Source organism: Nicotiana tabacum, chromosome 4, assembly GCF_000715075.1.
Source record: "Nicotiana tabacum cultivar K326 chromosome 4, ASM71507v2, whole genome shotgun sequence".
Classification (NCBI taxonomy): domain Eukaryota; kingdom Viridiplantae; phylum Streptophyta; class Magnoliopsida; order Solanales; family Solanaceae; genus Nicotiana; species Nicotiana tabacum.
Window position 1 is genome coordinate 54419749 of NC_134083.1, and position 114801 is coordinate 54534549.

Here is a 114801-nt window from a genome sequence, read left to right on the forward strand (position 1 = left end):
TTTGCCATATTTAACATCCGATGCCCAAAGAATTGAAGCAAAATTACCTCACTTGATATTACCCTTCAAAGCCAATGACGAGGCATTTGGTTGTGTTATTGAAACAATACAAAAAGGACCAAAATATTTCTGTAGTATGGGATCACTGTTTACCTTCAAAATCGGATAACAATTAAATTTATAAGTGGTTTTAAGGATATACGGATTAATTTGATACAAAACGAAAAATTAAGTTGGTATTGAATATATAAAGACAAAATAATTTCAAACTACACGAGTTGGATAGTTTCAGCCTTGATGAAATAGCCACTCTCGAACCGAGCTCACCAAGACTGGTATAGATGAAAAAGAACAAGAGCTGGAGACAAAGAAAATAATAATATAATTGCTTTTGATTGCGTGTTACAATGTCTTTCATGAATTATCACACCCTTTTTATATAGTAGGGGAGTCCTATTTTACGTACAACTCTATAAAAGGTAAAAATCTTCTGATTCACTGATTGCCGGTTCCTTATCGATACGTGCCGAGATCCCCGTCGTAATATTCGGCCGGTCACGGATATTTCGGCCTTCTGTTGGCTATACTGGATTGTCTAACAATATTTTTCGAAGTCGTTCGAGGCTAGGACCGATTCCGGGACCATGGCCTCTGTTACACCCTGTGCGTCCCAATGTGACGTAATGAATATGAGACTTGTTAATCATGATTTAAATGAGTTTAAAGTGTAATATGGCTATATGTGATGTTTGGATAGAAAATATAAAGTTTGGGAAAAATCAAATTAAAGTTGCGGAAAAACCGACTAGGATTTGCCTTGTAACAGAGCTTTTTGAGTAATAAATTTCGTGTTCTATATTGGGTATTTTTGGGACATATTATATACCAAATTGAATATCTACGAGTCTAGTTTCCAAAGTATTAAACCGTTCGTCAATATGACATCGGAGTAGAGAGATATCCGTATTTTCGCGAGACTGCGCAAGCAACTAGATCGGGACCCACTTGAGATGGCCACCGACTTTACGTCTTTTAAAAGATGTTTCAGCCTCATTTCAGGTCATTTCTCACCAAAATTTCATCCAAAAACTCTCCAAAACCCTCCCTAACATATCCCAAGATCCCAAGAACCAAACTCAAGGGAAATCAACTCAAATCATCATCAAAGGTGTTAAAGACTACAAGAAAATGCTTCTATGGTGTTGTGGTGTGATTGAGGGCTATTGTGAGCTAAGTTGAGATAGGGTTTTGAGTTGTAGCTGCTGTCCAAAGTATGTATAACATCTTCTTGATTGTGCCTAAGGTTAATCTTGTGTTGGTTGTGTTGTTTGAGTGAAAAACCATAAGATAGCACTTGAAAGAACATGAGATATGGTGTTCTTTTTGGTTGGACTGTTTTGTGGCTAAATATATGGTTTGTGGTGTCTGAAAATTGTGAGAAATAATTTGATAATGTTGTGGCTTCTGTTGTTAAGTTTTTCTAGGTGTTAATTAAGTTGATTAAAGAGGAAAAGAAGAAAAAAGTGATTGACAATAAAAATTAAGGTGCTAGACGTATGAGGATATTTTGGAAGGCATTTTGTGGATGTTTTGAACTAGAAATAATATAGTACATATAAGTATGATGGTCTGAAGGTTGTAAACTAATTTATGGAATAAGAGTTTGATTCAATTTATATCTTGTTATGAGTAAAAACGAGCTTGCAGCTCAATATGATTGTTAAGATAATCGGAGAAACTCATATTAGATTATATTGTTATTCTTGCTATTGTTGGTTATAGTTGTTGTTGTTGGGCTGTTGATGACCATTAGTGGTCTTTGGGATGTATTAAAAATAGCGGAGTTGCTGCTCGATTTTCCTTAAGCCATACGACTAGCCAAATACGATGGTACGACATTATATGTTAACGACAATATCATTTCACTTATTATTGATGCAAGAAGTTGTGTTGAGCTTAGTTGAGTAATAAGGAAGAGATCATACAAGTATGTTAAGGCTACCCCTTCTTTCCTTTTGGCATGATCCATATGATACAACGAAACGAGCAAGCACGCCATTTTCACAAATGATTCTATTCTTAGAAGTACTAGGGTTGCCTATGTTCTTGATTCCCTATATGTCCTACTATCATATCGTCTGTTCATGGGTCTCATGACATTTCGAGAGATCGTATTGACTTACTTCATTATGCATTGCATTCATTTATACATGTACATTAGCCGATGTCCAGATGGCGTTATATACGCGTATATTATATGTATATAGGGTACGGGAAAATATTATAACGTTATATACGCACCACCACCTAATTAGCTGGTATGCGTTCATGATTTCGCCCATAGAGGCCGAGATGATATGATGGGATGCCCTCAGAGGCTTGATGATGTTATGTACATATATAAATTTGCATGATATGACATTTATACGCATACACATGACATTATAAATATTTTCATGATTCACAGAGTTATTCAGACTTACAGGTTGAGTTCTTTACTCCATGTTTATTTCATGCCTTTTATATATTGATTTTTATGCCTTACATACTCGGTACATTATTCGTACTGACACCCCTATTACCCGGGGGCCTGCGTTTCATGCCCGCAGGTGCAGGTAGACAGGCTGACGGTCCCCCTCATTAGCATCCTAGCTCAGCGAGAGTTGGTGTGCTTCATTTGATCCGAAGCTGCTATTGGGTTTTGGTACGATACTTTTTTATACATATAAGGGTATGACGGGCCCCAGTACCATCCTTTATACAGTTTTACACTCTATTAGAGGTCTGTATATGTATATATGTCTTCTGAGTATGTCTCCTCACGTATGTTATTCACACGATTCAGCAGTTTAGGGACAGATGTTATGCATGACCTACACTTATTTCATGTTTATATCTTAGACGTATGCTTAGGGGTGTTCGGTAGGTAGAACTCGGGCACTCGTCAAAGTCTATCAGTTTGGGTCGTGACAAAAGTGGTATCAGAGCAGTTCCATCCTAGGGTTGTCTACAGACCGTGTCTAGTAGAGTCTTGTTTATGAGTGTGTTGTGCACCACATTTATAAACAGGAGGCTGCAGGACATATAAGTATGTTACCCTCCCTTCTTATCATAGATCGTGCGATATAAGAATTCATTTTCCTAACGTTATGTTATGTTTTTAGCGATGCCCAAGAAGGCTACAGCCGCCCAGAAGGGCAAGTCCGTGGATGATGAGACTATAAGTAGAGCGCCATGAGTTACCAGGGCTAGGGGAGAGTCACATAATGAGACTCCATCTCAAACTTCACATACCCTACCCTATTCGGAGGAGATCCGAGGGGCACCAGCTCCAGCGCCAGCCCCAATACCCCCAGTTCCTCAGCCAGATGCACAGAGTCTAGAGATGAGAGATGCTATTCAGCTATTGACTCGATTAGTGGCCGTACAGGATCGATACCAGGAGGTAGGTATCAGTCATGCAGATAGGGCCATCAGTGCGAGGGTTCGCGATTTCATTAATTTGGACCCTTCCGTATTCACTGGAGCAGATCCAAATGAGGACCCTTAGGTTTTTATTGATAGGATGCAGAGAAATTTGAGGGTAATGAAGGCTACTGTGACTGAGTTAGTTGAGCTAGCTTCCTATAGATTTCGGGATGTTGCAGTTAATTGGTACGAGTCTTGGGAGTTGTCTAGAGGTGAGGATGCCCCTCCAGCAGTATGACAAGAGTTTACAGAGGCTTTTCTTTATCATTATTTGCCACCAGAGCTTAGACGGGCCAGAGTTGATAGGTTCTTGACCCTTTGGCAGGGTAATATGAGTGTTCGGGAATACAACCTTCAGTTTGATTCTTTGGCTAGATATGCTCCCACTATTGTAGCTAAGATGGAGGATCGGGTTCACCGGTTCATGATGGGGTTGGAGCCGCACCTTCTTAATGATTGTATGTCGGTCTCACTTTAGCCAGGCATAGTTATTTCTCGTATTCAGGCATACGCTCAGGGTGTAGAGGAGCGTAAACAGAAGCAGAGGGGCGATCATGAGCATGATAGGGGCCAAAGTAAGAGAGCGAGATCTTCAGGTCCTTCTAGTGAGTTTCGAGGTGGTCAGTGACAACAATACTCGAGGTATCCAGCCCAGCCATCGGCTAGTGCACCCCCTCAGTTTGCCGGCAGGAGATTTGATCGTTCCACATATTCAGGCCCAGTCAGAGTTCCGGGGCCTCTAGTTCTCAGTATAGAGGTGAGTCAAGTCAGATGAGGCCACCCTTGCCACGATATGCTCAGTGTGGTAAACAGCATGTCGGGCAGTGCCTTGTAGGGTTGAGTGTTTGTTATATTTGTGGTTATCCAGGCCACGTTATGAGATATTGTCCGATGAGAGGTGGTGCAAGAATAGTTCAGTCAGCGAGATCTGTAGCCAGTTCGTCATCATCAGTACGCCCCCTGGGCAAGGTTCATAGGCACCGGCTGGTCGTGGTAGAGGCAGAAGTGGAGCATCTAGCTCGAGCGGTTCTCATAACCGTATTTATGCATTAGCGGGTCGATAGGATCAGGAGTCATCACCTGATGTTGTTACAGGTATATTATCAGTCTCCTCATATGATGTATATGCATTGATTGATCCATGCTCCACCTTATCGTACGTCACTCTGTTGGTTGCTAGTAAGTTTGGGATAAAACCTGAGTTGATTGAACCTTTTGAGGTGTCTACACCTATTGGGGATCCAGTGATAGCTAGACAGGTATATAAAGACTATATAGTAGTAGTTCATAGTCATTATACAGTAGCAGACCTGATTGAGTTAGATATGGTGGAATTTGATGTTATAATGGATACAGATTGGTTGGCTTCTTGTTATGCTAACGTTGATTGTAGATCAAAGATGGTTCAGTTCCAGTTTCCAGGGGAGCCAATTCTGGAGTGAAAAGGTAATACTGCATCACTAAGAGGTAGGTTTATTTCCTATCTCAAGGCAAGGAAGATGATCAGAAAGGGCTATATTTATCACTTAGTTCGGGTACAGGATGTGAAAGCAGAGTCATCGACCCTTAAGTCTATCCCAGTGGTTAATGAGTTTCCTGATGAGCTTTCAGGCCTTCCCCCAGAGCGGGAGATTGAGTTTGCTATTGACACATTACCAGATACCCAGCCGATATCTATTCCTTCATATAGAATGACACTTGCAGAGCTGAGAGAGTTGAAAGAACAACTGAGGGATTTGCTTGAAAAAGGCTTTATCAGACCCAGTACATCACCGTGGGGAGCATCTGTGTTATTTGTAAGAAAGAAAGATGGTTCCTTGCGGATGTGTATTGATTACGTGTAGTTGAATAAGGAGACGATCAATAATAAGTACCTGCTCCTGAGAATTGATGATTTATTTGATCAGTTGCAGGGTGCCAGGTGTTTCTCGAAGATAGACTTGAGGTTTGGGTACCATCAAGTAAGGGTTAAAGAGAAAGATATTCCGAAAACAACATTCAGGACCAGATACGAGCACTTTGAGTTTCGAGTTATGTCGTTTGGGTTGACCAATGCCCCAGCAATATTCATGGACTTGATGAACCGTGTGTTCAGACCCTTTCTAGATCAGTTCCTTATTGTATTTATAGATGATATTTTGTTTTACTCCCGTTCAGAGGCTGAGCATGCAGATCATTTACGTATTGTTCTCAGATTTCTACAAGAAAGGAAGTTGTATGCAAAATTCTCTAAATGTGAATTCTGTAGCCTTCCTTGGTCATATTATTTCATGTGAGAGTATCCAGGTTGATACACAGAAGATTGAGGCAGTGGAGGTTCGTAGCTTCCTAGGTTTTGCAGGTTATTACATATGTAAAGGGTTTTTCTTCTCTTTCAGTATCATTGACAAAGTTGACTCAGAAGGCAACTAATAGCCTGTTTGGCCAAGCTTCTCAAAAGGCCAGAAATGCTTTTTTTCCTAACTTGAGGTGTTTGGCCAAGCTTTTTTGGGGAAGAAAATGCTTTTGGGAAGAAGCAGAAGCAGTTTCTGAGAAGTAGAAAAAAGTAGTTTCTTCCCAAAAGCAGAAGCAGTTTTGACTTTTCTTCTTACCAAGAAGACCCTTAACAAAATACAGTATATACCAAAATAACCGTTAAACCTAATACTTATGATATTAATTTATACATATTTCTTATTATTTTTAGGATAACCTTCTAATATATAGTGACTTAAGGGGTGAATGCTTTTATATTTGTTGAATAATTTTTAATATATTTAACTTATATGAAAAGAATTAAGTACTTTTAAATTTTATTTTCATATTTTACTTAAATAAAATTAAAAGATTTAATTATTGCCTGTAATAACAAATTTTTGAGATGATTTATCTACTTATAATATTAACTGTTAAGTAAATATATTCATGTCCTTATTCGTAATTTGATACTTAAAAGCACTTTCTAAAAAGCTTGGCCAAATATAAATTATTGCTCAAAAGTGCTTTTCAGAGTGATTAGCCAAACACAAACTGCTTCTGTCCAAAAGTACTTTTTTCAAAAGCACTTTTGAAAAAAGCGCTTCTCAAAATAAGCGAATTTCTCCAGCTTGGCCAAACATGATATAAGTTTCAGTGGACTGATGCTTGTGAGCAGATTTTCCATGCATTGAAGGACATATTGACTTCAGCACCGGTTCTGACACTTCCCGAAGGGACCGATGGTTATGCTATTTATTGTGAAGCTTTGGGTGTTGGATTGGGTTGTGTATTGATGCAACATGGTAAGGTTGTCGCTTATGCTTCTAGACAACTAAGAAACCACAAGAAGAATTACCCGATCCACGATTTAGAGTTAGCCGCGGTGATTCATGCGCTAAAGATGTGGAGGCACTATTTGTATGACATTCATGTTGATATCTATACGGTCAATAAGAGCATTCAGTATATATTCAAGCAAAAGGAATTGAATTTACATCAGGGGCGATGGTTGGAGCTACTGAAAGACTATGATGTTGATATTTTATACCATCTAGGGAAGACGAATGTAGTAGCCAACGCCCTCATCCGTAGATCTATGGGTAACCTATCATATTTACAGCCATAGAAGAGTGAGATAGCTCGTGAGATTCATCAACTAGCTAATCTTGGACTTCGATTACTAGATTCAGGTGGTATCAGATTTACTATTCAGGACACGACAACATCCTCTCTAGTAACTGAAGTGAAGGAACGCCAGTATGAAGATCCTGTGCTAGCTCACTACAGAGACACAACCCCTCAAAAGGAGAAGACACCATTTGAGATTACAGGAGATGGAGTCCTCAGAAATCGAGGTCGATTATGTGTTCCTAATGTGGCAGGGTTGCGCCAGCAGGTTATGGGAGAAACTCACTATTCTCGTTATTCTATTCATCCAGGAGTGGCGAAGATGTATCATGATATCAGGGGAATATACTGATGGGACAGAATGAAGAAGGATATAGCAGAGTTTGTTGCTTAGTGCCCTAATTGTCAGCAGATTAAGATTGAGCATCAGAAGTCCGGTGGATTATTGCAGGCTATAGAGATTTCAACTTGGAAATGGGAAGTGATTAATATGGATTTCATCATAGGCTTACCTCGTACCCAGCGTAAGTTCGATTCTATATGGGTTATTGTTGATAGACTTACAAAATCAACCCATTTTCTGCCTGTCAGGACTACTTATTCAGCAGGGGATTATGCAAGGCTTTACATTAAGGAGATAGTACGACTTCATGGTGTCCATATATCTATTATCTTAGATAGAGGTGCTCAGTTTACAGATAATTTTTGGAGGTCCTTCCAAAAAGGATTAGGGACTCAGGTAAGTCTTAGTACATCATTTCATCCCCAGACATACGGTCAGGTTGAGCGTACTATTCAAATACTGGAGGATGCTACGGGCTTGTGTGATGGACTTCAGGGGTAGCTGGGATGATCATCTTCCACTTATTGAGTTCGCATATAATAATAGTTATCACTCCATCATTCAGATGGCTCCATACGAAGCTCTTTACGGACATAATTATAGGTCTCCTATCAGATGGTTCGAGATTGGGGAAACTAAGTTAGTAGGACTAGAGTTAGTACAACAGGAAGTTGAAAAGATTAAGCTTATAAGGGAAAGGCTATTAGCTGCTCAGAGTCGTCAGAAGTCCTATGCAGATAATCGACGACGAGACTTGTAGTTTCAGGTGGACGACTGGGTATTCCTAAAGGTATCACTGATGAAAGGCGTTATGAGATTCGGTTAGAAAGGTAAGCTTAGCCCTCGGTACATTGGACCTTATAAGATTATACGCAGAGTAGGCCAAGTAGCATATGAGTTAGACTTGCCTTCCAACTTGGAGTCTGTACATCTAGTATTTCATGTGTCTATGCTCCGTAAGTGTATTGGAGATCCCTCTAAAGTCATTCCAGTTGATGATGTTCAAGTTACAGAGCAACTATCATATAAGGAAGCTCCCATTGCTATACTAGATAGACAAGTTTAGAGATTGAGAACTAAGGATGTAGCTTCGGTTACAGTACTTTGGAGAAACAATAATGTGGAGGAGATGACTTGGGAAGCTGAAGAATAAATGAAGACAAGGTATCCTCACTTGCTTCCACTTCCGGAGGAGGATCGAACTGAGACATCATAGCCTTTAGGTACGTATATGATACTTGACTCTTATGTTAGTTATTGTTATTGGTCGTGTGAGGCCATTAGTGTTATTGATGATTGTGGCCCTGTGTGGCTTTGTATTGTTGGGTTTGCTATGTGACAAGTTGGTAGTAGTCTGTTACAGAGGAAACTCTGCCAAAATTTCTATAGATTTCTGGGAGTTTAACATTCGAGGACGAATGTTTCTAAGGGGGGAAGATTGTTACACCATGTGCGTCCCAAGGTGATGTAATGAATATGATACTTGTTAATCATTATTTAAATGAGTTTAAAGTCATAATATGTCTATATATGATGTTTGGATAAAAAAATATAAAGTTTGGAAAAAATCGGATTAAAGTTACGGAAAAACCGACTAAGGATTTGCCTTGTAACACAACTTTTTGAGCAATAAATTTGGTGTGCTATATGGGGTATTTTGGGACATATTATATACAAATTGAAGATCTACGAGTATAGTTTCCAACGCATTAAACCATTCATCAATACAACATCGGAGTAGAGAGATATCCGTATTTTTGCGAGACTGCGCAAGCAGCTCGGTTGGGACCCACTTGAGATAGCCACCTACCTTACGTCTTTCAAAAGATGTTTCAGCCTCATTTCGGGTCCTTTCTCACCCAAATTTTGTCCAAAAGCTCTCCAAAACCTCCCTAACATATCCCAAGATCCCATGAACCAAACTCAAAGGAAATCAACTCAAATCATCATCAAAGGTGTTAAAGACTACAAGAGAATGCTTCTATGATATTGTGGTGTGATTGAGGGCTATTATGAGCTAAGTTGAGATATGGTTTCGAGTTGTAGCTGCTGTCCAAGGTATGTATAACATCTTCTTGATTGTGCCTAAGGTAAATCTTGTGCTGGTTGTGTTGTTTGAGTGAAAAACCATAAGATAGCACTTGAAAGAACATGGGATATGGTTGTCTTTTTAGTTGGACTGTTTTGTGGCTAAATATATGGTTTGTGATGGTTGGAAATTGTGAGAAATAATTTAATAATGTTGTGTCTGATGTTGTTAAGTTTTTCTAGGTGTTAATTAAGTTAATTGAAGATGAAAAGATGAAAAACAAGTGATTGACGATAAAAATTAAGGTGCTAGACGTATGGGGTTGTTTAGGAAGGCATTTTGTGGATGTTTTGAACTAGAAATTATATAGTACATATAAGTATGATGTTCTGAAGGTTGTAAACTAATTTATGGAATAAGATTTGGATTCAATTTATATCTTGTTATGAGTAAAAATGAGCTTGCCGCTCAATATGATTGTTAAGATAATCGGAAAAACTCATATTGGATTATATTATTGTTGTTGATATTGTTGGTTATAGCTGTTGTTATTGGGCTGTTGATGACCCTTAATGGTCTTTGGGATGTATTGAAAATAGGGGAGTTGCTGCTCGATTTTCCTTAAGCCATACGGCTAGCCAAATACGATGGTACGACATTATATGTTAACGGTAATATCATTTCACTTGTTGTTGATGCAAGAAGTTATGTTGAGCTTGGTTGAGTAATAAGGAAGAGATCATACATGTATGTTAAGGATATCCCTTCTTTCCTTTTGGCATGATGCATATGATACAACGAAATGAGCAAGCACGTCACTTTCACAAATGATTCTATTCTTAGAAGTATTAAGGTTGCCTATGCTCTTGATTCCCCATATGTCCTATTATCATATCGTTTGTTCATGGGTCTCATGACATTCCGAGAGATCGTATTGACTTACTTCATTATGCATTGCATTTATTTATATATGTACATTGACCCATGACCAGATGGCGTTATATACACGTATATTATATGTATATGGGGTATGGGGAAAGGTTATGGTGTTATATACGCACCACCACCTGATTAGCTGGTATACGTTCATGATTTCGCCCACAGAGGCCGAGATGGTATGATGGGATACCCTCAGAGGCTTGATGATGTTATGTACGCATATACCTATACATGATATGATATTTATACGCATGCGCATGACATTATAAATATTTTCATGATTCACAGATCTATTCAGACTTACAGGTTGAGTTCTTTACTCCATGTTTCTTTCATGCCTTTTATATATTGATTTTTATTTACATACTCGGTACATTATTTGTACTGATGCCCCTATTGCCCGGGGGCCTGCGTTTCATGCCGCAGGTGCAGGTAGACTGGCTGACGGTCCCCCTCCTTAGAAACCTAGCTCAGCGAGAGTTGGTGTGCTCCATTTGATCTGGAGCTACTATTGGGTTTTGGTACGATACTTTTGTATATATATAAGGGTATGATGGGGCCTAGTCACGTCCTTTATATAGTTTTACACTCTATTAGAGGTTTGTAGACAGTCATCTATAGTTAGATAATATGTGGCCTTGTCGGCTCGCCCTGCTGTATTACGCATGTATATGTATATATGTCTTTTGAGTATGTCTCCTCACGTATGTTATTCACATGATTCAGTAGTTTAGGGGACGATGTTATGCATGACCTACACTTATTTCGTATTTATATCTTAGATGTATGCTTAGGGGTGTTCGGTAGGTAGAACTCGGGCATTCATCAAAGTCCATCGGTTTGGGTAGTGATTGCCTCGATATTCTCGAAGGCAGGCATCATGCCCCTGGGTTCTGGCTCGGTGGGTCTTTGGCTCGATTGCGGTCCCATGTTGCCATTTTTCTCGAAGGCAGGCGTCTGAGGCTAGGATGCACCATGAACTCGATTTCACCTGTATACAGATAGTCCCCTCATTTTTTGGAGAGTAAACGACGAGAAATGACATGAGCTTCTGATTCTTACTTTGATACATCGTGACAGAAACGACAAAACAACCGAAACATCTCGTCAGTCAAGTCATAGTGACATTAAATGCATGTCAGCCACCGGTCGGCCGTCCTTGGATGCGAAACGCCGCTGAACTACTATAAATACCCCCTAATTTTTTCATTTTAACTTTACATCCAAACCTCCTACCCTCATACCTTTAAGACTCCAATATTCTTTAGCAATTTTACCCCGGTTATTCGAGGTCCCTTGCAAGAATTTTACCCATCATCATCTTAAGCCAACAAGTCTAATCCTTTAACTTCCTTTCTTTCTTCGCCTTTTCTCAGATTTTCCTCCATTTTCTAAAGAAATGGCAAAGACTTCCAAAACCGTTCCCCAGAAAGAAGCTCCTTCTACTTCGTGGCCGGCTACTGAGGCCGAGGAGACCGTTCCGTGCACGGCCGTCTATGAACCAGTACCTGAACCTCCTTTGAAAATAGTAATCCCTGGGTATGCTCGGTCAATGTCGATTTCAAGGTCAAAAAGCCTTCCTCCGTACAAGGACGGTGTGAGGAGGTCTCGAGATACATCTGCTCGATTACCAAAGAGGTCCTTCCCACGGTCCGAAAAGATTGCAACTTGGCTGATAAAGACATAGTGGTACCCGACCCTGATGAAGCCATTACCACCTATGTCGAGGGATACTTAAGTGTTTATACTTATCCCTTTATACTAGGCTCAGTGGACTCGGTCATTATAGATTTCTGTAAGAGATACGAGGTATGCCTTGGTCAGATTCACCCTTCACTGTGGAGGATTGTGATCCTCCTTCATTTTTTTGTGAACAAAATCGAAGAGTGCTCGTTCACCATCGACCATCGTCTTCGCTTATACAGTCCCCGAATCTTCTGGGGGGACTGATAAAGCTTGTGCGTCGGTCTAGTAAAGCCCCGTTTTCGAGTATTTATGAGAATCGGGATCAGGGCTAGCAAGGCCGTTTTGTCCGAGTGAGGACTTCAGACTTGATCCCAGCTGAGTGCAGGCCATTCCCCGAGAAGTGGAATACATCACGTAAGTATAACTTACTTTCGAATGTCGATTTTATACTTCTTTTTTTTCCTTAACGGTGTTTTGTGGTAGTGCAGTCATCGCTCGGGTCCCAAATGATGTCCCTCGACTCAAGGAGTGGGTCGAGGGTATCGTATCACAGATGCCCTACCCCGAGCGCTCGTGGCGTAATGTCGCGACCCAAAATCCATTAAAGGTCGTGATGGCGCCAGACACCACTGTTAGGCAAGCCAAAAATAAATAATTAATTTGGTTCTCATTTTAATATTTTTGAAGTCGTATTTTCCTATAATTAAATAGTAAAAGATGGAATCTAAGTGTAAATAATAATATTTTTAACAATTTCAATACAGAACAACCCATAATCACCCAAAAACCCGGTGTCACAAGTGCATGAGCATCAACTAGGAATGTTAAATAAAATACAATATCTGTCCGGAATACAAATTTGGATAGGAGAAATATAAATACTCTGAAGGAGACTCTGTCGGCTGCGGGTCGTAATATGGAATGCAGCTCACGCAAGTCCCCGCATGCATACACGCATCTGCTCTCACAAGGCCACTAGTCACATATGTACCTGCACAAAAATGTGCAGCAAGTATAGTATGAGTATATAATCAACGTGTACCCAGTAAGTATATAGCCTAAACCCGGAAGAGTAGTGACGAGGGGTCGACATTGATACTCACTAGTGGTCCAATAACATCAGGTACAGTAAAGAGGTAAGTAAATATGAGGCAGAATATATAAATGAGATAAATAAGTATAAATCACATGGTACAGATCCCCCTCTTTACGAGGAACTCAAGCTCTCCATTAGAAATTCCCTCCTTAACTAGAGCATATCTTTAGATATAATGGATCTCATTAGATGGATTGTCATAACTCAAATCGGGAAAAATCGCAGAATCACTGGCTTCTTGCCCAATATTACGCACGATTCCTTGAGGATATGATATAGGAAATGCCGAGGCGTATGACCCGATCCAACATAAATATTTAAACTATACACTGCCGAGGGTTGAACGACACGAACCATAGATGCATCTATTAAACTGCCGAGGCGAACGGCCCGCTCCCATGAGAGTGTGGTACATAAATCCTACCGAGGCGAACAGACCAATCCCATAAGAGTGTGGTACATAAATCCTGCTGAGGCGAACGACCCGATCCCATAAGAATAAGAAGTTTTGACGGGTCCTTGACTCCACTCATGAATAAACGTGTGAGTTGTAATTTCTTTAAAAAAAACCTTTCAATGAAACATATATACCATGGAAACATGCCGTAAGAGGAGTAAAATTATTCGGTGACTAATCATGAACTCGTGAAGTCTCTACAACAGCAAGTCTAGTCTCAAGTAGTAATGTAAAACAGATGAATTTAATAGGCGAGAGACTACTCAGATAGTACAGTTATAGCATGATGTGAACCTAAGCCTACCCGAACTATAACAATAATGTATCTACGTACGGGATCTCGTCACTTCTCTCGTACGTAGCCCTCACAACAAGTATCACACATCAATATACAACACCTAGGGGTAATTTCCTTCTCACAGAGTTAGACAAGAGACTTATCTCGCTCCGAAATTCCATAACCGGCTCCAAAGCCTCTCTAACACCTCAAATTGATGCCCGTCGCTCCAAAACTAGTCAAATAAGATTCAACCCAATCAAAATATACTCTAATACTCATAATTAATCAATTTATAACAATTTTCAACTCTGCTCGAAAATTGATAAAGCAACCCTCGGGCCCACGTGCCCGGATTCCGAAAATTTTCGAAGACAAACACTACCCATAGCACTACAAACTCAAATATATAATTTATTTTCAATTCCATGCCCAATCTCGTGGTCAAAATCCAAAAATACCAATTTCTAGGTTTTTCTTCCAAATCTCAAATTTCTATTAATTTTCATGTCTATCCATATATAAACCTTGTATTTAACTCGCAACTAGAAGAAATCACTTACCTCTTGATGATGATGTAACCCCCTCTCAAAATACTCTCAAAAATCGCCTAAGTCAAAGTGGGAAATGAGCTAAGTCTCGGAATAAAAGCCCTTGGCTCCAGTAGCAGATATCGCATTTGCGACAGGGGGGTTTGCAAATGCGACCTTCACAAATGCGAAAAAAGCATCGCAAATGCGACCTCTGACAGAGCTAGCCTTCATCGCAAATGCGATACAGAGTTCGCAAATGCGAACTCTTCAGGCTTCGCAAAAGCAACCATATTATCGCAAAAGCGATCCATTCCCTCAGCAGCCCAAGTTCGCAAATTACCAGAACCAACAAAACACTCCGAAGCCACACTGAAACTCACCCGAGCCCCCAGGACTCCAAACCAAACACCTACACAAGTCTAAAAACATAACACGAACTTGTTCGAGGCCTCAAATCACATCAAACAATGTCGAATTCATGAATCGCACCCATTCCAAGCTTAATGAACTTTAGAACTTTAAACTTCTACATTTGATGCCGAAACCTATCAAATCACGTCCGATTGATCTCAAATTTTGCACACAAGTCACATTCGACATTACAGACCTATTCCAACTTCCGGAATCAGAATCCGACCCCGATATCAAAAAGTCCACTTCCGGTCAAACATCTCAAAAACCTTCAAATTTTTAATTTTTGCCAAATGATAACAAAATGACCTACGGGACTTCCAAATCTACTTCTGGATGCACTCCCAATACTAGAATCATGATACAGAGCTATTACTAGACTCGAAATCCCAAACGGACATCGATAACATTAAAATTCACTTCAACCCAAATTTATGAAACTCTTCCAAAATACCAACCTTCCATAATAAGCACCGAAATGCTCCCGGGTTACCCAAATTCCGATCCGGACATACGTCAAAGTTCAAAACATCATACAAACCTATTAGAACTTTCAAATCCCGATTTCGAGGTCGTTTACTCAAAAGTCAAACCTTGGTCAATTCTTTCAACTTAAAGCTTTCGAAATGAGAATTTTCTTTCCAAATCAACTCCAAACTTTCCGAAATTCAATTCCGACCACGCGTACAAGTCATAATACCTGAAGTGAAGCTGCTCATGGACTCGAACCGCCGAACAACACGCTAGAGCTCAAAATGACCTGTCGGGTCGTTACACGTAAACTCTCGAAGGGCCGTTGGGAGGCCCGTTTTCATGGTGAGACTTCTTTCCCGAGTAGGTAGCATTAGGATTCTCCTTTTAACATTAAGTCCTTACTCCATTTACTTCTTTTCACAGGCTTATCCAATGATGTCGAGTTGTGGCCTCCAATCAGTGGCGAGGACTTTCCTGCTGAGTCCCCTGCTCTGAGACAGGCTGAAGAGAAGAAGAGGAAGAGGGCTCCGAGTTCCCCAAGCTACGGAGAAAAAGAAAACAAGGAGAAGGCTGGTGCGCAAGGCAAGAGAAAATACCAGCGCCCGAGCACCAGCTTCGGATTCGCTCTACTGACTGAGGGACGAATCCGAAGAAAAAGAACCTTTTGTTCAAGTGGCCCGCGAGCCGTCGCAACTCGAAAAGCAGGGGGCCTCCAAACCAGATATCCGTGAGGCAGATATGCCTCAAGCCAGGGAGGTCGATGAGGAGATAGGGGCCGAGGCTTCCTGGGATGCGGGTAGTGCCCCAAAGGAGGCACTCGGTGTGATAGACATCACCGAGTCACCCTCGTTTACTGAGTCCATGTACAACGAGGCCCAAACGATGAAAGAGCGCCCCAACAAGGGGGCCCATAGAGTGGACAACCCCCACTGGTGATTTTTTTATGGCATGGATTCCACCGCCATGGAAGACGTCACTGGATTGCGTGACATAGAGGTACCGAGGAAGAGTCTGTCCTCGGAGGAACGTGAGCCTAACGCGAGCCCAAAACTGATCAACCGGTTCCCTGCCCCGAGTGTGGATCCTGATCGAAAGCGGTCCATTGTCATCACCATTACGGATAATGCCCGGGTTCTTCCTGCCCCCGTAAGGGTCGCCAGTTATCTCTGGTGCCTGGTGACCGAAGAATATCAAGCCAAAATAAATGAGGTGGACGCGCCCTGCCTGTTCAACGAAGCACAACATGAGTTGAACCGGGTAACTCTAGGTAACTCTTGATGATTTCAATTTCTCCACTTATACTTGAACTAATTCATTGATAATCCTAATATTTTTCTTCGTATTTGTAAGACTCGATGCTTCACCACGAAAATTTCCTCTGGTATCGGGACCAACTTGAAGACGAAGTCAGAGAGCTTACTAAAAAGAGATATACGTACAAATTTCTCAGCCAGCAGCGTGAAGGAGAGGCCAAGAGCCTTCGAGCTGAGTTGGAAATAGCTCGGAAAGAACACGCCGACCTGATTGAACATGTAAAAATCTTTGAAGTTAGTGACGATGAGATTGACATGGTGTCTGATGGTCGGAACCCGCAGGTCCAACAGAAGATTGATCGGATCGACCACCTCCGAGCCGAGATGGATGTAGGATGGACTGCCTGGCCTCGAAAAAGGAGACTGCCAGGGCGCAGTTGACCTCGGTGGAGTCCCAGCTTCGAGCAATGAGGGATAAGGCTAAGGAACGGTCCCAAAAGATTGAGGAGCTCCAATCTCTGCTAAGCTCGACTATTTCCGATCTAGAGACCCTTGCCAAGGAGCTTAAGGCAGCCAAGTAAGTGGTTGAAGTAACCAAAGCCGATGCTGACGAGATGGTGGCCCAGTATAAAGCCGATGTCGAGGCAGCCCAGGACCCCCTGAGAGATATTGTCGAGTACGTGAAGTGGCAGTCCCGAAGGGAGGCCCTCGAGGAAGTTCATGCTCGGGGTTTTGATTTGTCGATCGAGGTCGAAAATGCTAAAGGGCTCGAGGCCGAGGCCAAGAAGTTGACGAATCCCGAGGACGAAGAAGACTCTGAGGGTTCAGGTGGATCCGGGGGAGGAGAAGACTCTGATGACCCTGATGATGAGGCGAGCTCCGGTGGAGACCAAGCTGCTTAAATGCCTTGTAGTTTCTTCCTTGTAAAGATCTTTTCATGTATATATATAAGGCTCTTTTCCCTTCGACAATTTTAAAGCTCATTTCCTTTCGCTTTTTTTCTTATGATTGTAAAGATATTGAATGCCTTAGCACGTAATAATTAGGTCTTGTTCGGAGGTTCGAATATGCCTTGCTCTCGAAATTATTTTGTTTAAGGCTCGTGGGGGCTCGGTATGACTGGAAGCTTTCCCTAAAGTACTTAGAATTGTTTAGATTTATAATTTGCCGAGGGTAGCCTTTTGAACCGGTTTAGAAATTTTGAAGGCCTTATTTTTTTATATTATTTTTGGTTACGGGTATCGGACGTCTCCGAGCCATTTTAAGACGGCCGTATCTTTCTATTTTGGGTGTTGCCAAGTGGGCTTGTTACCCCGAGTCATCCGGGCTTAACTGAGATAACCGTCCCTGAATGAGGGTGACCGTAGCCTTCGAAGTTCGAGAACTGCCAGATAAGCTTTGTGCCCCCGGGTTGTCCGAACATGCCTTGGGCAGTAGTCCCCGAGTGAGGTGACCCTTGGGCTCGATGTCTTTAGGGGGTCAAGTGCAAGAAAGAAAAATTTTCAAGGGGCAAAATGTTTATCCGCAAGGTAAAAACTTCTTTTCAATTTTATGCATAATATATAAAGTTACACATATTTTCAAGCTTTGTGTCCAGGCTCGGACGATATATGTGGGCAGAGTTAATTTGACCGTTTGGCCCTTACAATAAATCCTATCGATCGAGCCTAGACTATTCGAGCACAAAGTTTCTTTCCTTGCCAAAATCATTATCCGATGGTGATGCCCCCCCAGTGTTCGAGGTCGATCATAGAGAAGCCTCAGATACTGTTGACAACCGGTCTTCGATTCTAAGTTAGCACGATCCGTTGTTGCCTCGTTAAAAACCTTGCCGTAAAACCCATTTGGGACAAAACCGGTTCAAGGAAAAAATAGTGTAACGCGTACTTTCTGACCTAAAAATCGTATCGTTCTTTGACGGTTACCTGCAAGCGTTAGTCCAAAATGTAAATAAATAAAAGAAGTAAATGTGGTCATACCTTAGCAGTAATATCGTTTTAAGTGAGTTATGTTCTAGTTGTTCGGTAGTCGTTCACCGTTCATTGCTCCGAGTTTGTACGACCCCTTTCCGCTGATTTCGATAATTTGATACGGACCTTTCTAATTCGACCCCAGCTTCCCTTTGTTCGGGTTCCGGGTGTTTAATGTGACCTTCCTCAACACTAAGTCCCTGACATTGAAGTGTCGAAGGTTGGATCTTCAACTGTAATACCTCTCGATCCATTTTTTTTGGGCAGCCATCCGGACGAGGGCGACTTCATGCCTTTCATCTAATAGTTCCAGGCTCGTATTCATGGTCTCGTTATTTGATTCTTCGGTTGCATATTGGAACCTGAGACTCGGTTCTCCGACTTCGATCGGTATTAGAACTTCAGGTAAGATTTCTTTCCATTTTCCTTTGTCGTCGGTTAATTTCTTTCTGAGGTTTTGGAGTATAGTTTTGTTCGTGGACTTCGCTTGCCCGTTCCCACTAGGGTGATAGGGTGTTGACAGGATTCTTTTGATCTTATGATCTTCGAGAAACTTGCTTACTTTGATGCCGATAAACTATTTTCCATTGTCGCACACGATCTCAGCCGGCATTCCATACCGACATATTATGTGGTCCCAGATAAAATCAATGACTTCCTTCTCCCTGAATTTCTCAAATGCCTAGGCTTCCACCCATTTAGAAAAATAGTCAGTTATAAACAATATAAATTGAGCCTTACCGGGTGCCCATGGAAGGGGGCCGACGATGTCCATCCCCCATTTCATGAACGGCCAGGGCGATAAGACCAAATGTAGCAGCTCCCTGGGCTGATAAATCATCGGAGCGTGCCTTTGACATCCGTCGCATTTTCGTACGAACTCCTTCGCGTCCTTTTCCATGTCGATCCAATAGTAGCCGGCTCTGATTATTTTCTGAGCTAACGATTCGGCGCCTTAATGATTTCCGCAGGTGCCTTCGTGGATTTCCCTTAGAATATACTCGGTGTATCTGGGTCCTAGACATATTGCGAGTGGGACATCGACCGTTCTCCGGAATAATATGCCGTCTTCAGATAGGCTGAATCGGGCTGCCTTCGTACGTAGAGTCCTCAATTCCTTAGGGTCCGAAGGCAGTTTTTTGGTTTTTAGATATTCTATATATTTGTTTCTCTAGTCCCAAGTTAAGCTTATTGAGTTTATCTCGGCGTGACCTTCTTCTACTACTGATCTAATGAGTTATACGACCGCCCCCTAGTTGAACCCATCATCATCGACCGACGATCCCAAGTTAGCAAAGGCATCGGCCTTCCTGTTTTGATCCCGAGGCACATGTTGTAGAGTCCACTCCTTGAACTGATGTAACATTACTTGCAGTTTATCCAAGTATCTTTGCAATCGTTCCTCTCTAACTTCGAACGTTCCATTAACTTGGTTCACCACAAGGAGGGAGTCACACTTAGCTTCGATCACGTCTGCCCCCAAGCTTTTGGCTAGTTCGAGACCTGCAATCATAGCCTCACACTCGGCCTCATTGTTAGTTAATGTTACAGTCCTAATAGATTGTCTAACTACATTACCTGCGGGTGGTTTCAATACAATTCCAAGTCTGGACCCCTTTGCGTTCGAGGCGCCATCCGTAAAGAGGGTCCAGATTTCCGAAGAAGTCCCCGAGCTTAACAACAACTCTTTCTCGACCTCGGGTATTAGGGCCGGCGTAAAGTCGGGTACAAAGTTTGCCAAAATTCGAGATTTAATGGCGGTCTGAGGTCGAGATTCGATATCGTACCCGCTGATCTCCACGACCCATTTGGCCAACCGTCCCGAGAGTTCAGGTTTATGCAATACATTACTTAATGGGTAAGTGGTTACGACACATATTGGGTGACATTGAAAGTACGGTTTCAGCTTCTTGGAGGCGCTTAGCAAAGTGAGCACCAATATTTCTAGGTGAGGGTATCTAGTTTCGGCCTCACCTAAAGTGCTGCTAACATAGTAAATTGGAAATTGCGTACCTTTCTCTTTCCGGACTAGGACTCCACTTACCGCTATCTCCGATATTGCCAAGTACATGTATAGATGTCTGTCTGTCTTCGGCGTGTCAAGCAGCGCTGGGCTCGATAGATATTGCTTGAGCTCCTCAAAGGCCCGTTGACACTCCGGGGTCCATAAGAAGTTATTCTTTTTCTTCAATAGTGAGAAGAAACGGTGGCTCTTGTTGGATGACCTTGAAATAAATCGTCCCAAGGCAACTATGTGTCTGGTTAACCTTTGTACGCCCTTCACGTTGTCCACAACAGTGATATCTTCGATGGCCTTGATCTTATCGGGGTTGATCTCGATTCCCCGATTGGATACCATGAATCCGAGGAATTTACCGGATCCGACTCCGAATGCACATTTATCCAAGTTCAGCTTCATATTGTATTTCTTCAATATGCTGAAGGTTTCCTGTAAATATTTCAAATGGTCCTCTGTTCGCAGGGACTTAACCAACATATCGTCAATGTAAACCTCCATTGCTTTTCCTATTTGTTCTTCGAACATCCAATTTACTAGGCGTTAGTAAGTGGCGCCGATGGTTTTTAGTCCAAATGGAATCACGTTATAGCAGTAGGTGTCGTACTTGGTGATGTAGGAAGTTTTTTCGTGATCACCCGGGTCCATCAAAATTTTGTTGTACCCAGAATAAGCATCGAGAAAGCTGAGGATCTCGTGGACGGCCGTTGCATCGATCATGCGATCGATGTTAGGCAAAGGGAAAGAATCCTTGGGACACGCTTTATTCAAGTCTTTATAGTCCACAGACATTCTTAATTTGTTCCCCTTTTTGGGGACTACTACTACGTTTGCTAACCAGTCCCGGTATTTAACCTCCCGGATGGACCCTATTTTAAGGAGTTTAGATACTTCGTCCTTGATGAAAACATGTTTGACCTCGGACTGGGGTCTCCTCTTCTGCTTGACCGGGTGGAACTTCGGGTCCAGACTTAGCTTGTGAGTGGTTATTTTTGGCGGGATCCCTGTCATATCAAGGTGGGACCAAGCAAAACAACCTTCGTTAGCTATAAGAAATTGAATGAGTCTTTTCTTGAGCTAGGGATTCAACCTCGTGCCTAGGTATACTTTTCGGTCGGGAAAGGGTTCGATCAGTACGACTTGCTCCAGTTCCTCGAACGTTGATTTTGTAGCGTCGGAATCGTCGGGAGATATGAAAGACCTGGGAACCCTGTAGTCGTCGTCCTCATCCATCTCCTGCTTCTCCTATTGGGACAGAGTCAGTGTCAGTAGTTGCTATTTGGTTTCTCCATTGGTGACCGGACCCAGTTCCTTCGGTGTCGAAAGTGTGGATATAAGGACCACCTCGTCGACCGCGAACAACTCTTTTGGGGCCGGTTATTCTCCGTAAATTGTTTTTATTCCTCCCAGCGTCAGGAACTTCAACACCTGGTGCAGAGTCGAGGGTACCGCCCTCATGTTGTGAATCCATGGTCTTCCGAACAAAGCATTATACCTCACCCCTTCGATCACATAGAACTTTGTTTCTTGAACGGTCCCGACGGTGTTCACCGGTAATGTTATCTCCACTTTAGTGGCATATGCCATGTTGAATCCGTTTAGAACTCGGACTACAGGCACGATCTGATCTTGTAGACCGAGTTGTTCCACAACCCTTGATCTAATGATGTTGGCCGAGCTACCTGGATCAATTAACACACGCTTAACTCGAGATTTATTTATGAGTAAAGATATTACCAGTGCATCATTGTGGGGCTGCACGATGCCCTCAGTGTCATTGTTGTTGAAGGACAAGGTTCCCTCTGGCATATAATCCCGAGTCCGTTTTCCCTTGTGATAAATACTTTGGTGCACTTCAGCATCGGCCTCTGGGGAACGTCGACCCTACCGATGATCATGTTAATGACATGTTAAGGTTCCTCCTGCTCGATCCGTTTACTAGAATCTCTGTTTCTGAAGTGGTTTTTGGCTCGATTGCTCATGAACTCTCGGAGGTGTCCGTTGTTGAATAGCCGGGCTACCTCATCTCTCAATTATCGGCAATCTTCTGTTCTGTGGCCGTGAGTGCCATGATATTTTCACATCAAGTTAGTATTCCTTTGGGATGGATCGGACTGTAGAGGTCGAGGCCATTTGGTGTCTTTGATGTGCCCAATGGCGGATATGATGGTTGTGGCGTCGACGTTAAAGTTTTACTCCAATAGCTTTGCCGCCTCCTTATGCCCGATGGGCCTGTCGAAATGGTTTTTGCTCATGAGTCCCCGATTGCTTTGACCCCGATCACTCATTTTTCACTTTTCATGGGGTTTCGCCCAGATCCGCTACCACTTCGGTCGTCGTTGTATGGCTGATATCGATCCCTGTTTGACCTTGGTTCATGATCAACGTCTCTCCTGATTTTGTCGACGGCTCTGATGGGGTAAATGGACCCGGAAGGGCCCCGAGTTGATCTTCTTCGACCCTGATTTTTGATTGATACCAATTATACACATCGACCCAAGTGACAGCCGGGTACTCCACCATATTTTGTTTCAACTTCTGTGAAGCCAAAAGGTTTTTGAACAAACTTCTTAGAATCTAGACCCTTCAATATCGAAGGTGCTCCTGGGATTTGGTCGACCCTGGAGTTGTAGGTTTCCATCTTTTTGTCATTGGCTTCAATTTTCTTCTCCTCCGATTCTATCTGTTTTGTTAATTCCTCGAGCATCTTTATGATCCCGGGGTTGGTCCCCGATTCATTTTCATTCTGCCTCTCTGTGGTCGGTTTATTTCTGCGAGTGACTTCCCGGGATGGCTCGGGCTCAACCCTGCTCGGCGCTCGGCTTTGGTTCTGCAACTAGGCTATCGCTGCTTGTTGAGCCTGTAACATTTCGAAGATTACCGCAAATTGATCCCATCATTTTCACTGCTGTGCATATTCTGGGCAATCGATTGGAGTTCTCTGTGCAGGCTGTTCTCAGGATTGGTAGGCAAATTTGTGTTGATGGCCACATGTGAACGGGCGTCGATAGGGTCCACGACTAGAACTCCGCCGAGGTCAACTAGGGGCACCTCGTTACTGGGTGCTACATTGTTGTTCTCGTCATTGTGGCTGAACTCGGCGTCCATGTTTAGAGGGGCAGACTCGGGGTTTGACATTTCGATTTTTAAGCTGAAATTAAAGACACTTCAAAGAACAAGTGTAAAATAGTGTGTGTTATATGGATTTGCATCAAATTGCCGCTATTATCCTTAGCCCCACGGTGGGCGCCAAACTGTTTACCCTCAAAATCGGATAACAATCAAATTTGTAACTCTTTTTAAGGATACGCGGATTAACTTGATACAAAGCGATAAATTAAGTTGCTATTGAATAACCAAAGACAAAATAAATTCAAACCACACTTGTTGGATAGTTTCAGCCTTGATGAAATAGCCACTCTTGAACCGAGCTCACCAAGACCAGTATAAATGAAAAAGAACAAGAGCTGGAGACAAATAAAATAATAATATAATTACTTTTGATTGCGTGTTACAATGTCTTTTATGAATTATCAGACCCCCTTTATATAGTAGGGGAGTTCTATTTTAGGTACAACTCTGTAAAAAGGTAAAAATCTTCTGATTCACTGATTGTCGGTTCCTTATCGATACGTGCCGAGATCTCCGCCGTAATATTCGGTCGATCACGGATATTTCGGCCTTCTGTTGGCTATGTTGGATTGTCTGACAATGTTTTTCGAAGTCGTTTGAGGCTAGGAGCGATTCTGGGATCATGGCCTCGATATTCTCAAAGACAGGTGTCATACCCCCGGGTTCTGGCCCGGTGGGACTTTGACTAGATTTCGGTCCCTTGTTGCCATGGCACGAGCCTGGCTTATTTTGTCGGAGGCTATAATGCATCATGGGCTCGATTTCACCCGTATACAACCATAATAATGATCTATGTGGACCACTAAATATCATGGGGTCAACATTATAATAGTCTAATATTTGGGGACTAAAGGAAGAACTGATCCAAAGTAGATAGTGATCCGATGTGGATAGTTATCATCAAGAAATATTTACGCTCGATCTCGGCAATGGCCGAGACTAGGGGTGTCAATGGTTCGGTTCGGCCGGTTATTTTATAAAATTTGTACCATACCAATTTTTCGGTTATTCTATTATGTATAACCAAAATTAGACTTTTCGAAACCGTCCCAATCATGTCGGGTTTTCTTCGGTATCGGTACGGTTCAGTTAATTTTTAATATTTTTTTAAATATCATGTAAAATTCACTAGTAGAAGTAGAATGCAATAACATACGTTCTTTTATAGGATTTAGCAAAACTCTCTAAACATTTTTACTGTTTAAAGAGTGATGAATTAGAAAAAATGAAATATGGCTAGAGTATAGATCCATCAACTATTGTACAACAATATAAAAGAAACCAAGCAAAGGCAAAGAAAATATAAATCACACGAGTGAAAAGTTATTAACCAAGTTGATACTCAAGAATAAAGTCTATAGAAGATTAGATATTCATAAAGATAAATCTAAATTATATTAAAGAAAATATATTCAATACATTGTAGTTTGCTACTCATAATCGCTAGAATACTTTGTGTCTTGCTAATGAAGATACTTGAAATAACTTAGTTTAAGTAGAAGTAGCATGATAGGTTTTAGGAATTAGTATTTTGAGTTTAATTACTTGTTGGCTTGTAACAATTTTCATAACTCTAAGGCCCAAAGAAAAATTCAATGCATTATTATTTTTAAACTTACTATATAAATATATTTTTCACATGTATAATTTATTCGGTTCGGTTCGGTATTTTTTTAATTTATTTTTATAAAAAAAAACTATCCTAATTATCAGTGCGATTATAGATTTATATAAAAACTTACGGTTTCTTTAAAAGAAACCCAAAAATCGGTTCGGTTCGGTTCGTTAAGTCGGTTTCCGAATATCCATTGACACCCCTACTCAATACCCAAGCTATCTCTGGGATAAAACTTCACTACATGTTTTTCCCAATCATATCGTACTGTTATTTAGGTGGAAAAAAAAATCTATCCCCAATTAGTCATCGAAGGTACTAGAACAACAATTACGCTTCAGTACCAAACAAGTTAGAATTGATTATGAATTCTCATCCCTTTCATTTAGCCCAACTCATCTCATCATTATTAAAGATATTGTTGTTGCATTATAGAAGTAATGATAAAATCACATTTATAAAAGAATTTAGTAAGTTCATATCATCAACATTAAAAATATTGTTGTTACATTATAAGAGTAATGATAAAATCACATTTATAAAAAAATTTAGTAAGTTTTTTTGGAAAATTCTTAGGAAAACTCGCAGCCGCTATCCTTTTAGTGTGCACTGGATAATCTGTTCATTGTGAAATATGTCGCAAATTAAACAAGAGATATAAATCGTACTACGCAAATTTGGTACGACAAGCTCTAACCGAGAAAGTCGTTGGTGAGTAGAATCAATCCCGGATCTCCCGTGTGATAAATTAGTCACCCACCCAACTTAGGCAACGCTCGAAGGCAAAAAAAAATCTACAATTATCAGTACACGAGGACCTTCCTTTCCAATATTCACGAATTAAGAGATCAATTTGGCAATCTACCGAATACATTTTGAAATACGTCTGTTCGGTTACACTTTTACAGATATCCCAGTTCAAACAGTTTTTGACCAAAAAAAAAAAAAAAAAACGTCCAGGAAGAAAAAGGGGGAATCCTATCCGATGCCAAAGGGTTAAGCCGTCAATTGTTGTCAGCTTGTCCCTCCGTCTCTTTCCCTTTTCTCTCTGTGGCTTTCAAATTTCAACCATTATTTTTCACGAGGGGGAAAGATAATTTATAGCAATTTGTTCCTCCCATTTTTATATGAAACTTTTGCAATATCTCCTATTTGATGTCCCGTTTTCTGGATTAAAATACGACACATCATTCCAAAATTACTAATAAAGAGAAAGGTTGCTTTATTCTTAAGTAGGAGAGGCAAAGAACTTTTGGCAAACCATATGGAGGATGATAAAAAGACCACCTACAAGGTGCTCTTCCTTGGAATCTATTTTACTTCCTTTTCCTGTCTCTTCATTTGCATTTTAGTTCACATTTCTCCCCTTCATTTTTCCTATTTGTTGAGCAAAATGGTTCTAGATTTATAGTCGTCGCATTCTAGGTCTGTTTATAAGAATAAGAATACAAATTGCATCATAATTGCTAATAAAGTTGTCATCTTTTAGAACTGATCCATTTCCTTCAGACTGCTGCAGAAAAAAGAAGCAACAAAATGCTTTGACCTCTACTTAAGCCCCATGGTTTCAATTTTAACTTTGTTCCTTGTGGAATATCTTGGGTTTGCTATACTCTTTTAATTGAAAAAGAAAAAAAATCGTGTTAATTCTTGTTTTTTTTTTTGGGGGGGGGGTTGATAATTCTTGGTAAAAGGTTAACTCTTTACCTTCCCTCAACTAGAAAAAGGAAATTCTTTGGTACTATTCATGTAAAAAGGTTTCCCTCTGTAGAATCATTGCCCAGTTTAATTAGTGGGTAACATTTTTGTAGAATTGGGATTTTTGTGTTCATCCTTTTGGCATATAGGAGCTAGTCTGTCTTTTCGGTTGTAAGGAAATTCTTTTCATTACAATACTTTCTTTTAGCTGTAAAGTATTATAGATTGTAATTTGGTTTCCTAATCTTCATGATCTCATGACAAAATTTCTTTTGATTGCTTAAGGATTATTACAAGGTTCTTGAAGTAGAATATGATGCATCCGATGAGACGATCAGATTAAACTATAGAAAACTTGCACTGGTTAGTCATCCATATTTCATCGAGCAGCACCTGCTACAGCTCCTCTATGTTTGAGTTCTCTCTCTGTCTCTTCATCTCTTTCTTTGCGCACGCATGCATTTATTTGAAGCAGTGTGTTCCTGACTGCAGTCATATCATTCACATTGATTGACATGCGCAGAAGTGGCATCCTGACAAACACAAGTGTAATGATGCAGTAACCGCTAAATTTCAAGAGATTAATGAAGCTTATACGGGTAGTTATTTTGGTTTTGGGCATAATATTTTCGTATATATTTCATGCTACTTGATGCAGATAATTGCTATTTATCCTGCATGATTTAGCTTGAACGTAATCTAATCTCTCTACATTTTTACCACTTATACCAAGTGACGTTTTATTATGCTTAAATATCAAGAGAACAACAGTTTATATGCTGGTTGAAAGTAGCTCCATATTAAATGTATTGCCAGCATCAAATTCTCCCAACAATTTTTTCACGGTCTGTTGCTTAGTGTCGATCCTGAAATCCTATCTTCTTACCTATTTTACCATCAGAAGCTTATTAGTTTTGGAGGCTTACTTCCTTTCTTTATGCTCGTTGCACACAGTTTTTTGAAATTCTTTACCAAGAAAGAATTCTGGAGCCCTACATCAAATGTATAGTTGACGGGTAAAGATTTGTTCACTGCTTACATCATGCAGTCACTAATTGCTACCAATTTACATTCATTGCAGTGCTAAGTGATCCTGATAAGAGACTTGATTATGATTTAAACGGAAACTATGAGATAAATGATTATACCTTGCCAGTAAGGACTTTCATGCTTCCATCTTGTTAATTTCCCTTGTTGAGTTCTGATGCTTTGGCATTGCATTCTGACTACTTGGTGTTCTGATACAGGAATATCTATCCAGATTCAAAGGGATGATACTTACCTCTAATGGGCTTGGTATGAGTTCAGTCTGGTGAGTGTTTGGTTCAGATTACTAATTGGAATTATTCAATTGGCTTTAAAAATCTGACCCTGAAGGAAAAGAAACTTAGTGTGGTTTTTAAAGGACATTATTCTGTCATTTTGTGACTAATTTTTTCTTCCCTTATAAAGAAGCAATATGAATTTCTTTAGGGGGGCTGGATTAGATGAATTTTCTTCAGTGTTGAATTTAGAAGTTTTCTTCAATTAATGTATGGTATGATGCTATCAATTTTCATATGGCGTTAAGGTGTTGTAGCATGTCCAAAAATTCTCTCCTAGGTTTTGTGAAGATTCGGAAGGTGTAGAAAGAGTCAGACGCATGATTAGACACACGTTTTCCTCGTCTTTCTATGTGTATGTGAAACAGAATTACCAGCACGGAAGAGAAGTCATCCATATAGAAGACCACATTCTCTCTGACTTATTAGATTTGTCTGTTTGTCTTGTCTTTAACAGCATCATAGTGTTTCTAAATAGGAATTTGGAAAGAGTTAGCGAGGACTATTTAACAAAAACTTGAGCATTTGACTGACTTCTGATGCTCTTTTGTTTGGTTCAAAGTTGCTAGCTTATTTGGATTTCTGAAAAGATTGTATATTTTACTGTACACTTAGAAATACTAGATAATTGATCAGTGTTCTGCTTAAGACAACTTCTAATAAAACCTAAATTCATTGTTGATTCATGATGTAGCATCATCTCCAGCGGCAACTTTGCTGTTGATCTGCTAATGCTTTTAAACAGAGAACAAATTCTATATCTTTTAGTACTTTCACGTCAACATTCTAATAGCAAAATCCTTTAGTACTTTAATGTCGTCTAATAGCGAATCAATCATGCAGGTCAGAGCAATTAACAGAATTTAACAAGTTGATGGACAAATGAAAGAAGGTGATCATTTTTTTCTCTTCACATCCATTGTCTTTCCTATAGTACCTCGCTTACCCCCACGGATGTTAATGGTTGTAACATTGTGTTATTGACGAGATTTTATGTACTAAAGTTGAATATTCATAATCTCGCACAAAGGTTTTCCAGGGCAACCATGCTTGTATGTAACTGACAGGATATCTGTACTCAGAAACTTTTACAGTTATCATGATTTGGTATTTACTGGATGCCCTTTAGACTTCTTGTAAAATGTAGATTCTGTAACAAGTGTATTGGAAGATCCGAAGATAGGATTGCGACCTTCTTCCCTTCCTCAAGGTTGTATCAATTCACATGGTTATATATTGATGCTGACTGAACTTACAGATTGACAAAATTTGATGTCAGAAGCTAAGTTCTTACTATATATTTGTCGCAGTATTCTTCCTTTGTCACAAATAAAAATATGCATTATTTAATTGGATTTTACTCCGTTTTCTCCCTTTTGACCTGCAGACAATTACTAGTACTAGTAATAAGACAACAAATTACAAAATTGTTTGATGTTTTGCTTACAAATGGATAACTACTGTATGTACTTTCTGTCCTTGCTCTTAGTTTTATGGACATAAGTTTGGTTGAAATTTAAAAAAAATGAGGTTTTGAAGTTGAGTTGAAAAATAATTTTTGGAAGTTGAAATTGTGTTTGGGCATGTGCTTTACTTGAAAAAGGTTGGAAGTTTTAGTAGAAGAAGAATTTTCTCTCAAAAATTGGTTTGTCAAAACTGATCAAATTTCAAGAACAAACAATGCTTTTAATTTATTTTTTTTTTGAAAAAAAAAGGAGTCAAATTTTATGTCCAATCGGATCCTTAATGTTCTTTCGAGTCATCACTTTAATTGCTGACCAGACTTTGAGTGTTGTATAGTAAACTATAACCTCTACGTCACGTTGATTTAATGTAAAACTTCAGTTGCAGTGCAACAATAGCTACTTTAAAGATTGTTGTTTAAAATATATTCACAATTTATAATTAATTTAAAGATTAGTCGATTTGAAAGTCTGATTTACTAATCTAAAATTCAGGACATAAGATTCGATCTTCTGGACACACTTTTCAAACTTTAGGACACGATGTCCTAAAGTTTGAATTTTGAGGTTTAAACTCTAGAACTTAAGGACTAAGCGTCCTGAATTTTTGAGCTGTTAATTTGTAATTCAGGACTAAGTGTCATGAATTTCTGAACTATTAATTTAAAATTCAGGACATAAAATTCAAACTTTTAGACACAATTTTTCGAACTTTAGAACACAATGTCCTGAATTTTAAATTTTGAGGTTTAAACTCTAGGACGCCGTGTCCTCAAAACTTAAACAAAATTGATTAATCTTTAAATACATTGTAAACTGTGGATATATTTTAAACAGCATACTTAAAAGTGGCTACTTGGTGTCATTTCCACTAAAACTTCTTAAATTTAGTTACAATCCCCCTGGTATATTAAGTTGGACTACCATTATTTTAACGGCAAAGGGTCAAATATACCCCTTTACTTTTGAAAATGGTCTAAGAATACCCATCATTATACTATTGGGTTATCTATACTCCTGCAGTCATACTTTGGGTTCAAATATACCCCTCATTTAAACGGAGGGACACGTGTCATCGTCCTGTTGGTCAATTCTAAATATCTCCTAATTAATTAAAAAGACTTATTACCCATACCCAAAAAATAATTTTTTTTGTAAAAAATGGAAAAACTAAATTCTTTTTTTACTAAAAACTGAAAAAAAACGAAAATATTTTTTTTACCAGTTTTTACAAAAAAACTGATTTAAAAAAACTGAAAAATATTTTCTAAAACAATATTATTTGTAAAAACTGAAAAGCAATTTTCTAAAGCAATTAATAACTGGAAAAAACTGAAATATTTTTAACTAAAAACTGAAAGAAAACAAACCAGGAAGGAAGAAATTTTTTTCTTCAGTTTTTACAAAAATATTGCTTTAGAAAATTGCTTTTCAGTTTTTACAAAAATATTGCTTTAGAAAATATTTTTCAGCTTTTTTTAAAGCAATTTTTTTGTAAAAACTGGAAAAAAAATATTTTCATTTTTTTCCAGTTTTTAGTAAAAAAAGAAATCAGTTTTTTTTTCCAGTTTTTACAAAAAAAATTGCTTTAGAAAATTGATTTTCAGTTTTTTTTATTTTTCAGTTTTTACAAAAATATTGTTTTAGAAAATATTTTTCAGTTTTTTTAAAGCAGTTTTTTTTGTAAAAACTGAAAAAAAAATATTTTTGTTTTTTTCAGTTTTTTGTAAATTTGTTTTTTTAGTTTTTTTCAGTTTTTACAAAAAAAAAATTATTTTTCGGGTTTGGGAATGAGTATTTTTAATTAATTAGGAGATATTTAGAATTGACCAACAAGACGATGACATGTGTCCCTCTGTTTAAATGAGGGGTATATTTGAACCCAAAGTATGATTGCAGGGGTATAGATAACCCAATAGTATAACAAGGGGTATTCTTAGACCATTTTAGAAAGTAGAGGGATATATTTGACCATTTGCCGTTATTTTAATATAAACTCAACGGTAGGTAAAATTTTTGTAGTTGCAAAATTTGACCTAAGATTTTCCTTTAGTTTCTTTAATTTTCCTTTAGTTTCTTTAATCACTATCCCTCTTACCTCTTCAAGGCATCGACCTATTAAGGGCAGCTTGGTTATTAATAAATTAAAATAGTTTCTACCTAGTTAAGCATTAGTAATACAGGTTGTTTAAAATGAAGCCACATAAATAGTGAAAATTCATATACGCGATTTTAGTATTTGAGAGTGCGACTTTACTTGGCAGTGACGTAAAATGCGCGGATTCCATCATTGTATTGTCTCTTCCATGCTTGTTTTGTTTGAACCAAATAAACTATTCCCATTATTACTACTACTAATAAAATAAAATACACACAGTCACCCAAAGTTTCATCATCAGATCAGTTAATTAAGGGTCAAGTCTAAACTAAAATGTATCTTAAGAAATATATTTATTGATCTTTTGCTACAATCTGATTCTTCTTGAATCTTTTCCACTGTATGTGAGGCCACTTTTCTTTTAATATTAATGTAATTAATTATCAGTATAAGAAGGTTTATTTGTACGAGTTGGTGCCTGTTGAATTTTGCCCCTCTTGTGCACGCAAATATGTCATACTCATAATTACTTACATAAATAGTTAAAGAATAGTGATGTTGATGTACTAACAAAAAAGAATCAGAGAGTCAGTAAACCACAGAAGGAAAAAAAATACCACCACCACCGTGAGTGGACCGGAGTGAGTGTATAACCATATGTTGAAAAACACTATGAAACATGTACTAATACATGTATTATTTCCCCTAATATATCCTGCCAGGTGACACAGTTTTATTATGACCTATCCTACAATATCTCCTGAAAATTCATATAACCATTTCCAATTTATTGAATTTGAGATGCAGATGATTAACCATTATAAAAAATCATAAAATAGTGCTGGTAAATTGTCGCTCCATATGCAACAAACGGATTCATGGTTCAATTAACTCAAATCATTTGCACAGCACAGAGACAGAAGAGGATTCTGTCACATCTTTAGCATCAACATCTATTGATCTAACAATTATTAGCAGCAGCAATAACAGCACATAAAACAAGATTAACCCTTATCAGTTCCTAATTAAAACAAAAACCTAATACTAATACATGTTTTAATGATTAACAACATTAATAGGAACTGAAGCAGCAGGAAGATGTTTGTTGCAATAACACGAAGAAGGATTTTCCTGTTGATCTGAAGAAATAAAACGCCCAATCTGCTCCAAAAATGTCAAATGTTGAGGCCTATCTTTACGTTTCACGTACCCTTTTGCCTCTTTCTCAGAATAACAACTGTAACCCTTTTCCCCATTCCTCTTCCACAACGCCTCCGCGTAATTTCTGTGTGCATAATACGCTTCCGCCATCGTTACCTCGGGCTGGGCCTGGGCCTGTGGTTGGACTTTGATGGGTAGCCTCTCGTAATGGGCCCGAGTAATTCCTTCCAATTCGTCCATTCGAATCAACCCACGCGCCGAAACAGCGTACAGCTCACCCCACACGCGCTCGCCGGAGCACGGGAAATTGAGGAGGAAAGGTACCCTGTAGGGCCCACAAACAAGGGGAAGTCGATCGGCGGTTTGGTAAACGCCGAGAAAAGAAGCGTCGCCGGCGGCTATCATGTCCTGTAACAGCACGTGATTTGAAAATCCCCTTTTTAGTGTTCCGTAGGTGAAGATGATGGTCTTTTTCTCTGCCTTTTCAGCCCCCATTGTTTCTATAAAATCACGAAAATACAAAAAAAAAAAAAAAACTGAAGACAAAAGAGGAGAGAAAGAGAAACAGAGGAATATGAAGAGGAAACTGAGGAGAAGAGATTGTTTGGTTTGAGAGAATAAAAAGAGCAGAAAAAAGGGCCCCACCAAAAGTAAAAAAGGTTTTTTTTTTAAAAATATAAATGTGAGGAATAAAACAAACAAAATTGGGAATCCCTGAATTTCTCACCATCAATAGTGACCACACATGTTATGAATGTGAAGATAGAAAATTTGGATGGTTGTGAAAGAGTGATGGACTGGTGGTGATAAATACTATAGCATTGAATATTTTGAGGAAATACATTGGGAGGTGGAGGAGAGTCCTAAGAATATCAAATTCTAGACCATCCATGTTATTTTAAATTATTGGACTTGAATTTTTGTTCACTAATTATAATTAAATAACATGTTGTGTTACAATAAAAATATTAGGTGATTTCTTAAGACATTAGTTGACAGAGTAATCTAATGTTGGTGTTGAGAGAAAGTATCGAATAGCGAGGTAACTTATGGAATTAGACGAAATGTGCGAGGTGGCTCTACCATCACAATTATAAAAAGATGAAGTTAAATGATGTGTTGCAATTTTATCTTTTTGAAAAGATGATTACTTCATTGGCTATTTCGTGACTAACAGATGTGAAATCAATGTAATTGTATTTTATTTTAAAGTTTTATACGGCATACAATACAAAGAAAAAAAATTAAATACAATTCATAAATCACTACATTTTAAAGTCTAATTATCAGACATAATTATAGTTTGCCTAATTATCATTCTTAATTACTATTTAATTGTTAACAGTGTGTATCACTTGTATTCAGACGCGCAACTATATTCGTTCGCATAACGAATACAACATATATCAACTGTATTCGTTCGTACACAAATACAACTAAGGAAAAATATAAGGTGTATACAAAGTATATAACTGTTATCGACTGTATTGGTATTGACTGTATTCGTCTCGATAGTATTCATTCGCGACACGAATACAACCAAGACAAAATACAAAAATACGGAGAAATATGATATTCTCATTGAGAGTGGAACTTAAATCTCTGCTTACTAAGTTGGTGGTCTAACCAATTTACTACGAAAGCTTATTGCTCTCTTACTTCCGTTCAAACAATTGATCTCTTGTTTTAATAGTATTGGTAAATTTGATATAAAATTCAAATATAACTAGGAATATTAATTTTCTAAAAGTATAACTACAAATAATAAATAATTTATATATATATTTGATGTGGCCTAATTTTCCCTAGAAAATGATTCCATCCTAGAAGTTTATCATGGGATACAACGTGATAGCTAGGACTAAACGAATAAGATTAGGACCAAGTCTTTTTCCTCTTTTCTATTTTAACCCACCTTTTCCTAGATATGCTTTTGAACCGTGGGATATTTACTAGGAATAAACAAAATGAAAAGGACTAATCCTTTTTTCTTCTTCTTAAGCTTAATTTCCCTGAGGCGTTTTTCAACCTTGGAATACGGAGATTTTTTATGGCCATAAATCATAATAATGTAAAATTGGCATTTTTCTCAAAATTTTAATTATTATTAAAGTGTCTGAACAAACGATTCGATTGATGAAATCTTATTCACTAATTAATCTGGAAAGAAATGTCCTTTTGTATCTTTATTAATGTAATTGGAAACAGACACCCAAATAGCACCAACACCAATATGTCTAGTCTAGGAAAATAAAAGGTTGGAAATTGGAATATTTGCCTTTCGTCGTTATAAGGGGCAGCTGTCACTTTGCTAATTACCGTATTCCAACAGTGGGCTATTGGGGTACGGCAAAATCATAGTGCCAACCACATGCTGGTTAGTATGATTTTTTGGACACGTTTGCACGGCTTTTGTACTTTCTGTACTTAAGTTTTGTCCCTTTTTACTATCTTTCTGCCTTTATACACCTCATTCTTCTTATCTTTCTGCCATTAGTCTCTGCTTTTTCTTTAGCCCACCATTATTGGTTCAAACATTAAAACAGTGTGAAAAGAAACTGAGCTTATCAAATTGGAGTACTGAAAATCATTGTTTTCTCTCTCTCATTTTTTTTTTTGGTTGTTTTTTTTGCTTTTACGCTTTCGTTAGTGCTACCCCCAATAACTTCTTAGTGGCAAAGATATCTAGCTTTTGAGCGAGTTAATACCGTAAAACTTCATTAAATTATTATTTTTTATCAATTTTTTACTTAAATTATTTGGTGTCCTCAAAATTTTTTGAACTATATTGTCCTTCATATTTAAACTCCTTCGTCGCTTACTTGGCATAACGTGTGTATACACTCACTTAGCAGCGTGTGGCAACTGAAAAAAGTCATCAAAATGGCTCACCTGACATAATGTAATAGCTAATTAGCTTAACCCTCTTTGAACTGTGTTTTTGTTTTAAATATTCTCCTTATTTCCTTTATATCCATAGTTCTTCCTTATTTTTCACCTTTCTATCTTATTTTTTCACCTTCCCCTTTATTTGTTTCACATTTTTTCTTCAGTTCTCCATATGAATTTCCTATATAAAAAAAATTCTCACTCTCTTGTTTCCTCTGAAATAATTTTTTTTCTTTCTTTTTTAGTTTTCTTTCATGACTTTGGCATATATTGTTGAAACGACTCCCATTTAAATCTTCTTATCAAACCAACACCTTGTTGTAGAGAATAAAATTGAATCTATTAAACCTTGTTTGTGTAATTTAGAATTAGAGAATGTAGTTGTTGGCCGATTAGTTTCTTATTTATAAAATTTTATTTTATGTATTCTTGTTTATGTAATATAAAATAATTTTTCGTAAATGCAATACTATATGCCTTTATCTTTTATTGTGCTGCAAAGTGAATATAAATAAGGAATTATTCAATTGGAGTTTAGTATAAAACACAATCATAGTTAAACCTAAAATTAATCCATTACATTAGATACTATTTTGGCTAAATTAAACTCCCAGAATTAATCAGTCATCTGAGAGTAATAAATCATGAGTAAACTACATACAATTTTTAGTACAAACTATAAATTAATATAGTTAGACAGACGCACCTCTAAGAATTCAACATATGATTTTAATATATATGGGAGTATAATTCATGAGGGTTTTGAGGGCACTAGATAATTTAAGTAGGTAACTGTCACGACCCAAAATCCCACCACAGGCGTCGTGATGACACTTAGTCTCTAAGACTAAGTAAGCCGATTATAATTACAATTCAAGCCAAATTTTTTTAATACATAAACCAACAGTGGAAATAATTATAACACCTTCCCAATACTGGTAATACTGAGTCACGAACTCTAACTGAATGCATGCAATGAATCTCAAACATCGAATACACAATACTGTTTGAATAAGAGTTGACAGTACAATAAAATGGAAAGACTCTAAGGGACTGCGACGACCAAGCAGCTCTACCTTGAATCCTTGCGATCAACACACTAACTCTGCCCGAGTCCGATATCTCCCATACCTGACTCTGCACAAAAATATGCAGAACTGTAGTATGAGTATACCACAGTCAGTACCCAGTAAGTATCAAGATTAACCTCGGTGGAGTAATGACGAGGTATAGTCAAGACACTCACTAGTCTAATAACCTGTGTAATATAGCATACAAAAATAATAGGAAACAAATAAGAATGATAGAAATAATAATCAACAGTGATATAAACAGCAGGGCGGCAAGAACACCATAAATATTTCTCAACAAATAATGAATACAAGTACAACTAATTAATCAAGTCTTTCAAATATAATTCTTTCAAATATACTTCTTTCAAATACAATTTTGGAATATAATTCCTTCAAATAAAAGTCACCTTGTGACATCTCATTTCATATTCATAAAAATATGGGTCTCAGTCCACTTTCATATTTACACGGTACCTCGTGCCCATGTTTCTATCACAATTGCACGGACAACTCACGTGCCAAAAATATCAATATATAAAAGAATCCACACAATCAATTTACTTTAGAAATAGTTTGAGTGAAGAAAATGACATTTGCACTTAAATTAAAATATCAGATAAACTACCGATTTGTATGTAATACTTATTAATTTAAAACATAATAGAAATTTTCTTTTATTTAAAATAATTCAGTCATCAAAAACCAGTAAAAAATCAAAAATATAAATCTTCAGAGTCTCGTACTAAAAAGCCCAAGCCAACACAATACAACAAGGAGCACAAAACACAGAATAATAAAGTCAACTAGTACATAACCGAAGAAGACAAGAATTTACATATCACGGAAAAACAAAATAACCAAAGGCAAGTGCATCCAGAGAAAAATATCAACAAAAGGGCACTCCCAAGGTACCACCTCGTAGTCCCCAAAGTAAATATGCAAGATAGGGGGATATCCTGAGGTACCTTCTCGTAATCCCAAAAGTAAATATACAAGACCAGGGAATCTCACGGAATACCGTTCTGTAGTACCAAAGTAAATATGCAGGGCAGGGAGGATCTCCCGGAATACCGTTTCGTAGTCCCAAAGTAAATATGCAGGGTAGGGAATCTCCCGAAATACTGTTATGTAGTCCCAAAGTAAATATGCAGGGGGATCTCCCAGAATACCGTTCCGTAGTCCCAAAGTAAATATGGAGGGGATCTCCTGGAATACCGTTCCGTAGTCCCAAAGTAAATATGATTTCAACAACTGCACATCAAGTGGTCACGTATCACAAATGAATCATCAAGTGCTCAAATATTACAACATATCACAAATTTCATTAATTATTTACAGATAAAAAAAATTCATAGTAAAATTATCTCCAGGAATTAACAAGTCAACAAAAAATACGGGATTCACATAAAAATCAAAATGGCAATCACACCAAATTATCATATAAAAATAAATTCGACAAACAAGGAATAAGGCATTTAAAATCAAGGATTTACTAAGTTTCAATAATTTTCCAATGTAATACATACGGGCATCTACGTATTTCAACCAATGTAATTTGCACATATAAACTAAGTACGTACTCGTCACCTCGCGTACATGGTTTTTCAATTACACAATTTCTATATAAGACTCAATGCCTAAGGGGTAATTTCTCCACTCAAGGTTAGGTAAGATACTTACCTTTTTAAAGTTAGGCCTGATATTCCAAAATCGTCTTCTTACTTGAATTGACTCCGGGTATCTCAAATCCCAATCCATATGGTAAAAATCGCCTAAACAATCGCTTCAATCCGAGCTCCATAGCTCCAAATATGTTAAAAATGATTGAAACCTCAAAATATAGCTACTGCTCACGTATTTACTCATCACGATCGCGAAAAATGCTTCGCGATCGCAAAGCACAAAATTTTTCAGCCCCAAAATTGCTCTTCGCAATCGCGGAAAACCAATCGCGATCGCGAAGAACAAACTCCCCAACTCTTCCATACATCCTCTAGTATAATGGTCATAACTTTTTGTACACAACTCCAAATGATGAATAGTTTAACTTTCTGAAAACTAGACTCCAAGGTCATTTGTTTACTAATTTCCCAATTCCTTATATATTTCTAGATATAAGCTTCCAATGTCAGCCCTATGCAACGGAGATTTCCAAACTCTTTCCGGACAACCTGTAATGTATCCGCCATAACTTTTTGTACACATCTCCAAATGACAAATAGTTTATCTTTCTGCAAAACTAGACACAAAGGGATACTACTTTCATTTTTGGATCATCTCCAACTTTCTTATAGATTACGAGATATGAGCTTCCAAAGTCGGGTTAGTGCAACAGGAGTTTCCTCTACGCGATCGCGAAAAGTTTTTCGCGATCGCGATTCACAGTGTTGAAACAACAAAATTGCTTCGCGATCAGGACCGTTTGTCCGCGATCGCGATGCATACCTTTGTGGCAAAAAATCAGCAACTAAAAATGGCCTAGAAATGGTCCGAAAGCACCCCGAAACTCATCCGAGCCACTCGGTACCCCGTCCGAGCATACCAACAAGTCTCAAAATATATTACGGACTTAGTCGAAACCTCAAATCACATCAAATAACGCTAGAACCACGAATCATACCCCAATTCAAGGTTAATGAAATTAAGAAATTTTAACTTTTACATTCGACACCGAAACCTATCAAATCAAGTCTGATTGACCTCAAATTTTGCACACAAGTTATAAATGACATAACGGACCTATGAAAATTTTTAGAAGTGGATTCCGACCCCGATATCAAAAAGTCAACTCCCCGGTCAAACTTCCAACTTAAACTTCCTATTTTTGCCATTTCAAGCCTAATTCCACTACAGACTTTCAAATAATTTTTCGGACACGCTCTTAAGTCCAAAATTACCATATGGAACTATTGAATTCATCAGAATTCGAATTCGAGGTCGTTTACACATAAGTCAAATCTCCGGTCAACTCTTTTCATTTAAGCTTCAAAAATAAAAATTATTCTTTTAATTAAATTTCGTATCTTCTGAAAATCAAACTCGACCACACTCGCAGGTCATAATACATATTACGAAACTGCTCGAGACCTTAAGTCACTCAACGGGGCGTTAATTCTTAAAACGACAAGTCAGGTCGTTACAGTAACTAACAAAAAAGTTACTATAATTTATCGGGAAGAATGCAACGAGGGCGTTTTAGTATGAAGGACGATATTGTTCAGGAAATTTTTAGAGAAATCAAATAGTTTAAGTAGGAAACTGACAAAAATATGATAGTTTAGGGATATTTTAGGGTATTAAATTGGTTGGTTACACAAAGAATCAATTGGAATTAACTAATAGTTGCATAAAGTGTAGTAGGATGTGGGGAAGTCACTATCCTAATTTTTGTCGACCAAATAGCTTAATGGTTGTTACTATTTTAAATTCTCTTTCAGCTTCTCATCATCTAATTGTTGAAGGTAACATAACAATTTTATAAATAGTGTAACAATTTTCATACATTAGCTTGTTGTGGACGTGCAACCTAATTGTATATCTTTTTTGCAAGGAGAATTTTGACGTGGCAGACTATTGTTGTTTACTAGTCCGCAAAGACTATTTTCTTTAATTTCTTTTTAATCTAAAGACGATTTTTTCCTTTAAATTCAAGATAAGGAAAATGGAAATGGAAGGGAGGGATAAGAAGAATTGGAAGGTTGGTAAAGATGAGTAAAAAAATGGCATTGAATTAGGATACGCAAACTTAAAATTCTCAGCGCGTGTTGTATTCAAGGGTTGCTTCAGGACTTTAAAAGGCCACAATACATACGCCAAGAAGCTCAAGTTGCCAACAAAAATAGTAGAAGCGAAGTCCCACATACATACGTCAAGAATCCCAAGTTGCCATGACAACTAGTAGAAGCATCAATCATACACACAAGTAAAAAAACAGCAGTCAAGATCCGTTTGTGTGTATCTCAATTAATTTTACGAAGGTATCTACTACTTCTTACCAGCACATGTACCGAGTAACTCTATCAAAGGCTTAATAGAAAATCACCTATATTTTTTGTCTCCTTTAAAATTTGAACATGAGAACTCATGGTTCTCAATCAACTCCATTGACCACTAGGACACACCCTCATATGCATATACCGCGAATAATTAAGGCATTATTTGATACACACACACACACACACACATACATACATATATATATATATATATATATATATATATATATATATATATATATATATATATATTAAAGTTATGTATTAACAAATGGTCTAAGAATACCTCTCGTTATACTATTGAGTTATCTATACCTCTGCAGTCATACTTTGGGTTCAAATATACCCCTCATTTAAAACGGAGGGACACGTGTCATCGGCCTGTTGGCCAATTCTAAATATCTCTTAATTAATTAAAAAGCAATTTTCTAAAATAATTTTTTTTTTTGTAAAAACTGAAATATTTTTTACTAAAAAATAAAAAAAAACGAAAATATTTTTTTTCCAGTTTTTACAAAAAAACTGCTTTAAAAAAACTGAAAAATATTTTCTAAAACAATATTTTTGCAAAAACTGAAAAAAAAAAAAACTAAAAAGCAATTTTCTAAAGCAATGTTTTTGTAAAAACTGGAAAAACTGAATTTGTTTTTACTAAAAACTGAAAAAATCGAAAATATTTTTTTCCAGTTTTTAGACAAATATTGCTTAAAAAAAACTGAAAACTAATTTCTAAAGCAATGTTTTTTTGTAAAAACTAAAAAAAAAACTGAAAAGCAATTTTCTAAAGCAATGTTTTTATAAAAACTGAAAAAATAAATATTTTCTTATTTTTTTCTTTCAGTTTTTAGTTAAAAAAAATTCAGTTTTTCCAGTTTTTAATTGCTTTAGAAAATTATTTTGCTTTTTTTTTTTTCAGTTTTTACAAAAATATTGTTTTAGAAAATATTTTTCAATTTTTTTTAAAGCAGTTTTTTTGTAAAAACTCAGTTTTTAGTAAAAACAAATTCAGTTTTTTCCAGTTTTTATTACAACAAAAAGTTGTTTTAGAAATTATTTTTTAATTAATTAGGAGATATTTAGAATTGGCCAACAGGCCGATGACACGTGTCCCTCCGTTTAAATGAGGGGTATATTTAAACCCAAAGTATGACTGCAGGGGTATAGATAACTCAATAGTATAACAAGGGATATTTTTAGGCCATTTTCGAAATTACATGATATATTTGGACCTTTGCAGTGGCAAATCATCCATCACACATGTACTACAAAATTGTTAAGTACCAATTGCGTGGCCAACTTATAGCGTCGTTGCCTCGGCTTAGAGGGATCGTTAAAGGATTGAAAAATACAAGTACAAATTGGAGATTGCATATCTAAGTTGATTTTTCAATACTTAATGTAAACTCCTCTATTCCTATCTAGTTGTAATAGATTGTTTCATTAAATTACTCAAAATGCACGAAAAATGATCCAAACACTACTATTATCTTCATCTGAAAAGGAAACAACAGGTGTGCAGATTATTTTAGATTTTGCCTCATCACTTCTAAACTTGCATTATACATATTATTATTATTTCATTAGGCAATGCAAATCACATAATTAAATTCAAGAGGATGAACTACAACAGAGACTTTGCTCCTCCTTTTCTTCCAAACAGGGATAGTAGAATACATAGATATTAAGACAATACATGCTGACAAGCAGCTGTATTTGTTTGTAGCTCTAAAACAACATTAGGCGTGCCCTCGTTACAGTTCAAAGAAATACAAAAGAACTCAAATTCCTTCGTATGCCTAATAGTCGAGAGCACGCCTATGCCTGCCTACAGAGTATCTTCATAAACAGATAAGTTAGCAAACACGACTTCCTCACTCGATGTCATCAATCCAGTCACCATATATCTTACTAATTTTATCTGGCCCTTTCCATTTCTGAATAACCCTATGGCCAGAGGGCCTTTGCACTTGAACGCCTGGTACTGAAATTGTTGAGGGTACCATACTTTCTGTTGTTTTTAAAGAACCCCCTCCCTGCCTCAAGTCTGGAGGAGTAGATAGAGGATCTTTGCCTTCCATCTCCATAAGTCCTCCACCAAACTTGTGCAACTCTGCCCAGAGAAGACGGCTAATATTAGCATCAGATTAAATATCCAAATAGAATATAGTGTAAAGTCCAGAACCCAAAGCTATTGATGACGTCTTTTTAAATGAATATCAAGTCCAGAAACCAAATAAATTTGAGAAGAGTAGTTCAAATTGGCAGGACATTTATGAGTATTAACCTCTGGTGATGTAGGTTGTATAGATGCAGAATTCTCTGAACTATAAACAATTACTAGTTTATACAGGTCTCACTACTGGAAAATCATTGCCATTATTTTTTCAAAGAAAGAAAATCATAACCAGTTCCAAGTACAACTACAACAAGTTGAGTCAACACTCAACTGCTTCCTTGGTCTTCGAAACTCAAACGGTTCTTTCAGCACCGCAAGTCTAGTGGCAGAGTATGTAATTTATAAATGACATACCAAAACCCTCTTCCAATTACACACTATACTAGCTTCAGTGTGAAACATTGACACCATATGTATGTATCTTATTACAGTACATTTTTCATTTAAATTGGCATCTGATATAGAAACTGTGAAACTACATTCTCTAATTTAGTTTTGCAATCCATGCAGACCACCACAACCAATTCCAATGGAAAAGAACAGGTAAAAGCTATTACAGTATGAGAACTATCCAAAAGTGACTAGTAGTATATATTTAAGAATGAGGGGCCATGTTAACTATTAAAGCGCATTCTGTTCTCCTGGACATGGAATGCCGAAACTACATTCTCTGCTTTCCTTTTGCACCGACCTCTCTCAAATTTGTACTTTCCCTTTTCATATCTAAAATTTAATATCCAGATAACAAAAGATGAAAAAACAATATCTAAAATTCCAAAAGCTATTCCAACTCTTCTTCAGACAGCACTCTGTTCAAACTAAAGTCACAAGTTCCTATTCAGTCTTTACTGAATAAATCTGCACGTAAATTATTGCCGTAGGACATGAGATACTCTATAGAGAGAACGCTAAATGGTAACCTAAGGTATAAAAAATTACTTCCATTAACAGAAAACTCCTGCCTGTTACAGCAGAATTTATACCATTTATTTATTCCGTGGTAAAACACACTGTTAACCAACTTAGGGTTATAAAAGCACTGATGGAAATGTAGACATTCCCAAATTCGAATACTTGCTTAGATCAACTTATATTGTTCATTTTTTTCTGAGAGATCAAGCGTAAATAACAATGCATAAAAACTAAATCTTCATTTCTTAAAATAGTTAATTTATTTCTTGTAAATTAATGAATAAGTGCTCCAATTTCTTTCACAACAAAAGGATGAAGCTAGTTGCGAATGCAACTTGCAAGCCAAGCTTTGCGAAAGTGGAGCCATGACACCATGAGGAGTATCACTCGCTAACATAATCACTCTCATAAATAAGATGCAACTTTGGACAATCAAAAGATCAGACACCTTTAAGCGTTGACACAATTGATTTCATAAACTTCAAAAAATAGTCAACACTATTTCATAATTTGTTATAAGAGATTTTATTTAACGTGTTTTAGCTAAAACTCCTTTATTCTGTTATAATGTTTCCATTCGTCATCCATCACCATTCTTTCTAATGATGATATCACTTTGTGAGCATGAGTCTCCATAACAATATGTGAAACAAATTTGTTTCAGCAACTTGCAATAAACACATCTGAATGCTTTTAAGAAAAAAAAAGTATGCATCATGTCATGATTCACCACAAAATTTTTCAAATTGTTCACTTAACTAATCATATCTACTATCCATTGTAGTTTACAAAGTGAGCTAATATTTCGGACGGTTGACAAATTCTTTTTAATACTGATGGATGATGAATGGAAGCACTATAAGGGAGATAAGGAGTTGATTGGTGAAGTGAGTAATCTGAAATATTTTGTGGTGAATCATCATGGCGCATGCTTTAAGCATTCATATTTGTGTTTATTGCAAGCTGTTGAAAAAAAATTGCTTCACATATTGTTATGATAACTCGTGCTCACAAAGCGAAATCATTAAAAAAGGTAATGGATGATGAATGAAATGCTAAGGGAGATAAAAGAGTTGTAGCTAAAACACGTGAAATAAAATCTCTTATAATGAATGGTGGGATAGTATTGACTACTTTTTGAAGTTTATGAAACCAATTGTATCCATGCTTTAAAATGTCGAACTTTGATTGTCCAAAGTTGCATCTTGTTTATGACATGTGGGATACAATGATTGAAAAAGTGAAGATAATTATCTTTGAGCACGAGGGGAAGGATCTAATTACCGGTCAATCGGATTTTTTTGACACAATTCAAGAAATACTTATGGTTAGGCGGAACAAGAATAATATCACTTTACATTGTATGGCATATTCATTGGTTCCAAAGTACTATCATGAATCATGGATTCAAGATGAAAGCAACGGTATCCAGAGATATGCTCCCAATGAAGATAGAGAATTTCATTGAATAGGACTAAAAATTCAAATGAATTGAATCAAGTATTGTGGAGCATTTTGTAGTGGGAGGGATTATTTTAGTGACCTTAATGTGATTGCAGCTATGATGTATGAGGAGCCCCTTTCTTGGTGCGCAATCATATTGCCTCTGCTCCACTTTTGCAAAGCTTGGCTTATGAGTTACATTCGCAGCCAGCTTCGTCCTCTTGTTGTGAAAGGAATTGGAGCACTTATTCATTGATTCACAAGAAATAAATTAACTATTTCAAGAAACGTAAATTTACTTCTTATGCATTATAATTTACGCTTGATCTCTCGCAAAAAAGAACAATGTAGAAGTGGTCCAAGCAACTATTGGTATTTGGATATGTCAATATTTCCTTGATTTGATATTTTCTTTAGTAATTTATTAAGCATGATAAGTGGGTTTCCTTTTTCCATAACCTTCTAATATTTCTATTCATCTTCATTTTGATGTTAACTTAATTGAACTATTAACAGATGAACCCTAATCAGAATTTAGCAGCAGTAGTCTTTGGAGAAGAATACGAAGATTTGCAGGTAGTTGAAGAGATAGAGGAAGAAAGCTATGAGTAGAAGCTAGTAGGCTACCAAGTGTCTAATTTGAATATGCTTATCAGTTTTTTATTAGGTACGTTCAAATGTTCATTGTTCTTGGTGGATATTGAGATTCTAGTTTGGTTTGGTGGTTATGTAATTGAGTGATTTTTGAATAACCAAGTGTTGGGACAAGTGTGCCTCTGTTTATGACAACATAAATCTTATATTTTAAGATTTCAAATTCACTTCCTTTAAGTTGTCCCGTGTTTACATTTACATTACAAGTTACAAACTCCCTCTGTTCCATTTCCTATGACATTATTTCCTAAATATTTCGTTTAAAAAAGAAAGACATCCTTCTATATTTGGAAACAACTTAACTATAAACTTCTAATTTTACCCTAAGGGATTGTTTGGCTCAAACCAGGTTATCCCGGGATCATAACCAATAGATAATCCCACCTTCTATATGGGATGGATAATCCCATTATTTTGGTATAAATTTTATCCTGGTTTTAGCTAACACTTACAATCAAACACTGGAAAAATCATCCCAAATTTTATAGTGGGACAACCCCCCTAATCCATGTAACCAAACGGCACCTCAATGAGAAATTTCTATAGGCACACAAATGTTATAGCATGTTTAAGGGCACAAGTTTCAATGGTCTTGTAGCCACACAAATATTGTGACATGTTTAAGACCAAAAATTGCAAGTCTTTCTTTCTTAAACTCACTGACGAATAAAACTAAGTCACATAAATTGGAACAGAGGGAGTACTTTATTTATTTTAATTACCAAAGACAAACATGGAGTAAGATCAAGAGCCACCTGATTCTTGGATCAAAAGTAAATTTTCTTTCGCTTTATGTCTAATTTTTTTAATTATATCTTAATATCTAGTTTACTATTCCTTTCATTTCAATTTAGACGAGGTAGTTTGACTTGGCACGGAGTTTAAGAAAAAAAAAAAATTTTGAAACTTGTGGTCTTAGAAGCTTAAGGGGTAAAAGCTTTGTGGGGCCATGACATTTGTGTGGTTAAAAAAGCTTCTCATAAGGGTAAAATGGGTAAAATGAAGAGTTTAAGGTTGAATTATTTCCAATTGTAAAAATGTGTCATTCTTTTTGGAACGAACTAATAAGGAAAGTGTGTCATCTAAATTGAAACAGAGGGAGTACTTTATTATTTAAATTGTGGGAGAATGAAGAAATCCTGCAATCTTGGAGTGTGTCTACCTGCCCACAACTTGAGAACTAATAAAAGACTGAATTACTACACTCTACAAGTTGCATGCAAGTTTTCCACGGAATATTGTCATAGCTCTATTTTTAAAAGTTTGAATTAGTTTTAGATCAACTCCATCACTCATCTCTGCACCTGGATCCATAACCCCGTATGTTAAAATTTAGACCATGACGAATTCAACCTCTAAATCCGCACTCATATGAGATATCCGCACTCGCAAGGGATATAGTTACTTGTATCCGAGCAACATAGGTCTACGTAAAACATGGCTAAACCATGCCAACTGACTTTTTCTCCCCCCTTTTTTTTTCCTTTTTAATAAATCAAGAATGACTTTCCCTCGATTTATCATCTGTATGTGCTACTTGTACATTTTTTATGTTATTATTTATAATATTGTCTAAACTTGTATAACCGCAAATCCATCTTAACATTATGACACACATCTTGTGTGATGAGCATTTTACACCAAACCACAATTTAACCAAGCAGATTAATATCCAGAGAAAATTGAAATCGACAAGCATCAACTTGCAGCACTCTCCGTATACAGTAAAATCACAACTCCTATACCAACAAAAATAAACAAAAAATGCATTCATACCTGCTGCTCCATGAGCAAAATGACACTTGCTGCCAAAAGGGCAATAACCAGTGGTCTCCCACTTATTACAAATTCTTGTCTTCCAGTTTGAAGGCTTCAGGTTTGCTCCAGCAGCATTATCACCGAATCCACCAACAGTGGGAGTCACACTTATTGCAACACTCTCTCTAGCTCGAGACTGTTCATCGTGAAGGAAACTGCAAGTATCTCCATAAGGACATCCTTCTTCAGTGTAGAACTTCTTGCAATGCCTCCCTTTAAAGGACCTTTGTGTCTCAATACGCAACTCGGGAGAACTCACAGTTGGTATCTGGTGCTCTTCTCTTGATTCCAACATAACTCCTCCTCCGCGCTCACTTTCATGTTCAGCTACTATCTCTTGCCAATTAGGTGGCGGCTTGCGCAGCTCCTCTATGCCATGAGCAAAGTTACAGTTATTAATATAAGGGCACACCCCAGCGCGGAACTTGCAACACAATTTAGTTTTGAAGAACATCTTTCCGATTGCTTTGGAGCGATTAGTAACGTGTGAATCTGCGCCCTGCGAGCTCCGTGACTTCTTTTGGGGAGGCTCACTCCCAGATCGATTGGAACTGGAAGGGGTTTCGGAGGAGGGGCCATTGCTCCAAGCTCTATAATCATCCTCAGTAGCCCAAACAGCCTGGTCAGAAAAACCAGGACCCCAATTGTCAAAGCCACTACCATTGGAAGTGCTATCGGGCATCATATTCCCTCCAGCAAAACTAGCTTCTCCCATGAAATCCATGAAGAAACAGACCCAATATGCTCAAAACCACCAAAAAACATATAAAATGGAGGGATTAGACATACAAAAAGAGCAACAAATTTAGACTCTTCCAGATACACCTCTCGGAATAAATTACCCAAAAGAGGTAAAAACAGGACTAAGAGTACAGAGAGGGGAAGAACCACTTAAAAATAGGAACTTTTTTTATTAAAAACAACAGGGAGAACGTTAAAAATTGGATCTTTTTACTTAATGAGCTCTAGACCCATCAAAATATGTGCTCAAAGGAAAAGAACACCTTCAGTAAATTCGAAGCTCGATGCCCTAATTCAAATCACTCAAAGAAAAAGGGCAAAAAACATAGATAAAAGCAACAGAAACTTAACCAGCTAGCGCTCAAAGAGAATGTCAATTCAAAAACCTTAAAGAAAGAGAACCCAGAAAACCCCCAAAATAAGAAAGCAAATACAGGAAAATGAGGAAATAAAGATAGTGAAAGAAAGCGGTATACAAAAAAAAGAATTACTAGTAAAGAAAAGAAATAGTTGAAGCAACTTCAGATCAGGAAACAAATCTCACACTAAATTTGTTACAGCAACCGCAAGAAGCAAATGAGAGGAGTGGTTATTGACCGACAGTTAATTGGTAGTAACTCCGAGCGATGTTATTTATCACTGAAAAAAAATAGATTTCTCCACCCTGTCCATAAACATTTCAGGTACGGTGTTTGGCGCGGTGGTCCGAACGTAGATTTTTTAGAAGCATTAATTGCAAAAGCTCCTCCTCACATTTGTTTTCCTTATTACATATGGTTGACAAAATTATAATGTTCTCCCTCACTTTTTTCTCTTCTTATTTATGAACAGTTATTATTGCAAACAAAAAAAATGTTATTTTTAAAAAAAATTTATATAATCTTCTCTTATAGTTGATGAAATATTAGATTTCTTGATTTATTTAATTATTTACGATGATTAATTAAGAACAATAGTTTGTCGCGTCTTTATGAATTACAAAAGTCTCCTTGTTGTTGACGGAAATATTAAAGTTCCCCTCAAATTTTGGTCGATTAATTTAAGTAGGAAGATAAGTTATAAATAACATTTGTTTATATTACATAGCCTACTCTATGGTTGCGATAGCATTTGTCACGTCTAGTTTGATTTAATGTATCCTTTACGCAAAAGTATTAGTAGCATTATCTATCAACTTATAGCCAACAACATTGTTGGTTTTCCTCATAAGTTCACTTTTACCAATGGGCAACTTTTCAGTTTACTCTATGCTTATAATCTAGATTCACCCAACAAATGTGGAAAGCTGAAATACTGCCCCAAACTCATTTACTTGCTTGGCCATTGGAAAACCTGAGAGCTTATTATGTCTACTGAGATAATTAAGGTGTACAAGAACACAATTGACTCACCTGGCTAGTACAGATTAGATCAGATGAATATCGAGGAGAAAATGCTGTGTAGTAAGGATTAACTAATGCTATTAATGTAAGGATGGCATTACACATTTTATTGTGCGACTCAAATTTCAGTGCTCTGTGACTAGAAAATGAGATTAGCATACTCATGGTATATCATTAGATAGTACCATGATATGACCCCAACCATTGCGGAGATCAATCCGCATACGCAGGAAACAGATGTAAAACTGAAGCAAATTCAAAGTCCTTAAATCTTTTACTGAATCCATTAAACCAATGACGCGAATAATTACAATGAATATCATCAATGTACAAAGCTCAAGAGCTAAGAAAGTGAGAATAAAACTAACGCGATAACCACTAAACTAATGTCAGAGTTCACCTTTCGAGTATTACAAGCTGGAGATCTGATCGGAACCTATATCTGACCAAAAGGTTGAGTCCCTGCAGTGGGATGAAAATGACTCCGCCAACCCAATAACATCTTCGTACCCTAAGCCTAGTACCTTGTTGCCCTACCACTACAGATGCAACCTTAGCTGCTACGGAACCCATGCTTTTCAAATCAGACACGCCCCTCAATATTTCGTACAAAATACCCGATGCATAAGCATCCCCTGCACCACAAGTATCTATGGGCACGCATGGTGACGGAGGCATAAAGATAGCTTTCCCCTTCACACGAATGGAAGAACCTTTAGGCCTATCTGTGACAGAAACTAAAGGGACGAAATGGCCCAGGTACCTTGTAGCAGAAAGGGGCTTTCATTTGATGAAAAATGACAGAGCTTCGTCGCTGTTAGCAAATACTATATCTGCATAATTTTCCATGATTTCCCTGGCCGAAAAATGTGGCAAATAATAAGGATAAACAACACAGGAACAGTTGAAGAAACAAAAATTCAGGATCACTATGTACATGTCTAAACAACAAATTTTGGTTTCTGACTTGAGTTTTTATGATAATTTCAGCAGACTGTTAACCATTAGCAGACTTAGCCTGATCAATATAGTCCTGTTGATATTTAGCTTAAAGTATGTACATTTATATGCATATCGCCTCGCATTTTACTCATGTTTTGTAGATTTCGGATGTGAAATGTAATGATTTGTGCTAATTCGTGGTGTTTTATGAGTAGGAATCATTTGGAGGCAATATGGGACGAATGTGCGAGATTGGAGGCAAAAAGGAGCGAAATGGGAAAAACGACACAGGGTAGCGCCCAGGCTAGCACGGGGAGCTACCTGTGGCGCAGAAGCCAGAAGTGAAAAAATCCCAGTGCCACGGCTAGCGCCCACGCTACCCTGGGCGCTGGTGACGGGATAGTTCTTTTAGTTCCCCCAAGACAAGGTTATTTCGGTCCAATACCCCTCCCCCCTCCCCCAACTCGTATAAAAGCAAGACTAAGCCTATTTTGTGAGGGGGGGACGCCACTTTGAGGAAAAAATACACACGAGGAATATCCGGGAGCGATGATATCTAAGTTTTCTTCATCTTTTCTTAGTATTCTCAGTTATTCAACACTTGTGAATTTGTTTTGATCTTATCCTGAGTGGCTAAAACACATAGTTCTGAGGTTGTGATTTAGCTATGAATATTGTTGTTTGACGTTGACTTAACCTTGATTACAATTTGCTAATATATGGTTGTTTCTTCGATTCTGCGATTAATTGCTTTATTGTCTGGCCAACAGTTAGGTTTTACTTACTGTCTATGCTATGCTTGGGAAAGCAACGTCTAGATTAGAGAAGATTGAAGATGGCATGATCTTAACTCTGAGTTTGGGGGGGGGGGGGGGGGGATTTGTGTGGTTAGGATAGGAATATACCTAGTAACCATGCTTAAATAAATATCGTAATCTTAATGCGTTTTTAATAGATTGATTCCATAGGAATATATGCGTTAATCTATTTTGAATAGCCGGGTAGTAATTCGGGAGAATACTACGAGAACAATCATTCGATTAATTAGCAACCATGAGTAAATTGTATGAAAGGGAAAGTTAATTAGAACACAATAGGATTGGTGAATCGATCACAACCCTGGAATATTCGTCTCTACTGAATACACAACAACTATTTTGTTGCTTGTTTAATTAGTTACTTGTTAGAATTATTGCTTAGTATAATCACTTTTGAACTCTGATTGACTCGACTGAATAATAATCTTGGTGAAACTCGTGGGTAATTAACACAAGTCTCTGTAGGTTCGACACCCAATTTATCACTTTATTACTTGTACGACCACGTATATTTGCGTGTGCGTTTGGGAGCAACAAGTTTTTTGGCGTCGTTGCTGGGGACTTGAATATTGACTACTTTCTAGCTTTTACTTTAGTTGTTTATTTCGTCAAGTCTAACGTTTCTTATTGGTTGCTCTGCTCTCAGGAACTTTGATCGAATGCGAAGGGTCAAAAGCCAGGATAGACATCAAGGCTTTGACCCCGAACCTGAGAGAACATTTCCCAGGAGATTGAGGAAAGCAAGGGACGCAGATAATCTTCAGGCACTTGTTCAATTACCTGTGAACATAGCAGAGGAGTAACATACGATTGTTCAGGAGGTGGCGATGCCCAGCATTGCTAATGTCACTTCCAGTATTGTGAAGCCCAGAATCACTGGGCACTTTGAGCTAAAACAAAGCATGATCCAGTTACTACATGTGAATGGGCAGTTTATGGGTCTTCCACACGAGTATCTACAACAGCACATCCTGAACTTCTTGGAGATTAGTGATACTTATATCACTAACGGAGTCACTCCAGACTATGTGAGGCTCATATTGTTCGCGTTTTCTCTATTGGGCGAAGGAAAGCAGTGGTTGAAGGCGGAACCAACTAATTCTATTACATCATGGAATGATCTGGCGAGGAAATTTTTGGCACAATTCTTTCCTTCATGCAAAACTGCAAAGATCAGAAGTGAGATAGTCACCTTCAAACAGAAATCGGATGAGTCTCTATATTCAGCTTGGGAGAGATTCAAGGGGCTGCTCAGAGATTGTCCTCATCACAACCAGACAAATGAAGTGTTAGCTCACACCTTCATAGAAGGCTCCATCCAGAGACAAAAATTGTAGTGGACGCTGCAACGGGAGGTCAAGTGTTGGATAAAAGCTTTGATGAAATTTATGCCTTATTGAACAAATTCTCCAAAAACAATCCTGATTGGCAAGGAAAGATGGGCAGACACAGTGCAAATATCTGCGGGGGTTCTCGAGTTAGACGTTGTTTCTGCATTATCGGCGCAGGTTGCCACATTGGCCAACCAAGTCAATAACATGACCTTGGTTATTAACAAGCAACAGGCTCAGCCTCAGCCAGTGCAACAAGTTCAGATATTTTGTGAAGTATGTAGAAAGGGTCACACGAGTGACTTATGCCCAGCTAATCCAAAGTCTGTCTGTTTTGTGAGTAATGCAAATAGGGGCCAGACAAACCAGTATGGGAACATTTACAATCCTAACTGGAGGAACCACCCAAACTTCTGCAATATAGACCACCACAGGCTGAACAACCTACAAACTCGACAAGTCACATTAAGGAGATGCTAAAGAAATTGATGGCTGATCAGCAGGCCCAGACAGCAGCCCACTCTGCAGCTATTCGAAATTTGGAGAGACAAATGGGGCAACTTGCCAGTGCCCAAAGTACTCGACCAGTTGGAGCTCTTCCAAGCGACAGTGAGGTTAATCCTAAGGCATCTATTAATGTTGTGTCATTAAGGAATGGGAGACAGTTAGAAGAAGTCCCATCGAAAAAGAGAAAGCAAGTGACCTTTAATGAGAAATCGGCCACCATAGAAGCAGAATCGGAAAAAAGCAAGGGAGTCAGAGAAGCCAGTTGAAGAGGCGGTGGCAAAGCAACACCCACCATTAGTTGCGAGGCTACCACCTCCGTTCCCTCAGAGATTGCAAAAAGTGAAGGATAATGCTGCTTATAAAAAGTTTCTTGATATTTTGAAGCAGATGTAAATCAATATTCTGCTGGCAGACATCCTGCAAGAAGTGCCCAAATATGCCAAAGCTATGATACCACTTGATGGCGTCCTCCCGAACTAGATCCAAATAGGGCCTTGGACTCGATGGTGCTCTCCTCGATCCGTCGGCAACCTGCTTCCCTTTAGCTTGTCGAGATGACCCTTCCCCTTGCTAGCGCTTTTTAGGAGCGGGAGCAGTGGTTGAGGACTTCCTCACTCCTTTGCCCTTGTTCGCACCGTCATGAGCCATATCAACCTACAACACAATAATCATGAATGTGAGAATGAATCAAGAAATCCGCTTAAGGTTATCGTGAGAGTCAAAGATGACCCCACTTAAAACCGAAGGCTCTATGTAATATACTCACAATATTTGTTTAAAGCACGCAAGTGTTGCACAACAAGGCGATGGGTACTCAATACTTCCCCATGCCACACAATCATAATTCATTAACTATGCCACACAAATCAAGTAGTCAAACATGCGAAGTGACTTAGCCTTGGTGCAAGCAAGTAACACATGGCCCTCAATCTCTACAACTAATACACTACACTAGCTAATTCTAACAAAGTGATACAACATACACAATACAAAATAAATGGTGTAGGTGGCATGTGAACATTAAAGCCAAGCTTCGGATTATGTAAAACCACCCCCAAACACCCCACACTTGGCCCGACATCATATATAACTACACTCAGCTACTCAGACTTCACCGGTGCACAATTTACTCTTTCAAACATTTTATCAAACACATGATGGGCATTAAGTGCATGCAACTCAATTCAACAATGGTGGAACGTGATGGCCCTCCCAAATTTCAAACGAAGTAGAGGAAACAGTAGTTTACTACTCCGTATACAACACAACAACCAATTTCATTGCACAATAGGCCACCCACTATAGAAAACAAGTTCTAAAGAATCCACTAATGGGGAAATTGGGTTTGGGTCGTTTGGGAGGGGGGAATGGGGAACATAACCTACAAAATAAAACAAAAAGGCAGAAGGATGGAACATACCTAGATGATTGAAGAGAAATGCAAGGAAGAAAACAAGAAAGTTGAGAGAAAGAGAGAGATGCGTCTGGAGAGAGAGCAGTGAAGACGGGGAGGGAGAGACGGGTTAGGAGTTAGAGTTATTTTTAATTAGAGGGGGAATGGGAATGGGTATTAGGAGATGGGTTAAGGGGTTAGTAGAAATGGGTAAGTGGGTCGGGTTTTATGGGTATGAGTAATAAAAATAATAACACAACAAAAAACCAAAAAAAAGAAAAAAAAAAATTACCTGCTACCCCCAGCCCAGCGCGTCGCGCTAGGCCTGGCGCTGGGAAAAAGTTTGTGTTTTCTGCACCACAAGTAACGTTGGGTGTTATTTTCCCGTTTTTCTATTTAGTTATTTTTTTGAATTCTCCGATCCCCCGGAGCACTTACTATATCCATTTTACATATCCCACACCATTCTACCTATGATTTCTATGCCTACAAAGAAAACAAAAACTCTAATCTACTCTAACTAAAAAAATAATTGAAAAGCTAAACTATGAAAGCAATAAATATTGGGTTCCCTCCCAAAAAGCGCCCGATTTAATGTCGCGACACGACGCATGGCCTCGCTTACTCATCAGCGAGTATTACTTTGAACTTCTGATGATCAATGACAGCCCCCCAATAGTGCTCGACTCTTTGCCCATTCACTAAAAAAATTTCTTTCGCTGTTTAAAGCGCGCAACTCAAATGCACCATAAGGAGTGATGCTCACCACCTCAAATGGACATGGCCACCTCGATTTTGTCTTCCCAGGAAATAGCTTAAGCCTAGAATTGACAATAGTACCTTTTGGCCCGGTTCAAAGTGACGTGACTTAATACGCTTGTCATGCCATCTTTTTGTTTTCTCCTTGTAAAGCTTAGCATTTTCATTAGAGTGCATCCTGAACTCATCTAACTCATTTAACTGCAAGAGCCTCTTCACGCCCGCGACTTCAAAGTCCATATTCAACTTTTTAATTGCCCAATACGCCTTGTGTTCAAGTTCAACCGGCAGGTGACATGCCTTCCATAAACAAGTTTATACGGGGATGCCCCAATTGGTGTTTTGTATGCAATTCTATATGCCCACAAGGCATCATCTAACTTTGCAGTCCAATCCTTCCTGTTCACACTCACTGTCTTCTCTAATATCTGCTTTATTTCTCTGTTGGACACTTCAACTTGTCCACTTGTTTGCGGATGGTATGTCGTGGCAACTCTGTGGTGGCCCCATATTTGACTAGAAGGTTATTCAACAACCAGGGGCGGCTCTAAAGGCTAGGTCACTTAGGCCATTGCCTTAGGCCCCCAAAATTTGAAGGCCCCAATTTACCTTAAACTTTTATTATTATATATTATATAATTTATATAAATAATTATTATAAAGAAAAGTGTTACGGTATATATTTTTGCTATTTGATTGAAGTTATTTTATACCAATAAGTTCATAAACTATGATAATTTTCTCATTCATTAATTAGTATATTTGTTTCACTATTCAATTTTAATTTTAATTTTTTTATATAGGAATTAAGTTATATATATCGACAACCGAATGAATTTCTTTTACAATCTTCTCTGAAACTGCATGAACACAAAAGCATTCATGCACCGATTTTCTTTTAGTGTAATTCCACATATTATATTAGGTTATTTACAATTTATTTTAGATATTTACCAATAAGTACTAATTAATAGAATGAACTACAATTATCGTTTAAATTGATCAGAAGGAGTAAATATTTTTGATAGCGTCAATGCTCAAAACTTAAGCTATTACGTTATGTATGTTTATTTCTTTTTCTTGATTGTGATGATAGTTTGTGATGATAGCCAAATCAAAATTTTCTCTTTGAATTCCAGACCTCAACAACCGATAATCCACTTTATTCTTTGTGCTTTTCTTCCAATTTTTTTTTTGAAGTTCGCTATTTTTTTATCTTAAATGATTAATTTGTTGTTTCGAAAGCAAATTATATTGTTTGTTAGTGTTTTATAAAATAAATTTGAGGGCCTCTCAATATGGTTTCGTCTTAGGCCACAAGATCCATTGAGCCGCCCCTGTCAATAACCGATTGCAGAAATGTGTCCCTTCATCACTAATCAAGGCACGTGGAATCCCAAACCTCGAGAATATGTTTTTCTTCAAAAAATTAGCTACCGCCTTGGCATGTTGGTTGGCAATGCGGCCGCATCTACCCATTTTGACACAACCAACCGCTAGCAAGATATATTTGTTTCCTCTAGACAATGGGAACGGTCCCATGAAGTCTATCCCCCAATAGCATAGTCACTTGCGTCGCACATAAGTTCAAATGGTAAGGACCAATCCGTTGCCACAATAATGGGGGCAGCCACCAACTTCTCTTTGAGCTCCTCGAATGCCTTCAAGCAGGCTTCATCAAAATTGAAGGTCACATCCTTTTCAAGCAACCTACACAATGGAGTAGCAATTTTTGAAAAATCTTTAATAAAGCGTCTATAGAAACTCGTGTGTCCCAAAAAACTCCAGACACCCTTCACAGAGATGGGTGGAGGTAATTTTGCAACCGCCTCCACCTTCGCCTTATGAACTTCAATGCCACTCTTTGACACTCTATGTCCAACATGATGCCTTCTTGTACCATAAAATGACACTTTTCCCAATTTAGCACTAAATTTGTTTCTTCACAACGGGCCAACACCTTGCCCAAATTCTTCAAACAGTCATCATAAGAAGACCCAAAGACTGAAACCCTTGGTTTTTCTTTGGGGCGTCGGTTCTTTTCCAAGGGTGTAGCTTGAGCCGGGTACTTTGTTTTTTTTAGGAGTAGGATAGGAAGAACAGAGTTGCTCTAAGGTACCTATTGACAGGTTTGGTGCCGGCACATTAGGCAATGACATGCGATCTGTCTTCCCATACATTTGATTTGAAGTGTGATGCCTGAGTAAAATAAATAGCCTACTTGTGACGTCTTTTCTCAGTTGTTTGACTTGTATGTCACCTAGTGCAATATTGCTTAAAATTTCTCAACTATATGTGCTTGCTTGACTTGAGAGTTGAACAGAACCGCCTTGATTGAGTCATGTGCAATGTGTGTGTGAGGAATTATGTTATTATGTGCTATCCTGTGTAGTCTAGAACTTGCCCCGTGTGTTAATCGAAGCAAAATCATTAAATTGTGCTAGTCTAGGAGATGATGTAGGTAGTTCTTTGCTTGATCATAGATGTGCTTGTCGCTTACAAATAAAAATTTTCCGTTGCTAGCCCTTTGAGCCTATAGACCTTTTTGTTTGCGCCCACATTACAAGTCGTATCCCTATTTTGTTCTTAATTTGAGCTTGTTAAACCTTTACATCCGAAGGCACTTAGTCGCTAAAAAAAGTAAGGTGAGAGATTGGGAAGTAGCTTTCGAGTGGAACCATGGAAGGGCCCTTAAGGTGCACTAAATTTGTGAAAAAAGACCACTAGCCGATGAACCTTAATGTATGGAGTGTGTGTAGAAGAAGAAAAAAAGAGAGAGAAAAATTTCAAGAAAAGAAAAAAAAATAATACAAATCTATACTATACTAAAAGCACGAAGGCCTTTTGCGAAATTGCGTTCGCCTTTTTTACCCTTAAAAAATAGAATTCACCCTGGTAAATTAGTCTTTTTGATTATTTTTCTAATATTTAAGAATAGTCATTTAATTAATTTCCTAATATTTAGGAATAGTCATTTAATTAATTCATACTTTTTAGGAATAGTCATTTTATTATTCTTTCTATTTATAATATTTATTTTTCAATTCCTTTCAACTCTAAAATTTCAAGCGCTTTCAATTTACACTAATAAAGGTTCCTTCACTTTCAACTCACTTTATACGTAGGAGTATATGTAGGAAAGTTTCGTTCAGTTTTAGGATTAGGAGGTTTTCAGTACTACTTTATTACTATATGTAGGAGCTAAATTGGTTTTTAGTTAATTTTGTATCTATATATATATAACTATACTATTGTAAAATTTTCCTATTACTTATGTTAATTCCATCAGGATATAAAGGATTTTTTCATAATTGTAATCAAATTATAAATGATGGACATTTTGGGTTAGAGCAAATCTCATGTGCTTTCTTAGGATCTCATAGAAAGAATCCTCGACATTAACGGAAAAGAAGTCCTAGACATTAGGTATAACATTTCTTCAACAAAAAAAAACAATTTAAAACATACTAAAACAAAAATGAGCTAATAGTAAGAAATTGAATAAAAAAATTATTTTCTTCAACATTGAGAACAAATAATAAAGTGTTTGAATGAACTAATTAGCATAAGAATCCAATTTAAATGTTTTCGAATTTTAAAATATATTATATTAGTAAAATTATTTTTCACGAAACTCTTAGTATATATATAAATTTGTTTTCCAGATTTTCAAAAGGAAGAAACAAGATATGTATTTTTATACTTAACATGAAAGATATTATAGTTACATTACATAGTTCAAATAAGATAAGAATTTATATTAGGTAAAATTTTAATTGATTTTAAAGTTCTAAATATTAGGATTCCTACAATGTTCGGGTTTAGGAAATATATTTAATAAGGAAAAATTTATTTAATTTTCAAGTCCTAAATATTAAAAAATAATTAAATAATAATTTTATAGTAAAATCTATTTTTAAAAAGTAAAAAAATTGATCAATATTTCACGCATGAGCTTAGTACTTTTATAATAGTATAGATAGATTATAGATTTATAATCGGTTATAGAGTTAAGACCAATTATTTTATATAATTTAATTATATTAGTAAAATAAAAAATAAAAATTGAGGAAAGTTTTGTGAAAAATTATATTTGATTATCCGGGCATATAATAACATGTCCATTACTCTTTAGTCAAATGCTCCTTCCAGAAAGTTTATGTACCAAAATATAAATAAACATTGTAATAAATATTATAATTAGAATAAATTATTTCAATATTTGCAATTATTATACTCTTTATCTCAACATCAAATTTTAGAAATAATTTTGAAATGATACTAAATAATTGCACGTCAGAAAAAAACACACCTCCTAATCTTACTAATTCGTGCTAGTGGGAATATAGAAGTGCATAATTGAAAAAAGGGGCTATTTTGTATATGGTTTGTGGCGAGTGAATTGGTTGAGAAGAATATGTGCTCGATTTTTGAATGTAGTGTATTAAAGTGCTTAGGAGGGTTAGTCACTATTCCTAAATGTATCCTACCCATCCCTTAGCCTACATTATAACCCATAAAGTCCTAATTGATCCTAGACTTGGCTAGCTTAGATTGGTAGAGATGTACACTACGGGCAAGCTTATGGTACGACCACGGGATGCACATGAATTCTTTGTAAGAGCGAGCGACTTTTGTTTAAATTGTGTGATGTCCTTAAATTATGTTCAAAGTCATACTTGAATGTGGGGACTATTCTATATTCACTCTTGTGTTTGTTGGTGAGGGCACATGATCTCATGACAGATTGGTAATGTGTTAACTTCTCTTGTTGGGTGAGTGCGTGAATTGATGGTGCTTAGTGGTAACGAGTCGGCTCTTGAAGTAGGGTGGTTATGGATAGGTTGTTTGAATTGATTGAATTGAAATGTTTATACTTGGGCATGTTTAAAACGGGGAGAATGTGAAATTTGCATGTTCATGCTTGATTGCCGGTATCGATCACAGTCAAGGGTAGAGTGTATGATTAAAAATTAAATTGCTCCTCTCTAGTTGAGATGTGTAAGTTGTTGGGGTGTAGTTAATAGTCCCATTACTCGAGGACGAGCAAAAGTCTAAGTGTGAGATGTTGATATCTAGATTAGAGAAGAATTGAAGAGGGCATGATCATAACTCTGAGTGGGGGGCGGATTTGTGGTTAGCATAGGAATATACCTAGTCACCATGCTTAATTAAATATCGTAATCTTAATGCGTTCTTAATAGATTGATTCCATAGCAATATAGGCGTTAATCTAGTTTGAATAGTCGAGTAGTAATTCGAGAGAATACTACGAGAGAAATCAGTCGATTAATTAGCAACCATGAGTGAACTGTATGAAAGGGAAAGTTAATTAGAACACAATAGGATTGGTGAATCGATCACAACCCTAGAATATTCGTCTCTACTGAATACACAACAACTATTTTGTTGCTTGATTAATTAGTTACTTGTTAGAATTATTGCTTAATATAATCACACTTTTAAACTCTGATTGACTCGACTGAATAATAATTTTGGTGAAACTAGTGGGTAGTTAACACAAATCTCTGTGGGTTCGACACTCGATTTATCACTTTATTACTTGTACGACCACATATGCTTGCGCGTGCATTTGGGAGCAACACCTGTGCCAAGACATAGCATGAATCCGCATGGACTTCAGTTTCCACATTGAGGATCAAAGACTGAGCTAAACCTAGTTTTCCATATTTTCTTTTCTTCTGCTTTTGTGTGTGTGTGTTTGGGGGGGGGGGGGGGTGTTCAGCTTTATTATGCAGATGCAAGATAGAAAACAAGGTTTTACCAGTAATCATCATAATGTCTCTCAATGCAGGACACATCTGATGGTGTGATGCCAACTACTGCTCCACTCTTGCAGGCTTCTTCGAGACTTTCGAAATTGTCTGACTGTATCAGGAAGCTCAAACAAGTATCCTTCCACAACCAATATATTTGTTTTAGTAATTGCATCAGCTAAGCATGGGTCAAAGTTTATAAGTTGAAGTTAAGAACAATCCCACTGGAAAATAAATTGAAAAATATACCTGATGTTAGTGGTCTAAAAAGAGCATAAAGGCAGCAATCTGAAGTCCAGAAATAACTCCACTGCTGTATCAGGGCAACAAAATTGAAGGATCACAAAGCAGAATCATGCATCAGCTGAAGACAAAGACTCTACAACATTTATTGGGACTAGCTGCTGCTAAAAAGAGATGAAATGATGTAATGGAAGAGTTATTTACAAGAGAGTACTTGTGACAGTCGATGCTGCAAATAGATAGCCCTATGAAACCAAGCGACAGTATCCACTAGCCTAGTGCCTTCCAGAGAGTCCGCATATCCTTTCTGAACAACAGAGATCTTTAATGCAGCTCCATCCCACCAAACCTCATTCTTTATGCACGCGAAACCGCATGGTAGAAAGAGTGCTGATAGTAACTCCTCAACAAGAATATGCTTGTGAGTTGTCTAAATACTTGCTAGCTTCATCTCCTTCAGTAACACCTGCAATATGCTATGCATGCTCTCATTCTGAGGATGTGAGGAGGACCCAGCCAGAAATTCATGCACTACTCCGGCAATGTTAATCCAACTACATCCTGGCATCTTTGCTACTCCTTTTTCCTTCATAGACAACCTCAGTCGTGAAATAGCACTCCAGCGTTGATCACTGGCATATGTATTGGACAACATCACATAGCCAGCAGAATTGTTAGGGTCCATCTCAACAAGAATGGATGAAATAATTTGGGCTAGTTCCAATCTGTTATGCAGCATGCAGCCACCAAGTAAAGCTCCCCATACAAAATTGTTGGGTTTAAAAGGCATTGAGGTAGCAACTTGAAGTGCTTCCTCAACATAACCTACTCGAGCGAGGAGATCAATATAACTAGCATAATGTTCCAATCTAGGAGCAATACAAAAACATTGGCTCATTTCCTTAAATATCTGACGGCCTTCTGCTGTCAAACCTGAGTGACTGCAAGCACATAACAAACCAAGGAATGTTCTAGCATTCGGACGCAAATTAAGCTCTAGCATTTGCGAGAAAAGTTTTAACGCCTCCATGCCTTTACCATTTATTGCAAGACCCATGATCATAGCATTGAATGAAACAACATCTTTAACAACCAATTGGTCAAAAACATCTCCTGCTTTCTCTAAACTCCCGCATTTAGAGTACATATCTATCAAAGCAGTTGCAAGATTTGCATTTGAAAGTAAAAACCCTTTTTGCCTACTACCTTTCATGTACTCATGAACCCACAAACCAAGGTACAAATTACCAACTTGAGCACAAGCTGAGAGCACATTAACCATCGTCACATGATTGGGGCAACAACAATTAAGCTCCATCATCAACTGGAAAAGACTTAAACCCTCCAGCGCACAGCCGTTCTGAACATATGCGCCTATCATAGCATTCCAAGGAAGCACACTTCTCTTCCCATCACCAGAAATCTGTTCAAATATTTCCCTACTCTTATCAACCTTTCCCCACTTTCCATACAAGTAACAAAGAACAATACTAACCGAGTCACATCCAGAACTTCCTAAATCATACAAAAAGTTCCCAACCCATTTCTCAATATTTGACATATCAAGTTTTGAACATGCAGATAACACACTAACCATAGTATCATTTTCAGGGATCAAACTCTTATTTACCATAGATAAGAATTGACACAAAGCTTCCTCAGACAAACCCAACTTGGCATACCCAGAAATCAAACAAGTCCAAGAAACAACATCCTTATCAGGCATTTCATCAAACAGCTTACGCGCAGAATGCAACTCTCTCAAACTCCTAGCATAAACACTTAACAACCCTTTACAGAGAGATGGTTCATCACCAAGACGCAACTTTAGAACAAGGGAATGAACCTGTTGAACATAATATGAATTCCCAGAACGAGAACAAGCTTTGAGAAGGAATGAAAAGGTCAACTGATTAGGCAAAAGGGACTGATATCTTAACTTGTTAAAAACCAAGAATGCGTCAGTGAAATTTCCCTCTTCACTAAGAACCCTGATAATGGCGTTGAAGGGGAAAAGATTGGGTTTTTTCAACTGGCCGCGAAGTACCCGGAGGGAAATATTTGATGGGTATTGACCAATAAGGCGGGTGGCAATGAGGTTATCTTGGTGAGCACCAATACGGAAAACCCGAGCATGGATTTGTAGAAGGTGATTATGTGGAATGCAGCCTTGTAAGAGGTTGGAGAGAGATGAAAAATCGGAGAATGAGCGTGTGAAGTTGAAGCAAGAATGAGCTATGGACTTGGATTTGATGAATTGCATGGTTTGTGCCATGGCGTATGCTTAACTATGCGCTAATTCAAATCACTCAAAAGAAAAAGGGCAAAAAAGGATAAAAGAAAAAAAGGAAAAGGTTCACCTTATACTATTTGAATATGATCAATTTTACCCTTTGTTACACTATAGGTCCAACAATACCCTCGAAGTTATAAAAGTAGATCAAAATTGCCCTTCAGCCGTTAACTCCTCCACCGTAGCCACCACCAGTCTCACGTGGCCTAAGATTTATATGAGGTGGATGTCACCTTACACCTGACCACCCAACACCATTTTATCCCCTCCTCCCCGCCACACACTCTGCTTTCCCAACATTATAAACTCACCTTAATTCATCTACAGGGAACTATGTTTTCTTCTCTCTTCAAAATTAAAACCTGAATCCAATTATATTTCGAATTATCTAAAGACTACAATCAACAAATCTGGGATGTGAGAGGACAGACGTTGGATTATACCCAAATGGCTAACGTTGTTGCAGAGATAGTAAGAGAAAATTTTGTACTTCAATTTCCAAGAATTCTTGCGTCTTATTTCTAATGTTTATTACAAATGGAAGAAGCTCGTACAATGATTATGCTTCTAGCATTAGCGAAAATTGAAAATCTTTCGTATGTTGAATTCTGTTGGAGAAGCTAAAAACGAAGAAATCAAAATTCTATTTGGTGAACTTGTGAACGAACTTGGATGATGTATACGGTCGAAATAGATTTCGGCCTTCCTACGTTCGATCGAGTTCGAACGGTAAGCAACCGGAGTGGGATTTTGGGATGAGTTTCGAAAGTAGTACAAACGAGCCTCGAGTTCGACGGCTAATCGAGGAGTCGGCTCGATACTTTTATCGAGCCCGTGACCAAATCGATCCGCAAGGTATTGCTTCGAGGTCAGAAATGCGCTACGCCCACCTCGGAGGTCGAATTCAAGCCAAAACCGAGGGCTCGACCCAATAACGAGTTCGAGCCAGTGTCGAGCTCACAGACAAGATCCGTTACAACCGCACTAAGAGAGAGAATCTTAGCGGGAATCGAGGAAGAGACAATTCATCATGGGTCCTCCACTATATGCTTTGTTTTATTATAAATAAAGTATGATCCCTCTATTATAAAAGGGGAATCCTTGTAAGCATACGGACACCGAGAATACACTATAACAAAATATCACTTCTCATATTGAAAGATATCTCCCCATGCTTGTTTCATTTTACCTTATTCATTCTTTTGCTCACTATTCCCATTCTCATAGCCAAGAATACACATATTTCTATTTCTCTATACGATTTATATCAAATTGTATCACATATCCTTAGAACCATACACAAATTTAACGTTATCTAATTTTTCGGGTAAACAGTTTGGCACCCACCGTGGAGCTAAGGATAACAGTTATTGTTTGATATGAATCTGCAGTACACACCAATTTACAACTTCGAATCAGCAATGGCTTTACCTATCGACCATGAAGCCGACCTTCAAGATGAAACCAACAACTTGGTACCCGGGGCCGGAAGGCTGCTTGACGATGGCACTGAGGCCCAAATCGAAGTACCCGAAATTCGAGCCGAAGTACCGTTAGATGTCAATTGGCAAGTGGCTCTTGAGGCGAACCAACGTTCCGAACCGGAAAAAAACATTCAGGGCGGTACTCGATCCGTAGCTCGAGACACCCATAAACGTGGGGGAAATCGGAGTCAGCTTGCGCATGATCTTCGAGATGTTACAAGCCCAACAAGTAGCGATAGCTCAGTTGCAGAGCCAAACTCATATACAAAGCATGCCAGATCCCAATTTGCTTCGAGAAATCACCCCAGAATGGAGCCCGCCATAGTGAAATCAAACGAGCAAGAATCGGGGACCACTCCCGAAATTTCTAAATTGCTCGAGGAACTCACAAAACGAGTCGAAGCCAATGACAAGAGAATGGAAACATACAATGCCAGGGTCGATCAGATCCCGAGAGCTCCACCAATGATAAAAGGGCGGATTAGAAAACATTCATACAAAAAGCCTTTTCCCTCGAGTGCGGCCCCAAAACCAATCCCCAAAAAATTCCGTATGCCCGAAATTCCCAAATATAACGGTACGACCGATCATAACGAACACGTCACCTCTTACACATGTGCCATCAAGGATAACAATTTGGAGGACGATGAGATCGAATCCGTGTTGTTGAAAAAGTTCGGGGAGACCCTCTCGAAGGGAGCGATGATTTGGTATCACAATCTGCCGCCAAATTCCATCGATTCTTTTGCCATGTTAGCAGATTCGTTCATAAAAGCACATGCTGGTGCCTTAAAGGTTGCAACAAGGAAATCAGACCTCTTCAAAGTAAAGCAAAGGGGTAATGAAATGCTGAGGGAATTCGTATCCCGATTTTAAATAGAACGCATAGAATTGCCACCGGTCACAGACGATTTGGCCGTCCAAGCTTTCACCCAAGGGTTGAACGAGCAAAGTTCGATAGCATCGCGTCGGCTGAAGCAAAATTTGATCGAGTATCCAGCAATAACTTGGGCAGATATACACAACCGATACTAGTCGAAGATGACCAGTTGGGAGCTCCGTCTGGATCCATGCATCAGAACAGGACAGCTACTAAAATCCAAAGGGAGATTAACAGAGAACAAAGGTCGAACAGAGATCGATATCAACCGTACGCCGCAGATCGGATGAACAACGGTTCGACACGCAACACCGCTCGGAACAATCGAAGGATTGATCGAGGACAAATTTCTCGGGGAATTATGAGCAAGAGCGGCTTTGATAAATATGTCGATCCTATAGAAGCACCTGTGTTATAGGAATATAACTTCAGCGTTGATACATCCGCCATCGTGTTTGCTATCGGACGCATCAAAGACATTAGATGGCTTCGGCCCATGTAGATCGATCATGTCCAAAGGAATCCCAATCAAATATGCGAATATCACGGCACCCATGGCCACAGAATAGAAGATTGCAGGCAACTAAGAGAGGAAGTAGCCCGGTTATTTAACAAAGGCCACCTTCGGGAATTTTTGAGTGATAGGGCGAGGAACCATTTTAAAAAGAGGGATTTCGACAAGCAAAACGAGCAGGAAGAGCTGCATCACGTCATTCACATGATCATCTGCGGTGCCGATACCCCTCAGGGACCAGTGCTTAAACGCACTAAAACATCGATTGTGAGAGAAAAGCGTTCTCGAACTCAAGATTACACACCCATAGTAACTTTGTCCTTCAACGATGAAGATGCAGAAGGGGTCGCACTTCATAACGATGCAATGGTAATATCCGTACTCATGAATAAAATTAAAGTTAAGCGTATGTTGATTGATCCAGATAGCTCGGCCAACATCATCAGATTGAAGGTCGTAGAGTAGCTCGGCCTGCGGGACCAGATCGTACCCGAAGCCCTAGTTCTAAACGGATTCAATATGGCATGTGAAACCACCAAAGGCGAGATAATTCTACCAATAAACGTGGCCGGAACCATCCAGGAAACGAAGTTTCACGTGATCGAAGGCGACATGAGGTACAACGCCCTTTTCAGAAGGCCATGGATCCACAACATGAGAGTTGTACCTTCAACCCTACACCAGGTCCTCAAATTCCCAACATCGAGAGGAGTCAAAACAGTGTACGGAGAACAACCAGCAGCAAAAGAAATGTTCGTCGTCGAGGAAACCAAACCAATATCCTCACCTTCGTCAGTAAAGGGATCGGCCTCAGAAGGAGAACGAGACACCAAATAGCAATCACAGACATCGGCTTCGACCCAACCAAAAACCATATGATCGAATAACATGATGATCAGAGGGTCCCTCGATCCTTCGTGATTCCCGATGACTCTGATGCCACCAAATCAACAATTGAGGAATTGGAGCAAGTCACACTAATCGAGCACTGGCCCGAACGAAAGGTATACCTGGGAACGGGGTTGAGCCCCGAACTCAGGAAAAAACTTGTTCAATTTCTTATCGATAACATTGATTGTTTTGCCTGGTCCCATTTAGATATAACAGGGATTCCACAGGACATAACGACGCATTGGCTAAGCTTGGACCCTAAGTTCAGACCGGTAAAGCAAAAGAGAAGACCCCAATCCGAGGTAAATACGCATTCGTAAAAGACGAGGTAACCAAACTTCTAAAGATAGGGTCCATTCGGGAGGTAAAATATACCGAATGGTTAGCCAATATAATTGTAGTGCCTAAAAAAGGAAACAAACTTAGAATGGGCGTGGACTATAAGAATTTAAATAAAGCATTCCCCAAAGATTCTTTTCCACTACCCAACATCGATCGCATGATCGATGCCAAGACCGGTCACGAGATCCTCACTTTTCTCGATGCCTATTCATGGTATAATCAAATCTGTATGAACCCAGAGGACCAGGAAAAGACTTCATTTGTCACCAAATATGGAACATATTGTTATAATGTGATGTCATTCGGGCTAAAAAATGTGGGGGCTACTTACCAACGTCTAGTAAATAAAATGTTCGAAGAACAAATAGGTAAATCAATGGAAGATTATATTGATGACATGCTAGTTAAGTCCCTGCGCGCAGAGGACCATCCGACCCATTTGCAGGAAACGTTCGAGATTTTGAGGAAATACAACATGAAGCTCAACCCCGAAAAATGTGCTTTCGGGGTCGGTACGGGCAAGTTCCTCGGCTTCATGGTGTCAAATCGGAGAATCGAGATTAACCCCGATAAAATCAAGGCCATCGAAGAAATCACAATCGTGAACAGCGTAAAATCTGTACAAAGGCTAACAGGACGAATTGCGGCCCTAGGCCGATTCATTTCGAGATCATCAGATCGTAGTTACAAATTTTTCTCCCTACTCAAAAAGAAAAATGATTTCGCTTGGACCCCGGAATGCCAACAGGCATTGAAGGAACTGAAACAATATCTGTCAAGCCTACCACTACTTCACACTCCGAAAGCAAACGAAAAACTTTGCTTATACTTGGCAGTATCAGAAATCGCAGTAAGCGGTGTCCTAGTTCGGGAAGAGCAAGGTATGCAATTTCCCATTTATTATATAAGTCGAACCTTAGGAGAAGCAGAAGCTAGATATCCACACCTAGAAAAATTGGCATTTGCACTGATAAGCGCCTCTAGAAAGTTACGACCGTACTTTCAATGTCACCCTATATGTGTATTAACAACTTACCCACTTCGTAATATTTTGCACAAGCCTTAACTATCGGTCCGGTTGGCCAAATGGGCCGTCGAACTCAGTGGGTATGATATCGAATATCAACCCACGTACGGCTATCAAGTCTCAAATTTTAGCAGACTTCATGGCCGATTTCACGCCAACCCTTGTACCCGAAGTCGAAAAAGAATTCTAACTGAAATCGGGTACGTCCTCGAGGGTATGGACCCTTTTTACGGACGGGCCCTCAAACGTAAAAGGGACCGGGTTCAGCATAGTTTTATAGTCACCCACAGGTAACACTATTAGGCAATCTATTAAAACTACCAGGTAGACTAACAACGAGGCCGAGTATGAGGCTATGATTGCAGGTCTCGAGCTAGCTAAAAACTTGGGAGCAGAAGTCATCGAAGCCAAATGTGACTCTCTGTTGGTGGTAAGTCAAGTAAACAAAACCTTTGAAGTTAGAGAGGATAGAATGCAAAGGTATTTGGACAAACTACATGTCACTTTGCACCATTTCAAACAATGGACTTTACAGCACGTTCCACGAGAGCAAAACAATGAGGCTGATGCACTTGCGAATTTGGGATCATCGGTCAAGGAAAGTGACTTGAGCTCGGGGACTGTCATTCAACTCTCGAGATCCGTGATCGAAGAAGGTCACACCGAGATAAATTCTACAGCTTAACATGGATTGGAGAAATAAGTATGTTGAATACTTAAAGGACGGAAAGCTCCCATCAGAACCTAAATATTCAAGAGCCCTACGGACTAAAGCTGCTCGATTCACGGTGGCTTCAGATGGAACGTTATACCGAAGGACATTCGATGGAACATTGGCAGTATGCTTGGGTCCAGGAGATACCGATTACATCTTACGCGATGTGCACGAGGGTACTTGTGGGAATCACTCCGGTGCCGATTCATTAGTCCGAAAAATAATCAGGGCAGGGTATTATTGGATCGATATGGGCAAAGATGCGAAGGTATTTGTTCGAAAATGTGACAAATGTCAAAGGTTTGCACCAATGATCCATCAACCCGGAGAGCAACTTCACTCGGTCCTATCCCCATGGCCATTAATGAAATGGGAAATGGATATCGTCGACCCTCTGACATCGACCCCAGGTAAAGCCAAATTCATCTTATTTATGACTGACTATTTCTCTAAATGGGTTGAAGCACAGACGTTCAAGAAAGTAAGAGAGAAAGAAGTTATAGACTTTATATGGGATCATATCATATGCCGATTCGGGATACCCGCCGAAATAGTATGTGACAATGGGAAACAATTTGTGGGCAGCAAAGTGACGAAATTCTTCGAAGACCACAAAATAAGAAGGATATTATCAACACCGTATCATCCCATTGGGAACGGACAGGCCGAATCAACTAACAAAACCATCATTCAGAACCTAAAGAAGAGGCTGAACGACGCTAAAGGAAAGTGGAGAGAAATCCTACCCGAAGTCCTTTGGGCATATCGAACGACGTCAAAATCCAGTACGGGGGCGACCCCATTCTCCTTAGTATATGGGTCCGAAGCATTGATACCAGTCAAAGTCGGTGAACCCAGTACCAGATTTCGATACACGATAGAAGAATCAAATAACGAGGCTATGAACACTAGCCTCGAATTATCAGACGAAAGACGAGAAGTTGCTCTCGTCCAATTGGCCGCCCAAAAGCAGCGAATCGAAAGATATTATAACCGAAGAACCAAGCTCCGCCATTTCAAGCCCGGGGACTTAGTACTAAGGAGAGTCACCATCAATAACTGAAATCCGAACGAAGGGAAACTAGGGCCAAATTGGGAAGGACCATATGAGGTTCTCGAGAATGTCAGAAAGGGATCATACAGGCTCGGCATTATAAAAAGCAAACAACTATCAAGCAATTGGAATGTGTCATATCTAAAACGATACTACTGCTAAGGTACCACCCTTTCATATTCATTTACATTTCAAAACTGACCCCTACAGAAGTCCGAGCAGGAGCTAAGATGGATCCTTTACCATAGATCTGAAAGCACGCGTTGCACTATTTTTCCCTTAGACCGGTTTTATCCCAAATGGGTTTTTCGGCAAGGTTTTTAACAAGGCAACCAAAAATCGTGTTGCACTTACATCAGTATCTGAGGCCTCTTTACAATCGACCTCGAATACTGGGGGGCATTAGCCTTCAAATATATCAAGTTCTGAAGCAAGAAAGTTATTTTGCAAACAACGGGGTTCCAATAGGAAAAGTTGTAAGAGCCAAATGGTCAAAACGAACAATGCTCATGTAGTTGGCCCGAACCCAGGCGCGAAACACGAACACATGTATAGTGACTTGCAAAGAAAGTTCTCCTCTTTACCTACATCTTATATCCAAGAAAGAATCCTTTATTTGGAGATTTATTACACAAACAGAGTTAAGATAAATTCGACTACTAAGCCCACAGGCTACTTTATTTCGAGTTCGAGCAAGCACTCACTCGACCATTACGCCTTTGAGCTACATTACTTCGAGTTCAAATCATTCACTCGACTATTAAGCCTACGGACTACCTTCATTTCGAGTTCGAGCAAGCATTCACTCGACCATTACGCCTACGTGCCACTTTATCCGGAGTCGAATCATTCACTTGACTACTAAGCCCACATGCTACCTTTATTTCGAGTTCGAGCAAGCACTCACTCGACCATTACGCCTACGGGCCACTTTATCCAGAGTCGAATCATTCACTCGACTACTAAGCCTACGGGCTACTTTTATTTGAGTCCAAGCAAGCACTCGCTCGACCATTACGCCTACGGGCCATTTTATCCCGAGTCGAATCATTCACTCGACTACTAAGCCCATGGGCTACTTTATTTCGAGTCTGAGCAGGCACTCACTCGACCATTACGCCTACGGGCTACATTACTTCGAGTTCGAATCATTCACTAGACTATTAAGTCTACAGGCTACGTTATTTCGAGTTCGAATCATTCGCTCGACTACTAAGCCCACGGGCTACTTTATTTCGAGTCCGAGCAAGCACTCACTCAACCATTACACCTACGGGCTACTTTCATTTTGAGTTCGAGCAAGCGTTCACTCGACCTTTATGCCTACGGGCTACATTATTTCGAGTTCGAATCATTGACTCGACTTATAAGCCTATGGGGCTACATCACTTCAAATTTGAATAAGCACTCGCTCGATTATAGAGGCTACGAAATCCAGAATTTGATTAAATTGATTAAATATTTGTAAAAACATTTATAAGGCATGTATAAAGTCTTCACAAAACAGAAGCAAGTCGGCAAAGTTGTCTATATACACAATCGTCTACTTGATTGATTACAAACGTAAAAACTAAGGACTAAGCTTCCTGGTCATCCTCAGGAGTGGTTTCTTCTTCTCCATCGGGCTCCCCCCGTTCTCGGATCCGCTCTTTCTACCATCATCATCATCGCCATTAGAAGCCAAGGCTTCAGCTTCAGCTTCGAGCTCTTTAGCCTTTTTTATCTCTTCAGCAAGGTCGAAAACCTCGAGCGTGTATCTCCTCGAGGGTCTCCCTTCGAGACCAATACTTAGCAAGTTCGGCAACCCAATGTGCTCGAGTATCGGTAGTATCCGCCGCCTCTCGTGCCTCCATCTGAGCAACCTCGGCATCAGCTCGATACACGGCAATGGACTTGTCCGCCATGACTTTCGACGACTCAACCTCCGCCTTGGCTTCAGCAAGCCGTGTTTCAAGCTCCTCGATCCTCTTAGCCTGAGCCGAACCCTTTTGCTTGACGCTTCGAAGCTGAACATCGGCCGATAATAATTTGGCCAAGATGGTTTCTTTTTCCGCAGCCACGCGGTCGATAGTCTTCTTCCACCGATTACATTCAGCCTTGGTTTGATCGACTTCTTCCCGAAGTAACCCGATCTTTTTAACCTTTTGCTGCAATTGAGATAACGAAGGGTTAACTTCCACAGTTGAGTCAAACCCATACTCTAACAGAACGAGGCTCACCTGCTTATCTAGTTCGGCCTCTTCTTCACGAGCCTTAGCCAAATCTGCTTGAAGGTCCTTTATAGCCTCGTCCTTTTGGCTGCAAAGAAGCCGCATGGCATCTCTCTCCCCCGAGACCTTATGAAGCTCGACCTCACACTGGCTGAGGTCGACTCAAAACCTACTAATGGCATGTACAGTAGGGAAAGAACACAAGTCAAGTTTGGAAAAGAACGAAGAAACCAAGTACAATAAAATCATTACCCAAGAAATGACATATTGGGCCTCTTCTAGGAGAAAGGAAGCATCACCAATGGCGGAGGCATCATCGACTCCAGTAAAGCAATCCCGAAAAGGGTCCCCTACACTAGAGCCTCCGCCCATATCGGGGGTCTTCAATTCTCGAGCCTCCTTTAACGCCTCCTCAGAAAAAGTTGGAAGAGAAGTCAAATGACCCACTGTCATGGTCCCAGAGAATCGCTCGGGATGCTCTGATCGAGACTCGGGGTACCGAAACCAACCCCGACCGGTACCGTCTCCATCGGCTCAGAAGCTCTGGCGACCTCGATAGCTTTCTCAGATCGGATCACCAACGCTGAGGCACCATCTTTTTCTTCTTCTTCTCTCAGTCGTTGGACCGAGTCCATCGAAAGAGCGATTGCCTTCCTCCTCACCCTTCGAGTTTTGGGCTTGGTGTCCTCTGACCGAGAGACAGCTTTTCGCTTCTTATCTTTCCCCGGTTCCGGGACCGGGGACTTCGTTCCTTTTTCACCACTCGAAGGCCTCAAAACGACATCCTTGGTTACACCTGCATGAAAGAAAATCGGTGACTAATGGAGCATAAAGAATATTTCGAAGAACACGAGAAGTAACCCTTACCATGATTCTTGGCCTCCCATCTACCTTTTACCAAATCACGCCAAACGCGTTCGGCATAAGAGGAAGTCGAGGCTAACTTCCGAACCCAATCCTCAAGGTCGGGTACCGCTTGTGGCATCCAAGGGGCAACTGTATATCGGAGAAAGACATCATATAAAATCAAAAAAATATACGAAAAGCAACGTCTTATGAAAACCACTTACGGTCAAAATTCCATTCCTCGGGGAACGACATCTTCTCTTCCGGAATGAGGTCACAGGTCCTTACCCGGATATAACGGGCCATCCAACCCCGATCGTTGTCTTCGTCGATGCTCTGCATCAAAGCCTTCAATGCCCGACAATGAAGCCTGATTAGTCCTAGAAAGATTTGAGGCCGATACAGTCGTATGAGGTGATTCAGGGAAAATTTCAGCCCCCGGCCTTGTTGGAGAAGAAGCAAAGTAAGGTTACTATAGGCCATAGAGAGGGATGAATTTGACCAAGGGTGACCTGATATCTTTTGCAAAAATCGATGATCACCGGGTCGACGGGACCCAACGTGAAGGGGTAAGTGTAAACACTTAAAAACCCCTCCACATGGGTGATGACGCTCTCTTCGGGGGAGGAAATTTGCAACACAACCTCGGAACCCCAGTTGCAGTCTTTCCTCACAGCCTCGAGATGACCCTCCGTTATCGAGCACATGTACATCGACACATGTTCACATCGACCCGGAAACAGATGAAGGATTCTCAACCTTAAAATCGATCTTCAGAGTACACGGGGCGGGAACATACTCATAGGTAGGCGGCTCCACCGGCGCCTTATCGCCGGACGGCCGTGAAGAAGAAGCTTTCTCCTTCTGAGGTACAATTTTTGAAGTTTTGGCCATTGATATGAGAGAAAGAAAGGCAAAGGAAGATGAAAAGTTGATGTAGATGGTTCTGCAAGCGGCGAAATAGAGAGAAAGGGTAAGAAAATTTGGAAGAGTGAAAGATGTAAGAGTGGTAAATGTTAGATGGAAGGGTTATTTATAGGCTTGCATCGTGACGGTTCAATATTAGAGGTGACCGACCACCGTCTGACGTGCATTAAATACCTTGAAAAGACTAAATCGATGGGACAACTATCACATACGTCATGATCGAGCCTTGTGAAAACGTCAGCTTATAACCCGATCGAACCGTCGAATATCATATCGATTCTCACCACATCCTTCCTGAGAAACGAGGGGACTATCTGTATACGGTCGAAATAGATTTCGGCCTTCCTACGTTCGATCGAGTTCGAACGGTAAGCAACCAGAGTGTGATTTTGGGATGAGTTCCGAAGGCAGTACAAACGAGCCTCGAGTCCGAAGGCTGATAGAGGAGTTGGCTCGATATTTTTATCGAGCCCGTGACCAAATCGATCCGCAAGGCATTGCTTCAAGGTCAGAAATGCGCTACGCCCACCCCGGAGGTCGAACTCAAGCCAAAACCGAGGGCTCGACCCAATAACGAGCTCGAGCCAGTGTCGAGCTCACAGACAAGAGCCGTTACAACCGCACTAAGAGAGAGAATCTTGGCGGAAATCGAGGAAGAGACAATTCATCATGGGTCCTCCACTATATGCTTTATTTTATTATAAATAAAGTAGGATCCTTCTATTATAAAAGGGGGAATCCTTGTAAGCATACGGACACCGAGAATACACTGTAACAAAAGATCACTCTCATATTAAAAGATATCTCTTCATGCTTGTTTCATTTTACCTTATTCATTCTTTTGCTCACTATTCCCATTCTCATAGCCAAGAATACACATATTTCTATTTTTCTATATGATTTGTATCAAATTATATCACATATCCTTAGAACAATACACAAATTTAATGTTATCGGATTTTTCGGGTAAACAGATAGGAAAACAAACTTGTGAATGAAGACTAAAAGTAAGCTCGTCGGCCAGAGAGTTTCTCATTATGCTTTCTTGTGAATTAATAACACCAGATAGCAAAATAATAGTATAAAAATTGCACCGTAGTTATAAAAACAACTTCCTATTTTCCTACTTTGATGAGAATAATTTTCAAGAGAAATATAAATTTGTGGATGTTGAAGTTAAAATTGGAGACTAGCCAGTGAAGTTGGCGTTTGTAAGTGTTTTTTGTATGGGGAACTATAATATTTGTTTTTTTTTTGTTTTTATAAAAATGAAAGATGGAAGATGAATTAATCGGTTATGGTGGTGAGGTGGTGAAAAATAAGGATGGAGAAGAGAAGTATTTGGGGGAGGGGGTGAAATGGGGTTGGGCTGGCAGGCCACATGGGATGATGTTAGCCACGGTGGAGGGGATTAACGGTCAAAGGACAATTTTGAACCTTTTTTGTAATGTTAGGGGCATTGTTAGACCGATAGTATAACGAATGGTAAAATTAATTCTTTTTGAATAGTAAAGAGATATATTTGACCCTTCACCGAAAGAAAAATAACAGAAACTTAACCAGCTAGTGCTCAAATAGAAAATCCCCAAAATAAGAAAGTACATACAAGAAAATTAAAAAAGAAATACGGGAAAATGCGGAAATAAAGATAGTGAAAGTAGTTACTCCTCCCTCCGTTTTATTTTACTTGTCACGAGAGTAAAAGTAATTGGTCCAATATATATTATTTTAGAAAATTAAGATAGAATCAATTATCTTTTTTACCTTTACCCTTATTCTAACAAATGTGAACAGAGATTAATGCGGTGGAATGAAAAGTAGTATTAAATGGAGATCAAAGAATAAATAAGTATAATTTAGTCAAATTTTCCTTATATATTTAATACTTTCTTAAAGGGGCGTATAAAAAAGAAAACATGACAAGTAATATTGACCGGAGGGAGTATGACTGAATTATTGAAGTTTCCCTCAGTTGTTATTGATCTATTTATGTAGGATGATTAATTGCAAATAACTTTTGTTCTAGTTACATAGCCTACTCTATGGCTCGCAACATTGTGAAAGTCTCCCTTACTTTTTTCTTGATTTGTTTACGTATAATGATTAATTGCAAAAAGCATTTTGGTAATATGTATTTTAAGTTTTTAACTGCCTAAACTCTCTCCTACGATTGTGAAGTTATTGAAGCCCCCCTCACTCTTTTTCTAGATTGATTTAAGTACAATAATTAATATGTTTAGATTACGTACAATGATATTGTGAAACCACCTATGTTTTAGTTTACATACGCCTCCCCAATGGCTGGCGAAATTATATAATCTTTCCCACATTTATTTCTTGCAACAGACTTAATCTAGTCAGATAAACTAAAGGATTTGCTCTTAAAGATGACCAAAAATTTTCTCCATTCTTTTTTGCTAGACAGAAACATTATTTTTGAGGGTCAAAACATATATTGATGCACAGCATTTGTAAATAAAGAAGTTTTTAGTTTTTGAAAAGCACAAGGGAGGCTTGTTTAGGGGATGATTTTACCGCATTGTAAGATTTTATTTAAGTAATTTTAGGATCAGGATCATATTTGACTCTTGCTCACCTTGTTAGAAGGTTGGTGGAACTATACAGAGAGAGGAAGAAGGATCTGTACATGGTGTTTATTGACCTAGAGAAAGTATATGACAAGGTTCCTAGAGAAATTCTCTGGAGATGCCTGGAGGCAAAGGGTATGTCGGTTCCCTACATTATGGCAATTAAGGACATGTATGATGGGGCTAAAACTCGGGTTAGGACAGTAGGAGGCGACTCTGAGCATTTTCCTGTTGTAATGGGGCTACACCAAGGTTCTGCGCTCAGTCCGTTCTTATTCGCCCTAGTGATGGACGCGTTAACACACAATATTCAAGGGGATGTGCCATGGTGCATGCTATTCGCCGATAACGTAGTTCTGATTGATGAGTCGCGAGTCGGTGTTAACGAGAGGCTGGAGGTTTGGAGACGGGCTCTTGAGTCTAAGGGTTTCAAGCTGAGCAGGACGAAGACGGAATACCTGGAGTGTAAGTTCAGCGCTGAGCCAGGGGAAGTGGGCGTGGATGTGAGGCTTGATTCGCAGGTCATCCCGAGTAGAGGCAGCTTCAAGTACCTTGGTTCGGTTATCCAGGGGGAGGGAATCGACGAGGATGTCACACACCGTATTGGGGTAGGATGGATGAAGTGGAGGTTAGCATCTGGAGTCCTGTGTGACAAGAGAGTGCCACCGATACTCAAAGGTAAGTTTTATAAAGCGGTGGTTAGACCGACCATGATGTATGGGGCTGAGTGTTGGCCCGTTAAGAACTCACATATCCAGAAGCTGAAAGTAGCAGAAATGAGGATGTTGCGGTGGATGTGCGGGCACACTAAGATAGATAAGATTAGGAATGATGATATTCGGGAGAAGGTGCATGTGGCTCCCATTGATGACAAGATGCGGGAAGCGAGGCTTAGATGGTTCAGACATGTTCAGAGGAGAAGCCTAGATGCTCTGGTACGGAGGTATGAGAAGCTGGTTACGGAGGGCACGAGAAGAGGAAGAGGGCGGCCTAACAAGTATTGGGGAGAGGTGATCAGACAGGATATGGCGAGGCTCCAGATTTCCGAGGACATGACACTTGATAGGAAGATGTGGAGGTCGAGTATTAGGGTTGTAGGTTAGGAGGTAGTTGAGTCGTGCCTTACTTCGTAACATGGTGGGACTAACCATGTAGGTTTTTTTTTTCTAAGATAACTAGTGGGAATGTTTTGGCTTACTATTTCTCTTTTCAGTGCAGGTCCTATTTACTAGCTATCGCTTTTGCTTTACATCTTTCTTCTAGATTTCATGAGGTTCCTATTTTTCTAATGACTGTTGTGGTGATACTAATATTTACTAATATTGTCTCCCTTTACTTTGCATCTTTCTTCTGGATTTCATTGTGTTCCTATTTATCCTATGATTGTTGTTGTGATACTAATATTGTCTCCCTTTTTGTCCCTTTTGTCTTTTTGTTTTTTTGAGCCGAGGGTCTTTCGGAAACAACCTCTCTACTCCTTCGGGGTAGGGGTAAGGTCTGCGTACACACTACCCTCCCCAAACCCCATTAGTGAAATTTTACTGGATTGTTGTTGTTGTTGTTGCTCATAGGGATCCTTTATCCTTGTTTTTTTTGGTAACATTGGAAACCCGCAATCGCTATAATGTCTATCAGAGCCTGCCCTTCGGATGAGCACTCTGGGGTAAGTACTTTATGCGCATTGGATAAACCTCCCTTGTGTAATAGCCTGCAAACCACACAGGAGATGTAAACATCCTTGTTATTAGTGAAAAGCATCTTCAGAATAAGCCGTAAATACCAACTACTAATATGCAATCTTGTATCTTTCTTCTGCTGACGTATTAAGTCCAGAAACGTGAGATTTAATTTGTAACCAGTTGCAAATGTGTTTTCCTATTGCACGTCTTTTCTTTTGGCTCTAAATGTGACATACTATTTTTAAAATAGCTAGAGAATTAACTTGGCTCAGTATAATATCCACCTGCTTCCTTTATGCAAAAGTCGTAGTAACATTATTTATCGTTTTATCGACTCATAGCTGACACTGTTGGCTTTCCAAATGAGTTTTTTTTTTAATAACCGTAATGTTTGGACCAGCTTGCGCTCACCTCGACCAATCTCCCAGAATACCTATCACCTCCCACCAGCAATAGGTACCAACTTAGTTCACTTTTATCAATGGGTACGTTCCCAGTTTACTCTCTGCTTATAATCTAGATATCACCTCACAAATATGGAAAGCTTAAGTACTGCCTGGAACTTATTTACTTGCTTGGACATTGCAAAAACTAAGCTTATTATGTCCAGTAAGATATGTAAGATGTACAACACCACATCTGACTTACCTGACTATTACAGATTAGGCGCCGGGACAGAGAGTTCATCTAACATTCCAGACTGTGCCTAAAATCTGATGAATATCAGGGATAAATGTAGTAAGGATTAACTAATACATATATATCAGACTGATAGTATATCACTAGATAGTACCATGATATATGATCCCAACCATTGTGGAGGTCGATCTGCATACATGTTCCAGAAAAAAAATGCAAAACTGAAGCAAATTCAAAGTCCTTAAATCTTTTACTGAATCCATTAAACCAATGACGCAAATAATTACAATGAATATCATCAATGTACAAAGCTCAAGAGCTAAGAATGTGAGAATAAAACTAATGCGATAACCACTAAACTAATGTCAGAGTTCACCTTTTGAGTATTACAAGCTGGAGATCTGATCGGAACCTATATCTGACCAAAAGGTTGAGTCCCTGCAGTGGGATGAAAATGACTCCGCCAACCCAATAGCATCTTGTACCCTAAGCCTAGTACCTTGTTGCCCTACCACTACAGATGCAACCTTAGCTGCTACGGAACCCATGGTTTTCAAATCAGACACACCCCTCAATATTCCGTACAAAATACCTGATGCATAAGCATCCCCTGCACCACAAGTATCTACGGGCACACAAGGTGATGGAGGAATATAGATAGCTTCCCCTTTCACACCAATGTAAGAACCTTTAGGCCCATCTGTGACGGAAACTAAAGGGACGAAATGGCTCAGGTACCTTGTAGCAGAAAGGGGACTTTCTTTTGATGAAAAATGACAGAAAGCTCTTGCTTCTTCGCTGTTAGCAAATACTATATCTGCATAATTTGCCATTATTTCCCTGGCGAAAAATGTGGCAAACAATATGGATAAACAACCCTGGAATAGTAGAAGAAACAAAATTCATTTTCACTATGTACATATCTAAACAACAAATATTGGTCTTCCGACTCAAGGTTTTATGACAATTTAAGTGAACTGATAGCCACTAGTAAACTTCAAATTAGCATGATCAATATAGTCATGTGCAAGATCTACCATGAATCTGCATGAACTTCTCTTTCCACATCGCTGATCCAAAGACTGACCAAAACCCCGTTTTCCAAGCTTTTTTTTCTCTTTCCTTATACTTTTGCTTTTATTAGAGTGGGGCTTTTGTTGGTGGGGGACGGGGGAGGGGTATTCTAAGTTTTATTACAAAAGCAAGATAGAGATAAGGTTTTACCAGTAATCATCGTAATGTCTCTCGATACAGGACACATCTGATGCTGTGATGGCAATTAATGATCCCCACTTGCGGGCTTCTTCGCAGACTTTCGAAATTGTTCTGACTGTATCAGGAAGCTCAAACAAGTATCCTTCCACAACCAATATATTTGTTTTAGTAATTGCATCAGCCAAGCATGGGTCAAAGTTTATCCTTGATGAAGTACCCTGATTAACAGGAACAGAAAAAAGTGAAAAACTCATGCTGCAGAAGGGAGACTCACTAAAACAAGATGTTAAAAGCAAAACACATGATGCAATTGAACCAGTGGGCAACACTTCCTTCTGGAAGGGGGGAGGTTGTGTTTTTAATTGTTTAAAATAAATTTGTCAGGTACGTGAAATATAAAGAGATGGTCTATCTTGTTTGTGTAAGGTCCATGATTCTATCTTGTTCATATGAGGCCCATAAGACTGTAGCATGGCAGAGCAAAAGGTAGCAAAAACAGATGGTCTTTGTTGACTTGCAGTAAGAGAAAGGCATCCAAGTCTTTGCTGAGCGACAATAACCTACAATTTATCCCACCAAGGAGAAAGACCACAATTGGAGGGAAGAGAAGTTTCTATTTATCTGCTCTACTCCATTAAAAGAAAGAGTGGTTATTCGTCGAGAAATTATTGTCCCGATAATGTTACAAAGGGAGGTTTTTGTCTTTTTGACCCTTATACCCTATGAGAAGACATTATTGAGTTGTTTAAGCAACTTCAGTAGTTGTTTAAACAATTGATTAAGTTGCTTAAACAATTGACTGAGTTGCTTAAACAACTGAACTCCAGTATTTGTTTCAGCAACTGTTTCAGCTTTAACCCACTAAGGGGTATAAATGTCATGAATAGGAGTTCTTGACATTTTCTCGACAAAGTTTATCGACAAAACTCATTTTCCTAAAATACATTCCTTTCTCCGGCACCTCTAATTTGTTTTTTTTTTTCATAGGAAGTACTAAACTAGCTCAGAGTCCTATAAAAGTTTGCTAAATATTGGTTAAAGTGATTTACTTGCATATCATAGTATTAGCCAAAATAGCAAAGTCTAGGGTTCTTCCTGAGGTAAAATATTATAAGATACAGGTCAAAACAAAAAAACACAAAAGGAAAAAGATTCTACGCTTGGATCATGAACTGTTTCGCTCAAACCATGACCATCAGCTCTCAGCACTAATTGAGCATACTGCATCTAAATACCGATATGTTAGAGATAAGGTGACAGGTTTGGAACTATGGCACGTATAATATAGGATTTACAATATGTCTGGGATGGGATCACTCTAATCCACTCAGCACCAAGCCAACTATCATTCCTATGCAGAAAATGACATGAGCGAGTTACTACAGCACATTTACCAACCTGGTACGCTAACATGGTTCGCTGAGCATCCGGAGTTGTGAGGACTATCACAGTTCCCGTTGTCCCATCCTTTACTGGTGCTGACAAAAAATTCACATTTGCTCGTCGAAGTTTGGATCTGTATGTAAAGTGAGACAGTTCTGATCAGTGGTCAGTCTAATTGAAGTACTCAGATTTAAAAAAAAAAAAAAAAAAATCCACTGGGCACTGCACAACAAACTCTCCTAAGTTCTCAATTTAGATGTGGAATAATTTAGTATTTCTCTTATATAACTCACGAGACTGGAGATTCGTTCAAAATTCTAAGCCTACATAATACCAAAAGACACTGTGTTCCTTCAGCTACTGAAGTCTCAGAGGCACGTACAGCTTGTAATTCATATTTTTTACAATAGTCTTGCTCTCCATTTTTAAAAATTATCTCTTGCTCCCTCATGCATATCATTAGAAGTTAATATGCGGGTCCAACGCACCTATTTACATCAACAGTAACAACCTGCAGGAACCGTACAGTCCAAACAGACAGCAGCATCCACCCAAAAAAAAAAAAAAGGAGGTCAGAAGAATAGCCTAGTGGTAAGGCCCCTCCTCCCCCAGCCATAGGATCAGGAATTGGAGTCATCAATGGAGAAAGTAGGAAAAGCAGCTATTAAGCTCCTAGATAGGGAGTTCAAAGGGTAGGCTTTGGAGAGACGCGAGAGAGCAGCAACTGTAACAGTCACCAAACCCCTAGGGCAAAAATGGGATAAAGGCTAAAAGAGTTAACCTGTACCTGTAAAATCCACCCAGCGGATCACTTCCGATACTACCTGCCATGCCTACATTCAAAGCAGGACCAGCTATTGGCTGACCACCAAGCCTGGCCAAGGCAACCAGACTATTAGAAAGTGATCCACCGGCAGCGGCCTTGTAGCTGCATCCGTCCATCGCACGCAGAACTTTACCCCTTTCCTCATGATTGATGACCTTTCTTGTACACTTCTCTAATCCAAGCCTCTCCAGAAATTCATCATCAACCATGCCAGAAAAATCAACCTATATAAGTCGCCAAAGAACATCATTACGTGAAAGAAGCTGGTACTAGAACAAAGATTTATTTGCCTATTGTATCAACATCTTGAAATTCTGGAAGGAGCAATGATAACCAAAATAAAGTTGATGCCAATTAGGCCACTGTAGTGCCATACAGCCATCCATGAAAGAGAAGATTTGAGATAACAATAAGAAGCCAAAGGATTATAAGCAAATCTCATCTATTCTCAAATTTAAATAAATCTACAGTGTTTTTGGGTAGTTATCAACAACAACAACAACTAAGTGAATGCAAAAGATTTTCTGTAAGGGGTAAAAAGCATAATGATCCTTCAATATCCTTTTTTTTATGACCGAGAAATCCATCTGGAGCCAACCGTTAGGACCAACCACAGCCTACTAAACTCGAGGATAATGAGTCCGCTCCTCTACCCTTCTCCACTTAAATACCAGACTTAGTTCACTTGGGGCAGGGCTCGAGCCGATGAACTGAGTCACAAGTCTCTCAACCATTGCCAATTGAGCAAAGCCCTGGAGACCCATAGGAATCTAAATACCAACTTGTTTTCCTGATTCTTTACCAAAAAAAGAAATACCAACATAGTGTGATTTTAATCAATATTCCCATTGTTTAGCAACAATGGTTTGTCAAAAAGGCATTAAAGAACAGCTCTTTTTAATGTATAAATATAGAGCAACATGCATTCTAATAGCTAGGCATCCTCTAAACATCCCTACTGACATTTTACTAAGTTATGTGAAAAAGGGTATAAGAGCATTTACCATAGCTTGGCCAAGGCCTAATACATCCCATTTTTGGGGAAGATCAGAGCTGGAAAGACTAATATCTTCCTCATCAACAATCAAGACTTGGTCTTCATCGTCAGTCTCAGCCCCTTGTTCATCATTTTCACTCGACACAATCTCCGAGCTTTCCCCATCAGAATTTCCAGACGAAGCGGAAGAGTTAGAGGAAGACGCAAAAGCCCTCGGAACCACATAATTGGCAGTCGACATAGAACAATACGAAGAAAGGAAAGAACACGAGCTGGAACCGAAAATTGTAGCGTTAGAGGTAACATGGCTGAAATTAGAATGGTTCCTTAAAAGGGAAAGTAAAGTGGACGGCGAAGATGTAGTAGAGATAAAAGAGGGAATATTTCTGGTAAGTGTGGAAGATGAAGAAGTTGAAGATAAGGAGAGGAGAGAGAAAGACATCCTATTTTAATTTCTATTTTTGGGTGAGTTGAGGAATAGAAATAACTGAAAACCGCTATTTCTGGTTTATTAGTACGAGGATTGAGGAGAAGAACGAAGCTCCATTCAAATCTTAATGCTCGCCGTGTTCTCCGCAGGGAACAGAGCACCTGCGTTTACGTTTTTGGCTGCGCTCAGAACCTCAGGTTCCGGTCACCTATGGACGTGTATCGCTCCTTTATCATCAACTAGCTAGCCGACTATTCTTTTCTTTTTTGAGACCTCAAAGTTTATTTTTATAACGCTTACCTCTCTTGTCATTTGAGATATTGCAGTTGCGCTCTTCAATTTATCTTTTTTATTTATTTTTATTTTCATTGTAATTAAACTGATTTCAAGGAATAAAATATTTATGATATTTCAATATTTCATAGTTACCCTTTCTAACGTTCACTTTTGTACATAGATAATATTTTGATATATTTGTGATAAAAGAAATTTAAATAAGTAGTTGTTGTACAAATTCGTCCATATTTCAACTTCAGCTTGAAATAAAAAATTTAAAATTTAAACTTGTTAGAAATGTATTTCAAGCGAAATAATTATTTTTGATCTCTTTTTTTTTAAACACAACTTAACTTCCAAATATTTTTTTTATCTCCACCTTCAAATACTCTCGGTTTTCTTTCAAATTTCAATCATATACAATTAATCATTAAATTGAAGATGCTAAAAAGGAATATGTTAAATCCCATATAAACACGAGTCTAGAGCTTAATTGTTACTGTGTTAACAAAATCTTACTTTATCTAAGAAAATATATTTCGAATATTTCCACTAAAAGAATTAAAAGGAAAACTCATTCAAATATTATTAAATCAGCCGAAAAAATAAACATAGACAACTCAAAAAATAATTAAGAATAATTTTATATACCTCCTCATGTTTTACTTCATAACATTATTTTTTTCTGTGATTTCGAATATTATTTCTTCTTTGCAACAATACGTTGAACCTACTCATGTTTAATTCGAAAAAAATTATAATTTGGATAATTGTAACAGGTTAAAGTTTAACGGATCTTTGGGCTAAAAATGAAAATGTTATTTTGGCCAAAATTGAGAATTTCAGAACATTCGGAGGCCTTCCACAAGGCCCATAGAACTTTCACGTCCGATTAAAGAGTTGATCAGAATTCTGCAGTAACAACTGTACAAGCATGGAAATGGCGGAAAAAGCAGGAAAAAGAGGAGTGAATCAGAGCATAGAGAAGGTGTGCAAAAGATGCAAACAGGCATACACTCCGCCTTCTAACAACCCAAATTCATGCCGTTTTCATCCTTCTTTTTTTGTCTGTCGCCGTCATGACGATCAGAAAAGGTATCTTACCTTTCTTTTTGTTTTGTTTATGTAATTCTTTTAATCGTTCTATTAATAAAGTCGCTGTTTCAAAGTGATCAGATTCATGCTCGCTCTTATATATCAGTAGGGTATCATTTAAACAATCAATTGATCAATCAACTACGTGTCATTTCCAGATTAGCTGGTGAATTCGTCCGCTCTATTTGTATCAATATCATGCTAATACGGAATAAATTTATCTTTTAGGGCAAATTAAGGGCCAGTTGTGCTTGTGATATCACAATTACATCTTCGCTTTCTTCTAATTGCATACTTTATTTCAGCTGTCAAGCAATGAGAATAAAATTAAGGAGCAACTGGGTTATTATGAGGCTAAAGTGCTAAATTGGAATTGGTTTCTGTTTATCAGTAGCTTTAGTATATCAGTTTTACAACATTATCAACTGGTGAAATGCTTAGCCTGGTTAAATTGTTTTAGACATGATCAAAGGGGTAATGTAAGCTTGTATCCAGAGATTATAGAACTCTAGCATTGTCCAGTTACTTCTTCGTAGGAACACAAAAGTAATTCAGTTTTCAGTGCACCCAGCTGAGAGAAAAATGTGTTCTTTCACATTCTCTTAGACCAAAGTGTTGCAAAAAACTCGCACTCAAAGGTTCATTTGCAGTTTTGTTTATTATATGGATCAGGTACTAGAGTGAATATTCTGCATAGCGTTGTATCATTGAGCTAAATTTTGTGCCAAAATAACATGAGTCAAGTTAATTTACCTCTTTAGTAAGGTAGCTTTAACATTTATTGCCAAAGAATTGAATCCTTATACTGCCAGTATTTAGCTGTGATGATTTTAAATTTATAGAAAAGAAGTAAAGAACTATTAGGGGGTTGAGAAAAATGTGGATTACAGATGCTAAAAATTATTTCAGATACTTTTATTTTACAATTATAAATGAATCAGGAGTAAACGTCAAGAAACGCATCGCTGTAGCTTGTGAGCTCGTGTAGATCTGATTGGTTTTTCATTGTTTGGTACTAGTGACCTATTATCTACAGACCCATCTTTTATACTTCTTAGCCTTGAGCCCTTGACCTTATCATATTGTTATATGTTAATTGTATAGTTGGTGATGTTAGTTAACTGTAATTGAGTAGAGTTAGTTGTGTAGTTAGTGGCCAGCTCAGCATTAGCTTTATCCACACATGTATATACTCGGTGTAGTAATGAGAAAGGGGTCAGATTTTCACTTTCCAATTTCTACTTTTATCTCTCACAAACTCTCTCTCATAGAATCCTCTAGAAGGACTCCATTGGAGCTCTAGATCGAGCTTCAAGCTCATCCTCAATGTCAGATTTAACATGGTATCAAAGCAAGGGACGCTCATGCTCTACTATCCGTCATCGTCTCTATCAATTTTCCCCATTTTTTCCTTCCCATAATTCTGCTTTTCTGGTCTAATCGATTTTTTCTATCTTTTTGCCCTAATTTCTTCAAATCGCAAATTGACAGTCTATTCTTCAAATTTCTACTGGAATTAGTGTGTAACTCAACAAAATCTTACACTCATGGCCATATTAGATCAGGAAGACACATCTGCTGGTGTCGCCGCTGCGACAAACTTTGGAATAGATCCAAGCGATCCTCTTTATGTACATCCGTCAGATAATCCTGGAGCGATGCTCGTCTCAGTTCCTTTTAGTGGAATTGGAAATAGGTCTTGGAGACGCAGTGTTATGTGTGGTCTGTCCGTAAAAAATAAGCTTGGGTTTATAAGTGGAGAATGTAAACCACCAGAGCCTCAATCTCAGAGATTCCGACAATGGGAGCGATGTGACAATATGTTAACATCTTGGATTCTAAATTCACTCTCTAAAGACATCGCGGACAGTGTGGAATATGCTAATAATGCTGTTGAGTTGTGGAGAGAATTGGAGGATCGATATGAGCAGACTAATGGTGCTAAGGCTATACCAGATCCAAAAGGAGATAAACGACTTGTCTCAAGGTGTGCTTGATATTACAGGTTATTATACTAAGCTGAAGAAGCTGTGGGAAGAACTAAATACTTTGAGCAAAAAGACTCATTGCAGTTGTATCTGTACGTGTGGTGCCAAGGAGAATATGCACAAGGCCGAGCAGGACAGAAGATTGATACAATTTCTTATGGGACTTAATGAAGTCTACACTGTCGTATGTGGAAGCATTCTCATGATGAATCCGCTACCAAATCTTGCACAAGCCTTCTCACTACTCATTCAGGATGAGAAACAGAGAGAGATCAAGCCAAATAATCAAATGCTATTTGAGTCTGCTTCCCTAAGTGTCAACACATCAAAACCTAGTTCTTACAGAACAAATTATGCTGTTAATAACAGTTCAACTGGAGGCAATAGGCCCCGTCCATTTTGTGACTACTGCAAGAAGCTAGGACATACTAAGGACAAATGCTACAAGTTACACGGGTACCCTCAGAACTTTGGAAATTCACACATTCAGAATCCAAATAGAGGACAAAACATGAACCAAGCTGAAAGGTTCAGCAAAGGAAGGAGAAGATGGAAATGAGGTCGGGCAAGTCAACCTCTCTAAGGAACAGTATGGATAGATCCTAAACTTGCTGCAACATTTTCAAATTGGAACAGGAGGAGAAAGCTCCAGTTGCACAAACTATGTCAATGGTGCTGTGAACTTTGCAGGTATAATAGTATGCACTTCCTCTATTGATTTTAGCAAATTGTCCTGTGAGTGCTTCAAAAACAAGGCAGACTCTTGGATATTAGATTCAGGAGCATCTAATCACATGACCTTCAATATGTCCTTATTAACCAACATTGTAACCTTACCATATCCCTTATTGGTAGTTCTTCCAAACGGATATAAGGTAAGAGTAACACAAATTGGAAGTGTGACATTGTTTCCTAAGATCATTTTGCATAAGGTTATGTACATACCTTCCTTCAAATACAACCTTATATCAATTCATTCATTAACTAGTTCAACTCCTCATAGCATAGTTGCCTTTACTGATAACATCTGTATTCTGCAGGCCCCTTCAATGAAGAGGCCTCTGGAAATTGGTAAAGTCAGTGATGGACTCTATCTCCTCTGCCCAAGGTGTCTCAGGAACAACCATTCAGAATCAAAGTTCAATTGCTAGTTCTGTTTCTTCCAATTGTTGCACACACAACTCACACTGTTTTCATCATTCCACTGTAAATAGCTCATTGTCTAGGGATAATTGCACATCTCATTCAGCTGTAAATACATGTTCCCCAAATAATAAAGTGCAACTCCCCATTGTGAATAGTATCAATCCTTCCTTTCCTTCAAGTAATGACATAAATGTGTTGTGGCATAACAGACTGGGTCATGTGCCCTTTATCAAGATGAAGGGAATATCCAGTATTCTAGCATCTTTCTCACCAAAACAACCATTTACCTGCTCTCTCTGTCCAATGGCAAGACAGGGGAGATTACCATTTCCAAAACAATCCACTAATTCTACCAAGATCTTCCAACTTCTTCATGTTGATCTCTGGGGTCCTTACCATATGCCAACTTATGACAATTTCAGATATTTCATCACCATGGTGGATGATTACACAAGATCCACCTGGACTCACCTACTAACCAACAAAAGTAATGCCCTACAAGTCATCAAAAACTTTGTGTCGATGATTGAAAACCAATTCAATAACACTATCCAATATATAAGGTCAGACAATGGCCTAAAGTTTAATAATACAGAAGCAAATCAGTTCTTCCTTTCTAAAGGGATTATCCACCAAAAGACATGTCCTTATACACCACAACAAAATGGCATAGTGGAAAGAAAGCATAGGTACCTATTGGAAACACCCAGAGCCCTCTTATTCTAGTCAAAATTACCTCTAAGATATTGAGGTGGATGTATCCTATGTGCAACCTATATAATAAATAGACTGCCTTCTTCTCACTTCAAGGGCAAGTCACCATATGAACTATTACATAACAGAAAACCTACCTACTCTCACATGAGGAGTTTTGGGTGCTTGTGCTATCCTACAGTACCCAAGGTCCACAGAGATAAATTTGAATCTAGAACCACACCACATGTTTTTATTGGATACCCCTTTGGGGTAAAGGGATACAAAGTGCTCAGTCTGGCCACCAGGAAAACACACGTATCTAGAGATGTAATTTTCAATGAAAATATCTTCCCTTTTAGTATGTCTAAGGATACTGCTTCATTTCCCTATGTCCTTCAATCTATTCCTTTCATTGATCATATGTCTAGTGAGAATGAGCAAAGTCAAACTAGTGAGTCAAATGATCAAGGGGTTTCAAATGTCACACATCCAGATTTGTCATCTGATCCTTCATCCCTTTCCCCCAATAACATAGATTCACTTGATTCACATACTCCAGAAGATCCACAAAATGACTCACCAGTAAGATATGTAGGGAATACCTCACCTGAACATGTCTTGGCACCAAGGCAATCTCATAGAACACACAAAGTTCCCACATATTTGAGGGATTATGTTCACAAACTACCCCAGCTGAAACCAAATGCCAAAAACACCAATGCATCTCTTTCTGTTAATGCCTTATCCTCTCCTCACATTCACATATCTACTGAGAATCTAAATCAGGATAATCAGTGCCCTGTGAGAAGCACTTACAGTGACAAAGAGCCTAACTCATATGAGGAAGCAGCTATGTATCCTGCCTGGCAAGCAGCAATGACACAAGAGTTTGAGGCATTGCATGTCAACAACACTTGGGAGCTAGTACCATTACCAGTTGAGAAACAAGCCATAGGGTGTAAATGGGTGTATAAAGTGAAGCATAAGGCAGATGGAAGTGTAGAAAGGTTCAAGGCCAGGTTAGTGGTAAAGGGGTATACCCAGCAAGCTGGAATTGATTACACAGAAACATTCAGTCCTGTGGTGAAAATTACAACAGTAAGAGCTCTCATAGCTGCAGCAGTCAAGAAAGGCTGGGATATATTTCAGCTAGATGTGAACAATGCCTTTGTTCACGGAGACCTCCATGAAGAGGTGTATATGGAAGTGCCACAAGGTTTGGTAGTAGACAATGGACATCTAGTATGCAAACTCAAGAAGTCCTTGTATGGCCTCAAACAGGCAAGCAGATAGTGGTATGCAAAATTGAGTGAAGCATTGTGCTGTAAGGGATATACCCACTCTATGTATGATTATTCACTTTTCTACAAGAAGACAACTGAATCAACAATATATGTGGCAGTATATGTAGATGATGTAATACTGACAGGAACAAACAAGGAGGAGATAGAGGAACTGAAGGCATTCCTACATGAAAGTTTCAAGATTAAAGACTTGGGTAAGCTCCACTATTTTCTGGGGCTGGAAATATTCTATAAAGCTGATGGAGTTGTAATTTCACAAAGAAAGTTTGTGCTTGATTTGCTAAAAGAGTACAACTGCATAGATTATAGTAGCCTAGCCTCTCCACTTGATCCAACGGTGAAGTCGAAAGCTAAAGAGGGGACTGCATTAACTGATCCCACCTATTACAGAAAGCTGGTTGGGAAATTGAACTTTCTCACCAACACAAGAATAGACATAGCCTACAGTGTACAACATCTTAGCCAATTCATGCAAGATCCAAGAGAACCCCACTTGAAAGCAGCCTTTCACCTGCTTAGATACTTGAAGGGTGACCCCTCCATGGGAATATTCATGTCACATGATCCAAACTATAATGTTAGAGCCTATTGTGATTCTGATTGGGCTGCTTGCCCAGACTCAAGGAAATCAGTGAGTGGTTACTTAATTCTATTAGGGAACGGTCCTATATGTTGGAAATCTAAGAAACAAGAGACCATTTCATTGTCATCAGCAGAGGCAGAGTACAGGGCACTCAGAAAAGTAGTAGGGGAATTGGTGTGGCTGTGCAGATTACTTGAAGAGCTCAATGTGTCCTTTGGTAAACCAGTAGAAGTCTTTTGTGATAGCCAATCAGCTCTACATATAGCAAGAAATCATGTGTTTCATGAGCGGACAAAACACATAGAAGTGGATTGTCACTTTGTCAGAAGCAAGCTACAAGAGGGACTTATCTCACTTCAGCATGTAGCAACAGACAATCGGTTGGCTGATGTCCTTACCAAGGTTCTAACAGGAGTGAAGCACTCAGCAATTTTGAGCAAGTTGGCAGTGTACACAACCCCTCCAACTTGAGGGGGGTGTTAAGACTTGTATAATTATATTGTTATATGTTAATTGTATAGTTGGTGATGTTAGTTAACTGTAATTGAGTAGAGATAGTTGTGTAGTTAGTGGCCAGCTCAGCTATCCACACATGTATATACTCGGTGTAGTAATGAGAAAGGGGTCAGATTTTCACTTTCCAATTTCTACTTTTATCTCTCACAAACTCTCTCTCATAGAATCCTCTAGAAGGACTCCATTGGAGCGCTAGATCGAGCTTCAAGCTCATCCTCAATGTCAGATTTAACAAATCTCTTCATGTTTGTATCTGTTCCCCCTCCCACTACTGGAGGAACCTCCACCAAAAGATCTTTGTTAGTTCTTAGAAGACATGACTTATAGCAATCTTTATGTATTTAAGTGTCATTGCAATGCTTAGGATGAATAAGAATGGATTTCACAGAACTCCCAAAGTGACCACTTTAAGTACCATTTTGAGTGGCCACTTTTAAGTACTTCCATTGCAACTATTCCTTTTTACCAAAATTTCACATTCAATTCCATTTGTTGGTACCACTGTCTATCATCTAGATGAACTTCCCTTTTTTTGACAACTACCCTCTTTTTTTTATAACCATGGTATAAGCATCATGTGACCTTAATTTTTCTTCTGTAGGAAACATCTATCATTTTGCTGCAGCCTGCTAAATATATAGTCTACAGAAACAAGCTTTGGAGCAACTTAACATATTGAGTTAAATAAAGAAGGAAGCTTGACGTGAAAGAATAAAAGCAACTGTTTCAATAAATTTATCCGTTAAGAGACTTATAATGAAAGAAGCTAAATTCTAAAATAGTCACAGATAAACCTATAAAGGCGTAAACTATGCTTATCCTATATGGCAGCATTTAAACCTTTTGTTTTGGCTTCATCCAACAGCTTCTGTAAATTTCATTATAAAATAGTACTTTCACGGCCATAGAGTAATAATATCTCTTCAGGTTGGAAAGGCCCCAGATTTTCATTTTCCTGGTGGCTGCTATCACCTTCCAATCAACTCATCTTAGGTGCCCCAACGTTTTCATCTTCCCAGTGGCTGCTCATAGTAAAGCAATGCTCACAGTAAAGCAACTCTCTTCATTCATTAAGTATTACTAGTGAAAAATTCCTCTCATACACAATTATGGAAGTAGTATATTTTGCTTGGAAAGACATCTAAACTTTATTGTAGGGGTGGCAAATTAAACTCAGACCCATCCAACCCGCCCAAGATTTAATGGGTTTGGGCATAATATACTTTACCGATGGGCTAGCCCAAAGCAACCCATCAAACAAATAGTTGCCCAAACTGAGCCGTGAATTAGCCCATTAGTGACCCGTGTAAAAAAAGGACCTGGGGCTGGGAAAGGTGTTTCTCTGGAGAGCATGTGAAACTAGAGCACATGTCCATTGAGTGGGCCCAGCTTCAAGTTTTAACTATTAGTACTACAAGTTTTAACTATTAGTACTATGTGCTTTGGTGGATGTGTCTGGGTGCACATTCACTTTTCAGTTCTTTCTAGGTACTCAGGTAATTTATCCACTACAACATTTTAGCATAAGATCTATCAATATAAACTCATAAAAAGCACCTTCTTACAATAATTGTGTCTAATTTTTTAATTAAATCAATTTAAATGTGGATCATATAATCAATTTAAGTAATTGTAATAAGAATCTGAGGTTCTACTAGTACATTAGTAATATGTGTAGATGTTTCATAGTAATTACTGGATTTCATAAGCTTGAATTGGTAATTTGTTATTTTTTGCGTTTGTCAGTTTATGTCTTTAAATTATCACTTTTTTAATATATATATACACATTCTTGGTTTAAATTCGTAAGTTATGATGTATATGCTTAGCATATGTAGATCGGTTAGTAGGAGTCAAAATAAGGTTTCTTATCTTCATATTAAGTGAGCACTTTGAAGCACTAGTAACATTTTTGCAAATCAATATCAAATAGTAATCTCTTTAGTTCTTGAGAAACAAATAAGTACCACTGCATATGTATTTACAGTTTTTTGTCATACTTTTTACCAAATTAATGTAATTAAGGATCTTATAAAGTGTATTATTTTAGTCAATTTAAGTAATTTGAACAATGACTAATTCAAAAGTGTCTTTGAAAAAATACTCAAGAGTTGGGTCAAGTTAGGCGGGTTGGTTGTAACCTATTGTTTAGCCCATTTTGATTCAACTCATCTTATCCCAAGTAAGCTTTGGATAGGATTGGACAATGACCCATTTCTTGCTTCAGCCCATTTTGACCTGCCCAAACTCAGCCCAGACCATCCATTTGCCACCCCTAATAATTATACTAGCTTGATGCTTCTCATACGAATGCTGGTTATATACCTGCAGTTGACAAAGCCTTGAACAAGAAGTGCACATATAATGAAATGCTTTTCTCTGAAGAGCATAGCAATTCCGATTTCAAGATTATCAAATCTAGAGTGTCACGGAAGTGGAGATGAGTCTAATAACCTAAATAGTTGATTTATGTGCTCGACTGTTGGATGAACTTGTAAACATTTTTATTCAAAACATGCTTGTTTTGTGCATGGGACTTGTAATTGTCATCGGCAAGTTGGGTTCAGCATAATAGTTTAGACATGAATGCTTCAGTGAAGTTATAGTTTTGCCATTTCTGCAGCAGAATTTGCCTTTATGTCGTGGGAGTATATCTTTTTACTTTGTTCTAGAAACTTGAGCATGTCCATGATCTCACCTGTAGATAAAGCTGCTGAAGTCTTCACAGCAAACTACTTGACACTGCATCTCGCTTTATACCATTTTTCATTGTAAAAATTTAAAATGGAAAAGCAAAAAGACCTTCGATCAGGATACTCATACTGCACAGGAATAATATGCAGTCAGCTTACATTGATATCTACCCCGGGGGTTGCGGAATGCTCCTGGAAGAATTTCACTTAGTGTAATCGTTGCGGAAATAATGAGAAAACATAATTGAAAAGGAGAAGATGAGTATGAGATGACTTTCGTTCTGCCACCATCTATATTGTGGAACAGTAAATTAGCTGTTAAGTATTTGTTAACAAGTAAAGTTGTATATTTCTTTTCTCTATGGGAATGGTATTTCTAAGTTTACTTTGGTAATCTGATCATATATCATGCAATATTTTTGTGAAGGACAGTCTCTGCCTTTTTTTTCTTTGTAGGTATTATGAACTAGGACCAGATGATCCTCCTTATGCTGCCAAATTTTATGATTGCTGCGGAGCAGAAGATCCTGAAGCAAGTGGTTGTACCACCAGTTTCCATGTTTCATATGATGATGAGTAGGAAGATTCTCATGGTTTGCTATGTGACCTTTCTGTAAAGTAGAAACTGTACAAAGACAATCTGCATTTCTGAACCTGAAATGAGTTTTGCCCTTTGATCTGAAATGAACAATCTTCGCATTGTCTACGTATCCTATACAGAGAAATGATGGTTGACGGTTGTCACCTATATGTTTTTGATTTTGAGGACCAGGTGATGCTCGGCCTTAGTAATAATCGAAAAGATACAGTACTAACTTTAACCATTATCTTCTTGGTTTAACAAAAATGCCAAATCATATCACCACTTGATATGATAAAGAAGTTAGTTAAATGTTGGTTTCAAACAAAGGAAATGTAATATGGTTGTTGACAACTATAATGAAATAAGCATAATATGATGGATCTAGTTTTTGAACTTTTTATATTGTTTAATTGAATCTAATTGTAGTAAGTTCCTTGTTGGGTAGCAGGTGAATGAGCCAGCTCATTAGAGATTCTACTGCACAAAATAGTTATAGTAATAGCTCAGTTTGATCTTGTCACAAGTTGCATAGCTGGATGTGCAGCCAACTACACACAACATTCTCAAATTTGCTGGTCCAGCCATGAATTGTCCTTCAAAACCAAGTTAAAAGACATTCAAATCTGCTTATCCTCCTTTTCATTAAATGTAGTTGACAATTCCCTTGTGGGCGTGGTCACCTATTTACACAAAATAAAATTTTGATCCATCATATATCTAATTAGTTTGCAGGAGTAAATAATTTTTAGTACAAAAGATTTGAATGGCGACAGCATGATCAATAGGTTTTGAGAAGGATAACATGCGTCCCACCAATTGCGAGAGACAGTGAAAGGCTATTTGTGGCGTGGTACACCTTGTCTTAGTCTGTCCCCACGTTTTAGCTTTACCTTTTCTTCTCTAGTTTATTTTATGGTCAGTGATTGCTGACTCTCGAATCTCTTTAAGATTTTTTTATTGATAAAAGGTTATGTCCATTACTTGTACGTACTTTAATTATACTATTGATTATTATCTTTCATCAATATAGGTAGCCAGTCTATTAAGATTTAGACAGATGAAAAGAATTGCTGGTCTAGTGCACATAAGGTTATAATTTAATGGTCAGTAAAGAAATTATTTTTTTTTAAGAATTAAAAGTCCTTTTGATATTAATTTCTCCCTTTTCTATAAAATTAAAGGAAGAGACCTTGATTTCATTGTACTAGTTTCTATATTATAGAAATCTAAAAGGTATTAATTCCTCAACTAACGTCCTCGTACATTAGTTTAATTTGGTTAATTGTTTTTGGACACAAAAGCACATTGCGAAAAATCGTAAGCTACAGAGCATGTTTAGATAGGCTTAAAAGCTGGTTAGTTTTTAACTTGTGGAAGTGTTTGACAACCAAAAAATGGGCTTAAAAAAATTAAAATCTGCTTAAAAAAATCAAAATCGATAAGTTGGAAAACCCAACTTTTTTTAAATTGGCTTAAAAGCCATATTGCTTTGACCAAAGATATTACATTCTTATCCCTTATAATTTTTCTTAATCCCGAAATTACCCCTCATTAGAAATATTGTTCTTTTAGCTTCTTTTTTTTTTTGTTCCATAATATTTAATTTTTTTGGTCGTTGAATCCTTTCTTTTTTTTTAATTGGTTTAACTATATTCTAAATCAAATCATTCATCATCTTCTTTATAATGTTAACAACTTTAATAATATTTCACCATTTTAACAAAAAAAAAGTGCTTACCAGCACTTGTTTACTAAACACATAATCAGTTTGTTTTAAGTTTCAGCACTTTTATCCAAACACGTAACTGCTTATTTATAAGACAAGTTCCAACACTTATAAAGTATTTTTTAAGCACTTAACTTAAAAGCCACTTTTTTAAGTCAATCCAAACGGGCTCATGAACTAATGTTAAATGGTGTTTTAGTGCATAAATAGAATGTTGTGGAGGGTAAGATGCACAAAGTTGAGAGCTTAACAGTGTTAATTACCCTTCAATCCTGAAATGTCGATTATCTTAACAATGAAAAAATAAACTGAAGTATGAGAGAGCACATTTTTTTTAATATGTAAATATAATGTACGTAGTGTTTGCCAAAATCTAAAAAGACGAAAAAAATCATATGTAGGACTAGGAGTGCATGTTACATGTGGGCAATCAATAATTGTCATGGAGGCAGCACATTGTAGTATGATTATTATATTACATTTGTACCAAGACAAAAGGGGGGAGTATACATGTCAAGTTTACATGTTCGCATCAATTAAAATGAAGATATTTGATTTGTTGACATTATATTGCTGAAAAAATATTTTGCACACTATGCCAAATTTGTATTAGAAATGAAAAATTGGAAACCAAAATAGTGTCTCGTTGTAAAAACACATTAAGGATACGCATATTTCTCTAAGCAAAAGTTGTTCATGAGCATGTGTTTGGGAACATAAAAGTCTTTCTTTAAGTTCTTGAAGCTATTAACTCGTTCATTTTACTGACCACTAGTTTTGATAAGGGGTGGCTCAAGGGAAAGGGAAGGCTAGTAAATTCTTTGCTTAAGGCCCAAATTTTTATTAATAATATATATTTTATCATTTTTTTGCTTAAATAATAATGAAGCCTATAGATTTAAAAAAATATGGAATATTTATTAAAAAAGAAAGATTGTTTTCTTTTTCACGGTAGGAATATTTTAGAATTTTAAATTAAATTACTCAAATCTTCATATTAGTAAATAAGAATTTTTGCAATAATATCCAAGGTAATATATTGTAAATATATGGCTAATAAATTAACATTTACTATTATAATAATAAATAAATAAATAATTACTACGTGAAGTAAAAGTTTCGTGTCTTCAAGACTGCTATCTTATAAACAAAACAAAAAACGATAACGTTAAATTTTTGTATATTTATATTCAATAAAAAATTTATGATTGTAGGCCTATTAGGATGTTGTTTTATTCAAGCATGGGAACTCCAACATATGAAAGACTTCTTAAAGAATTCCTTAAAAATGAAAGTATAAGTTAAAAGTATTTTACTTTTTCTCATATTTTCTTTTCTCATACTTTTGTTTTAATTTAATTCTTTATTTTTTGTTGATTAAATAGAAATTCAAGTTTTTCAAGGTGACCCTGTCATATCTTCATGAGCATTCATCGCAAATAGATGTTAGTGACATTGTAAATGTAAGTTGTTATTTTTCTGATTTTAATTAGTCTTCTTTTTACTTAATTTTTTGTGACATATTTTTATCTTTTTTGTTATTTTTTATTTTTTATTTCTTTTAGAGGGTATCAATCAAATTTAAAGAGATTATACGTTCAGAATAAAATTTGAGGAAAAGATAGAGAAAAGATGAAGCAATATATTGATGATCCTGTAACGGTGATTAACTACTCTGGTGGTACTTAGACTTGATTTTGTTAGGATAATATATTGTACATTAATAAGACTTAATCATTGTTACAAGTATAAATGATAAGCTTGATAAAGTTGTGGAATTTTTTGGGAAATTAGATGAAAGAAGTGAAGAGAGATACCATCGTAATTTTTTAAATAATGAAGATGGGTATCTTGATCAAGATAATGAAATGAATCAGCTTACAGATGATGTTATTTGTGGGAATTCTGCTAATTGTTTGGGTGACAAATAGGATGAACAGGAAAAAGATGTTGATTTAGATAATGGTAATAGAGGCAATAAGGAATTTGAGCAGATAGCACCTTGTAGTCCAATATCTTCAGTCATGAATATTGAGTTAGTTTGTGGAGGACAAAATAAAGATGGCACTAATGGAGGTGCAGCATCTGGCGAAGATTTAGCGAAAGGACCTTCATGTGATAAGATAAGTGGAGAGAAAAATGCAAATTATACTTCGATTGAACCAATTCTCACAAATGGTATAGATGTTGACGCTATTATTCAAAAAATAATTGATGGGACATATGAGTTGTTCACACCTTACTCCAATCAAGATATTTTGCAAAATAGCGCACATGTGTGTTCTCGGGGTAGTGGGCCAGATGTTCTAGCATACGTTACAGATGTCGAAGCTATTAAGTGCGCAATATCAGATGAGAATATAGTTTTGGATACACCTGAAGAGGAACAACAACTTTCTGCATCAAACATGAAGACACTATCCGCCCCCAAAGAAAGAGAAATTAATTCTACTGGTCTAGCAACTCTTTTTGATATATGTGCACAAGAAAGTGAAGGTGCTCTCAAAGAAAAGGAAGAGGTGTTGCTGGAAAGACCACCTATTTATGTCCATCAGATTACTGAAAAGATTCAATAAGATAGTGTGAGTAATTTTATTATTTTATTCAACGGCTGTAAATCTTGAATTCAGTATACTATAATGGACCGTAATCTCAAAATTTCCTTTGTCTTTTTGCTACAACCTACATTGTCGTATAATACAAAAAGGAATAGGAAATCTGTAGATTTTAGCCCTAATTTTAATCTTCTAACACAGTCAAGCCAATCAAGTGATGATGCAGTTGATCATGCCCCTATTGATCTCCCTGTTTATGTTGATATGAAGACCAATTATTCTGATAAATAGATTGTGTTACATTCAAGTGTGCATGAGGGAGTTTATATTCCTCCTCTTGAAGTTGTATGCCCATTGCTACATTGGTTAATCATTGTGATCTGTAGTCTACGTTGCAATCTGTAGAATAAAATATGAAGAAAGTAGATGCTGAAAAAGAACAAGTAAATTTTAGTGTTGATAAAGCAAAAGAGGTTTAGTTATTTTGTGATTTGAATTATTTCCTTGCATTTTTAGAAAATCCATAATCCCTATAGATTTAGGAAAACTCATTGTTCTAATAGATTTGAAAAATGAAAACCTATAGTCCTTGTCAAATTGGAAAACCTTTCACTTATAGGTTTGAGACTATTTCGGATCTATATATAGGGTTGTAGTTGGGGATTCTATAGATTGTATTGTGCTTTTCTTTTCATTCATAGTAAAAAACTCTCTTTGCTTCTGCCTCGAGGATTAGGCTTAGCCTAACCTCGTTAAATCCTTGTGTTGATTTTTCTTCTCTATTTACTTTGTATGTGATTGTGTGCTAGTTAGCCCACGATCTTACGCAATAATTGGTATCAGAGTAAGGTTCTGGTTTCTACATATAATCTAGGGTTAAGATGTCTTCATCATCTTCAACAAAGTACGAAGTAGAGAAATTTGACGGGGGTTATTATTTCAGTCTATGGAAGATTAGGATGAAATCGTCCTTGGTGTTACAATGGTTATGGAAGGCAATTGATGAGGATTTTTCTGAAGAGATGAAAGAGATAGAGAAGGCATACATGAAGGAGAAGGTTTTGAGTGTGATCTTCATGAGCGTTACAGATAGCGTTCTTCGGAAAATTACTGAAGAAACTTCTGCAACAATGGCATGGAAGAAGCGGGAAGATTTGTATTTTAAGAAATTATTGATAAACTGCCTCTACTTGAAAAAAGAGGTTATACAATCTCCGTATGAACGAAGGTACACCTAATAAAACTCACCTTGGTGAGTTTAATTCAATTATAATGGACCTGAAGAACGTGGATATCAAAATTGAGAGTGAGAATCAGGCCTTGATTATGTTATATTCTTTACCACCATCTTATGATACTTTTGCCGATACGCTGCTATATGAGAAAGATAACATTTCACTAGAAAATGTTAGTAATGCACTAAAATCTAAAGAGTTAAAAAAGAGCTTTTCAGACATCAGAATTAATGGCGGGGGTCTTGTGACTAGAGGAAGAACACAACAAAAGGACTTTAACAGAAAAAAGTCAATCGCCAGATCAAAGTCTAGAGCAAGGAAGTAAAACTGTTATGAGTGCGGGGAGCAAGGTCACTACAAGAGAGATTGTCCTAAGCTGAAGGAGAAAAGAGGAAAGCAGAAAATAGATAATTCAGGAAATATTATTGACAATGTCAATAATTCTGATGATAGTGATTATGTAGGAGAAGTCTGTGTTGTGAGTTCTAGTCATGGGCAGAATTCTATGGTTCTTGATTTTGGTGCTACTTTCCACATGTGTCTACACAAGAATTGGTTTGCAGCTTACAAGCAAATGAATAGGACAGTCTACATGGGAGATGATAATCCATTGCCAGTAGAGGGGATTGGTAACATCAAATTGAGAATGTTCGATGAAAATTTTAGAAACATTGAGTGTTGGCATGTTCCTCAGATAAAGAGAAAATTAATTTCTCTTTCGACTTTGGATGATCAAGGGTATAAATTTCACTCCGAGAATGGAATACTTAAAGTGTGTAAAGGCTCCTTGGTACTCATTAAGGGTAGATTGTATTCTAAATTGTATCATCTTCAAGCCAGTGTAGTTGAAGGGGAAGTTGTTGTAGCTTCTGAAAAAAGTGATCTGAATCAGTCTCAGTTATGGCACTTGCAACTTGGTCATATGAGTGATAAGGGATTGTCTTTGTTGAGTAAGCAGAATTTGCTGAATGGGTAAAAAAAATCATGTTTTGAATTTTTGTGAGTATTGTGTGTTTGGTAAACAGACAAGGGTAAAGTTCAATAAGAATGTCGAGCACAAGACCAGAGATAAGTTAGATTATATACATTCAGACTTGTAGGGTCCAAATAGAGTTCCTTCCAAGAGTGATGCCAGGTAATTTATGACTTTGATTGATGATTACTCAAGGATGGTATGGGTGTATTTTTTGAAAACAAAAGATGAGGCATTTTCGATATTTGTTAAATGGAAGACGATGGTTGAGAGGCAGATGGAAAGAAAAGCTAAGCGTCTTCGAACTAACAATGGGTTGGAATTTTGCAATTCTGATTTCGATAATTTCTACAGCAGAGAGGGCATAGTGAGACACCGCACTTGTGTCGGAACACCACAACAAAATGGTATTGCAGAACGTATGAACAGAATGCTTTGTGATAAGGCACAGAGCATGATTTCACACTCATATGTTAGAAAGGATTTTTGGGCTGAAGCAATCAACACGGCTTGTTATTTGGTCAATAGGTCTCCATCCACATCTATTGAGTTCAAAAGTTATTTTGAGGTATGGTCCGGTTCGCCTGCTGATTATTCAAATTTAAGGATATTTGGTTGTCCTGCTTATGCTCATGTGAGGGATGAAAAACTTAAGCCGAGGGTAAAGAAGTGCATATTTTTAGGGTATGCAACTAGAGTAAGAGGTTATAGGTTGTGGTGCACATATCAAAAGACTCCAGACTAATTATCAGTAGGGATGTAACATTCAATGAATCTGCCTCACTGGACGGTCATAGGGATAAGGCAATAGCAGAAACAGTGTCAGTGACCGCATAAAGCTAGAAATTGAATCTCCATGTCACGACCCGAAATTTCTACCTTCGGGACCGTGATGACGCATAATATTTTACTTGCTAGGCAAGCCAAAGTTAGAATAATCTTAACCATTTTTAACAAATCGAATTAAACTGAAGTCAATTACTGAAATAAAGTGCGGAATACCATAATAATCGAATCATCAAAATACATCCCTGAATCTGGTGTCACAAGTGCACGAGCTACTAGAATAATATAAATAAAAGTATGAATAAAATTCAAGTTGTTTGAAAGATAATTCACAACTAAGATAAGGTAGAAGGGGACTTCAGAACTGCGGATGATGTGCAGTTATACCACAAGTATCCTCTGCGTAGCTGAATCTGAGCAAGTTTACAGTACGCCGCTGGGACCAACTCCAAAATCTGCACAAGAAGTGCAGAGTGTATTATGAGTATAACCGACCCCATGTACTCCGTAAGTGTCGAGCCTAACTTCGACGAAGTAGTGACGAGGCTATGACAAGATATGTATGTAAACAACCTGTACAAGCATATACAAATACGAAGCAACAATAACACAATAATTAACAATTTATAAATTTGGGAGGGAACAATCTGCAGGAGAAACGTCACGTAGCAACCAATTAATTCATCAACAATAAAATGAGCAGTTGATAGTAAGAAAATGGCACGTCACCACCCTTCGTGCTTTTACTCTCATTCTTCTCATAAATTTATAAATAAATAAATAAGATTGGCACGACATCACCCTTCGTGCTTTTACTCTCTTATGGTACGGCATCACCCTTCGTGCTTTAACTCTCTTCTGGCACAGCATTACCCTTCATGCTTTTACACTCTCCCACAATATTTAACAATAATTAAATCAATAATAATTTCATGAATAATGATCAAATAATTAATAATAAACTTAAGCAGGAATATCTTAATTAAATAGGCAATTATTCAAAATGAATAAATTCCTCCAGCATGCTTTGACTCAACCACAACGCATAAGTACTCGTCACCTCACATATACGTTGTACCCGCACATTAAATCAAGTAGTAAATAGACAAGCAAGTCTTACTCCCTCAAGTTAAGTTAACCATGACACTTACCTCGCTTCGCAACCAAATTCAAGATTTCAATAAACCTTTGCCTCGCGATCTGGTATCTGAAAGCTTCAAATCTAGTCACAAACAATCCAATATACTCAACACGAATCATAGGAATTAATTCCATATGAAATTACTAATTTTTCGAATTAAAATACGAAAGTCATCTAAAAAAAATCAACAGTGGGGTCCACGTCTCGAATCTCAAAAAAACTCACCCATTTCGATACGAGTCCAACCATACAAATATTATCAAATTCCGATGTCAAATGGACCTTCAAATCCTAAATTTTTATTTTTGGAAAGTTTTACAAAAATTCCAATTTCTTCCATCTAAATCTGAAATAAATGATGAATATAGGCACAGATTTATGAAATATCATCAATATATGATAAGGAACACTTATCCAGTTCGAATTTGGGAAAACCCCTCTGAAAATAGCCCAAACCGAGCTCCCCAACACTATTTTTGTTTAAAATGGCAAAACTCCCCGTTTTATGGGGGGTTTTGGTCTGTAGCGCCATGGGTGGCGTGGGGCGCTGCCTGTGGCGCCGTTTCCAGAACTTTCAGAAGTCCGAGCACCAGGGATATCACCACACGCTACCCTGGACGTTGACGATGACGGGAAATATTTCCCGACACGGAAATTAGCATAACTCTTTCATATGATGTCCGAATTCAATGATTCTTTTTGCTATGGCTCTGAAATTTCAATACGGAACTAATGCTTCAATATAAACTGAATTTTGAGCTCATTTTATTAATATTATACCACTTATTCTTGAAGTAACGACGTCGAAACATTCTACAATATCCAAATTAAATTACGTTGACCATCCGAAATCCACCCGAGGCCCTCGGGGCCTCAACCAAATATTCTAACAAGTCCCGTAACATAATACAAACTTACTCGGGGTATTAAATCACATCAAATAAGGTCAAAATTATAATTCACACCTCGATTCGGACTTATGAGTTTCAAAGTTTTTACTTTACAAAAACCCGCACCGAAATGTATTAAATGAATCCAGAATGATTTCAAATTTGGCGCACAAGTCATAAATGACGTAACGGAGCTATTTCAACTCTCAAAATCTCAATCCGAGTCCGATATCGATAAAGTCAAATTCATGGTCAAACTTTGGAAATCTTTAGCCTTTAGATTTCTAGTTTCCGTTAAATGGCGATAATTCGAGGTAGGGACCTCTGAATTCGATTTCGGGTATACGCCCAAGTCCTAAATCATAATACGGACCTACCAGAACTGTTGAAATACTGATTCGGGTCCGTTTTCTCAAACCGTTGACCAAAGTCAACTCAAATGAGTTTTGAAGCTCCATTTCACATTTTAATCAATTTTTCACATAAAAACTTTCCGGAAAAATTTACGGGTTGCGCCCGCAAGTAGAGGGATGCTGAAGGGTGCTATTCGAGGTCTCAGAACACAGAAATGAATGTTTAAAACTAAAAATGACATATTGGGTCATCACACTCCACTAGCTTAGCCTAGTAGTTCTGAAGGATAGGAAGTGAAGAAGGTGCAAAATATTGATTAATATGATAATATTAATGCACTTATGCAACAACAACCATATAGCATTGCAAAAGGCAGAGAGGAGAGTGATCAACTGTAACGACCCGACCGGTCGTTTTGAAAGTAATAGCCCCGATCCCATATTTACTATTTTTCCCATATCTTTTTCTGCTTAAGTGACTTTCCTGGAGATTTTGTTTTGGTTTCAGAGTATTTTGGGACACTTAGTCCCTAAAACGGAAGCTTAAGTTTTAGGATTTTAACTGTAGTCGGAACTGTGTGAAGAGTTGAATGGAGTTTCATTGGTTCCGTTAGCTCCGTTGGGTGATTTTGGACTTAGGAGTGTGTCCGGATTTCATTTTGGAGGTATGTAGCTCATTTAGGCTTGAAATGGCAAAAGTCAAATTTTTGGAGATTTTGACCGGTAGTGGAATTTCTGATATCGGGGTCGGATTCCAATTCTGGAAGTTAGAGTAGGTCCGTAATGTTAAATATGACTTATGTGCAAAATTTTTTGTCAATCGGACGTGGTTTGATAGGTTTAGACATCGGTTGTCGAATTTGGAAAATTCTAAGTTCTTAAAGTTTGAATCGGAAGATGATTTGTGATTTTAGCGTTGTTGGGGGTTGTTTGAGGCATCAATTAAGTTCGTATGGTATTTTAGGATAGGTTGGTATGTTTGGTCGAGGTCCCGGGGGCCTCGGGTGACTTTCGGGTGCTTAACGTATGGAAAAATTGACTTGTGCATATTGTGAAGTTGCTGGTTCTGGTATTTTTGCACCTGCAGTGGGAAGTCCACATGTGCGATCCCGCTGAAGCGAGAAAAAGGTTGCAGGTGAGCTTTTAATCTTGAGGGCTAGTGGTCGTAGGTGTGATGAGTAAGCCACAGAAGCGGAGTCGCATCTGCGGAAGAGAGATCGCAGAAGCGTATTTGGGGAGGAAGCCAAGTTCCGCAGAACTGGACGATTGAGCGCAGAAGCGCATCCGCAGATGCGGATATATGTGCGCAGGTGCGGAGTTTTAGCCGTAGAAGCGGTATCGCAGAAGCGGTTAATGGACCACATGTGCGGTTTAACTGGCAGAAAAGGGGCCAAATTGAGGGTTTGATTCATTTCTTCATTTTTGGACTTGGGAGATCGGGAATTGGCGATTTTTCGAGGAATTTTCAGAGAGAGCTTTAGGGTAACGATTCCTAACTCATTTTTGATTGTATTTCATTAATCTATATTTGTTTCCTCCATTTAATTTTGGATTTGGATTGAAAAGTTGGGAAAATAGGGGAAGCGTTCCCTAACCGAATTTCTTGAGTTTTGATTGGGATTTAGACATCGGGTTTGGATAATTTTGGTACGAGTGAACTCGTGAGTAAATGCGTGTTCGTATTTTATGACCTTTACCCGATTCCGAGACGTGGGCTCGGGTCGACTTTTTAGGGCGAATTTCGGATTTTTTGTTAAAGTATTGATTTTATTAATTAGATGAGTGTATTATGGTTGTATTTATGATATGTAATTACTTTAGGCTAGATTTGGGCCATTCAGAGTCAGATATTCGTAGAAAAGGCATTGTTATCGAGTGATTGGGCTTGGTTCGAGGTAAGTGGATGGCCTAACCTTGTGGGGGGGGGGGGGAGGGAGGAGAAATCCCCTTAGGTTTTGGTACTGTTTTGATATGTGAGCGTCGTGTACGTGAGGTGACGAGTACGTATACATGCTAATTTGTGTAAAAAAAACTGATTTCTACTAAGTAATAACCTGTTTTTCCTTCTTAATTGAGTCTTATCAACATGTGTAGTTTCCTGCTAGACTAAAATAGCATGCCTACTTGCCTTAATTGTTTATCTGAATTCCGTGCAACATGTTTAGTGGATTTTCCTATTTTTCCTTGACTTGTACTTAGTCTAATTTTTAAGATTTCGTGTTGTAGTTGTCGAGTTCTATTATTTGAGCTACATATTTACTTTGGGACTACGGAACAGTATTCCGATAGAACTCCCTGCACATTTACGTTTGGGACTACGAGACGGTATCTCCCGTTGGGACTACGAGACGGTATCTCGGGAGATCCCCTGCTGTATTTCTGTGTACTGAGCTGTTACCTTCTATGAATTCTTTTTTGTTAAATTTCAGTCTTTATTTTACTGGGATATTTCATTCTTGCCTTGCTTTATTATTATTTATACTAGTAGGGTCTTGACCTGACTTCGTCACAACTCGACCGAGGTTAGGCTTGGAACTTATTAGGTACCGATTGTGGTGTACTCATGCTACTCTTTTGCACATGTTTTTGTATGCAGATCCAGGTGCTCCTTATCAGTCACACTATCAGTGAGCAGGGACAACTTTGGAGACTTCAAGGTATATCTACGGCATCCGCAGACCTCGGAGTCCCCTTCTACTCTTCCTATGTCCATTATCTTCTGTATTTTCCTTTTGATAGACTCTGATGTATTGAGATACTAGATTTTTCCTTTCGGTAGTTTGTGATTCACGATGTTCCGGTTTTTGGAATTTTTTGTGTATTTCTGAATAGTTGGTTATTCTACATGCTAAGCGGCATGGTTATTCCGCAAATATTAGGCTTACCTAGTCGTAGAGACTAGGTGCCATCACGACGTCATACAGAGGGAAAATTGGGTCGCGACAAGTTGGTATTAGAGCTCTAGGTTTATAGGTGTCGTGAGTCACAAGTCAGTTTATTACAGTCTCACGGATCGGTACGGAGACGTTTGTACTTATCTTCAGGAGGCTATGGATCTGTTAGGAAAGTACACTTTTTTCATTCCTATCGTGCAAGCTTATTGATCTCGGAGTTTGAACTTTTATCATTCCATTCTTTCGCAGATGGTGAGGACACGAACTGTAGTTATCGATGACGCTGCTCCCGAAGCAGGTGTTGCTATAGGCAGAGATAGAGGCAGAGGCCGACGAGTAGTGCACACCGCAGCTAGAGCAACCTACCAGAGCAGTAGTTGAGGGGCCGCCAGTAGCTCCAGTTTGGGGGTAGGTACCGGAGGCGCCTGTTGTTACCTCCGAACTTCAAGAGACCTTAGCACAGTTCCTGAGCATGTTTGGTACATTGGTTCAGGTGGGGTTGATTCCGGTTGTACCAGCTACTTCACAGACTAGGGAAGGGACCTAGACTCCTGCCGCCCATACTCCAGAGCAGCATTCACGTTGGTCAGGTTCCAGGTGTCATGGCGACATAGCTTGTAGTCCCATTTCAGCAGATGGTAGGGATCGCTCGCCGGGTAGAGGACATGTGGGTCCAGGAGGGAGAGGACATGCGAGGTCAGGAGAGAGAGTACAGGGAGGCGAGGAGACCTCGTAGACCAGAGAGATCTACTCGTCCTTATTTTAGAGGCAAGGTACGACATGGTAGTGGTTTTGTGGGTCAGCCATTTTAGTTTGCGTTTCAGGCTTCGCACAGTGTTTCAAGTGTTCATGGGTCTGAGAGTACCAGTACCGTGCAGTTCCCACAGCCACTTCAGCAACGAGGTTGTTTTGAGTGTGGCGACACTCGCCATGTGGTAAGGATTTTCCCCAGACTTAGGAGGGGTGCACCTCCACAGACTTCTCGGGCACTGCGTGCCCCACCGGGTCCTCATGCCATGATTCCAGCACCAGCTGCTACCCCACCTTCTCAGCCAGCTCGAGGTGGAGGTCGGCGAGGTAAAGGTCGCCCTAAAGGGGGAGGCCAGGCCAAATATTATGCCCTTCCTGATCGTACAGAGGCAGTCGCTTCTGATTCTGTCATTACAGGTATTGTCCTAATCTGTCATAGAGATGCGTCAATATTATTTCACCCAGGCTCTATATTGTTACACCTTGTACGTCCCAAGGTGACGTATAATGAATATGATACTTGTTAAACATGATTTAAATGAGTTAAAAGTCATAATATAACTATATATGATATTTATATAAAACATATAAAGCTTGGGAAAATCGGATTAAAGTTGCGGAAAAACCAACTAAGAATTTTCCCTATAACACAGCTTTTTGAGAAATAAATTTTATGTGATATATGATGTCTTTTTGGGACATATTATATACCAAATTGAAGGTCTTAGAATTTAGTTTCCAACTCTCTTAACCGTTCATTCATACGATATCTGGATAAAAAGATATAAGCGTCAGAAGATGGGCAAATCAGAGGGTGCCAAGCTAGCACCTTTTGACTTTTCAAAAGTTGATATCTCTCTCTTCATTTTTACATAGCATATGACCAGAGGACACCATAAACGGTCCTTGAGCTCTCTAATATTGCTTCAAACAAGACTATCATCTCGGACACGAAATCAAGAAGCGATAACATTAAAACGATCCCTACGACGTAAGTATCGCTATATCGCCTCTCTTTTTCTTTGTAGTTTGAGTTTTGGAATGTATTTAATAGTTAATAAAAATTCCTAATTTCTGTATTTAAGCTTTAAAATATCAAGAAAAGTTGATACATTCATTTCCTAATAGTTAGACCTCACGGGACGGTGATCGGAAGCCGTGAGTTTGAGTTATTTGACTTGTAGTGGACTGTTTTGTGGGCTGTTTCATGTTGCTTTTGGGCTGCCTATTGTGTTGCTTGTTTATGGAATTTGGAAGAATAAAAAGGGCGTGGAGAAACGCCACATATGGTAGGGTAGTAGGTTGGTCGCTCGTCGCTGTAGTTACAGGCTAATTAATAACTTGTTGATTGGGTGTATTATGGTATATTTGGGGTTTTGTTGTATTGAAGGTCCCGAATTCTAATTAGGTTGGTTTTGAGTTGCTGATTGTATTATATTTTTATCTCGCCTGTAGTAGGCTTGAGGGAGCAGTAAAATCAGGGGAAATGTTGCACGTTTTATTTTAGAATCGAGTTATCGTTTGAGATACGTAATATACTATCGCCATCTAAATTGAACACGCATTTCATTGTTATAGGGTTGGAGCGCTAGTTGTCATAAGCTTGTTGTTGAGTTGCATTGACGACTTGAGGTATGTTAAGGCTATTCCTTCTTTTTTTTGGCATAATCCAAATGATACAAACGAAACGAGCAAAATACGCAACTTTCATAAATGACTCTATTCATAGAAATACTATGGGTGTCTATATTATTGATTCCCTATGTGAATTATTATTATATCCTCTATTCATGGGTCTCAGAAAAATACGTATTTGATAAAGTTTGTCCGAAAGGCATATTAATTTTATGATATTCGAGAAATCTTATTAACATATTTCGTATGCATTTCATGCATTTATACATGCACATTGACCCATGACCAGAAGGCGTTATATACGCGTATATTATATGTATATGGGATATGAAAAAAGGTTACGGCGTTATATACACTACCTGATCAGCTAGTATATGTTGATGATTTTGTCCAGTGGCCGAGATGATACGATGGGATACCCTCAGAGGTTTGATGATGTTATGTACACCTATACCTATGCATTATACGACATTTACATACATGTGCATGACATTATAAATGTTTCAGGATTCACAAAGTTATTTAGACTCACAGGTAGAATTCTTTACCCCATGTTTCATCTATGTCTTTTATGTACTGATTTTCATGCTTTACATACTCAGTACATTATTCGTACTGACGTACTGATTTTCATGCTTTACATACTCAGTACATTATTCGTACTGACGTCCCTTTTTGCCTGGGGACGCTGCGTTTCATGCCCGCAGGTGCAGGTAGACAGGCTGACGGTCCCCTTCTTAGGATCCTTGATTAGTGAGAGTTGGTGTGCTCCATTTGATCCGGAGCTGCTTTGAGTTTTGGTACGATGTGTTTGCATACATATATGGGTACGACGGGGCCCAGTCCCGTCCTTTATACAGTTGTACACTCTAATAGAGGTCTGTAGACAGTCATGTATAGTTATATAGTATGTGGCCTTGTCGGCTCGCCCTACAGTATATATATGTATGTATATATGTCTTTTGGGCATAGTTTCCGGGCATATTTGCTCACGTAGGTTGTTCATATGAATTAGTAGTTTATTCCCAGATGTTATGCATGACCTACACTTATTTCATGTTTATATCTTAGACGAATGCTTAGGGGTGCTCGATAGGTAGAACTCGGGCACTCGTCACGGCCCATCGGTTTGGGTTGTGACAAAAGTGGTATCAGAGAAGTTCTGTCCTAGGGTTGTCTACATACCGTGTCTAGTAGAGTCTTGTTTATGGGTGTGTTGTGAACCACACTTTTAGACATGAGGCTACAAGATATTTAGGATGGTTACTCTTATTTCTTATCTTAGATCGTGCGATATAAGAATTCATTTTTCTAACGACATGTTATGTTTTCAGCTATGCCCAAGAAGGCTACAGCCGCCCAGAAGGGCAAGTCCTTGGATGATGAGACTACAAGTAGAGTGCCACGAGGTACCTGGTCTCGGGGAGAGTCGCATAGTGAGATTCCATCTCAGACTTCACATACCCTGCCCTCTACAGAGGAGATCCGAGGGGCACTCGCTCCAGTACCCCCAGCTCCTCATCCAGATGCACCGGGTCAGGAGATGAGAGATTCTATTCAGTTATTGACTCGGTTAGTGGCCGCACAAGCTCGTCGTTATGAGGTTGGTATTGGTCATACAGATAGGGCCATTAGTGTGAGGGTTCGTGATTTCATTAATTTGGACCCTCCGATATTCACTGGAGCAGATCCAAATGAGGACCCTCAGGTATTTATCAATAGGATGCAGAGGACTTTGAGGGTAATGAAGGCCACTGCGACTGAGTCAGTTGAGCTAGCTTCCTATATACTTCGGGATATTGCAATTACTTGGCACGAGTCTTGGGAGTTGTCCAGAGGTGAGGATGCCCCTCCAGCAGTATGGAAAGAGTTTACAAAGGCTTTTCTTCGTCATTATTTGCCACCAGAGCTTAGACGGGCCAAAGTTGATAGGTTCTTCACCCGTCGGCAGGGTAATATGAGTGTTCAATAGTACAACATTCGGTTTGATTCTTTGGCGAGGTATGCTCCCACTATTGTAGCTAAGATGGAGGATCGGGTTCACCGGTTTGTGATGGGGTTGGAGCCGCACATGCTCAATGACTGTATGTCGGTCTCACTTCATCGAGGCATTGATATTTCTCATATTCAGGTATACGCTCAGGGTGTAGAGGAGCGTAAGCAGATGCAGAGGGCCGATCGTGAGAATGATAGGGGCCAGAGTAAGAGAACGAGAGCTTCAGGTCCTTCTGCTGAGTTTCGAGGTGGTCAGAGACATCAGTATCCAAGGTATCCAGCTCAGCCATCAGCTAGTGCACCCCCTCAGTTTTCCGATAGGAGATTTGATCGTTCCACATATTCAGGGCCCAGTCAAAGTTCCAGGGCCTCTCGTTCTCACTATAGGGGTAAGTTAAGTCAGATGAGGCCACCCTTGCCACGATGTGCTAAGTGTGGTAAGCAGCATGTCGGGCAGTTCCTCGTGGGGTTGGGTGTTTGTTATACTTGTGGTTATCCATGCCACATTATGAGAGATTGTCTGACGAGAGGTGTTGCAGGTATAGTTCAGCCAGCGGGATCTATAGCTGGTTTGTCATCATCAGTACGGCCCCTTAGGCAAGGATCATATGCACCAGTCGGTCGTGATAGAGGCAGAAGTGGAGCATCTAGCTCGAGCGGTCCTCAGAACCGCATTTATGCATTAGCGGGTCGACAGGATCAGGAGTCGTCACCTGATGTTGTTACAGGTATATTATCAGTCTCTTCATATGATGTATATGCATTGATTGATCCAAGTTCCACCTTATCGTATGTAACTCCGTTGGTTTCTAGCAAGTTTGGGATAGAACCTGAGTTGATTAAACCTTTTGAGGTGTGTACACCTGTTGGGGATCCAGTGATAGCTAGACGGGTATATAGAGATTGTATAGTATTAGATTCTTAGTCGTTCTACAGTAGCAGACCTAATTGAGCTAGATATGGTAGAATTCGATGTTATAATGGGTATGAATTGGTTGGCTTCTTGTTATGCTAATGTTGATTGTAGATCAAAGATGGTTCGGTTCCAATTTCTAGGGAAGCCAGTTCTAGAGTGGAAAGGTAATACTGCATCGCCGAGAGGTAGGTTTATTTCCTATCTCAAGGCAAGGAAGATGATCAGAAAGGGCTATATTTATCACTTAGTTCGAGTACAGGATGTGAAAGCAGAGTCACCAACCCTTCAATCTATTCCGATGGTTAATGAGTTTCCCGATGTTTTTTTCGATGAGCTTCCAGGCCTTCCGCCAGAGCGGGAGATTGAGTTTGCTATTGATACATTACCAGATACTCAGCCGATATCTATTCCTCCTTATAGAATGGCACCTGCAGAGCTGAGAGAGTTGAAAGAACAACTAAGGGATTTGCTTGAAAAATGCTTTATCAAACCCAGTACATCACCGTGGGGAGCACCTGCGTTATTTATGAGAAAGAAAGATGGTTCCTTGCGGATGTGTATTGATTACAGACAGTTGAATAAGGCGACAATCAAGAATAAGTACCCACTCCCGATGATTGATGATTTATTTGATCAGTTGCAGGGTGCCAGGTATTTCTAAAAGATAGACTTGAGGTCGGGGTACCATCAGGTAAGGGTTAGAGAGAAGGATATTCTGAAGACAGCACTCAGGACTAGATACAGGCACTTTGAGTTTCGTGTTTTATCGTTCGGTTTGACCAATGCCCCAGCAGTATTCATGGACTTGATGAACCTTGTGTTCAGGCCCTTTCTAGATCTATTCGTGATTGTATTTATAGATGATATTTTGGTTTATTCTCGTTCAAAGGTTGAGCATGCAGATCATTTTGCGTGTTGTGCTCAGAGATCTACTAGAAAGAAAGTTGTATGCAAAATTCTCTAAATGTGAATTTTGGTTGAATTTTGTAGCCTTCCTTGGTCATAATATTTCGGGTGAGGGTATCCGGGTCGATACACAGAATATTGAGGCAGTGAAGACTTGGCCTAGACCCACGACACCGACAGAGGTTCGTAGCTTCCTGGGTTTGGCAAATTATTATAGGAGATTTGTAGAGGGGTTTTCTTCCCTTTCAGCACCATTGACAAAGTTGACTCACAAGGCAACCAAGTTTCAGTGGACTGATGCTTGTGAGCTGAGTTTCCAGGCATTGAAAGACAGATTGACTTCAGC

At 38.5% G+C, this 114801-nt stretch overlaps 6 protein-coding genes and 1 non-coding gene across 13 annotated transcripts; 2 read left to right on the top strand and 5 right to left on the bottom strand.

The window, feature by feature from the left end:
• Positions 1 to 26207: 26207 nt before the first annotated feature.
• LOC107804701 (uncharacterized) lies at positions 26208 to 29573 on the top strand. Of its 4 annotated transcripts, none has more exons than XM_075251874.1 (6): positions 26208 to 26579; positions 27269 to 27394; positions 27507 to 27582; positions 28065 to 28138; positions 28231 to 28295; positions 29149 to 29573. In XM_075251874.1, exons 1-6 carry the CDS (start codon positions 26550 to 26552, stop codon positions 29189 to 29191), a joined length of 414 nt encoding a protein of 137 aa, XP_075107975.1. In that variant the 5' UTR covers positions 26208 to 26549; the 3' UTR covers positions 29192 to 29573. The 4 variants fall into 4 exon arrangements, with proteins under 4 accessions (XP_075107975.1, XP_016484119.1, XP_075107976.1 ...); XM_016628633.2 differs by having other exon boundaries at positions 26218 to 26579; positions 27269 to 27346; XM_075251875.1 differs by lacking the exon at positions 26208 to 26579 and adding an exon at positions 26587 to 26849.
• Positions 29574 to 32728: 3155 nt separating this feature from the next.
• Positions 32729 to 33639, bottom strand: LOC107804703 (putative gamma-glutamylcyclotransferase At3g02910). Its single transcript, XM_016628635.2, has one exon. It carries the CDS (start codon positions 33520 to 33522, stop codon positions 32923 to 32925), a length of 600 nt encoding a protein of 199 aa, XP_016484121.1. The 5' UTR covers positions 33523 to 33639; the 3' UTR covers positions 32729 to 32922.
• Positions 33640 to 42605: 8966 nt separating this feature from the next.
• On the bottom strand, positions 42606 to 49430 carry LOC107804698 (zinc finger CCCH domain-containing protein 12). Its single transcript, XM_016628630.2, has 2 exons — positions 47946 to 49430; positions 42606 to 43094 (listed from the first exon to the last, which is right to left on the bottom strand). Exons 1-2 carry the CDS (start codon positions 48709 to 48711, stop codon positions 42856 to 42858), a joined length of 1005 nt encoding a protein of 334 aa, XP_016484116.1. The 5' UTR covers positions 48712 to 49430; the 3' UTR covers positions 42606 to 42855.
• Positions 49431 to 50149: 719 nt separating this feature from the next.
• LOC107809295 (putative pentatricopeptide repeat-containing protein At3g08820) lies at positions 50150 to 65284 on the bottom strand. 4 transcript variants are annotated; one of them, XM_075251881.1, is made up of 5 exons: positions 62085 to 65284; positions 61887 to 61950; positions 61646 to 61776; positions 54163 to 54362; positions 50150 to 50966 (listed from the first exon to the last, which is right to left on the bottom strand). In XM_075251881.1, exon 1 carries the CDS (start codon positions 64153 to 64155, stop codon positions 62311 to 62313), a length of 1845 nt encoding a protein of 614 aa, XP_075107982.1. In that variant the 5' UTR covers positions 64156 to 65284; the 3' UTR covers positions 50150 to 50966; positions 54163 to 54362; positions 61646 to 61776; positions 61887 to 61950; positions 62085 to 62310. The 4 variants fall into 4 exon arrangements, with proteins under 4 accessions (XP_075107982.1, XP_075107980.1, XP_075107981.1 ...); XM_075251879.1 differs by having other exon boundaries at positions 54001 to 54362; XM_075251880.1 differs by having other exon boundaries at positions 50150 to 54362; positions 62095 to 65284.
• Positions 53040 to 53146, bottom strand: LOC142180411 (small nucleolar RNA R71). The gene has a single exon (XR_012709036.1). It is a non-coding gene; the product is annotated as a small nucleolar RNA R71 (small nucleolar RNA).
• A 14916-nt stretch (positions 65285 to 80200) lies between the features above and the next one.
• Positions 80201 to 85115, bottom strand: LOC107766988 (uncharacterized). The gene is made up of 5 exons (XM_016585911.2): positions 84398 to 85115; positions 83355 to 83617; positions 82583 to 82700; positions 81194 to 81402; positions 80201 to 80809 (listed from the first exon to the last, which is right to left on the bottom strand). The coding sequence occupies exons 1-5, from the start codon at positions 84830 to 84832 to the stop codon at positions 80356 to 80358; spliced, it is 1479 nt and encodes a 492-aa protein (XP_016441397.2). The 5' UTR covers positions 84833 to 85115; the 3' UTR covers positions 80201 to 80355.
• An 821-nt stretch (positions 85116 to 85936) lies between these two features.
• Positions 85937 to 95816, top strand: LOC142180302 (uncharacterized). The gene is made up of 2 exons (XM_075251882.1): positions 85937 to 86191; positions 95574 to 95816. The coding sequence occupies exons 1-2, from the start codon at positions 86031 to 86033 to the stop codon at positions 95695 to 95697; spliced, it is 285 nt and encodes a 94-aa protein (XP_075107983.1). The 5' UTR covers positions 85937 to 86030; the 3' UTR covers positions 95698 to 95816.
• Positions 95817 to 114801: the final 18985 nt, after the last annotated feature.

Excerpts from the sequence above, each read along its gene's own strand:
- LOC107804701 (XM_075251874.1), top strand. The coding sequence starts at position 26,550 with ATGGAGGATGATAAAAAGACCACCTACAAG. Across the intron at positions 28,139-28,230 it reads TAAATGATTATACCTTGCCA|GAATATCTATCCAGATTCAA; the intron begins GTAAGGACTTTC and ends GTTCTGATACAG. Across the intron at positions 28,296-29,148 it reads CTTGGTATGAGTTCAGTCTG|GTCAGAGCAATTAACAGAAT; the intron begins GTGAGTGTTTGG and ends TCAATCATGCAG.
- LOC107804703 (XM_016628635.2), bottom strand. The coding sequence starts at position 33,522 with ATGGGGGCTGAAAAGGCAGAGAAAAAGACCATCATCTTCACCTACGGA.
- LOC107804698 (XM_016628630.2), bottom strand. The coding sequence starts at position 48,711 with ATGGATTTCATGGGAGAAGCTAGTTTTGCTGGAGGGAATATGATGCCC. Across the intron at positions 43,095-47,945 it reads TTTTGCTCATGGAGCAGCAG|AGTTGCACAAGTTTGGTGGA; the intron begins GTATGAATGCAT and ends TTCTCTGGGCAG.
- LOC107809295 (XM_075251880.1), bottom strand. The coding sequence starts at position 64,155 with ATGGCACAAACCATGCAATTCATCAAATCCAAGTCCATAGCTCATTCT.
- LOC107766988 (XM_016585911.2), bottom strand. The coding sequence starts at position 84,832 with ATGTCTTTCTCTCTCCTCTCCTTATCTTCAACTTCTTCATCTTCCACA. Across the intron at positions 82,701-83,354 it reads CCGCTGGGTGGATTTTACAG|ATCCAAACTTCGACGAGCAA; the intron begins GTACAGGTTAAC and ends CTTTACATACAG. Across the intron at positions 81,403-82,582 it reads GAACCATGTTAGCGTACCAG|GGTACTTCATCAAGGATAAA; the intron begins GTTGGTAAATGT and ends CCTGTTAATCAG.
- LOC142180302 (XM_075251882.1), top strand. The coding sequence starts at position 86,031 with ATGGAAATGGCGGAAAAAGCAGGAAAAAGAGGAGTGAATCAGAGCATA. Across the intron at positions 86,192-95,573 it reads CGTCATGACGATCAGAAAAG|GTATTATGAACTAGGACCAG; the intron begins GTATCTTACCTT and ends TTTTCTTTGTAG.